At 37.4% G+C, this 140,514-nt stretch overlaps 7 protein-coding genes across 12 annotated transcripts; 4 read left to right on the plus strand and 3 right to left on the minus strand.

The window, feature by feature from the left end:
* The first annotated feature begins 236 nt into the window (after positions 1-236).
* LOC114363669 (uncharacterized) lies at positions 237-4,445 on the plus strand. Its single transcript, XM_028319466.1, has 8 exons — positions 237-311; positions 1,327-1,444; positions 1,680-1,758; positions 2,115-2,239; positions 2,573-2,706; positions 2,990-3,493; positions 3,938-4,018; positions 4,367-4,445. The coding sequence occupies exons 1-8, from the start codon at positions 301-303 to the stop codon at positions 4,407-4,409; spliced, it is 1,095 nt and encodes a 364-aa protein (XP_028175267.1). The 5' UTR covers positions 237-300; the 3' UTR covers positions 4,410-4,445.
* A 124-nt stretch (positions 4,446-4,569) lies between these two features.
* LOC114363641 (uncharacterized) lies at positions 4,570-6,264 on the minus strand. Its single transcript, XM_028319426.1, has 2 exons — positions 6,194-6,264; positions 4,570-5,837 (listed from the first exon to the last, which is right to left on the minus strand). Exon 2 carries the CDS (start codon positions 5,818-5,820, stop codon positions 4,570-4,572), a length of 1,251 nt encoding a protein of 416 aa, XP_028175227.1. The 5' UTR covers positions 5,821-5,837; positions 6,194-6,264.
* Positions 6,265-6,553: 289 nt separating this feature from the next.
* Positions 6,554-14,472, plus strand: LOC114363642 (uncharacterized). Its single transcript, XM_028319428.1, has 4 exons — positions 6,554-6,714; positions 7,004-7,488; positions 7,610-9,686; positions 9,809-14,472. Exons 2-4 carry the CDS (start codon positions 7,104-7,106, stop codon positions 14,460-14,462), a joined length of 7,116 nt encoding a protein of 2,371 aa, XP_028175229.1. The 5' UTR covers positions 6,554-6,714; positions 7,004-7,103; the 3' UTR covers positions 14,463-14,472.
* Positions 14,473-16,170: 1,698 nt separating this feature from the next.
* Positions 16,171-77,205, minus strand: LOC114363620 (phosphatidylinositol 4-phosphate 5-kinase type-1 alpha). Of its 5 annotated transcripts, none has more exons than XM_028319396.1 (17): positions 76,912-77,205; positions 76,743-76,786; positions 67,715-67,853; positions 53,534-53,745; positions 50,885-51,049; positions 49,984-50,136; positions 49,452-49,604; positions 48,114-48,259; positions 47,414-47,461; positions 45,570-45,662; positions 42,131-42,263; positions 41,551-41,638; positions 36,688-36,762; positions 27,444-27,663; positions 26,558-26,652; positions 25,522-25,631; positions 16,171-16,283 (listed from the first exon to the last, which is right to left on the minus strand). In XM_028319396.1, exons 1-17 carry the CDS (start codon positions 77,006-77,008, stop codon positions 16,272-16,274), a joined length of 1,983 nt encoding a protein of 660 aa, XP_028175197.1. In that variant the 5' UTR covers positions 77,009-77,205; the 3' UTR covers positions 16,171-16,271. The 5 variants fall into 5 exon arrangements, with proteins under 5 accessions (XP_028175197.1, XP_028175196.1, XP_028175194.1 ...); XM_028319395.1 differs by lacking the exon at positions 16,171-16,283 and adding an exon at positions 20,073-20,353; XM_028319393.1 differs by lacking the exons at positions 16,171-16,283; positions 25,522-25,631; positions 26,558-26,652; positions 27,444-27,663 and adding an exon at positions 32,632-35,504.
* LOC114363621 (uncharacterized) lies at positions 28,249-31,027 on the minus strand. Of its 2 annotated transcripts, none has more exons than XM_028319400.1 (2): positions 30,928-31,027; positions 28,249-29,792 (listed from the first exon to the last, which is right to left on the minus strand). In XM_028319400.1, exons 1-2 carry the CDS (start codon positions 31,007-31,009, stop codon positions 28,276-28,278), a joined length of 1,599 nt encoding a protein of 532 aa, XP_028175201.1. In that variant the 5' UTR covers positions 31,010-31,027; the 3' UTR covers positions 28,249-28,275. The 2 variants fall into 2 exon arrangements, 1 of the variants encoding a protein (XP_028175201.1); XR_003656789.1 differs by lacking the exon at positions 28,249-29,792 and adding an exon at positions 29,815-29,990.
* A 105-nt stretch (positions 77,206-77,310) lies between the features above and the next one.
* LOC114363643 (hepatoma-derived growth factor-related protein 3) lies at positions 77,311-83,242 on the plus strand. The gene is made up of 6 exons (XM_028319429.1): positions 77,311-77,396; positions 77,525-77,672; positions 79,254-79,309; positions 81,437-81,599; positions 82,150-82,251; positions 83,201-83,242. The coding sequence occupies exons 2-6, from the start codon at positions 77,592-77,594 to the stop codon at positions 83,240-83,242; spliced, it is 444 nt and encodes a 147-aa protein (XP_028175230.1). The 5' UTR covers positions 77,311-77,396; positions 77,525-77,591.
* A 10,094-nt stretch (positions 83,243-93,336) lies between these two features.
* On the plus strand, positions 93,337-100,658 carry LOC114363655 (acyl-CoA:lysophosphatidylglycerol acyltransferase 1-like). Its single transcript, XM_028319451.1, has 4 exons — positions 93,337-93,470; positions 93,815-93,951; positions 94,290-94,477; positions 95,029-100,658. Exons 1-4 carry the CDS (start codon positions 93,415-93,417, stop codon positions 95,260-95,262), a joined length of 615 nt encoding a protein of 204 aa, XP_028175252.1. The 5' UTR covers positions 93,337-93,414; the 3' UTR covers positions 95,263-100,658.
* The last annotated feature ends 39,856 nt before the right edge of the window (positions 100,659-140,514 follow it).

Genomic DNA, 140,514 nt, shown 5'->3' on the forward strand with positions numbered 1-140,514 from the left:
GGTATTACAAAAAAACAGAAAATACTTTGGAGTTAACTGGAGGTAACCTATTCCATGGTATAAACATGGAAGGGGCAACCCTAAAGAAAAAACAAACAAAGATATTATAGCCACAAGTGGCCATAAGAAAATGAATTTCTCTTTAATCCTTCTTAGATGTTGCAATTTATGAAAAAAATATTTACTGCCACTATGACATCATTCAATGACGTTGTCAATTTGACCAAACTTTGTGACTCTTTTGGAACTTTGTGATTTGTGACTATTTTAGATTTAGACGTTTTTTAACAGGACTTTACTATGACATACTGGTAAGTTTCCAAAGCATTTCGTCCAGCAGTGAACCTTTATTGCAAATATTTCGTTCCTTCTTTTATGGGGCGAAGAAATACACCACGCTCCAGAAGAAAAAGTCCAACTCTGTTACAATCCACACGATAGAAGAAACCTTCAAGATCTACGTTGTAAAAGAAGATACAATACTAATATTGCACGATATTAATTAAATACTAGCTTAGCTAGGTTCGCCGGTGTAAATATAATTATGTAGGTCTGTTACAGAAACTCTTAACCGTCCCCCTTTCAAAAATCTGTATAAAAACTAGCGTACTATGATGTTCTTCTTTACACCTAAACCTTCCATAAGAATCTATTGGTGAAAACCGCATGAAAATCCGTCCAGTAGTTTGTGAGTTTAATGCGAAAAGAGACAGAGTACTTAAACCTTCCTCTTGGATCACTCTATCTATTGCAAAGAACTTCATTGAAATCCGTTCTTCTTCTATTTTTCCTGAAAAATAAAAGAACTGGATTGGCCACACTCTCCGAAGGGGCCCCGATCACATCCCTAAGCAGGCTCTGGATTGGAACCCCCAAGGAAACGCAAACGTGGTCGCCCCAAGCAAACTTGGCGGCGCACTGTAGCAGACGAGGCTTGGAAAATTTCAAGACTTGGAGGGAGATCAAACGCGAAGCTCAAGACCGAACGCGATGGAGGACTGTTGTGGACGCCCTCTGCCCCATCTAGGGGACACAGGACCTTAAGTCAAGTCCTTTTTACCATTATTTGGGGCCGGCTCTCCTTGTTCTTAGGCGCCAGGACGGTCTGCCCTGCATTGAAATCCGTTGCTTAGTTAAAAGATATAACCGCACAGACAGCAAGAGCGACTTTATTTCGTACTATGTTAAGAACCAACCGCAGGCCGCTACCAACCGGGCAGCATGGAAAGCATTGGGGGAGGCCTATGTTCAGCAGTGGACGTCCTATGGCTGAGATGATGATGATGTTAAGAACATTACAATAAGTCAATATTCCTTTATTTCCAGCTGTTCACAATGCAACTTCACCGCCCAGTTCGAGAGTGCCCTGAGGATGCATCATCAATTGCACCACGAACCGGCCACTCTGAATGGATACCCTGACTCTAAACCTAAGCTTTTGACTGTAAGCCATACATATTTCTTTTAAATGGACATTATTTTTCCCGTGGATGTTGTAAAGGACAAAATATGCGAACATCAAGCCTCCCCTACCTCTATGGTCCTTATGCATTTCGCTTTTTCCGTCGATGTAATGTTCGTAAAGGCGATTAAGGGACCAATATGCGAACATAAAGGCCTCCCCAACCCCCAAGATAATTGCTAAAAAACGCTGCTTCAGGAATACCTATATGTTTCAGGAAAAATCAAACACGGTGCCTCGCGCAGCAGCATTGGACGCCTCGTTCTCAAGCACCAAAGAAAGCAAAGGTTTCAAGTGTAAGCATAAAAGAAATTATCTTTTTAGCAAAGGCAGCGTCACCTTCAAGGTGGACAGATGACTATTGCTATTTGCTATCAACCGGTCAATCAACAAATCGTTGGAGATGATGAAAAGCGGTCTAATGGGTTGTGAAGTTGTGATAACAAACAATGGTTTTTCGCGCCCTGGCTGCTTGGCCGTCGTACGCCATGCCAAGGCTCTTATTTACGTCATTTTACCTAATTGAAGTTCAGTTTTTTGGCCACAACATTCCTTCATTTAACAATAAAAACCTTTAAGGATCTGGATTTCCTGAAGATCTAAAGTTTCTGGAACTCTTATATGTACAATGATTTATTTTTATAACTTTCAGTGGCGTCACGAACGTCGTCAGCGACCCGGCTGTTGGACAAGCTGCGCTCGCGCATCACGCGTAGCAGAAGCAGGATCCTCTTCTCACACCCTGAGGAGAGCAGCGAGAACAACCTGAATACTAATGTTAGTAAAGGATTTTTATGTGCTTACACTTGTGCTTTATCCCTGACGTACGCTGATTGTTATTTTATTCATTTGTCTGTCCTCCTATGTCAGACTTTTCCTCATAAATCACATCTATTAGCTAAAACTGCATGAAAATCCGTTCAATTGCTTTGAATATCGCAAATAGAGTCGACGGAAGCCTATATTTTAATTTGTGTGACCAACTGTCCCTACGTCAAAATATCCCTATAAAAACGTTTAGTTTTTCCGCTTCCAAAAATCTTTTAGCAATCTTTCCTCTTGGCAAGAATATTGCAGTACAAAAAATATTTTATTTATATTTCCCAACAGGATCATTCAATATCCAGCGACTGTACATCCAAAGCTTTGGAGTCTTCAATGTCTAAGAGCAGTGCCATCACCACACCCCTTGCAGAGAGCAAGGAAACCTATGGATGCCATCTGTGTTCTTTTGATGCTGACCGGTAATTTTTCTGTTACATGTACCCAGGTCAATTACAACATTGTTAGTTTCTATCGATTGATGCCCACTGCTGGACAAAGGCCTCTCCCAAGGATTTCCATAACGGCCGGTCCTGCACTGCCCGCATCCAGGTGCTATATGCGATCTTTAGCGATCATCAGTCTACCTAGTGGGAGGCCTGCCTTCACTACATTTTTTCGCCCGTGGTCGCCACTCGAGAACTCTTCTGCCCCATCTAGGTTTACTAAAGAGATACGTGATAAATATTAAATACCTAATTTCAGCATCACAGTCTTGGACAGGCATCTCCTAAACGACCACAAGATCGGCCTCGACAACCTCCTTAAGTTAGTCCTAGCTAAAACCAAAGACGGCCTATCCGAGGAATGCCCGAACCAATCACTATACGGAATCCGACAACCATACTACAAGGCTACAGACGAAATCATCGAAGAAGGCGAATTTGTCATAGAAACAGTATCTCCCAAGATCCGAATACTGAAACATACGTCAACCAACACAGATATACAGTGGAATGACATACCAGATTTGAAAGACAATTGTAGGATGATAACTAAAGAATTGGAGAAGTTAATGAAGTATCCAGTGGAAAAATGTGATAAGGATGAGTTGCTAGCTAAGATGCAGACGTTGAATGAGTGTATGGGGAAGTTTGTGGATTCTACGAATACGATCAAAAGGGTGTTGACGAAAGAATATGATTCGAAGACCAGCGTCAGAGATAGGCTGAGCACCGCTGAGCCGTTCTTCGATTTGGGGCTGGGAGAGTAAGTATGAATAATTTTAAGGTGATTTCTACCCAACGTAGCAGAGACAACACATAGCGTGTTGTTGGGAGGATTTGCTATGGGATGTTTTTTCCTAAGAGAGCTAAATGTACACTTTATTGATTTTTTTGAATAATCAATCATTTACAAAGAGAGATAGCGAATCAAGTTCGCTATTAGGCTAAAAAACGGAAGGAATTCGATATTCCTCCCATATTATTCCTAATTTCTTACTTATTAAATTCGTTGAGGGTTCCAAGTCAAAGACAGTCGGCTATCCTTCAGGACTACAACATAGAGAGTAACCTTCAATGCTAAGGATTCTTTGAAGGCTAAACTGTAGATCTGTTTGACTAGAAGTTGCAGTTGGTGGGGGGAATGATTTAGAGGTCCCGTATAGGGAAAAATATATTTTATCTATTGTAAAACAAATTGCTTTTACAGCCAAGACACTCCACGAGACTGGGAGAAGGCTCACAGTGAAAAAATGGAGAGGAGTCGGAATAAATACGGAGATGCAAGCAGGTAAAGATTTATATGAATCATTTGCTAACGGCACATCGAGCTAAATACTGAGTAATCTTATGTTGTTGTAATAGATGCTATTTAGCAACAAAAATGTAAATTATGATGTGCAGTCGACTGCACAAACACTTGTTTTCTTCGGGCACTGTCTTTTACCCTTGTGCCATCCATACAAACCGCGATAACCCGAATATTCGCGATGTGTGTAGCCAAGTACTTATTCGCGTTTACTTTGGTGTTTTTTTAATTTAGTCACCACAAGTAGTAGTTTATGATAGGTTTTTCTGCTTATATTTTGAAATTATACTGGTCCTTCAAGCCGGATCTTTAATTATGTTTTTGTTTCAGGAGCAGCAAACCAAAATTTTCTTCAGAGAGCTTTTATTTTTGACTCGAAATAATTGTTTTTATAATAAGACATTCGTTAGGTATTTAGAAATTGTATTTTTTGTTACTAATAAATGTGTATAAATTGGAAAAGTTAGTTTTTATCAAGTCAGATATAATAGGAATAAAACTTTATTTAAAAAATAAATATTCAAAAAATACAATTAAAAATGCTCACAATGATTGCATCCTCCATTTGCATTTCCTTGTTTTTCTTCGGAAGGGTTTCTATAATGTTCACATATTAGTGCCCCTGCCTCAACTTTGCTATGATTCTGATAATGGCAACACAGCATATAAACACATTTCTCGCATTTCCCTTCCTGCAGCATTTTATGATAGCAACATTCGTGTTTGAAAATGGAATCTCCTGCCGACAGCTGCAAATCATTAGTCTGGCAACACTTGCAAATTGCTGTATCAACTGGTTTATTTTCCAACTCACTATCAGAGTTTTCTTTTGTGTTTTCTTGATAAGTGTTAGTTTTTACAACTGGCAATACCCTAGGTCCGTTTCTAATCAGAGGTCGATTAGGGTCATCTAGATTTTTTGACATTTGATGTCGTCGTACAGTCGCGAACATTCTGTTCACTTCTTCGATGGCGTCTTTCGATTTCGTCTTCTCTTTCAAAGAATACTTCAATTCTTCCACTTTCATTTGAGGAATCGATGAAGATTTGTGTTTTATTAAGTCTATTGAAAAGTGAGAAGATTTCGCGTTAGTAGGTTGAGAATAATTTACTATTTTGAAATTATTCCCATTGTTGTTGCTAGTTTCATCGATTGAGAGTTGGAATATTCTGCTCATTGTGAGCTTTGGCTTAAGGTCGATTTTCGATTGACTCTCAGTAGCTACTGATACATCTTTCATTACAACTGTTTTACTGTTATTACTTTTGATATCAAGCTTTTTACTCTGAAAGACTGTTAGGACCTCTTTTAGTAAACTGAGATCTTGGGTCAGGTCAGTTTGAGACGTTTGAACAATTTTTGTGCTCAGAATCTTTGTTTTCATATTCCTTTCATTAATCTCATTTCTTTTATCACTATGTTTATTATCAGCGTTTGATTTGTCTTTTAGATTAGTACTCAGACTGCATTCTTTGCTATGATCATAAGTGTGAATCACTGTATCTTTTTTATCCACTTTGGTGTGATCACAACTTCTTTTATTAATGTTATCGTACTTTTTACGACATATAGGACAAGGTCTTGCTATTTTCCCATGATCTTCGTTACAATTGTGTGTATTATTTGAATTTAAACACATGGCACAAATAAATCTTCTATTGGCAGCGTTTATGAGACTATGTTTGCATTTCTCTTTGTCCATTTTGGTTTTGGACTTTGTATCTTCGTTTTGGAAAGTGGTTATGTGAATCTTTACTTTTTTGTAGTTGACGCTTGATATCATAAGAGTTGTGTGAATGTCTGTAAAGAATTTATTTTATTAGTTTGTTGACAACTATTATCTTCGGTTCTTGTTCAATCAGAAAAGTTATCGAGTTTAAAATATACTTTAAAATGTAGCCGAGAACTTCGTTCACATTGTCATGATTCTTTTTTATTGAGTTACCAAAAAAAAGTTATTGAGTGGCGACCACGAGCCGGAAGACGTAGCGTGGGCAGGTCTCCCACTAGGTGGACCGACGATCTGGTGAAGGTCGCAGGAGGTGCCTGGATGCGAGCGGCGCAGACCGGTCTTTGTGGAAATCCTTGGGGGAGGCCTTTGTCCAGCAGTGGACGTCTTTCGGCTGAAACGAACGAACCAAGAAAAAAATACTTACCAATAAAATGACCATGGGATCACACATTTACATTAAATAGGATTAGTTAAATTGTACATTTATAGAAAATTATCAAGTTGTAAAGTAAAAAATAACTGCGTAGATAATCCAAGATAATCTAAAAAATATACACATAAAACATGCATAAAACGTGTCATCGAAAATATTGATATATTTGACAGTGTTGTCAAATTCTATTAAAAAAATATTCGAAAGAAAGGTTAAAAATATTTATTTTAGAGGTTAATAAAACAGTTTTAATTTCAAAGTAAAGTAAAGAGTAAGCATTATTTTGGAATATTCAACAATCAAAATTAACAATTTCCTTGAAAGATTGATTTTGTAATAAGTCTCAATAAAAACTCTGTTCTTGAAATACAAAACCTGGCAGAAGAACCACAACAACACTTGACAGTTAGATTAACATCTGTCAACTTTATAACGACAAAAATTTTCCGTAAAAATATTTGTAAACAAATGTGAAAAGTTTATAAAAATTGCGCTAGTCGTATTGGACAAAGGTATGACTTGATCCCAAATTCTAGTTCTTTGCCACCACATTATTATATTACAAGCTTTGCTTGGGCTTAGGCCTCCCACTAGGTGGACCGACGGTCTGGTGAAGGTTACGGGAAGAACCTGGATGCGGGCAGCGTAGGATCGGTCGTTATAGAAATCCTTGGGGGAGGCCTTTGTCCAGCAGTGGACGTCATTTGGCTTAAACGAACGAACGTACGAAGCTTTACTTAGTTTGAGTGGCATTTGGGTCTTGGGGCAGGTAACTATTGTGATTTATTCATTTTTTTGCAGAATCAATCCAAGACACTCATATTCCTATAAATTTTGAACTTCTAAAGTCACCAGTGAGACAAAGATGCAAAAATCCATTGATATAATGATAAAATAAGAAATGAAAGAGAGCAAAGGAGTTTATGTAACTAAGCACAATATAAAAGAGGACCAGTTGAACAGAAATTACCAATTGTATACCAGTAAAATCACAAGAGATTATAGATACCAAACTAGTACTAGAGACGCTGGTGTCCAGTATAATTATAGAAGGGACAATGTCATATGCACATGCAGGAATATATCTGGCTTGAGAAGGCATCAAGAAGTGCGGTACTTTAGTGGACTTCCAAAACAGATATACGCGTACCATGGTTCAAGGAGTTTTACAGATATAGGAGTGGGAAGTGTGAAAGCTTTTCAGAGGAAGAAAGTGAAGAGGATTTACTTGCCTGAGACCGACGATCGGGGGGTAGGAAGCTCTGATTTGTCATCGTTTATCAGTCGTAAGTTATCTAAAACTATTTCTAACAAAGACATTCTGTTTATAAGGTCACCTCCTCTCTAACTCTTGCTAAATTAAATTAAGTCTAATATTTTTCATTCCTTTTCATTTTCTCGTTCAAGGAAGAACCAGGTACTACCGAAGTAGTTTCTACGATCACAAAAAAACATCATCGAAATGCGTGGGAGGTGTAATCGAAGGCAACACTGATGTCCTCAACGAGAAACTATCGCCGATAGTACACACCAAATCTGGCACAACTAGTCCTAGCATACCTTCGGTGGAAGAGAAGAAAAATGTTGAGATCGGCAGTAATACCCACGAAAAGAGCTTCGTGACAACGTCAACTCAGATACAAGATGGGGATGTCCAGAAAGAAGAAGACATTAAAGAAGTAATTGAAGTCATTGTAGAACAAAACCAAACAAAAGACATTTCTAGAAAAAGCACTAAAGAGAAAAAATCGAAAGAAGGAATCGCGACTTCAACTGAAGAACCACATGCGAAGCGCATAAGCAAAAGGGCACAGGAAGCCGAAAGGGTCTTTTCTTCAGATTCTCTTGTCCAACACGTTCATGATTTGGAACACCCGAGCGAGGATAAGCAAGCAAGTCCTATGTTCATAGATCCTATGGAAAACAAACTTGAACGTGAATACAGAAAAATGTTTAGCACGAAATCTAAAGAATCAAAAGAACAAAAGCCTAGTACAGAAGAAAAACCTGAAGCGGAAATGAAAAGCACTTCTGTATTGCGACGTCGTTTCGAAGCACTGAGAAGGGGACTTGCCAAGAAGGAGGATTCGAAGAAAAATGCAGTTTTGGCTAATAAAGATTCCAGTAACGTTAGCGCACCCAGTCACAGAGATGTTTCTATTGCCTCCGATCCTCCGTCATTAGAAGCAAGGTCTTATTCTAATACCAAAGTTTACAGCCCGTTTCAAAATGCAGATCAAGACAAGGCGTCAACTTCCAAAATGTATAAGAAGTCTTTTATAGGAAGGAAAGATTGGACAAGACCTGAGGATTATGATAGCGAATGCCAAGGTGTAAAAGGCATGTTCAAACTGTGGGGAAAGAAATTCAATTTAGACGACGAAGATTCTTCCCCCGGACCTTCTATGGATGTGTCGAAAAAACCGAAAGACAAAATTCCAGCAACCGAAAGCGAGAGTAAGAAGGAAGGGAAAAAGTTTTTCTTCTTCAAGAAGAAAAGCAAAGATAAAACTAAGCAACCTTACAAGCAGAAGAAAGGTGTAACAGCTGGTCGTTGCGAAGTCGGCGATGGACTGATGATCAAAATTGGAGCAGCAAATAGTCCACCGGCTGAGAAAGAGAGAAAAAAAGAAATAAAGCAGATTCCTGAAAACTACGAAGAGATGCTGCGGAAAGCCTGGCTTCAACAATTCCTAGCGCAAACCATAGATTCAAGACCGAGCGTCAAGATAAGATGGAACAACAGTGCTTACGCTACTAGCAGTAGCACCGTATTTGAAATCATGGAAAACGTTTACAAAGATACCGGAGTTGTTTTCAGATCGAAAAGTGAAGTAACCACAGGTGAATCGTCATATTACAAATCTTTCACGAAACAGCATGTCAATTTTGTCCAAGATATAGAAGCGTGGATGATACCAAAATTTATTCCAGATAAAGCTACGCCAATCAGAATTGGTAAAGACGAGAAAGGAGATAAAAAAGACAACATCGAAGTAAGAATATCGGATCAGAAATGGTTCATAGACAAATCGAAGGCGTTTGCTCAAAAAATCGAAGTTGTCCTACATTCTAAAAACCTTGTTCCACATCAAAAAGATCCCAGTTCTGAGTATTTAAGGATAGACATTCCCAAAGGCTTCTTTACTGATTCTAGCAGCGATAGCACTGGTCCAATGCACACTAGTAACGAAGAAGTTTATAAAATCGTAGAATATGAGTCACCTGATGCATCTAACAATTTTCTTAGAAGAAACAGAAATATTGAAGTCGGAGATCATTTGAATAAAGACATCAAAGTAACAGTAAGTGTGAAGGATAGCAAAGAATTTGAATCGAATATTCTAGAAACTGTTATAAAGAGACCGCCAATTCACAGGGATGTGGTCATACAAGGCAGTAATGTGTATATTCCGAAAAGATGCAATGTTATTGGAGTTGGCATTATTACACAAAAAGATATCACGAGGATGAGAAAACCTATGTAAGTATATTATTTATTTCTAAAACTTAAAAAAAAAACTTAGTTGTGATGTGATGTTTCGTTTCCGTTTAAATCTTTAGGGATAGATTGTTGGCTATTAACTATATTGCTCTAAATTACAGATTAAAAATTCAAGACGACTATTCGGAGGAAGACTCGGATCACACAGTTAATCATACCCACAACAAAAGCAAATTTGCAGAGAGCTACCTTCAAGAATACTACCGTCATTGGACACCGTTGGGCATCGACTTCTTCTCGTGGTGCGTCAGCGATTCACATTTGCAATGCTGCTCAGAGAACTCGCACACGACTGTGAATAATCAAGGAGACGGGTCTAAGTCCTGCCCAAACATTTACGATGATTACCAAGCATCTACAGTCATCTCCTCGTGTGGAACATCCTGCTGCAGCCATTGTGGCCCATGGGAAGAAGAACCGAAGAGGGAAGACCTTATGACAAAATTCTTCAGCAAATTCCGATCGAAATGCAAATCAGAACCTCCAAACATCGGTTCTGCCAAAAGAATCCTTCCAAAAGATTCTTTGGAAGTTTTTAAACGGAGAAAAATTTACGCAGCGAGCAACAAATCTAACTGGGTATGCTCTGACGATAGACCGTACTCCATTCCGAGTATTGAAAGCAAAGGAGCTCAGGATACGTTGACAGACTGCCCAAAATTAAAGAAGACATGTTACAAACCACCAGAGTCGAAGCCAAAGAAGAAAGTTTGTAGAAAACACGTCTCGTTGCAAGATTGCGACACTATGAATGAATCTTTAGCAGAACAGTTAGCTGATAAATGTCCACCAGGGATATTGTCGTTCAAGGGTGCCTCGAAATGTGATGTTTGTAATAAAAAAGGCGGGGTGTGTCCGAAACACCCGAAAGTTATTCCAGCGCCAACATGTGCGATTCCACCGCCAAACCAGCCTTGTAAGGAGCCGCCGAAAAAGCCTCCGTGTCCTTCGCCGCCGATGTCACCATGCCCATCGCCACCTAAGTCACCTTGCCCATCACCGCCTAGGTCACCTTGCCCGTCACCACCTAAGCCCCGGTGCCCGACACCACCTAAGCCTCAATGCCCATCACCACCTATGTCACCATGTCCATCGCCTCCTCCAACGCCTCCCTGCGGCTCACCCAAGAGATCTGAAGTGCGTATCGCTTCACCCTGCGTTCCTAGTCCACCCTGCATGCCTAGTCCTCCATGCCCACCCAGAAAGCCAGCCAGATGCGGTTCACCATGCTCGCCGCCCATACCGCCCTGTAAACAGAAATCGCCACCGTGCACGCCGCATATGTCCAAACGAAAGCCTCCACCGTGTTCACCACCTCCCTGTCCAACTCCAAAAAGGAGGTCATGCCCTCCATCCCCACCTTGTCTAGCTCCGAAAAAGAGATCATGTCCCCCGTCTCCACCGACATGTCCGCCGTCACCTCCACCTTGTCCGCCGTCGCCTCCACCTTGTCCGACCCCGAAAAGAAGACCTTGCCCTTCCCCGCCCCCTTGTCAAACTCCAAAAAAGAAACCTTGTCCCCACTCGCCTCCTAGATGTCCTCCTTCACCACCTCCCTGCCCCACTCCGAAGAGGAAGCCTTGTCCTCACTCCCCACCAGTATGTCCACCTTCACCTCCCCCTTGCCCCTCTCCTCCAAAAAAGAAACCCTGTCCCCATTCGCCACCATGTCCACCTACGCCTCCCCCTTGCCCCTCTCCCCCAAAAAAGAAACCCTGTCCCCATTCACCGCCGTGTCCACCTTCGCCACCCCCTTGCCACACTCCAAAAAGAAAACCATGTCCACATTCACCACCACCAACTCCTCCTCCCTGTCCAACTCCAAGAAGAAAACCCTGTCCGCCTTTACCACCGAAATGTCCTCCGTCACCGCCTTCCTGTCCGTCAACACCCCCTTCTTGCCCCCCAACGCCCCCTCCCTGTCCTTCGCCACCCAAAAGAAAAACATCCCCACCTTGCCAAACGTCCCCACCCCCATGCAAAGGCAAAGTCATGCCCGGACCCAAGTCACAATGCAAGAAAGCGTCACCCTCGCCGTCATGTAGAAATGCACCGAAGAATAAAAAGAAGAAGTCACGGTCACCTTCGCCGTGCTCCCCACCACCTACACCGCCTTATCAGTACGATCCTTGTCCCCCTAGACCACCCCCTCCACCCCCTTGTCCACCTAAACCAAAACCCCCTTCCAGATGTGACACTCCTCCCTGCACCCCACCTCCACCCCCGCTGCCGCCTTGCCCACCCCCGCCCCCGCCGCCCCGGCCCCTTTGCGATGCCTGCAAAAAATGCCCGAGCCAAGAATTCCCGTGGCCGTTGAAAAATCAAGTCTCAAACCAGTCTTTAGTCTCAGGAAACATATCCTTGGTATCAACTTGCTCAGAGACTCCGTCAGTTCGTCCACCGTCACCACCTTGTCCAGAACCTAAAATTGCTTTAGTACCTCCCGTTGAGGTAGCAAAGTGTAAGAAAGGATGCTCATTCCTCCCACCAGAATGCCCCAAACCTAAACCTTGTCCACCACCTCCCTGCAAATCACCACCAAGAGTATCAGGTATATTCCTGAAAATGAAGGCTTCGAAAAAAGTCTGCTCCAAAGAATGCTCTGCTTGGGAGAGTCCTCCACAATGTCCTGAAAAGAACAATTCAGAGGACGACATTACTATCAACATCAAGCACGGGACCGCTAGCACAGAAGAAATAAGAGAAGGATACAATATCAAGGTGCAAGACGAGGACGGAAGAACTTTATACGAGAGATGCGACTACCAAAAGAAACGACCATCAATTTTGAACGATGTGTACAAATCTAACCTTCATCATCATGTCTCCACGTCTATTGTACAGAATATGGCTATGGAAGAAAAAAGCAATACAGATCTGCAAGAAGCTAAAAGTGAAACAAGTGTTGCTAATTTAATAGAAATCAACTTTAAATTAAAAGTAACTCAAGGAGATAAAACTACTGAAATTAATATCGGAAACGATAATGTTCCTGAAAAGCCTAAAATAAATACAAACGATCAGATTGGTCAAACATCACATGAAGTTTTCATGTTGAAAGACCAGGCTGAACAATGCACTGAAGAAGCTAATGACAAAAATGATATCAACATCAAGATTGTTATAAAAAATTACAAGCAAAAGAAAAAGAGTGATAAGAAATACAATACTGAAGTGGAAGAGTTTACTCAAAAGATATCGGAAAAATTCCAAACCGTGTCCACAGGTTATAGTGATCTCGCTCCTGAAGACTCGGAACAGAAAGAGAAAGTTGCACATATTGAGGAAAAAGCAGAAAACGTGTACTCTGTTCACAGAACAACTATAAATCTGAATTCTTCGAATGAGGTATCCAAAACACAAATGGCTAGCCATGAAAATGTTAGCGAAGAGTATATTGCAAGAGAACCTATAGACCTAATGGCTTCGTCACGTAGCGCTATTGGAAAATCTGGGACTGAGCATTCTGAGAGCAAAATAGAAGATGCACCAAGTAGAAAGGGCAGTCAGGGCGAAAATATAGAAAGAAACTCAAAGGACAGGCCAAGCGCACGTTACTCCATGACCGACACAGATGACCAAGAAGTTGCAGCCGATTTGGGCAATATCAGCGATTTCAATAGTGCTGAAATGCTGGCTGAATCTTTGACGAAGGAAGAGAAGAAAAAGTTACTGAAGAAGGTGTTTGAAAAGGCCAGTAAGAGCCGAAAAATGAAGAACAAAGAAAAACTAAAACAATTGAGAGAGATGCTGAAAGTCATTTTAACATCGGACAGCAGTGAACATGAAGATATGGCTGTGACCAGTAATGACTTGGTAAAAGAAATGACATACGCGTCGTTGAAGCCCAACTATTTTAGAGATACAGATAGTATGAATAATTATTACAAAATTGACAGTTCTGTTATATCGTCCGCTAAAGAAAGTCATACGAGGCCAAATCTGAACTATCCTACGGAAAATATCAGCCAGTGCAGTGTCAGAGAGAGTGAGGGTGCTTCTTCTGATGATGATAAGGCAAAGCAAGGCTGCCTCTGCAGTACTTTGGCTGCTAGGTTGAATATGTGTAAAGCGAATGACGTCAGTGGTGTCTGCTGCTGTAAGAAGCCGAATAAAATTGACGAAGAAACGTGTTGCGATCTACGAACCGAGGAAGACTTCTTCCTTCTCAACTACAAGACCATTGAATACATCGACGTTGAGACACAGAACTCTAAATTTATTTGCAGCAGTAAAAACTTTTCTGTGCACAGCCGAGCTATATCTGGGTCTATTAGAAATTGCATCGATGTCAAAACAGTGAGAGATTCTGATATTTGCAGTCAGAAAGTTAAGAAAACATTTTCGCCACATGCAAGCCATATCCGACCATGTGAGATGAAGAAATTGAACAGAAATACTATGTTGGGCTTGACAGATGAAGATAAAGTGTATCTTCTGAATGCAAAACCGACTAAATTGTCGATACGTCACAACGTGTCCAAAGTATCACAGGAGAGGAGTCACGGGAAGCATCGAAAGAAGTTTTTGGGGAAATTTGAAAGACCGGCTGATATACTTCAGTGCTACGAAACGAAGAAGGCTGTTCTTGAGATATATGCTGAGAAAACATTGTCGGACGAAGGCGAACATTTGGTTGCGAAGCTCCCTAAATTCGTTATAAATAAAGAGAGTGAACTGGAGAAGAACTATGAGGAATACGCGGAATCGTATCGGGATATGCACAGAAATTATGTCACGTCTGTTAATCGGTAGGTTTTTGATCTTTGTTTGGTTTTTATATGAATTTGTGTGGTTTTTGGATTATACAGTTTTGTTCAATCAATTCATTTGTTTGATTTATGAAATCCAAAGTTCATTGCCTATAGCAAAAACAAAATACTCAGTATTCAGTTGTTTAGTGACACTTTTTAAGGGTCTTTTTGAAAGTTATTTTAAAACTTGTAGGTATAGATTGAACAAATACCAGGAAATCGATATTGCTCACTCAGAAAACGGCAACAAAATTATTATTATCATAGGTATTGGGTTCCAACACTAATATTCATTCATTCTTTCATTCGTTCGGTCTTGTGACGTTTGTATTTGAGCGCCATCGCGCCCAGTAGCGTTTCGTACTCCGGCCATTACACTTGTGATTATGCTGTATTATCTTAAGGCTTGGTATTTCTTCTAAAGTAGGTATTTCGCGCTGTCAAAATCTGCGCGCGCAATTCTTCGCCGAAAACAGCGCGTCAAAGAGCTCCCGCCACAATTTCCAGCTACACAGTATAGAAATACGCAGTTGGTTAGGTTAGGTTGACTTCCTTCCTTTCAAGCGTCACACTCACAACACTTTCTAATAGAAATCATATCCAAGTGATACAAATTAAAACACCTTTCAGACTTTTTGGGAATANCTGTGCAGACCTGGCAATAAACTAAATTAGTGAAACACGGCTTTTCAATCATCAACAACTCCGCTGCCCTACAATAGGGGACTGTAGGATGGATCAATGTAGGTACATTTTGTTTGGAGAAAGAAAGGAACAAAAACAAATTAAATGCAACACTATTTATTTCTATTTAGAAATACATACGAAAAGTAGAAAAATACAAAATCGCAGAACACACATGGTTCTTAATTATGGAATTAAATTAAAATTAATTATATTACCAGAAAGACTAGGACTCTTGGACGGTATCAATAATAAAATTATAAAAACTTATTTCATACTCTTTCATATTCATTTTCACTTAGGATTATATTAAAATCTACAACCCGGTCCAGTTAACTGCATACCTGGCAGCCGTGACGTCACATCCACGCTTTGTACTAGCCGTACAGAAACTTTCGAGTTCGAATCGTTTGCGTATTCGAATCGCCATCAAAAGATTTAGTACGAAAACTACAACAGCGCCCTTGTGAACGTGTCGTAAAGTGAACTTAGCATGAGAAATGGTTGAACGAAACTTATTTTGAGAATCAAAATTGATATGTTATCGTTTAAGAGTAGGCGCAGACCATCGATTTTTCGTCGGCCGATAGTTTAGTCGGGCAGTTGATCAGTATGGGCATGTATGGGAGTGCGCACACTACGCCGATTCAATTTGGCCGATTCTTCATACAAATTAAAATCGGGCACAACTATCGGCCAACTAAAAATCAACGGTGTGCGCCTACTCTAATAGGTACTTATAAGAAAAATGCTTAACAATAATTATTCTTAATTACCAAGTTACATAAGAGAAAGAGTAAAGAATTTAAGAATAATAAGTTCGAAAACACTGGGTGAAACTACCTATAGCGCCATCAGTGAACACCAGAGCAAAGCTGGTGCGAGCAGTAAAATATAATTTTATCAAAATTTTACAAAGAACACCATATTTCCAATATTTTACCTAATGTAAATAATTAATAATTTTATCAAAATTGAAATAAGTTACAATCAAATATTGTAATGATCATTTCCCTAGGATTAATTAAAAGATCTAATAAATAGTGGACGGTTATCGTGATTACAGACTTTAATGCTTTGGCTTAAAGTTCCAAGTTGATTACACGGTGTCCTCTTCCCTGGCCGTTTATAATCTTGTCTGGAATATCAAAACATATCAAAGTTAAAAAAAAAACATAACAAAAAAATAGCACTACGAAAAAAATGTCTAAAAGTGATTTCCCAAAACCAAACACAAAGTGCTTTAGATACAATCACACTATAACACAAACACTTACCTTTCACCAACGATAGATATTTCACACATACAATGAAATATAGGGTGAAAAGGGCAGGTTAGCAAAAATTTTCATAGTGAACTGAGATATAGTCATTCTGTAATTTGTTAATTAAATAATTACTTTTATAAGATATACGATTAATTAAGTGTTCTCTAAAGAAATTATACTAATTTTTTTAGGCTGACCAAAATTTAAACTAAAATAACCGGTGCTTTTTGTATGGAGTTTGACAGATTTTTGACGTTTGTCAAAGTTAAAGTAAGATGGTGCAACCCACCCTTAGACTATATAAATTGATGATATTAAGTTTCTGCCAATCTTTCCCTTACACCCTGTATATATTTTTGTATTAGCACACACTATTTACCAACGTGCTTGAGCTTGTGTTTCATTATTACTATGATGTACTATACGTAGTAGTTGTGTTTAAGAACTCAAATGGTTTTTCCAGATTTTATGTTTTATCAGCAAGCGCATTTATCCAAAAATCGCAGAATTAATTTTGCCACATAACATAATTATATAATAATCTGCGAGTTAATTCGCAATTTTCAATTTATTTAATAAGTTTAATAATGAGAATTTGGTCAATTCACTGCCAGTGATCAGTGGTTTTAATTTGATCAATTGCTTGATCATTTTCTCATCAGTGGTTTTAGTGGTACTTGTAAATATTAACAGGATAGGTAGGGTATAATACGGAAATGATTACAAAATATCCAAGTACGCATTTAATTGTAATATCCCTCGCGATATACAGATAAGTACAATCATCTTAACATACAATACATACGGTACATACATATAGCACTAGCAACGATCAACAGGACACGAAACATCACTTATATACTTATATAATAGACAACAAACGAGTCCCATGTCTAGAATGTAGGCTTGTAGAAAATTTGAAGACTTTTATATAATTTTACCATGAATTTATATAATTTTACCGAACACATTCTAGGTTTGGGGTTAGATGGCACGTGCCATGTTTATTTAAACTATTATTATTAATATTTCAACCACAAATATAGCATACCTTCGCATAGACATGGGCTATATTAAAGAAATTTGTATTTTTTCAATTGCTTTTTAATTTTGTATTGTCAGTTACCTATTTTATATTGGAACAACAATTTCTTTGACGCAAAACTACAAATTTCTCTATTATAATCATTATAAATTGAATAACTTGTACAAACAGGTATTTGTTTGGGCCCTAATATAAAAAATCTTGAAGACCACGTTATAATTATACTCGAGTAAAGCACTTAACCTCTTATTCAATTTTTTTTAATAAATAATGCTGTCACTTTCTGCCACATTTAGGTTTAATTGAGATAAAAAGAGACAACAGATGTTATAAGACTGTTTTCTTTTTAAAGAATAAGGGATTAGTGCTAATCAAGTTAGAAATTATCGTAAATGCTATTCCAATATGTATAGAGTCCAAAGCTTAAATAGTTCCTTAGGGGCCGTCCATATATTACGTCATTCTAAATTAGGAGGGGGGGGCCCCCCCCCCCCTTCCGCCGCTACTGATTACATATAATACTAGCTGCCCGCCCCGGCTTCGCCCGTGGTACTTACGTGTATTATACATATAAACCTTCCTTAAGAATCACTCTATCTATTAAAAAAAAATAAAAAGTGATTCTACAAGTGTTTTAATTTTGTCAAACTGGTAATGACGTCAATTTTGGGAGAAGGGGGGGGGGGTCATTAAGAAATGACGCTAGGATGATTGTAGGGGGGGGGGGGGTCTAAAATCTGAAAAAATCGATGACGTAATTTATGGACGGCCCCTTATACAATAGTATATAATACTTTAAAATAATAGCACAAAGAGAAAAAAATAAATTAGAATAAAAGTTAAATTGCATTGATTAAATTGACCTACTTAAAGACTAATTGTGACAAATTGAAGAAGTTAAAATAAGTTTTTGTTAAATAAAAGAAAAAAATCAGATCTATAGTTATTCAGATTGATAATTCAGTCAGTTCATTATAACAAATTTTATCAAAGTTGAATGTTGATAAACTGAAAATTATTTCAGTGATCAAAGATATGTGAAAAAGTGGATACATTATTAAGTTTTGCATGCCTCATTGTTAAAAACAAACACAAAATAAAAAAAATACTGATTGATCTCAAATAATTTAAAATAAAAAATAATACCACCGATTTCTTCGCACACAAAATAAATACAACTTGACTCATAAAAAAAATATTATCTAAATATAATGGCAGTGTAATAATTTTATATCATTCAAACATCAATTGAAATTGGCTAAAAATAAATGATCAAATAAAATAAATGGAAATTTATATAATATCCTTAAAATAATAGTGAACACTTAGTACCTGACAAAAATCTTATTTAAACCCAACATACGGCCACAACATTCCTTGTATATTATTTAATTTGTGAAACATCATTTTGATGATTTGATAGAAATTCTTATAATATTCCCATATCCTTATCGGATTGATGATTTGATAGAAATTCTTATAATATTGTTTGATTTTAATAAGTAAAAGAATATTATTCTATGTATAAAGTAATATACGCGTCATCTAAATAACTGTGACGTATGTGGTTTAGACAAATAATCAATGATGACGTCATTTAGCGAATGCGTCATATTAATATACAGATTATATAACACTCGTCTAACTTTTATATTCTCAGAAATATAACTGTAGTTAGGTATAATTTATTGCTCAAATGTTCACTTAAACATGCGATCATTTAATATTTGAAGCACACTATTTATATTTCATACTGCTCCATTTTGTATATTTTATTACATCAAATAACACGACTATTTTGGCTGTTTAAATGGAATAGTTACGTAGAAAAAGTTGTTATTGTCGGCTATTTAATTTGAGGCACCGATAATAGTGAACAACATGTTTTATCAACCTTAATGCCTTTTAACATATTTTAGTATAGCAATTATGAGCGCGTTTGGTAAAGGAAATAGTTCGTTAAACAAAAAGGTGTACAGTCCAATGAGGCCTGCCTGACGTATATGAGCTGACCAGTTAGCGCCATTGGTGAGTGAAACGACCGTCTTATTCGTCAGGTCCTGACACTGCTGCTGCGTTTCATTGGACAGATTAAGCCAATTTGAAAATACAAATGAATTCTGTGTGTTTTAAGAAGCTGTTAAAAGGCAACAGGTTGTCAAAACTTTTGAACTACAAGTCGTAGATAGCCCTAAAGTAGAAAAGCTACATAACATTTTAATTGAGTAACTCTTATACTATCTAGGATGCAATTCTAAGCGAAATTTAGTTTAAATCCTACTTGTACTTGTATAAATTTGTATACAAAGGTGTAAAATGAGTAACGCTTGTAAGGATTTCCAAGATTTTAGATATTTAAATAGGATTTTGCACTAAATTTCGTTTACAAAGTATACATTTTAAGCTGCTAAATTGGAAAAGGGTTACCTATTTATCATGTTATGACCAAGACAGCGCATTACAGAGTTAGATAAAAATATAAATGAAACTGTATTTACTTTTTTTTAGTCGAGTAGTTTTTTTTGTAATACGCAGAACAAGGCAGGTATGTGATTGAATTTACAGCCGACAGTAATGTTTAGTGGACTTACCTAAGCTGTAATGTATGTCAGTAAAATAAAAATTATATTGTACGGTTGACAACACATCAAGCTAAACACTGGTATCTTATTCAGATGTAATAGAGGCTCTTTTGCAACAAAAATGTAGTCTCATGGGTAATCGACTGTATGTTTAACAGTAAAAATAATTCAACTACCATTTGGTCACACCATGGTAAATAGATCATGAATACAATTAATTAACATATTTATCTTCGCTTTCCATTTGCCGGTGTACTTCGTACGTAGATATAGTTATATGTGACGTTTCAGACGTAAGGTGGGTGATCTCCATCTACAGGACAAAACCACAACAAGATGTTTAAAAGTATAAATATAATATTTACACGAAAAGACTAATATAATTATTATTATTATACTACATCATTTTTATTTAATTTACTTTTTTTTAATAAATTCATTACATAATATTGAAAATGTACCAGATCAATACACTGATCAAAGTTATGACTATAAAGTTCATATTTTAATAATTTTACTTAAATATACAACACTGAAAATTAGTCGTTTCGCGTATTTTTCGATTTAAATCATCATGTTCATGACCATTGTTATTTTATTAATCCAATAATTATACTGAACTGTTAAAATGATATTACTTTTTCTATACATGATTTTATTATTTTCCTTTTAAATTCATGCAAATATTAAAATGCCATTCTTACCTTGCAGTATCGCACTATGTGCATTCAGCATAAGCCAAGGGTTGTAAGCACCAAGCATTTTCTACTATTATAGTAGTTTTTCGGATATTACGGCGAATGATCTAAATATGATCGCATGCTTTTAATAGCTAAATAAATTGCCCAATTTTAGTATTATATGAATTATTTGAGGTAGTTTGATTAATTATATTTATGAAATATAAACAAAAATATGTATTTTATAAAATAAAAACTTAAAGGTTCTCAAATGACAATATTCATAATATTTTTCCAAATGTTTATTCTACATTTCGATCGTCTTAAATAGTTAACAACAACAAAATATACAATATTGATATAATAGTAACAACGACATGTAACAAAACAGTTTATACACACCAGACTAATTTCTTGTGAGAGTGACCTGAGAAACCATTTTTTTTAATTTACTTGTTGTTTTCACTACTCTAAAAACTCTAAATTTCTAGTTGCCTCTTTTTTGCAAAGATCTGTCTTTTCAATGTAGATTTGACAAATACCTTATTGCTGTTGGTACAATTTAAAAAAAATACCTAAATTATATTGCTTTGCTAAGAATACAACGACTTGAGCAAATGTTTTGGCTGTGAATTCAAATGAAATGTATTTTTAAACTCTTTTTTTGTATGTTATTATGAGATAGGTAATAATTACTTTTAGCATTGAGATGTACCCAAAACTAAATATAATATCTGTATGTTATTATGGTCACTAATAAAAAAAAGATCAATTCCTTTGTTTTTTCTTAAATAAAATATTACCTAATTAAAAATAAATATCTTTATCTTTAAAATACATTTTACTTTTTTCCTATAATAGTCACCACTCACAAGAAAGTTTATTAAAAAGTCTGTAAGTATTTTTTGTACTTTCTCATAATCAAATTATATGTATATTACTACAGCCGATGAATGCTCCAAAAATATTCAAAGATATATATACTGAATAAAAAAGTAACACTCATATTCTTTCATTTCTACAAATGACTTTTTCAACAAAAAGCCGTAGACGAAAATTCCCTCCAAACTAACTGTTTACCTATTTTATATCGTGCCATTTCCAGAGCTTTGATAGTTGCAGCATTGCAATAATTCCAATTTCTTTTCTGATGTTGTCATTGAAAAAATAATCATTAAAAAGACTACCGTCTTGGCTAAACGCAATCCACGAAAGCCACACAGAAAGAAACTCAGGCTTGCAAAAAGCTCTTCCATTTTCACGTTGATAAGATTGATAAGACGATAAATAAGTTCAGAAAAGTTCACTATGGAACTAAAAAACCAACAATCAAAGTACAAAATACTCACAGACCTACACATACATGTACCATTAATATTATTACACTCACAAAAAAGCGGAATATATGTATTTTCAAAGCGAACAACAAATTGCTTTCGTATCAGACAACCTTTTATTACCGAATGGTTAAACATGATTTAACAGTAACTTTGGTCGACATTACCTAGGCAACACTGAACGTTACATACTGGCTTCGGACATCTGCCCTTTGGCCATCTAAATATATACGACAGAACTAAAAAATCTACGGAACTTTGTTTGTAAAACGACTAGGTGTCTCAAATTTTAATGTTATTATCTACCACTCTGATTCGAGATTCTGTGGTTATGTGTTTTGTAACGGCCATTATTATAGTTGTAACGGGAAGTGCAGTTTCTTTAAAACCCACAAAGGCCTCAGACCACAATTTACAGTCGAATAATTACTTATAATATAAGTATATTATTCTCTAATTTTGTACTATGCAAACAAAGTGATATGAATTCCAATTACGTAGGTACTCTTATACAAATATGGACGATATAGTGAAAAGAAAATGATGTATACAGGGTGCATTTTGTGATGATGTCACGACTATTTTATATCACCCCGTAAAAAAGCTAGACAGTCCTAGGATTGACGAGATCAGTCGATATTAAGAGAAGAATTCAGTCATAATTGTATAAATTCCATGGGCTTATTTTAATATACTGTCTATACTTATATATTGCCAAATATACTCTAGGATTATACATATAATATGCATCTGCTATAATGCGTAAGTCGCGATGTATAAGAATAAGATGAGAGTAACACTGAAACATTTATACATTAAACAATTTTAGCGATAAATATAATTATTAGGTCTTTAAAATAAGCCCACAAAAATTATTCTATAACTCACTACATTCAAGCTAAATATTAACGAATATTCAAAAATGTATCCACTTTGGCAACAGCGTTTTCGAAAAATTAATATTAGGTTATATATGTATAACTTAGCGGTTTATTTTACCAAATAGGTAAACTTATATACAATCGACGACCTTATAAAGACATTTATTGACGGGTATTTATTGGCAATGATACATAGCTAAGACGTCAAAACCCTGGATGATAGATTAGAGCCTCAGAAAGCTTGTAACTGAGTGAACTGAGTTTTCTCAATTTTGAAAGAGCAATATGAGCAGAAAGTGCCACGAAAACTGTGAGCAACAAACTAACATATCTAAGTCGTTTAATGAAATCGATAAAACGCAATTATTTGTGTGATTTGAAGTTAATTAAAGGAACCAGACACAATTTTAATTCTCAACAGCTTATGAAGTTGCCACGTCCACAAAGGATTGATGCACTGGACAACATTAGAACGTATAAATTGAGCAGTTGCAGACCAAAATGTTGCCTATTTTGGTAGATATTTCGTCCAAGATAACAAGACATAAAACCGGCCCAAGCTTTTTAAACGACGAATATAATGACAGTTCATCATTTGGGTGGAACTTGAACTCCGATTTTACAAACCGGGGGACTATCTTAGTATAGTATACATTGCCAACCCAACTTTAATAATATTAGACATGTTTTCTTCCTTCTATATTAAAAAAAATGCTAATAAAACTTCGCATTCCTCCAAATGGAAGCACCCAATTTGTGTTCTTTATATCAAATTTCAAAAATTTTTATATTTAAAAAAGCTAGCGTTGAACCTTTACAAAAACAGAAGCGACAAAATACATGTGTTGATGATTTTTATTTATCATTTGTAATCTTTTTCTACTTTTTCTTTTAAGTGCAGCTATAACCCACCATGAAAGCAGCGTCCAAAAAAGGTAGCATTATTAAAAAAAGTGGCTTAAATACTGTAGGAAAAATGCATTCAATTATTTTAGTAATATAAGTATCAGGCGAATTAGAGGCTGACAATATACAAAAAGGCTTGCATTGTTTTATATACGAACAGTATATTATATAAAAATTATACATAACCCAAGCCTTTTTAGAGGAGTGTTAAGTGAAGCATTTGAATATATGCGTGTATAAATGCAATATGTTTGCGTAATGGGTAGTATACTTCTTATACAAATGATGAATATATTATTATGGTGTATTCTTCACCGAGTTAATACCAGTCGTGCAGTTAGTCTCATATTTAGTTAGTAAATTTTCAAGGCTCAGCCAAAATTAAGCATTTTAATATTGTTTTTTTTTTTTTTATAGATTCATGTGTCATTATTTTCAAGTTATTATTAAATGTAGGTATATTCTGAGTGAGCACTTGAACTAATGAATGTGTATTTTTAGTACGAGTAGTATTACTAATGAACGTCTAAGATGTTATTTGCAAACCAAGCCAAGTATCAATAGACTCCACAATGTAACAATGACGTTCTTTCCATTTCACTGTGATAAAAACCATATTTATCAAATATCAAGCAAGATTTTAAGGTGAAAAATACGACTTCAATAATTTTCTTAAGCAGTAAAAATATTGATGCAACTTTTTTAAAAGAAAGATCATCATTGTCACAAAAAAACATTGTTTACTTTTTTAATCGAGACACAAGATCATTCCAAACGGTTGTGTCAATTTGATAAAATTGAATAAATATCATTTAATTTTTACGAATGTGTCTAAGGGCCCTCGCTCACGACGACTTTTTGTAGCGATGCAGTCACGCTGCTGAGCGCGTTGGCATCACTTCTGTAGTGCGTTGCAAATGCGACTAACACGCGTTAGTAGCGATGCCGTCGCGCGTTTACGAAAAACTCGCCGTGGGCGAGGGCCCTTACGCAGACTATCAATTATACTGTTAAAACGAACCTCGTACAGGAATGACCTTCTGAGGGCCTAGTGTGAGTTTACATGAAACGCGCTCACTAGTGAGCGTGTAAAAAAATGACATTAAATGTATGACAGATTGTACAGCGCCCCTAACGGAAACGTTCAAGAACTAAAATTTTCATACAGGGTGGAATTTTGTAATGCCACCTAGAGGGAAAGTACTCTTAATACTGTAGATAGAAAATTTTGCTCAAAGAAAACATTCCTTTATTTTTGAAAAGAAATAGAACTGCATTCAAAGATTTCCAAAAAGCACACCATACCCGGGAATCGAACCAACTAAAATCCTGTATTTTTATTGCATCGATCGTTAGGGTCAAGTTTACGGATGAAATCTCTCTTACAAACTTGATAAATTAAATGAAAGGAAAACCATGAAATCTTAAATTATTTACAGAATTTTATGTGGTATGGTAGTGGATTTTCGAAAAAAAATCTTTGAGGCAGTTCTCTTTCTTTTCAAAAATAAAGGAATGTTTTCTTTGAGTACAATTTTCTATCTACAGTATTAACAGAACTTTCCCTCCAGGTGGCATTACAAAATTCCACCCTGTATATTTTTTTAAAGCGCTCACTCACGTTAGATGTAAACTCACACTACGCCCCCTGTCTAAATTAGTTCACAATGCACTCACCACTTCGCTAGTGAGACAGTTGATGGTGGTCGGCGGGAGGGAGCGCGCGGGCGGCGGCGGCGGGCGCGGGGAGCGGCGCCCCTCGGACCGGGCGGGGGTTATTGGGTAGCCTGCAAATGTAGATTTGATTATAACAATAATAAAAATGCCATTAAATCAATGTACAGAGTGTTCTTATGACAAGCGGCTTCTGCACTAAGCATATAGTTCCAAAATACTGGACTGTCCTGTCGATGACATTGACAGTGGGGCGCCACCGTCAATACCGGATCGCTGGTTCAGATTTTTGCCATGTTGGAAACCATATAGTTGAACGATGGTAGCGCCCCCCTGTCATTGAGTTTGGCGGGACAGTTCAGCGTGGGTCATCTATAGCTTGTGTCACAGTAGCTTTTTAGTTTTTACAAGAAAGTCTTTACTTTGGGGTCTGGGAACACAAGTTAAGTGTAATTTAATTATGATGCCAAGACTGCATTATTAAATATTTGGCACTTCAAATGACTCAATTCTTCTTCTTCTTTTCGTGTCGACAACAAACTGAACAAACCTACACAGTGTCAGCCCAAAACTCCGCCACAAAAGTGGCGTTGTCAGCAATGACTCAATTATTGGCTTGATTTTAATACAGAAGTTAGTTCTAATGAGACGCACGACTTAAGTACACTAAAATGATACTTATAATGTAATTGACTATTTGTCATTGAAACGCAAAACAGCAATAACTCCCACTCAACTGACTCGAAGTCAGACATTGTCAATCAACCAAAATATCTTGGTTTTTGTCTAGCTACAACATAGACAAAAACTTAAGCTGATTTTAAATCAAACCAACTGCCAGTACCAAGCTGCTATCAAAAGAACTAGTCGCAACTAGAAAATAGCTCTTATTGGCACTCCCGCCAGGGTGTTATCAAATAAGTGTTGACATATAAAAGCATGCTAACCCTATCATAATAATCTAAGTCGCAATTAGCTCTTACTGGTACTCTTTACAGGTTACTTTCAGATAAATGTTAACACATAAAAGCATACTAACCTTGTTCACTACTACTCGACTCTGTAAAGCTGGGCGTGCCCTCGGTCCAGGTGGGCGTAGAACCTTCCACCGACGCAGGCGGCGTCCAACACACACTAGAATGCGTACAAGTTATAAATTGGTTATTTATATCGATGATATTGTAATATCAGAAGTTACTCGAATAGTTTCAAGTTTATAAAATCTTGTGTATAAAAAATAACAGACAATTTCTAAAATATTGTTTGCAGATAATTAAAACCTCGCTATTTGAAAAAGATAAAACTATTATAGTACATCATAGGTGTCTATACTTAATCGCGTTATGAATCTGCATGACATGAAAAAACCTAAAGTGAATATTCGTTCGTTATAGTAAATAGTCGGCCGTTTGGTGTAGTGGTTCAGAACGGACTACTATGCCGAGAGGTCCCGGGTTCGATTCCCGGTCGGGCAGAAATTGAAATGATGAATTTTAATTTCTGTGACGGGTCTGGGTGTTTTCTATGTATAATATGTATGTATTTACAAAAAAAAAAAGTATTTAAGTATGTTTATATCCGTTGACTAGTACCCATAGTACAAGCTTTGCTTAGTTTGGGACTAGCGGCGCAGTGTAAAATGTCCAAGGATATTTATTATTTATTTATTATCATTAATATTTTTTACGATCATTCCATATTTCGCGTAAGTCGTTAAACCATTAATTGACATAAGCTAAATGCTTAACGGCGGACTCGAGAATACAGATATTTTGTTCCAACTAAACGATAAAAAGAAATAGAATAGAATAAAAATAATGACTTTCTAAACATGATAAAGATGTACAACTAATGTTGTGTTAACCCTTACTCAGGTTCAGGCAATAAATAATTTAAATTTGACTTAATAATCTTAGTTTACATACCTAGCTTCATTGCTTCTAGCGCTGCTCAACGCAGCAGGCGTCAACGCTAACGACGACGCAGACGATGTCGTCATAACGCTCGCCGCACTCGACGCGCCGCGGCGTCTGCCCGACGCACTCGATGACGTAGTCGACGACGAATTAGTCCGACTCGTCCGCGGCGGTGGCGCCTCCTCAAACGGCGGTGGTGGCGTCGAACAACAGGACAACGGCGCTCCCGCTGGCGGAGAACTAGCGTTACTAACTAATACTAGCAGGGACGCTATTCTCTAAAGACGGCCTTGTTGCAACGGTATTAATGTTCAATTCAATGAACAGTTGATCATTGCATTGATTTACTGTTCACGTCATTGATCAATTTGTGATCAAATTGATCATAATCATTAGTGAATTGGATGATAACGAAACATTGCTAATAGGTATTATTTTTATGGTGATTTAGGATAGGGAACTACTGTGGACGTAGCGCTGTGATCAAGGACATCTTTTAGAGAATAGCATTACTGTTATGGTTCAGACTAAACTACAGTACATTCCAGAAGTCCGAAAGTGCAAGGGAATTGAAAAAGAACTAAAATGGTAGCAGAATAAAAATGACACAAATATAAATATACATCAAGTTAGTAAAAGGTTAGTAGACAAATCACATGAAAGGAAGAAACTAACTACACGACTCTAAACTACCGACTTAAATAGAGATGATCTATTTCTACAGAATAGTATAAGGGATCTAAATTTTAATGAGCAATTTTCCATCTTCTGTATTTTCTTTCCAATATACAAATTGCTCTATGAATTCACTTGGATCAGCAAAAATATTTTAATTTTCATTTTAGATAACTTCTTCGACCTCTTTCCTCATTTTGAGGATCCGGTTCCTTGCTGATCGTTTCTTGAAACTGCCTTTCTTTTTCTGCCTTGGCACTTTCTGAGGCATTTTGGAGTCAGACAAGGATGTCTCGGAGAACTTTTTGATTTTATCATGCACGTTTCCACTTATCGATTTCGAAATAATCGGATTGAGAGATGTAACGTTTAGGGAAAAGTTTGACTTCTTATCTAGAGAGCTGGAACTTTCATGAATGTATTTGATAGGTTCGAATAGCTTTTTGGTTTCTTTAACAAGCACATGTCTTCCAAGATTCGGGGTCTTTTCTGATCTTTTGCTGTCCTGTGATGATGAAAAGGAACTTCTTCTTGAACTGTTTTCGGAATCTGACTGTACTTTCCAAATGTGCTTTTGGAACATATCAATTTTGTTTTTAGCCTTTCTATGGCAAATCACTTCATCTTTCGTCATTCCTCTCGAATGCTGTTCAGTATACGTCTTGATCTCAACTTTGGGTTTAGGCTTCTTAATTTCTTGAGGCCGATTTTTGTCTCTCTTGGATTGATTGAAGTTTAATCTTTTGGTAAGTCCAGAAATAATTCCAGGCTTTGTTCCACCATTTTTATCGGCTTTTTGTTCAACTTCTCTATCTTCGCTTGGGTTGAAATTCCTTTCGGAACGCGGAGTCCTCTTCAACGATTTTGCCGCTGAAATTAAGTCTGAAGATCGTACATTATGCACACTTAGTTTTTCACCAGGCGCTTCGATACCAATGGGCGATTTTCTTGACAATTTATCACCAATATGAGAAACCATACCCTTGATGAACTGTGTCGGACTTTTGGACTGTCTGCCTTTGATTTCAGCTAATTCTATAGCGTGAGTTCCTTGGTCTGGGAGTTCGTAAACTATTATCCTCTCTTCACTGCTAGATTCCGTAAACGATGTGTCATGATAATCTCCCGAGTCCAAGTGCTCTCTCACAGTTGTATCTATATTGAACCTCGCCATCATAGTGGTTTGGGCTATCAAATCCTTCCCCGGATGCGACCTCTCTGTGATGCTGTCTCCTTCTTCCACGAAGTCTAAGAACGAGTTGGACGCAACTAGCTGCGTCATTTTAATAGAATGTTCAGACACAGACGGCGGGATGCGGCATGCAACAGGCTCTTTAAACTTAAAATCATGCCCGTAGAAGCAGAAATCGTCATCACTGCTGGTGATGGGCGTTTGAGGTGGGATATCGCTGACTGATATGCTTAGATTGGGATAGTCACCTTTCGTGTCGATACTGGACGACTGGGAGTTACCACCGCCACGTTTTGCTTTAGGGGAGCCTCTGGGAGGGACGGGTGGTGGGACCCTCTGCTTTTGGGAACCCTTTAGAACGGCCGGGAACGCCACATCCCCCTCCCCTGAGGGAGGCGACTTGGCAGACGTGACCGTGATTTTAGCGGCGGTGGACACCGGTGACGTCACCGACGTCGGAGTAATATGAGCTGTGACGTCAGACAGTGACACTGAAGGACCACAAAAACGCTCGTAAGATTGTAAAGGTTTATTATTAAATACACATACAAACAAAAGTTTGGCACAGGAAACATTTAACATTAAAATAATAACAAACAATATATTTGTGTGAAAATGGAAGCGTAGTTACGTCAGAACGGATTATATGTCCAAAATAGCGTGTTTGTATTTATATTTTTTAGAAGGAGCTGACAGTCAGCGTGTCGTATTTATTATTGGTGCACGTTATAAGTGTGAGTGTTTTGGAAATAATGAGATATAAGGCATGCAGATATTGAGGATTCGGGTGGATAAAATCGTAAGGTATACCCAATAGTAATAGATCCGATAGGTCGATAGCAGCATGGAAAAGAGAGAAATATATGACAATAAGTTTACCGATGGCACTGCCAAACCTAAGCCTAAGGCGAGAAGCAGAAAGCAATTTCGGGGACAGTTAACTCATAACTGTTGGATGATTTAGTTTTAAGTCTTTTAAAACTGATTCAAGAATAGAGCACACTGAAGACAGTTTTCTGTAAGAGTCAAATCATAATACTATTATGAGCATAATGAGAACATTGATTTTGCGACATTGAACCATTGCGTCCATGTCTCATTCAAATACCGTATTCATAATATAATTTGACAGGATTCAGGAATTACTCTAGCTTGATTTTAAATTTAGTTTCGAGTAGTTTGTTCGTTTTCAGCCAAATGACGTCCACTGCTGGACAAAGGCCTCCTCCATGGCCACATAACGACCGATCCCGCGCTAAAGGTAAAAAACAATACATAATCAGCCCTTCAATGTGCTCAGCTATATTTTTAGTAGGTATTTGGGTCATGTATGAGTAACTTCTTAATATGTAAGACTGTAATGTTAACAGTTTGTTGTTTAAACAGGCAACAAAATAGTGCTTTCCAGCTTTATAATCTCAGTTGACTGTTTCGGTTAATTCAAAAACTATATTGCCAGTAATTTTAATTGTTCGATTATGTTCTCTAAAAAAGTGTGGTTTAAAATAAAAAAGTACCTTTCGTAAATGACATAAGTGTTCGTTTTGTATTTTTTCGTGCATGTGTTTAGGGTCGATTTTCCGATTTTGTTTGCCCGTTTAAACTCGACCAAACGTCGCGTCTCACCTGCTTTGATGCCCATGGCGCCGCTAGAACTTGCGCCGCCTATCCGATTAGTAGCGTGAAATATTAGTATATAAATTAGCATTGAATCAAATATATATATAGTTATTACAATGGTGAAATATACAGTGACGTGCTTAAATAAATCTTATCAATATATTCTTAAAACTAAAACGTGTACAGAATTTCAAATCTCAACGAATTTTGCAAAAAGTAAAAGGTATTTTCACATTGCTAACTCAAAATTGCGCCATGTATCAACAAAATAGAGCTAAATGCAGATATTATCACTGCCTTCTTTCCAATAAACAAGTTAATAATGCATTTGAACAAGTGATTCAACAGTATGTTAAGCCAGAGTGAATCCATAAGGCGCTGCGAGTCCGGTCAGTGTGACTATAACCAGGCCTCCGTCACTCGCCTATGCCGGCCGAGATAATTACCTACAGCGCGCGACAACTTCAAGTTGCAAATCAGTCCGGGCCGCCACGCGCCTGTTTGCACACGGGTATCTATACACGCTCAGTCGATCATAGTCGCAATCAAGGTTTATTGTTCCAACAGCACTGTTATATTCTTCTTTAATGAAAAATTGTAATATTTAGGAATAATAATTAACTTTATTGATTTAAATAATAAAAAAACTACACTTTTTAAATAATAAATTATTTTGAAATACTTATGACAAAAAACTATAGCAAAAAATTATTTTAGCTAATAAAAACATTAACTTTACTTCACCGTGTCTATTTTCCGACACTACACCTTTTAAAACTGTTTGTTTAATTTCGAATTATCGCAACACTGAAGTTTATTAATAGGTACTTTAGAGATGGTACGATTATACAAACTCCACTAGATTAAAGTTTTCTAATCGTAAATACAATAAATGTTTCTTAAAATTAAGTTTTTATTTATTTTACTTTGCTCATACAACCCTGACGCTTGAGCGGTGACGTAGATCAATTCTAAACACAAAAAAAAAGCGTTCTTGTGAGCGTAGTAGTAAGGTGCGATTTCGAATGCACCATGTGCGTTGGATATTTTGCATTATTATTATTACCGTTAAAATGTCGGCATCTGATCCTACACAAAGGAGTGCAATTTCTGTTGCTACTATTATGTATTTTGTGCTATAACTTTATACCGTGCTATCTAAAATATTTTATTTATTATTGGTTGTAACTTGAAATGTATTTAGAATCACTCGGATTTATGTATATAAAAAGCTGACACTGTTCGTTTTACTGTGCAACTGTTAGAACACTTGATCAGTGTCATTGAATTTGTTCAATCTGATCATTAAAATGAAATTAGTGTAATATTCAATTTATTTTACTGTGACTAATAAAATAGCAATTTTTTGCGTGATTGTATGTAGCAAAGCAGTGTTTAATAAAACGTGGTTTTTGAAATTTTGAATAAAATAAATTGAATCGCTGCTTATTCCAATTAAAAGCCACTGCAACAATATTTTTAATTTAATGACATTTTGTATTATTTTTTGAGACATGGAAGTTATTAATGTATGTAGTTAACGTAAAACTAAAAATTTTCTTCACACAATAAACTTTTAAATGGAATAATTAAAGTGTTTTTGAGTCGTGATAAGGCTTATATTGATTTAAAATGTTACCTTCCAATGTATCCGCAATAGGGTTCTTAATAAAAAACAGTTTCATAGTTAAAAATCTCATTTAATCGAACATAACATATACACATTTTACCGAGATATACAACTCTTCAATAAATACGAACAAATAATTCTATTTCGTATATTAAAACTGGATTTTTAAATAAGCTCCATAGTTATTTAATATTTTATGTACAATTTAAAAAAGAGCTAGTCTTTTTAATGGAGGTAATGATAAATGAAGTATGTTTGTGACGAATTTTTAATACTCTTTCGTTAAATAACTAGGGACAGGGAATGTCAAATTTAATAAAAGTGATAATTATTATTTATCAAGTCAGTCGAATAACAAATTCATTCATAAAACAATATTTTGCTTACGCACTTCCAAGTTATTAAATTAATGTGATTTTATTACTGAAAATATTAATTAACTACTAAGTTGTTTTAGTGACAACAAATAAATATTTTAGTGATGTTCTAAACATTGTATACTTTTTTATGTATACAATCGAAATACGTATACTAAAAATGCGGAACTTTGACTAAACAACTAATAACCTGAAGTGCTACAATAGCTTTTGGACAGTACACACAAAGCTCAATTTCCCACAGAAATTGGCTGGTAGTAACCACTTGGAATCTCAAAGAAAACCGCACACACATAATCATAATACATTTAGTTGGAATACTGAAAAACAAACTGAAGGACAGCTCTAGTAAAATATACAGCGGTTTCATGTATTTGTCAGATACACCACAGACCACACTACTTAACTGCAATTTAATTTTTTTTTTGGTAGCCTAATGAGGTTCTAAGTATCTAAATCAATTTAATAATAATATTTTATACTACTCAAAATATCACACTACAGTAGTGCGGTATAGATGATGTATACGTTTTATAACCATAAAAAAGTATGTAGTGTTATTTATGAACTGAAGAATTACCTTTGAAATCCGTAAAATTTTGTAATATCAATCAGTCTTTTGACTTCATCAAAAATGGCATAGCTTATGACTAAATAATAAGCACCATTTAGAAAAGGTTTTTGTAATTTGCCATTGATTCTGGTAGAAATTTGATTTGTATTTTAGATAGGTTCATTCAAACACCTGCAGATACAGTGAATATACACGTAGTACAGTGATTTTCTGTTTTTGTGTAGTAAATAAGTAATTTATATGAAACTGTATACAATATGGTGTTATTGATTTTATAATAATAATAATTATTATTCATTTTGAACACCATTGTGTATACAATTTTCTTTTAAATGTATATTTAATTACGTAACAGTATTAAGGCATTTTTACACATGTATATTTAGTCAATATCTCCATAACACTAACGTACTTGATAAAAGATTTAACAAAAACAAGTATTATGTAGTTATTTTCAATAAATAACATCAACTGTATACAATTTTATCGATGTATATTTTAGGATTGCAATCTTAATAAATAAGATTTATATAAAATACATTAATTTGCATTTCTAGTATTTGGTTGAGGTTTTAAATTAGTTTCATATTTTAATAGCCTTTTTAATATCACTCGAATCACTTATTCATATTTAGGATAGGAAGTACAATGAATATAGTTTTAAAGCTATTAAAATATACAGGACTATTAAAATTTAAATTACGAATACTTTCGTAGTGGCTGTCGTCAAATAATATCTAAAATAACACGTATACATTTCAAGGTTAACTAACAAACAACACCTACATTTCATTTACATAAACTAGACGCCTACCTCCATGAAATACAGCTTGTTCTGCTGAAGAAACGTATCCAAGAACTAAATTTTCTAGTCTTCAATCGGCTGGTGGAATAACTATGATCGTGCTACCGCTGTCATTTCCTGTATATATCTCGGCTTTCTCTATAGACTTGATGTATACAATCTCCTTGACTACCCTCTCTGATTCTGAATCTTTAATGTGCTCGTCGCCATTTAGCTGAACGACCGAGACGTGTTCTTTTGTTTGGAATTCTTGATCCCTCTGTGGTAAAGGCGAATCTTGTTTTATGTATACAGTCTGTGTGGACCTGACTTTACGGAATCGCATGTCCTTGGGTAGTGTGGACGCTTCCCTAGCTTCGACTTGGGCTGGAGACACGCTCCTTGTTCTATAACTAGAATTAAGACTTTTTGGCAGCGTGTTTGAATTAGCTTCTGTGTTGGGCGCACTTTCAGATTTAACTAGGCCGATATCGACGAAGAATTTCTTGAATTTCTCTACGAAAGTCGGCGATTTGGCTCTGTTAAAACTGCTGGATAGTCTCTCATTGGACTGCTCTTTGGAACTCACTTCGTCGATTCTTTCCGGAATATTTGACATGCTTTTATGCTTCTCTGGAATTAAGCCTCTTTTCCTAATATACTTCGAATCGTCATCATCTTCGTCTATAAAAGGTATTTCTTGTAGATTATTTTCGTTTCTTGTGTCTACAGCCGCGTCTCTGTATTTTGGGGTGTGCGTTTGCGTTTCAATGTATATTTGAGGTACGCTAGTACTTGTATTGTCAGTTTGTATGCCGCTGTCTGCTAAACTGCCGTTTATATGTGAACTGCCAGCACCAGTGCTGAGAACTTTAGTTAGTTGATCTGATAATGATTCCATTCGTTCTTGTATCGACGCCCTGTATACATTATCAGCGTACGACGTCCCTGGATCTCTCATGGGTAGATTTGACGTGTCAAAATCTATTCGTCTTTGGAAAGTGTTGATTCTATCCCTGTCTAAGATTTTGAGTCTGTCAGACAAGACTGACGGGTATTCCGTGGCGGCTTGCGGATGTCTTTGGTTCCACGTTGAGATGGTGGTATCAGTGAAATCGCTCATGCTAGATCTTATCGAAGATCTAGGGGATAACCTAGAGCTCTGCCTTAGATAATCTGGGTTGTAGTCTTTAATAGGCCGCCCGACGTATTTTCGCCCTGAATAAATACAGCCCGAGTTAGTTTCTTGCTTTTTTTGGTACATTTCAGTTTATTTCTCCCCACGCTTCGGGTACATGCCGTTACGGGCGATCGAATGGTCTCGGAACCAACACCGTTAGCACAGAAAAAACACACCACAAACGCATTTTTTTGCCAAACAACTGGCGGAATAACGCGATGCCAATGCGGCGCCGAAAACATTAAAATAACAAATAGCTACTTTTAGACAAAATAAAAGATATAGGACAATGCACAACAGCGATTATTCGGGGTGGTTTAAAAATGGTGTGTATTCAAACTTCTTGTTAAAGTGTGTCAACTTGCGTTTTACAGCATTTCAAAGTTGTCGTATATTTCTTCATACATTTTATGCATACAGAGCAGAATTCAGAATCGGAATAATCGTATACCAGTCCTTAAAGGATTCGTACATAATATTTATTTGTAATTTTAACCCGAAAGCTCCATTTTATTTTAAGAATATTCAATGTCTTTTTGTGAATATTATAACTGTTTATGTCTTTATGACTAAAGTTTAATACTTTAACATAAGCGTACATGTCATGCAATTTTGAATGTGAGTGAATAATATTACCCAGTCAATCACATAAACTAGATGTGATTTTGACTCGAAAAAAATATAGACACTTCAAAAAATGACTACACACCATAATTTAAAAAACTCAGTAATATAACATACACCGGGAGGGGATTGTGGGGTGGGGATGAAAATAAACTGAAATGTATAATAATATATAGGTACCAAAATAAAAGATTTTCGCATTCACTTAATGTTAGGGAATACTGGATCACTACTAGTATTGTTAAAATAATAAAAAATAACTAAAGGTTAATACTAAATTAATGTTAGTTTTAAACGAGCAAAACGTAGTAAACTTACAAACAATTTATGTTGACAAATAGTAAAACAAGAAAAAAGAAAGAAAAAGTAAAAATATATTTTTAGAATTTGATATAAAGAAACATAATAAACTACTGTCTTTTTACAAAAATAAAATGTATAATGTAAGTTCAATATCCTTTCATATGGTTTGTGAACTTAAAATAATTAAACTTAAAAAAAAAAAAAGTTAAAATTGAAAAATGTTTGTTTGTAAGCTCACTTTAAAATAAACCAAAAAAATTAAAAACAAACCATCAAACATAGTTTTTGACTTACCAGGCGTATCGATATCTTCCTGCGCTCTGGTCGGCTTGGCGATGCTCTTCCGCTTCGACGGTGAGTGTTTCAATGCTGTGGACGCGAAATTTTCAAAATTCAAGTTGGGTCATTATTGCAGCTGGCACACTTGTTTGAAGTACTGTACTTTTTTAAAGACAAACATCACAGAAATAAAAGTAGTAGATTCATTTTTGTTATGTAAAATCAATTTTTAAAATTTAATTACTTTAATATTTTAAACGAGAGACTATTCTTTTTTGTTACAGACTTCAAACAAATAGAATTAGTACTCAAAATCTATTCGAAGCTTGAAAAATAAATTTTGCGTGTACGCGTTACGAAAAAATTGCAAATAAATCGTCTTATATCAAAGCTCTATAGAATACTGAAGAGAATTTAAGCCAAATTAAAAATATACGTGATTATTATTTAAATATTTTAATATAAAATAAAAAAAAACAAGTTCAAGATGCTTTTCCCGGTAAAAGAGTAAAATTAGTTTCTAAAAATGTGTCAAACAAAATAAACTGATTGAACAACAAGACACACTAATCATCATTTGAGAAATCTTATGCTGTTCACTGAATTGAACAATAAAAAAAGCTTGTAAAAAGGCATCTTGAACTTGCTTTGGCAAACAATTTCAATTCAATTCATGAAGATAACAAAAAAATCTGAAATTAAAATAAAACAGAACCGTGCTGCAATGTTTTCTCGTTCGGAGGGTAGGAAGAAAGACAGAGATGGCACACTAAAACCAGGGCACTAACTACGTCGGGGGAGAGAGACAGATAGAGCGATGATGAGAAGCCGGGACCGCCACTGAGATGGGTAGCAGTGGGCGATAGACAACTAAATACCACAACGGGAAATTGTCACAAACGGTACTTTAAAATGTACTTTTATGTCTACTTAATTTTTTTTACGTGGTCAACAGTGGAAGTTCTTACTTTCAAGGCCTTGGTTTTCATAACAACATAAATATATCGAGTAATAATCAACAAGCAGGTTGTTTGATTGCTTATATGAAACGCAACTTGATGAGTCAAAGATCCACGGATCAGAGATTTATAGCTATCTCTGTCGTGAATTCAATAACAAAGAAAAACGTGTGTAATAAAAACTCCAACGTGTGTTATAAAAATACCGTCTTCTCAAGAATTCGTACTTTTTTATTTATTTAAGCTTTGATGCCATATAATTGGAACATACGGCGAATTTAATGCCATAAAGTCATTTTCTGTTTTTTTCTTATTTTTTTTCATTTTTTTTTGTCTTGAGCTATAAATCACGTTTGTAACAATTTCAATATACAAAAACACTCGATATCAAAACACATCGGTACAGGAGTAAAGACATGTCATGCTTCGTATTCCCAGGACTCACTTAGGCCTCCAGAGACGCGCACCAGAATCCGATTACGGACAATTGTTGGAAAAGAAATGGAAAAAAACACAGATATTATTCCCTGCTGGCAACACTGACGGACGGGTGGGGTTGCCAGGCCTCCGTGTTATGTCGGACATTGGTATTTTTTATAAAGTGTAATGATATTCTTTTTTTAAATTTGATTTTTTGCCTAGAATTATGCCCGTTTTCACTATCAATCTCTAATTTTTAAGTGACCCCTATAATGACACATTACAGACGTTTTGTTTTCATAGGGGTCACTTAAAAATTAGGGATTGATGGTGAAAACGGGCATAGGTCTGATATTTTTCAACCGACTTCAAAAAAAGGAGGAGGTTCTCAATTCGACCCGTATGTTTTTTTTTTTTTTTTTTTTTTTTTTTTTTACGGGATAACTCCCCCAATTATGAACCGTTTATAAAAAAAAATAAAACCGACTCCAAAAAACCTACACTAAAAAGTAGAATAATAATTACTAATTACTTACTTATTTATTAGGACGAATTATTAATATTTATGTAGGTATACCATGATTGATACTTCTGGAGTCGGTGCCAAGATTATGAAACATGTAAAGTTTGCCTGCACCGACTCCAAAAGTATCAATCATGGTATACCTACATAAATATTAATAATTCGTCCTAATAAATAAGTAAGTAATTAGTAATTATTATTCTACTTTTTAGTGTAGGTTTTTTGGAGTCGGTTTTATTTTTTTTTATAATTTTAAATAAAGCTTAGATAGCGTATAAGCTCAATATTGCACATAAAACAGCACAAGCAACACAGACTATACATTTATGTAGCAAAATTACCCGTATTATAACGAGATAAGATGCTACAGTCTTTAGCTTGAAGCGCTGTCATCTGTACTTTTTGGAATGTATTACCAGAATTTATATCTTTTTTCAAGATTAGTGTTGATGTAACAATTTGAATTTAAAAATGTTTACTTATATGTTCAACCAAAAATGTCCGACAATACAGGAGGCCCAGACTTGTTAGACCTCACACACAACCTTAACAGGGATTGGGGGAACGTGCATGACATTTAAATCAAAGTCATGCTGGCTAGTTTAAACAATTTGGAATTTGTAAAAAAGAAACATACGGCATCCAATTGAAATAAAAATAACCCTAGAAAATAAACAAAAGAAACAAAAGTGTAATTTCTAAGACATGCCTATTAAATTATCAATTGCGTTAAGGAAATTAATAAAAACAAAATGTTAATAAATTATAATTTACATCAGCAGTTGTAACGCCTACGGGGTGTGGGTGTTGGTGGTTTTTATTTACATGTTCCTGTTTCTACCGGTTATTTTTTTATATTAGTCTGATAAATTCAAAGGAATGTACTTTATGCAACTTTTTGAGTGAATACATAATTATCACCTAGTAATAAGTCTAGATCCAAATCTTAGATTTTAAACTCAGAACATATTATTATCTTTCTAGAGAAATCGTTGCAAGTGAAAAAATCTTGAGCTAAGAAAAACGTTTGAATTTTAATCTGTACAAAAATTGTTAAATTATGTATTGGGAAATAAGCATCCGCAATCCTATTATCAGGCAAAACATAACCTTGTGCATTCTACAATTACAAATGAATTTAATTACAAACTCCCAACAATAATTAGTTTCCAACTGCTGTATTTTTGAAACAATTTATGAGGGTACAACACAACTATTCACTCGAAAGTGAAGCAGTGGTAGGGTTAATGTTAAAACAGTTACTTTGAGACGTGTAACGCCAACTTAAACACTACATAAACTGTGTACAACACCAACACCCGCCCCCAACTACACAACACAACACACAACACAATCTCTGTACCTATGTAGCTCGTGACCAGCGTTCGGAACTTGCGGTGGTTGCCTTTAATCTCGGGAAGGTCCACTGGTTGAGAACACGTTATGTTATGTCGGTATGAGTGGGGTGTGGACACTGAGAGGGTTGCGTACGGAAGGTGGTTTTATTATCATATTTAGATATGTATTTAAACTTCGGTATTATAAGCACATTATTGTTGCAAAATACATCTATTTATAATAGTATAAGATTTTTTTAGGCAGAAAGAGGCAGATATTTGACCGCAATCGCACCTGATGTTAAGTGAGATGCAGTCTAGGATGGTATATTATCTGTTACAGTGTTTAGTGTTTACATAATAGGCATTATGTATGTCAAATATGTATCTTAAAAACATCGCCTTTTGACCCTTAATAATCAATCAAAGCAATGCATATTATTCGTATATTCCCACTGCCTTCGGATATTGTACTTGTCAAATTGTTTAGAAGTTTCCTTTTATGTTCATTCAATTTGTTTCTACAATAGATTTCATATTAGAAAGCCCTGTATTTTCAATTTGAGACTTGTTGTCATTTTTATTGTCTTACTATTTCATTGTTATTTTTTCCGTACAAAACCCTTTCAGAAAGTTTGCCAACACAACAATAAGGTCAAATTGGTCTTACGAATACCTATCCTGGACCTTTTGTAAGACCAATGTCATTTTGCGGTGTTTATACTGCTCTAATAACTATTAAACAAATTAAACAGCAGTAAGAATAATAAAATAGGAAAATATAAAAATGTATAAACACCGCAAAACTGAAGAGTTACTTACTTCAGTATTAATAATATTAAGTGAACATATTATCAAAACTACCACGCGAATATTAGAAGAATTTCATCAAATCATTACGTATCAAAATAACGTATTTAAAAATAGGGTAGTTTTGAAAATATGCCACTAGAAAATAGACAACTTACAATACATCGTAATACTGGGATTAGACAATACAATTAGACACAATTTAATTTTGTAGTCGTATTATTACACAACATTTAGCTGGTACGGAATTTGAGTTTTGTTCCATAACTAGGTATAATATTTGTATTGAATTGTTGTTCAATACACTGAACATATTGATTTGTAAAAGTCATTGTTGTTCACTGAATTGATCGATTAGTGTTTTTGTCAATTGAATATATTTTTTAATAATAAATATCTGCTAAAAAGTAAGATTGTAGTTGATTAGAAAATAAAAGTAATGAAAATCTAAAACAATTTTAATTTCAATAGTTATGGAAAAAAGCTCTTATCGCACAGCAAATAAAAACCAATTTTAATTGTTTAGCTAAATTAGAATTGATACTTTTTTCATATAAACAGTTTGCTGTACGATATTGAAACAGTCAATCACAATAGCAGTGTCTATCGTACGGGACTTTGATACTTGTCACTACTGCAATAGGGACTGCTTTCAATCGTACTGGACGGACAATATAGCGTGATGGTTGAGCTATTGAAGGAGACAGTATTCGAATAGAGAGAGAAGGAATAAGTTCGCGAAATCTGTGGCGTTATTTTACTGGCCACGAAAAAATGTATGCAACCTTATTAGTGAAAAAATATATAAAAATCAAAGAGGTATACTCACACGAAGGTATCTTCTTAAATACGGTTTTTGCCATGAAGTCAAGGAACCTCTGTGCGTAGAAACTTGGCCTGTGCACTGAAACTGTATCCTGAAACATAAAAGATCATCGATAAATCCCAAGTAGCATTTTACTCTATTTAAGAGTTCACATTTATTTTTCTATGAAAATTAATTCATCGGTTCCGGTATGAAAACGTAACAAACAGACAGACAATATTTATTTATTTGACGTCCAAATGTATGTATGCAATGGACATCGCTATTGTGACAAGGTAGCTCCGCTTAATACACTTTTTTTTTCTTAATTTCAATAAGACTATGACTTATTATGTGCTTTTTTGTCTTTGTGTGATGTCCATTACAATAAATGTTTCTTTTCATGTACTTTGCTGAAAATAAAAGAAAAGAAAAGAAAAGAAAAGAAAAGAAAAGAAAAGAAAAGAAAAGAAAAGAAAAGAAAAGAAAAGAAAAGAAAAGAAAAGAAAAGAAAAGAAAAGAAAAGAAAAGAAAAGAAAAGAAAAGAAAAGAAAAGAATTATTTGGTACCAGAAATAAAAAACAGTACAATCTAATTTACTTACCCCGTCGTGTATCATGCTTTTCCACGTGTGTTCTAGCTTCTTCCGCAGCCGATACGATTGTAGTATATCGATGATGCCCAGAAAGAGTAGGAGCCGCTCCCCGCGCGCGTTCCTCGCCGGAATACCGCCCGGTCTGGTGTGATTGACGTAGTCATTAGTGATTCGAACGTAATATGTATGTATTATATGGGGCACACTGAAAACCAGCGTCGTGGCCTCCCTCACCGGGGGCCACGGCATATGCTGAGTGGGGTCCCATTGCGATGGACATCGCTGTGCGACAGGGTGGCACTGCTCAGTTTACTTTCACTTTCATTGTATGTTTTATGTCACCTATGTCTTATTTGCTTTTTTTTCTATTATTTACATCTTTTGTCTTCTGTGATGTCCATGGCAATAAATGTTTCTTTCTTTCTTTCTATATCTATATTAGTTATAAAGGTTATTAGGTTGCGCGCATATAGATGTATCCGAGGACTGAGTGTGAATTTACATCTCACTAGCGAGCGCGTAAAAAAATTACATTAAATGTATGACGGATTGTACAGCGCCCCTAGCGGAAACTTACAAGAACTATAATTTTCATGTATTTTTTAACGCGCTCACTAGTATACAGGGTGTCCCGTAATGTAACGTCAAGCCGGAACTGGGTGTTGAGGCAAGTTGTGCTGGTTATCAGAAAAATATAAAAAAAAATCTATGTGGCATATTTTAAAAATAATAGGCATTTAAAAAAAATCAAAAAATTCTACTCCAGGTGACGGTCCTTTTGCTCGTGTTGCCACAAATCTTCACTTTTTCCAAATTTTTTTTTTGTTATGTAACCCTGAATAATGCTTCTCTAAATTGTTATCAAAATTACAAAACCAGCTGCTCCAGCTCGGATGAAAAAAATATATTATTCTCAAAAAAAAAATTCAAAATAAAAATTTTGCCTAGTTTAAACTGACTGTACTGAAAAAAAAATGTACTACGCGAGTGTGGCAAGTGACGTCATAATTTGGCGCATTTAGTAAGGATTCCAAAATGGTATAACACTTGGTAAATTTTTGCTGTAATTGTCGACAATTTTTGGTTTTTTGGAAATAGTCCCGTTTTTAACTTTATCTACCTTGGTTAAAAATTATTATTCTAATGTGCCCAAAATTCAAGTTTCTGTGACTGACTACCGTACAGTCAGTCACAGAAACTTTTGTCACCATGACAGTAATTAGTAGTTGACATACTGTGACAAAAGTCACCCGTGCGCGCGCGCCTTTACTACCTGCTCTGCCTGCACTTGTACTTGGTAACAGGGATAATAAGGATATGAAGTTTCGGTTATGGATACGGTTACGGATATTAGAATAATATTATACCGGTTTCGGTTACGGTCACGGATATGAAATCATTTCAGATTATCCGAAAGTCTCGGATAATTTCGGTTACGGAATTATTAGAATTTCAAAAATGTAGGTATAATATAATACTAATAGCAAGATGCTGCGTGAGCGTGACGCACATAGCTACTTTATGTACCAACTAAGACGACACCTATGTACGATAAAGGTAAAACAGGCTGGCATATTAGATGGTGCCAGCGAATGCCAGACAAGTTGGTAACAAATATTAAGATTTAAGGTACAATTCCAAGACGGGCCGCAGACCGCAAACTGCAACCGCAAACTGCAAAACTATGAAATCGGCAGCGCGGCATTGCAGCTGCGGCGTGTATACTGCAAATTTCATAGAGTTTTGCAGTTTGGCCTTTATCCGAAAATATCCGTAACTTTTGAATCAGTTTCGGTTACGGTTATGGACATTTTTTTATTTCGGATATCCGATAGTTTCGGTTACGGTTACGGATATCCATAACATCCCTGCTTGGTAAGATGGCCCTCTTCTTGGCTTCTCCACCTCACTTAAGCCAGAAACTTAAATTTTGGGCACATTAGAATAATATTTTTAACCAAGGTAGATAAAGTTAAAAACGGCATTATTTCCAAAAAACCAAAAATTGTCAACAATTACAGCAAAAATTTACCAAGTGTTATACCATTTTGGAATCCTTACTAAATGCGCCAAATTATGACGTCACTTGCCACACTCGCGTAGTACTTTTTTTTTCAGTACAGTCAGTTTAAACTAGGCAATTTTTTTATTTTGAATTTTTTTTTGAGAGTAATATATTTTTTTCATCCAAGCTGAAGCAGCTGGTTTTGTAATTTTGATAACAATTTAGAGAAGCATTATTCAGGGTTACATAACAAAAAAAAAATTTGGAAAAAGTGAAGATTTGTGGCAACACGAGTAAAAGGACCGTCACCTGGAGTAGAATTTTTTGATTTTTTTAAATGCCTATTATTTTTAAAATATGCCACATAGATTTTTTTTATATTTTTCTGATAACCAGCACAACTTACCTCAACACCCAGTTCCGGCTTGACGTTACATTACGGGACACCCTGTATATGTTTGACTAGCTGACCCGGCGAACTTTGTTCCGCCTTAATGGCAATAAATATGCTGACTTTTTTTTTTTCGAACGGGATAAAAAGTATCCTATGTCCTTCTCCTGGCTCTAAACTACCTCCCTGACAATTTTCAGCTAAATCGGTTCAGCCGTTCTTGAGTTATAAGTGGAGTAACTAACACGACTTTCTTTTATATATATAGATGTAAACTAACACTAAGCCATCGGGCCACTTAATGCGCGGGGGCCCTGATGCATGCCTTTGCTGAGAAGAAGCAGCGGAATCCCCGTCGACCAATGTACTATTAAGACGTGGTGATCAAACTTTTGACACAAACATTACAATATTTGTGAGGAACACTTTATGTGGTCGCGATCCTCATCAGTGAGGGACCGAGGAAGAAAAAGAATTACAATAATTAGCTCAGCTGTCTCACCCCAATAGGAATTGACAGATAGTCAAGTAAGGGGGCGTCCATTAATTACGTGAGACAATTTTGGCAATACTTCAACCCCCCCGCCCCCCTTGGTGAGATTTGGTGAGATTTTTCCAGACCCCCCACAATCTCACGTGAGATTTCTTAAAATACATATTATTAATTTCGTTTGTTTTGTTTTTTCTAATTTCTTTATTGTGTAGACGGTTTAGAATAAAAAATTTAATAATTTATCATTATCATCTTAAAAATTATTTATTTTTTTAATTTCAAATAACCCAGTTTTCTCGCAATTTGACCCTTTTTCTTGCTGAAAAAAATTACGTGATATTTGTCGAGACCCCCCCTCTCCCTTACGTGAGATTTAGTGAGGTTTTTCTTGACGCCCTCCCCCCCTCCACTAAACGTCTCACGTAATTAATGGACGCCCGCTTATCTTAAGTTCAAATTATTGTGCCCATAATGACAGAACTCTGTAAAAAATTAGTCTATTTATATTTTCGACCTTACACTGAGTGAATAACGTTCAAATTATGTTCTCGACACTCACGGCACGTCCTCTTCCTCATCAATAGGCTCGCTTTCAGCTTGGATGCTCTCCATGGCCGTGGAGTGAGCTACCAATCGCTGCCGATTGATAGATCTGCAAAAAACATCGATGTTTTACTACATAGTTGTATGTTATAAACCTTTTTTAGGTTAGTTAATTGGGACAGAGAACGTCTCTATGGGACTATTCCCACCTCTCGTTCCCACCACTGCAACTCCTGTAGTAGCCAGGATCTACAGCTTGACCGCCATAAAAACCCAACCAATGAAGGTCAAGTTTGTCCCGGGGAAAGTTAAACTGTCATTGGACCCGCAACGAAATTAATCAGAATAACATAGGAAAAGTTCGAAATTAAGGTTCGACTTCCCTCCATTGCAAAGCGGATGACAGGTGACAAACAAAGGTTTAAAACCTTTAAAAAAAGAAAACTTATCTAGTGGCGACCACGGGCAGGCCTCCTTCTAGCTAGACAGACCGACGATCTGGTGAAGGTCGCGGGAAGTAAGTCAGCGTCAAATAGTTCGTGACACCCAAAGTGGCCGAAAATTACAACACAACCTGTTTTTTTTTTTAATTGGAACAAAGTGTTGCGATCTTTTTGACGTTGACTGTACTTGGATGCGGGTAGCGCAGGACCGTTCGTTGTGGAAATCCTTGTGGGAGGCCTTTGACCAGCAGTGGACGTCATTTGGCCGAAACGAGGTATTTTACTTGTCATGGATTGAGGATAAATACAAATTACTGGACTGCAGTGGACAACCAAAGCTAAATGAATGAAAATAAAAACAAAAATATCTATCATACATAACGTCACACTTGAAGTAGGAAAGTTGTAAGTTAGTTATACTTCAGTCATACATGTGATTAGAAGGAGGCAGAAAGGTCACAAGACAGTTACGGAAGTTATTGCTAGAAAACTGATCAATGTTTTGAACAAATATAACGTTCAATTCAGTGATCAGTGTGATCAATTCAAATCACTGATCATTGAATTGATTAATTTTCGAGAAGATTAAAAAACTGATCAATACTTTGAACAAATCGTGACATTCAGTGCAGTGATCAATGTGATCAATACAAATCACTGATCACACTGATCAATGGTTTGAACAAATCTGACGTTCAGTGCAGTGATCAATGTGATCAATACAAATCACTGATCACGTTGATCATTGAATTGATCAATTTGGTAGGAAATTGGGAAAGTTTAGAACATCAGCCATTAATAACAATTTAGACATGCTTTAGTCAACCCACACAATCTGAAGACGGAGGACATGCATTGTATTAACAGTCAATTAGTACAAACGGGTAGTTAGGTTTCATTACTGTTGCGTTAAATAAAGCCGTATACACACTTTTCATCCAATAACTATTTTAGCCTTTTACAAGAAAGTATACCAATTGAAATAGAAAAATTGAAAATAATTGCTGTAAATAAATTCAAGAAATCTCAGCATTTTCTAATCCCTGTTCTAGGGAATAACAAGACAAATAATATGTTTAGTTTTATGGATTACTGACATTTGATTTGATTGAAATTTTTCTGCACAGAGTATTTCAGAGTGTAAAAGGCAAACTTAATGCCTTAACAGTCAAGCTTTAGGCCAAAGAGAAAATTAACACTCAATAAGTTTATTGCTTCCTTAATAGTACATTTAATTAGAGTCTATGTTAACAATTTCTTAATTTTGGCGAAATACCGAATTTTCTCATCAAAATAAGGGTCTAAAAAAATGTAGATGTTTAGATTTTTTTTCTTAGAACTAGCGAGTGTGTACACGGCTTAACAGACCATAGACAAAACGTTAGACAAACATGAACATAGACAAATAAACTCGTACTGTGTCCGTTTGACTTGCGCCCCGAAATCTTCTTTCCCCTGATCCGATCTGAAATTACCAACATAAAAACCTTTCGTATACAATATACAAATATACATAGTAAACTCAATATACGTATTGTATACAGATACCGACACCGATAGAGAAGTATAGATGATTTACAGATCTATTTTTAATATATTCCCAACATAAAAATACCCTTAAGTCCGTACGATTTTGTTTCTTCTATAACAATGAAGTGATATAACTTAAAAATAATAATTACATCATGACGTATAGTCTGCTCTGGTCTGTGAGCACGTAGAATTTTGTCCAATGACCCCAAGCTACCCATGCTTATCGCTCGCGCGTAATTATATTGCTGTCGCGACTGTGCGTCGGGCGCCCGCAGTGAGTGTGCGAGCGCGACAGCAACATAATTACGGGTAGCTTGGGGTCATTGGACAAAATTCTACGTGCTTATAGACCGAGCTTAGCTTGCTAGATTATGTTGCAAAGCAAACCTTATCATCATCAAGATAAAGTTCACATTTACTTTGTCCCTTCAAATCCGGTTTTCTTAAACTTGCTGTCTTCGTTGCTTTGCCTCGAGTTAGTCCGCTCTTGATATATCACATCACAAGTTTCGTAGACTAAGTTGTCCGCGTGCTGTTGTAAAATTTACGAACTTTATTGCTATACAAATAAGGTCCTAATTTACCTCGTCCTATTCAATCCGCTCTTCTTAGGTTCTCCATCCGCGTCGTCGTCGCTCTGTCCCGAGTCCGTTCTTTTCCGAGCTTCGGTCTTCTCCCGTTGCGCTTCGTCCAGGTTGTGGATGCCGACTAGTAGGGAGTAGTCCATGATCTGTGGGTAGATAGACAAGAATTATGATCATTATTTGTATGTATTAATCAGAAATACTGAGATTATGAGAATTGAATGAAGAACCGTCAAGGGCAGGGCACCACGGGACTATTCCCACCGCTGCAACTTCTGTGTAGCCAGGATCTACAGCTTGACCGCCAATAAACACCCAACCAGTGAAGGTCAAGTTTGTCCCGGGGGAAAGTTAAACTGTCATTGGATCCGCAATAAAATTAATCAGTTGATATCACAGTGAGTTGTTGGGTTGGGTTTTTATTGGCGGTCATGCTGTAGATCCTGGCTACACAGGAGTTTCAGTGGTGGGAACGAGAAGTGGGAATAGTCCCGAAGTGTTTAGCAGTAGTAGGTACATTTGATTCAGGAGCAGTTCACTGAATTTACCACGCATTCTTGTATGGTGTATCTTATAAGAATGGGTATACAAAATTGCGTTATTTTTCCCTATCGCATACCTTAAAACTCTCCATCACGCGGCAGTCGCGCTGCATGGTCTTGATGACCGCACTATACGTGACCGCCTCCAGGAATATGCTTCATGTAGCGTAGCGTCGCGTCGTGTCGCGTCATGTAGCGTTCAATCACTTACCTAGGACGTCTGGCTTCATGTACCGTTCTGTAGCGTCATGTCGCGTCTTGTATCGTGGCCTCGCGTCGTGTAGCGTTACGTAGCGTTCCGTAATAGGGTTGTCACATACCTTAAAGCTCTCCAAGACTCGGCAGTCGCGCTGCATGGTTTTAATGAGCGCGCTATACGTGTCCGCCTCCAGGAATATGCTTCATGTAGCGTTCCGTCGCGTTGTGTCGCATCATGTAGCGTTCCGTCGCTTACCTAGGACGTCTGGCTTCATGTAGCGTTCTGTAGCGTCATGTAGCGTGGCGTCGCGTCGTGTAGCGTTACGTAGCGTTCCGTAATAGGGTTGTCACATACCTTAAAGCTCTCCAAGACTCGGCAGTCGCGCTGCATGGTTTTAATGAGCGCGCTATACGTGACCGCCTCCAGGAATATGCTTCATGTAGCGTTCCGTCGCGTCATGTCGCATCATGTAGTGTTCCGTCGCTTACCTAGAACGTCTGGCTTCATGTACCGTTCTGTAGCGTCATGTCGCGTCTTGTAGCGTGGCGTCGCGTCGTGTAGCGTTACGTAGCGTTCCGTAATAGGGTTGTCACATACCTTAAAGCTCTCCAAGACTCGGCAGTCGCGTTGCATGGTCTTGATGAGCGCACTATACGTGTCTGCCTCCAAGAATATGCCCTCTGTATGGTGCTCCATGAAGTCCAGGTCTTTGTACGTCGGCGACTTCTTTGTTCTTTCGCTTTTGTTCGCCTGGAATAAAGTGTTTATTAGAATCGAGGCAGATTTTTTAATTATTTTTAGTTTAACAATAGTGACTGAGATTTTTGCGCTGCTTTCTCAGCACTGGCCCATTTATTTATTGTCCAGAGCAGTGGTAGGGTTAAAGTAATACTGGGACGTGTAAAAGTGCTTTTTAAAAGCCTACTCGAATAAAATAAATTAGGTTTTTTGTGACCTAACTTATTTGAGACGCGACCCCTCCTCCAGTAAGATTATTATTTTATTGGTCGTATCGAGCAGTCTGGAATGAATTATCTCAGCGGTAGCAGGTTTTTTATTAAGTACACAGATGGCCCGCGCCCCCCACTTTGGGAACCAATACTCTAGCTAGAGACTGGAATAGACTTACCTTTCTCTTATAAGTGGATCCTTTCAAGTCATACTTCTGGTGCAGTTTCACAGACGACGGCAGTATGTTATTCATAGCAACCAGTCGCACGTTCTTACTGTTGCACTGGTAACAGTATAGTCCGAAGAACTTCGGTAGTAATGTGCGCGGGTTCTGTGGATGGGAAAATGAACTTTAAGACAGAGGTAAGAGAGGCGAAAATGGCGTGACAACTGGGCATGTTCTGATACGAAAATGGCGTATTGAGTATTAACAATTTGGGCAGGTTCTGTGGATGGGATAATAGACTTTATGACATGAGTATCACATAAGAGGAAAGGCGGAAATGGTGTATTGAGTATTGATAATTTGAGCGGGCGGAAAATGAACTTTATAAGTGGGAAAGGGAGAGACTAAAATGCCAAAATGGTTTATAAGGTAGCAGATAATCTTCGATTTCTTAAAGGGGACTATGCGAACTCCAGGGGATTTAACATGACAAGAGTATCACGTAACAAGACAGGCAAAAATCGCGTATTGAGTATTGGTAATTTGGACGGATTCTGTGGATGGGAAAATAAACTTTAAGACAGAGGTATAAACAGAACATCACCTCTCTCACAAATAAGAGCCTGTCAGTTTCTTTTTTCCCCTTATTTCCAGCATCAGTAGTGGTAAGACAAGCAATGCTCTATTGGGGATGCGTGTAAGTGCCCTAAATACACTCAAAAAACATAACCCTCCTTCTGGCTCACTCGGGTAAAAAGGGCTTGCGTATTCATAAAGAATTTGAAATCTTCCCAAAAATTGGTAGTCCCGAAGTAGTAATATAAAGCTATGCATTTGGGCCTTGTTTATGTGCCATAAAAAGACCCTTGCGCACCAGTGGGCATCCTATAGTTCAAACTATATTGTAGCTCACCTGATCGAGATTCAAGTAGTAACCGGGCAGCAGTTTCTGCAGAAACTCCCCCTCTTTGTGTTGGACTGTTTTTATGATGAACTCGTCGTCGTTGGTCAGGTAGAATATGCTGCCCGACGCTCCGGGGTTGCTTAACTCGCGAAGAGGCGCGCTGCACATTGACATCTGTAAAGAAAAGGTGGTTAGAAATATGGACGTCTTCCAGTTAAGAGCTCTTTAAATTAGACATCAAAACACTGACAATTAGACACTGAAAATTATATACCAACTGCGTTGGAATAAAAATGACACGTCAATTACCACATGACAAGACCGCACGGTCTTGCAAATGGACGACAAAACGTCCAGCTCAAACGGTCTAATTTGAAAGAGCCCTAAAGGAGGCGGGCGTTATAAATGTGGACTTCTTCTGGCTAAAAGCAGTTGTCGACAGAGACGGGAGAACGTGAGAAAGAGACAGAGACCTCAGTCAAGTAACGTAGTAAGTCTCGGTTGCGTGTCTTCTGGGCCGAAAGAAGATAAAGACAATAGTTTTTGCTGTCTAGTTAGACGGGTTGGGGAGTTCTGATGTGTCCTTTAGTTGCCCTTTACGATATTCACTGAAACTCTACTCTGCTGGGACCACACAGCACGGGTTTTCTTTTGTTATTTTTGCATTATGCTCCAGTTTGTATACGAGATTCGCATTAGCCGGATTAATAACTTACAATACTTTCACAACCACTTAATAACAAAACTTTATCAACCTCACCTTAACCCAATTAATTAGAAACGCAAAAACACTAATTTCCATACAATTTCGATAACTCGAATGAATTCCAATTATGAGCGAACCTTGGAGTAATCAGTATGTTTTAATTGACAAAGACCATAGAGCAACACGTGCGTAGTTTTGAAACAGTGTTTATGATTAAGAGAGTACTGATAAGATTTGACGAGAAAATTGTGCCTGTGACATAGTGCAGGCAAAAACGGTGACCACGGTCTGTATGAAGACTCAAGACTGTTATTGGGTAGTTTTCTGGAACGGGACTATTCCCACCTCTCGTTCCCACCACTGCAACTCCTGTGTAGCCAGGATCTACAGCTTGACCGCCACAAAAACCCAACCAATGAAGGTAAAGTTTCTCCCGGGGGAAAGTTAAACTGACATTGGACCCGCAACGAAATTAATCAGAAGAGTAGTTAGTAGAGTAGAGTAGTTTTCTGGAAGACATTATGGTGCCAAAAATCCGCCATTTAGATTTTTTTCAATTTTAATATAGTCAGTGTCACTCACGATTAAGACGAATCTAACGACACCTTTCACGCTAAAATCGGTCAAGCCGTTTAGACTGTAGGCCGTGCCAAAGAAATATACATACGTATATACACTCGAAAAACATAACCTCCTTCTGGCGCAGTCAGGTAAAAATGTATGTAAGTTGATTGGTAATGCCATCTCAAGCATAGAATAAGGCTTTGGATTGGTTGAATTTCAATATTTAGATCTATGACAGGTCTGTCCTGTCATAGGTCTAAATATTGATTCTGATCTATGACTGTGTTTGAATCCAGTTTAGATCTTCGTCTGCAATACGCACCTACTCAGCTTATGTTAATAACGATATTATAAGATAACATAAGCTTCATACAAACAGTCGAATAAATCTTAAAATAATAAACAACATTACAATGTACTGGTTTTTACATTTGGAGTTCATGTGAAATAGATATGCAAATATTATTCTGTTTTGTGACGCAATTATTTAGGAAAGTATATTTAGGAACATTGTTTATGCTCTCGATTACGCCTACGTGGATTTTGATAAGACACAGATCTTTCTTGGAACTCATTTACATTTCTAGTTATTAATTTTGAAGGCCTTTTTGGTGATGCGGATTTCGGAACGCAAACGGAACTGGTCTGCGTGCGTGTATATCACGCTGGTGGCACGCAGGACAAAGATTTCGTATTGTGTGATAGCAGCCAATCCGCGACGAATCCGCGCCCATAGTGACAAAACCTAATAGATCAAGACACGGGTGACCGATTCTAGATCAGTGAGGGCATAGAAAACTTGAGTCATTTTAATTATCCTAGAGGATGATTATACTTATAGATAGACAATTTCCGACTGCAATGGGGCTTCTACATGCTCCGGTTTAGGTAGTTTTGTGTCTATCTGTCTCTCTTGTCCATGCTGGAATCTCCTTTTGCGTGAGAGGGATAGAAAGTAACAGTGCTGGAATGGAGCAGCCAAAACAAATGACAATCTGCCAAGTTACAAGAGGGAATATCTATCACCATCAGTCGCTGTCAGTCATCGCGCTTTGTATGAGAGGGATAGCAATATGGGGTACCTTTCTTTCGTGGAGTAACTCCGCTGAATAAATGAAGGTCAGCACATAAGAAGTAAGCAGATTCACCAGAAACTTACTGGAATTACTGGATGGGTTTTATTGGCGGTCCAGTTGTAGATCCTGGCTACACAGGAGTTGAAGCAGTGGAAAGAGAAGGAAATATTCTCTTACTCACCAGGAAATCGTCGGGCTGTATCCCGAACAGGTCCCTGAAGCATCTAAAAGCAATCACCAGGGTTTTGTCTCCTAAAGTCTATCACCATGGTCTAACTAGACGACCAGCATCGGTCCGTTTGGTAGACTCACCAGGAAATCGTCGGGCTGTATCCCGAACAGGTCCCTGAAGTAGCGGAACGCGATCGGCGCGTACGTCTTGAACTTGAACTCGGAGTAGTGGTGCGCGGGCGTGTGGTTCGAGCCCTCGTGCGGGAAGTTGGTTGTCTCCACTGTCATGAAGTCCTGCATGAGCAGATCACGCTCAGGTTTGGATGCCAGACCGCCGATTGCGTGTTGGATTCCTGGAAAAGATGAAATAATACAGTTACATAGTTATAATGACGTATCATAGGCTTTTCAAAATTCACGGGGATTCTAAAGGTGTGAAATAGAGTTCACTGCTGGACAACGGCCTCCCCAAGGGTTTCTACAACGACCGGTCCTGCGCTGTTTGCATCCAGGTACTTCCCGCTACCTTCACCAGATCGTCGGTCCACCGAGTGGGAGGCCTGCCCAAACTTATGTTCAGCAGTGGACGTCTTATGACTGAATTACGTGTTTTTGATACCTTTGTGACAGACCAAAACGACGCAACGCCAGAAGCAAAATCTAGTTAATTTATACCGCATATTATTGTAAACCAGTGTTTTTCAACCTGTGGGTCGCGAAGCCTCTATAGGGGGGTAGCGAGAGGTCTTAAAAACTACCTCAGTAAAAAAAAATCAGACAGATTAATCCGAAATCTAACTATGCAAATGTTGTATGGATTGAAGTATTCGGTTCCTACAAACATCTTTGCAACATTATAAAATGCATGAAAAAAAAGCGAACGGTCGGGGGGTCGCCAAAAATATTTTCATTCTAGGGGGGTCGTGTCATGAAAAAGGTTGAAAAACACTGTTGTAAACAATAGACTTCATTCAGCCTTTACCCAAAACCCTGATCTATCAACCTACATCCATATCACTAACCAAAACCTGTCTTAATTAGAACATTTCCCAGAATACCTGTTTTATCTCGATTCGCGCACCGTTGTTTTATTCAAAGGAAAACTTTCAGCGAATGTTTCTGAATAGGGTGGCCATTGTGGGTGGAAATTTTGGGATAGTCTTATGAATAAATTGTACTACCATTTTATGTCGGTGTTTTAAAAATTGGCCTCTCAGATCTCAATGATAAAAGCAATGGTGAAATATTTACTTCGATACCATAAAAACTCTGAGAATCACATTGACGGGCTTTGTCAAAAACACTTCAAAAGACGTGGGTCGGTCGTTGAATTGGCCATATCGTGCGTGATACGTCGGCACTTTATGATTAATTAAGCCATCTTGCACGAAAACTCAACATCGTAAGAAAAAGTAAATTTTTAATCGTCGGATAACTTTTAACTGAAGAATATAGCATATTGACAGTTTCAGTATGGAAATTATGTCAAAATGACAAGTTTATTCTTCAGTTAAAAGATATCTGACGATTGAAAAATCAGCCTTAAGTAGCTCAGACGGTTAAGAGCAGACACCCGGCAAGCGAAAGGTCATAGGTTCGATTCCCATCTAAGGCAATTCTATTTTTTTAATTATTTTAAATCGTAACTTAAGTGTTTTTCGTAATCAAATTACTTAATTACAACATGGCCACCCCACGGATCGATTACAAATTACAAGATTACAAGTGTTTTTCGTAATCAAATTACTTAATTACAACATGGCCACCCCACGGATCGATTACAAATTACAAGATTACAACCGGTTGCCAAAGAGCTGTTATCACCGGCTTCCGGTGGCAGGAGGAAACCGGTGGCAAGGCCGGAGCGAACAATGTCAAGTGCGTGATAACATCAGGTTTGTGGCTAATTCGCTGAAACGGTAGAACCAAATTGGAAGTTCTTGTTCTTATTTTAGAACTTGGAATAGTGTGGCTTTTAATGGGACTGGAGGCAAAGGCGCAGACGGATCACCTGATGGTAAGTGATTAACACCGCCCATAGGACACCCACAGTCCCGGGGCAGTTAGCTTAGGCGCAGACCACCGATTTTTAATTGGCCGATAGTTGGGTCGGGCTGTTCATCAGTATGGAGATGTATGAAAGTGCGCACATTACACCGATTTCGTATCGGCTGATTCTTCATACAATTTAGAATGGGGCCCAACTATCGGCCAACTAAAAGTCGGTGGTCTGCGCCTAGGCTTACAGGTGAGTTACCGGCCTTTAAGGTATAAAGTACGCTCTCTTCTTGAAAGATTGTAGGTCGTCCGGAAATACCGCAGACGTCCATTCCACAATTTGGTTGTGCGGGGCCCATTAATAAGGGTGAGAAGTAGTCAGCCGTGCGTTTGCATAGTCGCACATGGACATATTTTACCCTCGGCGAAGCTCCTGCAACTCACCGAAGGTAGAAGTAAGCTTCATCCGTAATTCTCAATCACAGAGGAACCACATAACTTAAGTATAAGAGATGGTGCTTAAGCTGTATTTGAAGATCTTGGATTTCAGTCTTTAAGAGGTGGCATATAAAATATAAGTTGTAGATCCTGGATACACAGGAGTTGCAGATGTGGGAGAAAGTCGGAATAGTCATATAATATTTTATTGAACTGCTGCTTTTACATACTGATGTTACAGCACTAATACTGATGTTATAGCCACAGAATAATAATAAGTTGTTATAGCGTTTATTTGATTTTGCAAAAATCATATACAGGATGGAAACGATAAGTGATCTCACGCGATTAATTCTAAACTATACAAGATATCGAAAAACTGATTACTGATCCTGAAAGTGCTTCACGCTATTAGTACCGTTGGACAGAGCACGTGAAGCACTTTTAGGATCAGTAATCAGTTTTTGGATATCTTGTGTAGTTTAGAAATAATCGAGTGAGATCACTTATCGTTTCCACCCTGTATATTTTGTTCACAAATGCCAATCATTTACATCCTTACATCTTTAAAAATTACAAGAAATATCTAATTAATCAAACCGATAGTAAAGTCTAAAATAGCCCGTTAATCACAATGCAAACTGAGTTTTCTAACATCGCCGCGGGTTCTAAAAAAGTCAATGGGTACAACCTTGAACTGTGAAGCAACAAGTATTGAAGTGGCAGGTTAGTTAAGTAGACTCGGTCGGAATTAAGAAAGAAATGTACTGTTGATAGAACGTTAAGTTTTTCTGTACAACGAAGACAATTTTTAAGCAGTGACTTCGGCATCACACCAGAAATAGGTACGACGATATTGCAGAAGAAATGTCTTGCTTTTTCTATCAAGTGGGTCATAATATCTGATTTATTTACATATAAGCCGTCAAAATCGTACAATAATTCGATCGGCGGCTTAGTGTGCTATGTGAAGAACAAAGCGCTGCGCTATGTGAAGAACAAAGTGCTAAAGTGCTGTAAGAACAAAGCGCTTTTTTTTCTACAACACCTACCATCTGATACAAGGATATGACAGAGTCTTTGGAAAGCGTATCAATTTAAAAAATAACGTAATCTGCTTGAACATACAATAGGTGAGAGCCTACTGCTTATCTGTTTGTTATGACATCATTAAATAGTAAAGATTTTAGAGAATTCACTGTCAATTCTTGTTAAAATAATAAGGATAACTTGCGTTAACATGTCATATCAGCAAGGACAAGTTTCTTTGGACTACCTACAGTCTACAACTTCTACAAGTATTTGAATTTTGTGGATCCATGCTAATAGCAGACTAGACACAATCAGTAAAATGGCATTGCATTGAAGTACCCAGATCACCGTTCTCGAGTGGCAACCACGGGCCGGAAGACCAAGACGTAGCGTGGGCAACTGGGCAGGCCTCCTACTAGGTGGACCGACGATTTGGTGAAGGTTGCGGGAAGAACCTGGATGCGAAAGCGCAGAACCGGTCGTTATGGAAAGCCTTGGGGGAGGCCTTTGCCCAGCAGTGGACGTCATTTGGCTGAAACGAACGAGCCCCGATCATATCCCTAAGCAGGCTCTGGATTGGAACCCCCAAGGAAAACGCATACCTAGTCGCCCCAAACTTGGCTGCGCACTGTAGCAGACGAGGCGAAGAAAATCGGCAAGACCTGGAGCGAGATCAAACGCGAAGCTCAAGACCGAACGCGATGGAGGACTGTTGTGGACGCCCTCTGCCCCATCTAGGGGACATAGGACAGTAATGCCCGTTTTCATCATCAATCCCTAATTTTCAAGTGACCCCTATGGTAATACTTAACATAAATTTTGTTTTCATAGGAGTCACTTAAAAATTAGAGATTGATGGTGAAAACGGGCATAAGTCAAGTAAGTCATTGAAGTAAAGTCATTACTACTGACAATGGGGTTGGAATGAAGTAATGTCATTACTGGAGGAAGGAACGACAGTAACATCGACGTCATCACTACTCATAGTCCGTTTTAAGGAGTATTTAAAAAAACAATTCCCAGACGGGCTGCTGAATCAAATAAACAAACCAGTAGCATTGTAGGAAAATTTCAGCTTTGTCAACAATAGCGTTCATATCAACAACAAGTTATTCTTAACTTTCCTTATTCCGTATCATCAAATATCCTGCACTTTTACTGCTGATAAATTGAATAATATTTAGTTTGGATGTTCTGATTTTATGTAGTGAAGTGAATTTGCTGAAATTGAACTTATATTATTATTATGTTAGGAGAGTGCGACAAAGTAAATTAAAAAAAAATAATCAAAGGCTTACTACCAATGAAACTGAAAATAGGAGTAGTTACAAACTGAAAATATTAGTGGACATGGAGACCAAATAATAATTTATTTTTATCCTGCAGACCTTCAACTAAACGTTTAATAAAATCTAACCAGTGATGGTTGTGTTAGTCAGACCCGAGAGTAAGTAAGAAAGGAATCAGAAGAAAATAATCCTAAGGAAAAATTTTCATCGTCATCATTTCAGCCATAGGACGTCCACTGCTGAACATGGGCCTCCCCTAATGATTTCAATGTTGAGCGATTGGTAGCGGCCTGCGTCCAGCGCCTACCTGTTACCTTTATGAATGATTTTTTTTCCAACGTTTAAAACGGGAGAAGTTTAGCGAATATTGTACAAACTGTAAAAAGAGACACGGAAATGAGAAAAGTAGAATCTGTACTGCAATTTGCGAGAATCTGTCACTAACAAAACACTTCCACTCAATACTCATGAAGTTATGACGTCACCCGACGTAACAACTAACAATGCTTACAAAGTACCAGCCTTCCTACAAAAAGTAAGAATTACAACGCTATCAGAGGTCATGTGAAAAACCATCCATTGTGCGACAGACACTTTCGTTTGACCCTTCTCAACAGCGACTTGTGGAGTTTCAAGATAAATATTCTTGCTAGTTGATTTATTTTGATGTGTTATTTGAAAAAAGTGGAGCCTGTTTCCACCAAAGTGGAGGAGGAGAGATGTATTATTGGAAACCAATTAAATTACGTTCTTTCACATCATTTGTCGGCCGTTTAGTGTTGTGGTTCGTATAGTAACCCCTGTAGCCACGTTGTCCTACTGCCTTAGTCCTACCGATCGGACCACATGAACTTTTTTTAGGAATTTTAAGTGGCCAGCACAATTATGGTTTGATCTTAATAATTGAGTTTTTATTGAGCATGTCCTGAGAGTAACTGAAATAGGAAATGTAAGTGGCCCGTCGTCAACGACTGAATCCACCGAATGAGGGTTTTCGCGATTGAAAAATCCGCCAGATGGCGGGACGTGGATGTAGGGTCTGACTGCTGCGTGATTGGTGGATTTTGACATATCTGTCAATGTCATGTCAAAAATAACTAATCATGCAGCATTTGGACCTCGCGTCTACGTAGTGCCATCTGGCGGATTTTTCAATTGCAAAAACCCTCATTGGCCCGAGTCTTCAAAAGGTTGAGCCTTGCGCTATACAAGTTATCTCTGAAAATGTTCACTTATTCCTATACCGAATATTCCACTGATAATCTTGATACTTTCTGAGCTACGTTGAGGCCATAAGAAGGACGAATTTCTGCAATATCCTTGCATCAAGCCCATGGGAGTTGGACGGCTGAGTTGAGTAACATATTGCTTCACGCTGCCCCAGGGGATGGCTTGGCTATGATATATCTGAGGCAGTTTAGGTTAAAATATAATAATGTCTTTACCAGGTAAAGGTCCTGTCAAGTATGATAAGTGCTATTTTCCGGTAAAATTAGTTACATGTAACTGCCACTGTACATCATATAAACTATTATAACCTTATCAGTAGGGGTAAAAAGATAGGTAACTTCTCAAAGTTTATGATTTGACACAATTAAGCCATTAATTAGGCAACATTTGTTGATAAACTGTTTATGACTAGTGTAAAACAAGTTTACCATAAACACAGGTTTCTGAAAGTTGGCCGTCCACACTTGCTTTCCACTCATAGCGGGGAGCACGGCAACATGTGTCATAAACAATGTTTCATCACCTATGTTCTATGTTTATGGACTGTTTATAAACTGTTTACAGAGATGATGAAACATTATGAAAAAAAAAACATTGTTTATGAACAGTTTATAAACAGTGTTTATCAACAAATGTTGCCTAATGAATACATGGCTTTGCCTCTATGAGGTCCTTTGTTGACATAACAATAGGATTGTTGTTAGTTCTTATCTTTATAGTAATAGCTCTTTCAAGCTTCTTTTTATCAAGATGGCGCTGCTGCGTAAAATGTCCAAGGATATTTATTTATTGTGTTGTCATCTACGACAGCATAAAACTACTAAAGAAAATTCTACTTATTCGAGAACTGGCGCTTGGTTTCTTAATTCATACTCATAAAATTGATTATTTATACGCTATTTTCAAATCTTTTAGTGGGTCACGGAGTGGGGGTTTAAAAATAACCCGCCAAGAATAGTTTGAGAAACTGTAGATTAATTCTTAGTCAGATACTTTAATAAAGGCCGTTGTTGCAAGCGCCCTTACGCTCTGCTCTTTTAAATATAGATCGTTTCATCCACGAAGACGCGCTCCACCAATTTTTGGTCGAAGAAGAATTATTTTAGTGTGTGTGGATGATTTAGCGTGTACCAATAACACTCAAACATTAGCAGAAGAATGGTGTGGCGCGTCTTCGCGGATGAAACGATCTATAAGACGTTTTGAGTAGGAGAACCGTATCTGGAAAGAAAACTTTTAACGATTTTGACACCTGCAATTCCTTTAGCCTAGGCGCAGACCACCGACTTTTAGTTGGCCGATAGTTGGGTCGGGCTGTTAATCAGTATGGGCATGTATGAAAGTGCACAACCGCCCGACCAAATCGACCGACAAAAAATCTGCAGTTGCAGTGTCTTCGAAGAAGAATATAGGAGTTACAAGTAAACTATATGGAGTGCAACGGGACTATTCCCACCTCTCGTTCCCATTGCAACTCCTGTGTAGCCAGGATCTACAGCTTGACCGCCATAAAAACTCAACCAATGAAGGTCAAGTTTGTCCCGGGGGAAAGTTAAACTGTCATTGGACACGTAACGAAATTAATCAGAAGAACATAGGAGGAGTTGAAAATTAAGGTTCGACTTCCCGTTCGATATATGGAGTGCAAGTGTGGTTGTGTTCCGCAAGGTGAAGCACATGATGTCGTGCCCTGCGTGCCCAAACAACTGCACGCAGGAAGATTTAATGAAGGCTACTGACAACGCCACTCTTGTAGCGGAGTTTTGGGCTGACACAGTGTAGGTTTGTTGTCGACACTACTAGAATAAGAAGCATAATTGGTTTAATATGGACCGATACAAATGACAAAATTGTAAACAGTAGACTAGTCATAATGACTGCATGAGTCAAACATATTTAGAGCTATATTCGATTGGGGAGCACATGACATCGCTATTAGTCATTGTAGTAGATAATATTTGTAAACACAGTGTAATAGGCAATGCTTATCACATTTGTATGTTTGTACGATATTATAGTCATCCATACATCCTCATTTTAAGTGTTATGCCCGTTTTCACACCATCAATCCCTAATTTTTAAGTGACCCCTATGAAAACAAAATTCTTATACGGGACTATTCCCACCTCTCGTTCCCATTGCAACTCCTGTGTAGCCAGGATCTACAGCTTGACCGCCAATAACCCAACCAGTGAAGGCCAAGTGCAGTGGGTGCAGGACGCTACCAACCGGGTGATGTGGAAGTCATTGGGGGAAGCCTATGTTCAACACTGGACTTGACGTGGCTAAAATGATGAAAATGATGTTGTAACATCAGACGTCATAATGTCAGACTTCATTTACATAAAGAGTTCGAAGTACAGAATCAAAACACCATCGCTTTATGGCCAAACTAAGTGGCTTTAATTCGACTGACCCATCTGAGAATCAAACGCCGGACCGACCAAATCAAGAGAGTCGACTCAACCACTAGTCCACGCGTATAATATCTAAATATAAAAATAAGTCGGGTTTTCCTTCCTGACGCTATAACTCCAGAACGCACGAACCGATTTCCACGGTTTTGCATTCGTTGGAAAGGTCTCGGGCTCCGTTAGGTTTATAGCAAAGAAAATTTAACAAACGAAATTCCACGCGGGCGAAGCCGCGGCCGGAAAGCTAGTGACTAATCAAAACACGTGTACAGCATCGGGCAAAGGGTAATCAATTACAATAGATAAGAGTAAAAACACGCAGGATATCCTAAAAATAACGGCGAATACGTTGATAAATAGTTTTTGCTAAAATAACAAAACTTTAAATGTAATGAACGTTTTTGTAGTGGTTCGAAACGGACTACTATTCCGGAGGTTGCGGGTTCGATTCCCGCACAGTACAAACATTTGTGTGCATGAACATATTTGTTTGTATTGGACTGGGTGTTTACTATGTATAATATGTAAGTATTTACAAAAAAAAAAAGTATTTAAGTATGTTTATATCCGTTGTCTAGTACCCATAGTACAAGCTTTGCTTAGTTTGGGACTAGAAGCGCAGTGTAAAATGTCCAAGGATATTTATTTATTATATAATGAACATCATCATTTCAGCCACAGGACGTCCACTGCTGAACATAGGCCTCCCCAATGATTTCTAGATTGACCGGTTGGTAGCGGCCTGCATCCAGCGCCTTCCTACAACATTTGTGAAGTCGTCTGTACACCTTGTGTGACAAACACAACATTTCTACATCAATGTAACCTAAAACATCTATATCAGATATTATGGTAAGAATGTCTTGTATTGATTCTGTAAATTAATTAATTTTAAAGCCATAATTAAGCAAGTTATATTAAATTCGTCCTAAATTGAAGCTACTAATTAATACATATTGCTAATTTGGTTTACCTATTTAATATTGAATTCATCACACTATAAAAGTAGACATTCTAAACAGTGAGCATTGACTCTTCATAAAAACATTGTCCTCAAAAGGATTAGAATCTGCTGCAAAAGTCGGTGTTCGTATTATCCAGTAAGTATCCGAATAATAAATCTATTATAATACCAGAAAAGAATTTACATACAGGGTGTCCCAGAATGGGAGACCCAGTATAACTGAGAAGAAAGAACCTGGAAAATAATATTATAACTCGAAAAATAATGTTGGTATGCGATCTAGCCAAAAGCGATCTGATGATTGCATCTTTTAGATATTTGTGATTGGATTTTTACTGAGAATTGTAGCGACGCTCTTTGTCTTAGAACTGATACAAACAAGTTTTGTTCCTAAAACTCAGCGGTGACAAAAACTTAGTAAAAGACTACGAAGATGCGTATTTGAATTTTAATCTCAAATTGCAAATCTGTTTCTTAGGCTATATCAAGGTTTCCCAAACTGCGAGTTGAAAATTACAAGTTCTCGTCACAGTAAAAAAGTTTGGGAAGCTCTGGGCTAGTGTAGACGATTTATGGAGAGTAAAAAGAAGAAAGATTTGGTAGAAATTCTTATTTAATTTTGGATTATTTACACTAGACTAGTCTGGCCAGCGTGGGGAGTGTAGGACAAATCCTCCATTTGCCTCTGGTCAATTAGAGGGTCGTGCTCCTGCACTGGAGACCAATGACCTGATGTGATTTTAACCGCCTCTGTGGTCTAGTGGTAAGACCACCTGCTTCAGACGCAGAGGTCCCGGGTTCGATTCCCAGTGGGGGCAGATTTTTCTGTTCGGTTTGGTTGGTGGTAGGGCTTGTTCTAAGTCCGCCTGGCTAGCTACCACCATCTTACCTAAGTCTGTCGCCATAACAACAATATTTACAGCATTGTTGTGTTCCGGCAGTTAGAGGTGAGATAGCCAGTTCCTCCGTGGTTGAGGATTCCGGGTGAAGCTCGCTTCCACCTTCGGCCTGATCATCACTTACCAACAGGTGAGATACAGGCCAAGAGCTTCCTCGTTGTGGATAAAAAAAATGATATAGTCCGAAAAATATTGGACGAAGCCACGGCCTGAAACTAGTATTAAACAAGTAATAAATTGACGTCTATTACATGACTTACTTACTTACATGACATATTTGCCAAGTTTCAAGTGAAACTTGACCTTCGACCTTCGCCAAGGTCGGCTAGGAAAAACATTATACCGAGCGTGTTCCGACAAGGTTTATGATGTTCTTATAACTTATTTTAATAAGGTCCGTAGAGATTATTTCTAACCTACTTCAAAAAAGGAGGAGGTTTTCAATTCGTCTGTATTTTTGTATGTTTAGGACCGCAAAATTCCGTCAATTATGGACCGATTTCAATAAATGGAAAGAATTATGATCTAGAATGGATTTAAATAAATAAAAAAAACGTCAATTTTGTAACTAAAGTCTGATAAAAATCGATTGAAACATTGACTGAGTTACATATCTCAACAGAATATTATGTTTTAAGCTTAGATTAATAAAACCTAGATAGATAGTCAGTGCACGAAAGGTGAGGCAGTTTTTAGGGAGCCGGCACGGCTTACCCGTAAACGTCACATGAACTGTCAAAGTGAAAAATTGGTAAACACGTCTGACGAATTTTAATTAATTAAAACGGTTTGTGCTGTGAAAGGGTGTCTAAAATATATCAGAAAAACAAAAGAAAGTGACCAGTGTTACATTTCATAAGTAAGTACTACGATTCGACGCGTATTTTGCTTGAATTTGGCTTTCAAAAATTAAATACGGGAATGATACCAGTAACAAGAAAATGTATTTCCCAATTATTCGCCGTACAAATACACTTCCTTTTCTATGAAATCGAGACTTTGAAGTCGATTTATCTTATTGTTATTAGGTAGGTACTTTGAATTCAATAAATAAGTAAGTACATGATGCGTTTTGTTTTTGTTAATTATAAAATTATTAAAAACGTATTAAAAATTTCCCTACTTTCGGGAAAATCGCCTTCACTGTCTACACTCCCCAACAAAATTGACACTAATGACATAAAATTTTTGCCTCACTCTTGACGAAGCGTTTGTATGAAGACTATCCATCTAGGTTTTATTAATCTAAGGTTTTAAGCAATGAAAATTATACATTTATTATTTATTTATTTTAGACCATTTAGCTGACTGATGTGATTATATGTCCATGCATATCCATTTCTGTGGCACGTAGAACAATCATTACAAACTATAGCCTGACCAGGAACATAAAAACCCTGGCATAGAGGCGCCTCAATTGCATTTGATAGTGCAACACTGAGTACAGTCGTACCTGTGTTAAATTAATAGGCTAACTTTATGTATCAGGATTCAGGATTACGGGCTAATTTGATGTTTTCATAAATTAACGAAAAAATATTATTATAGGTAACCTGATTTGAATAAATTAAATGAAACCATCAATCGAGCTAGTAGATTTATTTTATTATTCATCAATAATCAAATTCAGAACTTGAATATTCAACTGCAATGTCTGCTCATGAACGCTTCAAACTCGGTAGGTACTTATTTCCCAATCCCATAAAATTCAACACTTAGAAAGTGACAAAATTTTTAAAATAGGTAGTTGAAACAAACCACAGCTAATTTTCATAGTGGACTGTACTATACGATAAACATGTCAGTCAATTTGACAACCTTTGTCGGAAACATTATTCAATGAAAATATTGTTCGAACCCTTAGTATTTCTCTTCGACAAATACTTTAACACATTGTAAACCACTTTTCTTTCACGACTATAAAAATATTTTAGCAATTTAATTCATAAAACCGACACGCGCATTTAAAATAAAGTTTGTTTACACTTTGACAGCAATAGACTGACATGCAAGGTGACATGTCAATGAAGTTTTCAGTTACTGTTGCCATTAAAAGAAATTAGTACCATTAGTTTTCCGCAACATGGCGAGGGTTTTTATGTTCCTGGTCAGGCTATATATCAATTATACCTTAGTTCTAGGGCATAGTATTCGATATAGGTCAAAGGATTAGAATAACCTTATTATTATTTTGTAAGATGACGATGTATATCAAACTAAATCCGAAAACATAACCCTCATTATGGCGCAGTCGGGTAAAAAATGAGAAAGTTTGCGAGGATGGGAGGATTAAACTACTGAACCGACTTAGATGAAATCTATACTAATATTATAAAAAATGCGAAAGTAACTCTGTCTGTCTTTCTGTCTCTCTTTTACGCGTAAACCACTGAACCGATTTTGGTGAAATTTGGCATAGAGATAGTTTGAGTCCCGGGAAAGGACATAGGATAGTTTTTATCCCGGTTTTTGAAACAGGGACGCGCGCGATAAAGTTTTTCTGTGACAGACAAAATTCCACGCGGGCGAAGCCGCGGGCGGAAAGCTAGTATGATATACCTAGATATAGCTTGAGACAAAGGGAAAAACAAAATCCTTGTGTGACAAACCGAAGTCTAGGACTTGCTAGTGAAAAATACTAACCGAATCCTACCTCCCCCTTTTTGAAGTCGGTTAAAAAACAACTGTTTTCACCCAACTGGTCAAAGTTCAACACATCTACTTGACAGGATTCCACTCTAACTGCTGTTAAGTCTATGTTACTCCACTAACCTAAATAGTGTTGTTAGCGTTCTGTTTGTCAGTCTGTGTGTACAAGGCCACCTGTGGACGATTAGCGGTGTTCTGAACTTTATTATGTAATTAACTGGGTTGGATTTTGAATAACATTAATATTGAGTAAAAATCTTGAGTTTTATTAATAACCATTGACAAGGTGCAGATTGAGCCTCTGTTATAAAAAATAAAATTTACGTGACCATCGATTTTTAGTTGGCCGATAGTTTGGCCCGATTCTAATGTATGAAGAATCGGCCAATACCAAATCAGTGTAATGTGCGCACTTTCATACATGCCCATTGCCCATACTGATTAACAGCCCGACCCAACTATCGGCCAACTAAATAGTCTTCCAGTGACTTGGCCGACTTTTAGCTTGGTCCACGGGCCAAGTCACTGTATTAAATTTTTAAATATTTTTCTTCCAGTTTACAGTTTTTATTAAATAATTAAACACCAAATCAACAAAGACTCCTCTAGAATCTTAAAGTAGGCTCAGTTGCTGGAAGAAAAAATACTTAAAAATTCAATACAGTTACTTGGCCCGTGGACCAAGCTAAAAGTGGGCCAAGCCACTCTTGAATGAAACTTCGCCGCTATGAAATTCCTGTAAAACCATAGACTAACTCGCGTTAATTTTAAACATAGTTGAAGCCACTTTATTTACAAAATATGGAGTGTTGACTACTGCTGACTTTGCTGACACAAACTGTTTCTATTTCTAATGGACTAAAGTTTAATTTCGTTTGCACATAGACTCCAGGTAACCCGAATCTGGTATCTCTTCGGTTATTTTGGATACCAATGCCAAGATAGCAAAACAATATAAACGGGCTATTTCTAGTACTTTGGTGTTTGGTTTGGTCGGAGATTGATGGCTAGTACAGCATAGTAACACGATAAATTGTTGCAAACTAGTACCTCAATAGGTAATAGTTGCAATCAACTAGATAAGAGTTACAATACTACAGTATTTAGTGTGATGTGCCGTTGGGACGAAATTATTATATCCGATAAGATTCTTATTCATAAAAATCTTACGAAACTTATGAACTGAAATCTTGTCGTCCGATTTCGGCTTGGTGATATCAACACATTCACATACAGTCATTATTTTAAGTTACTTTTGTGAACGCTACAATGTAACTAGGGTTGCCAGGCGTCCGGATAAAGCCGGACATAGTTAGGCTTTTTGATTGCGTGTCCGGCCAAAATAACCCCTTCAATCAAGGTGTGAGGTCAAATGCCTGCCTTCTGCATAAAAAACATGTTCAACTCACCAAGTTGTATGGATCCCATGATCTGGGAAGACTGGATCTTCTTGTATGTGATCTCGCCGCCCTCCCCCACTCTCCTGTGACCGATCTTGCGGTCCGACTTGTGCACTTTGCTGATGGCCCCCGAGGGGCCCACTGCCGGCTGTAAAGGAGACATCAGATTAGAATGAATTTTATAAAAAAAGCTCTATATTCAAGACAAAATAACGAGCCCAGACGATATAATTGATGTAAAGCATTGAGGAGTTGATCTGCAGGTGGTCCTGCTAGCAGCAACTTCATTTCAACATAATACTGGCCTAGGAGGCCTGCGTGTAGGCAGGCAATAAGATTGGTGCCCGTTTTCACCATCAATCAGTTATTTTTAAATGGTAACACATTTAACAGGAATTTTGTTTTCATAGGGGTTACTTAAAAATTAGGTTGATGGTGAAAACGGGCATGGGAGTCTTATCTATACTAAATGCGAAAGTAAATCTGTCTGTCTATCTTGCTTTCACGCCTAAACCATTGAACCGATTTTGATTAAATTTGGCATAGAGATAGTTTGAGTCCCGGGAAAGGACATAGGATAGTTTTTGTCCCGGTTTTTGAAACAGGGACGCGCGCGATAAAGTTTTTCTGTGACAGACAAAATACGCTAGTTATAAATAAGATAGCTAATTAAAAATAATTTTCTTTTCGGTATTTAAGGCTACTTTTACATTTATTACAAATAAGATGCCCCTGCTTTTAGTTTGTTTGTTAAGCTGCCAAAATAATCACGAATAGGCAAATATTGGTTTACGTGGGTCTTTCTTTTAGCCCTATAAACCTCTCGCTCTACAAAAAACAGATAAAATAGAAATTAGTTTGTAAACATCACGTTAATCTTTACAATTTTGTTTTTGTTGTTTGTAAATGTAAAATAGGGGTAATTTTACATTGTAACATCATAAGATGGACTGGACTTGCTGTCGTCTGTGCATCGGAAGTAGACTACGAGGTCACATTTTACCTGACACGCGCGACTCACAACCGCGTGGGTGAACTGATTCTTCCAGTATCCAGTTACAAAGAAACCTGGATCAGTGATACTCAAAGTCTAAGAGGCGCAGACCACGGACTTTAGTTGGCCGATAGTTGGGCCCGATTCTAATTTGTATATGAAGAATCGGTCTATACCAAATAGGTGTAATGTGCGCACTTTCATACATCTCCATACTGATCAACAGCCCGATCCAACTATCAGCCAACTAAAAGTCGGTGATCTGCGCCTAGTTTAATCTTAGATTCTTATTTTCGAGGAGTCTACGCAAAGGGACGGAACTATTCCCACCCCTCGTTCCCATACCATCTCCTGTGTAGCCAGGATCTACAGCTTGACCACCAATAATCCACCAGTGAAGGTCAAGTTTGTCCCGGGGGAAAGTTTAACTGTCATTGGTGAAATTAAAATTGGTGGTCTTTGAAATGGAATGGGGAGCCTCCAGTGTTTATTCAATAATGATTAGGGGCAGCTTAAATAGACAATCCATTGGGAGCTTCCCTAAGGTGGGAACCACAAAAATTTTGGGTTTTGTCTGATGGGGCGAATAAATGGAAATAAGTGGAATAATCCCAAGATTTTTTTTAGCAATCCCCCTTTGAAGGGGCGAATCAATAGAGATAAGTGAAATAATCCCAATCTTGCACCGAGAGGGTTTACGCAAAACTGAAATACATATCAATTTCTTCTTCTTCTTTGCCTGGCCCATTCCCATTTTATTTGGGGTCGGCCCTCCGCGTCCTGCGTCTCCAGGCGGCTAGGTCCTGGGTTGTCTTACTGTTAACTTGGGCTTCTTTAAGGTCGTTATTGATTACAGACATCCATATCAATTTGTCGAGACGAATAAGTTTGGGTAACTATGACTTAGATAATCCTACATGCTACAAAGCATCATCATCCAATGACTGGATGGATATTGATACAATCTTCATTGATTCTAAACTGGTAAACTTATTGGCATCTGAAACAATTGATTTTACACCCACATGCTTAGGACTGAGGCCACGGATTCCTTTGTAAAGATGACACATAAAATAAAACAAACATATAAGTATCTTTATGCAGTTCTAGTAAGTGCGATTTTGCAACAAAATTAGTGTGATGTGCTGTCAACTGTGATTTTATCCTTATTTAAGGAGTTTAATGCCCGTTTTCACCATCGATCCCTAATTTTTAAGTGACCCTTAATAAAGAAAAAAGGTTGTATGTGTACCATAGGGGTCACTTAAAAATTAGGGATTAATGGTGAAAACGGGCATAAGACAACTAGTCAACATCATCATCATCAATAATTCACCCACAGGACGTCCACTGCTGAACATATGCCTCCTTGCTCAACTGTTGTTCACTTAAAACTACTTGTATTCTTAGCAAGCTCTTCTCTTAAGTAACATGCATTCTAATCAGAAATTCATCAAATTTTGTTCAGAAGTAATAGGCTGAAAAAGGTACCTGACAATATTTTTGCATTTAATAAGTAATTTGTATGAGGCTGGTTTTAGTGTCACGCGGACTGTCAGTGCGGATCGCTCCGCACAGCCGATTTGTATGAACTCCGTCCGCACCGGACGGTCCGCGTGACACTAAAACCAGCCTGAATTTGTTTTAGATTCCTTGCTCAAATATTATTCCCGTGTCTCTTAGCAAGTTGAATCGAATTTAACGTTTGTCGAACTAATAAATGAACCATAAAATATTTAAATTTAACAACAGGAAATAAACTGAAGTAAAAGTCCAACAAAAGTATATCAGGACGACCCGCCCACTTGTCTGTCATTTTATAAATAGCTAACACACTTCGTTCCTCACCAAAAATGGTCAACAATAAAGTATCGTTATATTTGGAAACCTTTACCGTTACCAATCTTCACGATGCTTTTTTTCAACATGACAATAGGTGTTAATTTCTGCATATTTCGTTTCAACCAAATGACGTCAGCAGTGGGAGACGGCTTATGTGACTGCACCAGACAATCTGCCAATAGAGTTATGGAGGGAGATCGTGCGGAGAGTTGTATCCGCCTCTACAACCGATGTGAACAACGCCTCAACGTGACCACGACCGCTCTGCCAAGAGCGTAACGAATAAGAAGAAGAAATGACGTCTGTTGGACAAAGGCCTAAAAGATTTCCACAAGGACCGGTCCAGCGCTGCCCGCATCCAGGTGCTTCCCGCGACCTTCGGTTGATATTTAGTAGTGTATTCCACTTTGAACACCTGGGTGCTCATAGGCGACAATTTAGTTACAAAGGGTTCTTACACACGAACAGCATTTTGCTGTCGACGCATGTAACTGCAGTCGACGTCAGAAGGCGACGGCTAGCTGTCGACATGCTGCCGACGTGCTGTCGACGCGTTCGCGGCTGCCGCCAGCAGGTGGCGACAGCTAGCCGCCTCCGCCATTTTGAAGGTCAACTGTCAGTAGTCCAGGAGCTTACACGCACACCTAATGAGTTCCGAACAAATTGATTCGGAATTGCTAAAAAATTAGTGCTGTCAAAAACAATGAAATAATATGGAACTCGAATTTAGAAGGCTACCATAATAAAACATCAAAAAATAGAGCATGGGCGTCGGTGTGTGTAGTCTCGTTCTCTATTCAATAACATTTCTTAAACCCACAATGACCGGTTCTTTCTCTTTCGTCAACGACGACGGAGTAAATGCAACAACAGTGTTTCTTCAATGAAATCCATTTTCAACTGGCTGGCTCCTGTACAAAGACGTACGCCGACACGGTCGTCGCAGCAAGCTGTCGACTCGTCGACGGCAGACGTCGACGTGTCGACAGCTTGCTGCGGGCACGTCGACGGCTAGCTGCCGACAAGTGACGGCGACTGCGGTCGCCTTTGCTGTCGTCAATGTGCTGCTCGTGTGTAAGAGCTCTAATGATTCCACCACCTAGGTGCCAACTGCCAATCTATACAAGGGTGATATCATCATAGGACACTAAAGTATCGCATTTGGGCACCCAGATTTCATCCACGTGATCAAAGTGGTCGACCTCAAAAAGGTAGCAGGAAGGCGCTGGATGCAGGCCGCTACTAACCAGGCGATATGGAAACCATTGGGGGAGGCCTATGTTCAGCAGTGGACGTCCTGTGGCTGAAATTATGATGATCAAAGTGGAATAAACCATTTAATGTCTACTTATTGTCATCTCGAAAAGGACATTTAGAACTTTTAGACATTTTGCCAAATGGGTCAATGACCTTCATCACGAAACGTAAACGTACAACATCAGAAATCACGTTTCATCTGAATGGGAGAGTAGACAAAGCACGGCGCGTCATCGCCACGTCATGTCGTGACGCGCCACCGCTTCCGATTCGAAAATAAACATTAAATGCATTTCTGATGACTTCCCTGAAGATTTTAAACTGACTGAAGTGCATGGACCCTAGTCTAGTGATACCCAAAGTGGTATATTAGGACCCCCTGGGGTCCATTGCAGACTCCAAGGTGTCTAAGCGAAGCGAAATTAGAGGTCCCTGGGATGGAATGGGGGTCCACAATAATGACCTTGGATCTCTGCTTTCTTTAATCTGATTTATCCATCAAATAGATAAGATAACAGACCGGTCACTAGGTGAATCTCCAACGAGTCCATCAAAAAAATGTGGCAACTAGGTAAGTAGTACGGGACTAAAAACCAAACTTCTGGTGCCTTATTACAAAAAAGTTGGAAGCGCGATGAATCTATACTATCTATACTCTATACTAATATTATAAATGCGAAAGTAACTCTCTGTCTGTCTCGGTTTCACGCCTAAACCACTGAACCGATTTTGATGAAACTTGGCATAGAGATAGTTGAGTCCCGGGAAAGGACATAGGATAGTTTTTATCCCGGTTTTTGAAACAGGGACGCGCGCGATAAAGTTTTTCTGTGACAGACAAAATTCCAAGCGGTCGCGGGCGGAAAGCTAGTCAAACTATATATGTCAATTTAAACTGATCAACGCGAACTTTTTGTAATAAGGGGTCTGAGGGCATGAAAGACGAGAGAGAGGGAGTGTTGCACCCTCATGCATCACGTGCGCTATGACAAGAAGTTTTTAATATCAATGGACTGAAGATTAAATGAATCAGACGTAATTAAGAAGAGTTCAAGGCTAAAGAAATGAGGAAGGATTCTCCAGTGCGTAAGGAAAATCCCATGACAAACAAGGGTATAAATAAACCTGAAAGAAAGAAGTATACGTCACGCGCAGTTATGTTTTATGGTGGTGACCTATCACGTACGCTGTTAACTATCTAACATTTGACAAAATCACCGGATTTTTCCGTAGTAGAATCCACATACGACTGACGGCATATCAAATCAAATAGTTTATTATTAGTACATAGGCCCTTTCCAGGCGCTTATACACGTCCCAAATATAGCTTACCCTACCTTTCACATAGCTCGTACGGCGGGCGGGGCACATAGCTCGTAGAGACAATGGCCGTTGGGGCAGAAAAGTTCTCGAGTAGCGACCACGGGCTGAAAGACGTAGCGTGGGCAGGCCTCCTACTAGGTGGACCGACGATCTGGTAAAGGTCGCGGGAAGAGCCTGGATGCGGGCAGCGCAGGACCGTTCATTGTAAAAAACCTTGGGGGAGGCCTTAATTTGTCCAGCAGTGGACGTCATTTGGCTGAATCGAACGAAAGAACCACCATTTTGGGACAAATATGGACTGGTGCTGAGAAGTGGCGGAAAAAACTCAGTCACCTTGGTCATACAGAACTACAGATTCATTTCTTATCGCACAATCAGGTCGGCAGATGCATCTGAGCCAATTAAAAGTGACAATCATCATCCCAAAGTCCAAATTGACTCATTAAATCCAGGAATCATGTCCTCATGTTGGTACAGCATACAAATAATGATGAGTCAACACACATATTGTGTAGCACTGGCCCCACGCCAGTGAGTTAAGTAATGAGCATATTATATTGTCTGGGACACTGGTTCCCAAAGTATAGTAAGCATACCCCAGGGGGTGATAATTTAGTGCAAAATTGTTTCTTGATGCAAATGTAGGAAGGCAGAAATTGGCTTGTGAATCAAGCCAGTGTCAGTAATTTATGAATAAGGGGGTAAAAAACGTAACTAAAACTCTTTGGCACAGAATAGATTTTTAATTAAGTCACCCCTCGTGGTAAGCTTAATATGCTTGTGTAACGTGTGGGTTCACCACTATAATCCGCAGCGCGGCGGGGATCGAACCCGCTTTCCTCGGAATGGGACTTACAGAAGTTACAATCTAGAAATCCTGTTCTGTCCTCTATCTAGTTCTTGGGAAAATCATTTAGTATCCATTACAGAAGCACAATTTGGCTAAAATTGAAATAAGGCATTTATTTCATCTCCCTTATTCGCCTTATAATATACGACATCCACGTGAGGAGTGGGAGTGGTCCTATCCTACTATCATTGACTTACGCCTGTATTCACAAACAACGCTTGTTTAAGTGAAGCAGTATCGAACGCACAGCTTTGAATAGAGCTCTGTGATTGGTTCGTGTGTCACCCTGTGCGTCCACGCGCACTGTGTACCTCACAGTAATGTTTGTTAATACGGGCATTAATCTACTAGAATACAGTCAGATGATTTACGAATTATTGGTGTTATCAGCTATCAAATTAGATAAATGACACTGACCTTAGTCAATTGAGTCACATCATGACATAAACAAAAAAATGCTCAGATATGTGTCATCAAAATAATATCTGAAAGGTTTCGTTCGTTCGTTTCAGCCGAAAGACGTCCACTGATGGACAAAGACCTCCCCCAAGGATTTCCACAAAGACCGGTCCTGCACCGCTCGCATCCAGGCGCCTTCCGCGACCTTCACCAGATCGTCGGTCCACTTAGTGGAAGGCCTGCCCACTCTACGTCTTCCGGCTCGCGGTCGCCACTCGAGAACTTTTCTGCCCCAGCGGCCGTCAGCTCTACGAGCTATGTGTCCTGCCCACTGCCACTTGATTTTAGCGATTCTGCGGGCTATGTCAGTTACTCTGGTTCTCTGGTTTGAAAGGTTTATTTATTACAAGACAATTTTTTAAAAGCTTTGCATATGTGTAGGAACTTTTTACCTCATTTAATTTGAAGGTTAGAAAGAATTTCTTTCACATGGCAAAATAGTGTACAAATTCCAAATGATTGGGAACCAGTGGTTACATTATTAACATATGGATTTCTTTGGTGCCTAGGGAAAACATCAAGTAGCCTTAATAAGTACTTCTGTACTAAGGGCACTAAATGAAATTAAACATGAGTGATCCCTAAATATTGAATAGTAGAGTACTTATAAATATGAAGCTAATCTAAACACTGAGGCATCTTTTGTAGACTTAATAAGTATTAAGATTTTGCAACATTAATCTAGTACTGTCAACTGTACACAATCCCTTCTTCATTTTCCATTCAGTATTTCCTTCATTGCCTTCAAAAAACTAAGGATGGATTTGACCAATCAAGAGTATAATCTCAGAACAAATCGTCAGTTATTCGACATTTTGACATATTTCCCATACTGAAACTATCAATGTGCCAGTTATACCAGGAGTTATTCTCGGATAAAAGTTTGGTCAAATCGGGCCTAAAACAGTTAATTATCCTGTAATCAATTTACATAGGAAATAAATAAATCATTATTTAGTAGCGCTGTTATATCAATGTAAAGTTGAGTGAGTTTTTGTTAATTGTTTATGTAAAAACTGTTTATCAACTGTATTTACATGGATTTTAATGGTCATTATTATCTGAATGATAATGTATTGTGATTGAAACAAACATTTAATCAGCAGACCAGTTCGGAAAATAACATTGGTTTACTGTTATTTTTATTTGTATATTAACTGAAACACTGATATTTAGAGGCATTGCAAAGATCTATTAACCTGGTGTTCCTTGATTTTATCATTGTTGAACTAAATTTAGATCTATCCATAGAGAAAGTAGGTACCTAATAAGTTTGGACCTCTGTAGGTAAAGTAGGAACCTACTCAGGTTTTTAAAAGTAAAGTTGCAGTACATTTCTTACTTGCGCTAAATGTTTTGTATGTATGTAAGCTATATGTTGTATACAAATAGATATTTATCACATGTACTTCCCTCTGTCCCACCATTGTTTTAACCTAGGAGCCTTGAAGCAAGCAAGTTCTATGATGATAACATTATATTTACAACAGTAGTAGGTATTTGATGTCAAATAAATGTCCATGACCCTGAGTATTTATTTATTATTTGAGAAAGATGAGTTTTTGACTAAATCTCTACATGTTTTACAAAGATATATCTGTATTAAAGTAATTTATACTTTAAAAAACCCTTATTATTTGATGTGATTATAAAAAAAAAAATTATGACAAAAACAAAAAGTTTCATGCAAAAGTGGGAGTAAAACATACTAACTGACATCATACCACAAACCATTCATGATTGTAGCCTTTAACTGGGCCACCTAGAACAATCATACACATACATACTGGCGTACATAGGGTTGCCAGGTCCAAAATCACAAAAGCCGGACTTTGTGTTTCATTTGGCCGGACATTTTTGCCCAAAAGCCGGACATGTGACGGGGGGAGGGGGGGGTGCAATTAGTGTCAGCTCATGAGTGAGTACTATCATCATCGGTTGCTAACCAACATCCTGATGCATGCGCTTCATATGATTCTGTGGCTCGACTTTCGCCTGGCGTGGCAACCAAATAAAAAGCCTAACAAAAGCCGGACAGGCCGGACAAGGCAATATTTGGCCGGACAAGACCCTAAAAAGCCAAACATGTCCGGCTAAAGCCGGACGCCTGGCAACCCTAGGCGTACACAGACGCGCCGTGGTCATCCCCGCGTTATCTAGCAATTTCTCAACAGTACAAGTGAACAAAACTTGCATATTTAAACGGATAGCCGCTGAGGCATTCAATTTATTACTTTCTCCAACTAACAAAATGTTCTCGCGAACTATGAATGAAATTACCAACGTACATAAACAAAATAACATTCACTTACGTCGTATGGTGCATTTTTTTCAGCGATCGAGGCTTTATCGCGTTCTGAAAATGAAAAAGAGCACAAATAAGCAACTAGGTTGATCCGAGATGTTCGACCGAGAAATACGATTATGCCATTGGTATGTTGTATAACCGATGTTGTATTATTAGATTTAGAAGTACACTACCATCGTCCTCGGAGCCCGATGGCCCGGTTGCGCTTTCAGTCTTTTTGGGGACTGTGCTATCCATAACTTCGATATGATCACTGTCCCCCGAGGCCATTTTTGTTTTCCTGTTACACCCCCTATTTTGAAGTCTCTCGATTCAATGTATGCACAATATTAATTCTCATGGCTCACATCACACTTGCATCGCTAGCACAATGATTCACTATAATTTAATTAGAAGAAATCAATTAGTTTACGCGAAAACGCTCGCCCGAAGCATTCGACTGACACGACCGCTCATTGTAACTGTGTTGCCAACTGAAAAATAAATTATCATAGACTAGAAACTTATGTCGACAGTGATGTTCTAATCTGCTTCTCCCACAAAAACCGTAAATCGTAAACAAAATAAGCATTTTAAGGGTTAAACAAAAAAAAATACAATCAAATGGCAACACCGAGGAACGCCATGTTTATTTCTTTTCCGTCATTCCTTTGCCGCGGTAAGATTTTTAAGGTTATTTCTTATCTTGGCGTCTTTAGTTATTTTCGCTTAATAATACAACATAATATTATTAACGGATAGACGATTACTGTGTGAATAAACAACTGTGGTGTTTTGAAATTCCAGCCATTTAGCGCTACGGTGTTGGTATCGTCTGAAGCGTTTGCGATTTGATTTGCGGCATTCTATCAAAATGGGAAAAAAAGTGAGAGAATACAAGTCTGGAGACTTCATTTTCGCCAAAGTTAAAGGGTATCCAGCATGGCCAGCCAGGGTGAGTGCTATCAGGGCTTGTAACGAGCAATCTAACTTGCAAAAACGCTGTAATGAATTCTAATTGGATGAGCGCGGGAAGACATATTTGAGCGATGCTTTCCATCCGAATTTTGTGGCATCGCTTGTGAAATTGTGAGCATTTCAAGGTTCTTAACTCATTACAGTTCCCCACTATCCTATAAAACCATTCAAAAGCCAGTTTCTCTTATAATAAATCCAAGAAATTTACATTAACATTGTGGACCCATTTGCCAACGCGTCGCCCACTCAGTGCGCTTACCCTGCATCATTTAACAATATCTAACATGTTATCAGTGCTCAGTTTGCGAATAAATTAACTACATTCGATGTTGTTGAAAACTTTAACAGTTATCACTGTTACAGCCATCTTGTAACCAATTTTGGACTGAAAAACTAAAATGCTAATTCAGTTCTTTGTTGGAATATGTTTGATTTTAAATCCCTAGTATTTTAAACAATAATGAGCATCTACTCAGTATTTAGAAAAAAATATGTAAATACATTATGTAAATATGATAATTACTAGTTTTCATAAATAAAATACCTAACTAGTTTTAGAACAAACCTTAGAATAAATTTATACTAGTATGATGCACCATAACTAACATTTTATTCATAATTAATTTATAATTCACTAGCTTTCCGCCCGCGGCTTCGTGCGCGTGGGCTACATTATCTACATATTTTACGGAACCCTATTTTTTCCAAAATAAAATTTAGCCTATGTTACTCGTGGATAATGTAGCTTTCGAATGGTGAAAGAATTTTTAAAAACGGTCCAGTAGTTTTTGAGCCTATTCATTATAGAGATGAAACGGATATCCGGTAACTATCCGGTAGGCCGGATATCCGGCCTAAATTTACTATCCGGCCGGATACCGGATAGTAACTCACTATCCGGCCGGATACCGGATATTAAAAAACTACGACAATTTCCTATTAATAAAATGTAAACATTAAATCTTTGGGGTAAATAAATATCAATAAAATGGCTTATAATAATGACGGCTTTTATTAAAAGTCCAAAAAGTTACAAAAAGCCATATTAAGGCCTTTCAAAAATCTAATTTCTTTTTCTGGGCTATTATCTCTAATGACGAATACATAAATGGTAAATATCTGTTAATGTCAAAATATTGCCAAATAAATTTTCGCTATTCAATCACACACTCACGATGGCAACCAAAATCGCCCGAATTAATCTGCCCCCTAGACAAGTGGCAAAATCTGACATTCTATTCGGATGAATTCGATTTTCGAAAAGTGACTAGTCTAGTCTACTAATAGACCCACTGATCGCGTTCGAAACACCTGTGCGGCGCTAAACTCGTCACGACATGCAACGAGACAATGGGCCAACTATCCGGCCGCCGGATATCCGGCTATCCGGCCTAGCAGCTGGCCGGATATCCGGTATCCGGTATCCGGCCAAACAACTCTCCGTTTCATCACTAACAACCAAACAAACAAACAAAGTTTTCCTCTTTATAATATTAGTGTAGATAATGGTATGCACTCAATACTTTTCGATTGATATAAATATTTTTTTTTGTTTCAGGTACAAAGACTGAATGGCAAGAAATATTTTGTATATTTCTATGGAACAGGAGAAACGTAAGTTGATAGCAAATAAATTACTGTATTTGACCCAGTTCAAATAACTTTGTTGATTAAAATACCAAATAATTAGCATAATGACCAAGGCAATTAAGGAAACCTTTAAAACAACAATTAATAAACTTTAAATCATTATGAAACTTTAAGCAACAAATTTTAATAGGCGACTGAGCAATATGAGTAAACCATAACGTCATTTTGTTGTATCCTTCATAACACATATTTATACTTGTCTTAAGGATCAGAGGTGAGAGTGCTTTTTTAAAAGTAATGTATGGCACCAGCAGATATCGATTTATTACATAACCGAAACCAATAATTCCACAAATCAAATGATCGTAATAGAGAAATATGCCTATGGCAGAAATAATGATATAGGTCACAAATATCACAGTCCCTGAACCGAGGGAACGTCCGTCACAGCCAAGCGCTCGAGCAAAGTGTGGCGGCGCGCGGGGCGGCCGGTTTCTCGTGCCTTCCCTCTCTAAGACAGAGACAACAGGATCGAACGATATGACGTCACGCTGACGTAGTGGGTGTTATTTCTAAGACAGCCAGAAACTGACAGAGGCCGTATTTGCATGTCAAAGTCAACACTACGCTTCAGGTATTAAAAACCAGTCAGCGTCTGCCTGGACAAAGCCAGAAACTGACAGAGGCCGTATTTGCATGTCAAGTGAAGATTCGCCATCCTCCAAGAATGCTCTGCAAGCCCCTGGAGTCCACTCGCCGCGCCACGAGCCCGTGTGCTCGGCGGCCTCCTGGGTTTTTCGATGCAGAACCCAGCCAGCAACTCCAAGTCATAGCGGTGATGCGCCAGCGCCCGTTTAAACTTGTATGGGCAGCACGTTCACTTCAAAATACACGCTCGGCCTTCCTCTGCACATCAAATATCAAAAATTATGCACATATTCGTCAGGATCGTATTCTTCGATGTTCGCTCGCGAACCAAACATTGCTCGTTCGTTCGCCGAACGCTCGCCGCTCCCTCCGGTCACGCCGCCCCCGGGCAATGTCCGTGAGTATACAAGGGTAGATAAGAAAAGAAATACAAAAGTGACAGGACCTTGTTTGTAGCAAACCAGACAAAGCGCCAATATTCCTGTTCACTACGTCCTCCCTGGTAGTTGCGCGGGTCGCGCTGGTGCTCTTGCTCCATGCCCCCAGGGCCACCGCATCCACAGGAATGCGCCTCTCGGAATCCAGCTCGATACTCAATCGATGCACACGTTCATTTAACGGCGGCATTCGACATTCGAACAAACCCGACGTTTAACTAACTTTTATCACGACACTGTCTACGAGAATAATCACGTTCTTTTTTTAATCTAGACGAACGCCTGGTCATCTTAACTTTTAACACTGCACTTATAATCACAAACTAAGGCAAAAATAGATGGCAAAAACGGTTAGAACGCGTGGTCAATCCCACTTCTTGTCTTAAGGATCAGAGGTGAGAGTGCTTTTTTAAAAGTAATGTATGGCACCAGCAGATATCGATTTATTACATAACCGAAACCAATAATTCCACAAATCAAATGATCGTAATAGAGAAATATGCCTATGGCAGAAATAATGATATAGGTCACAAATATCACAGTCCCTGAACCGAGGGAACGTCCGTCACAGCCAAGCGCTCGAGCAAAGTGTGGCGGCGCGCGGGGCGGCCGGTTTCTCGTGCCTTCCCTCTCTAAGACAGAGACAACAGGATCGAACGATATGACGTCACGCTGACGTAGTGGGTGTTATTTCTAAGACTTGTATAAATATGTGTTGTACTAACTGAATATTATACGCAGGACCTCTTGTACCACAAAAACTATGTAATCGTTAACTATACAATGGCTAATAATTAATATTATACTTAGAGGATTCTTATTATATCTGCCCCTCTCCTTTTCATTGTTATGTCTTTATTTATTATAGCTTTACAATCCACAATTAAACAGTTTTATTTAATTAATCCGTATTTCCCTTGATTGTGGCCCCACTTGGGTAAAAGCCTCCTCCATCATTGCTATGCCTTTAGATGCACATAATAATTAGTACTTTTGCAAGTTTTGGTTACTCAAAACATCCCATTTAATGCAATGTGAATTTGAAATTAATAAATAACTCTTTCAGCGCAAACCTCCCACCGAACATGATATTCGACTACGCAGAGAACAAAGAGAAGTTTCTGACCAAGACAGTGAAGAGGCGGGACTTCAACGACGGTGTGAAGCAGATTGAACATGACTTCGCTAATAATGTGCCGCTGGAGCAAGTTATTGGGCTGGCGGCTGAGGTGAGGATATTTTAAATTATAAGGCAGAAAGAATACCACTCCATATTTTTGGTTTCGAACAAAGAAAAATGTTGTAAAATTTTTATAAATCTATACGTATAATTAAAAATAAATGTAATAATAATAAAGCCTGCTACTGAGAAAAATGTATAACATACATTTGTTATTGCAATAATAAAGATTTACAATTTGTATTTTTTTGTCACAAAGAGAAAGCTTTTTACCTAATAGAAACTGATCAGGCTGAAGCTGAAGGTGCAAGTGAGCTTAACTTAGAATCCTCAACCACAGAGGAACTGGCCATCTTGCCTCCAACTGCCAAAAATTAAAACTGTTAACATCTATATATATAAAAATGAAACCCGTTTTCCGTTGTCACGACATAACATGAAAACGGGTTGACCGATTTGGCTGATTTTTTTTTGTAGTTTTCTAATACTCTGTACAAGGTTTTTACGGAAAAAAATATAAAGAAAATCTCTACGCTAAGGCGGTACGAAGTTCGCCGGGTCAGCTAGTTGTTGATAAAATTGCATTGAAACGATTACAGCCGCCAGCCGAAGCTGCTAATGACAGCGCTAACGACACTGCCAATGAGACGATGGAAGAGACGACCGCCGACACCACAGCAGACGATACTGTAGCCGATGAGGTGAGTCTACAACGAATCATCATTTCTGCGACAAAATGTCCTCTTCTGTACATAGGTCTCCCCCAATAATTTCAAGTTTGTAGATATTATAGTTTCTGAGATTTCGTAATGAGTGAGTCAGTGAGTTTGCGAAGGGAGTCAGTGTCACCTTTCGCTTTTATATAAATAGATCTAGAGAAAAGTTGTCAATGAGGTCTATCGTTTTTATACTTAACAGTTGGCACCCCTGGCGATTGACAGGACCTTACTCTACAGTGGCGCCATCTTGATGAGTGCAAATGCGATAGTCCTCCTACCACTTTCGCGCTCACCAGTTGGTGCCACTGTCTTCGCTACTAGCAAGTGACAGGACCTTACTCTACAGTGGCGCTAACTGGTGAGCGCTAAAACGATAGCCCTCATGGGCTGGTGGTGTCAACTACACTTTTATAATGCGAACAACTGGAATTCGCTACCTGTTGCTGTCCTTCCTGACACTATAATCCGGGCCTTTTCAAGGCGAGAGTGAATAGGCACTTACAGGGCAGATATGTACCATCCTAGACTGCATCTTACTTAACACCAGGTACGATTGCGGTCAAATACTTGCCTTGTCCTGCATAAAAAAAACATACTTCGACTCATTGGCAGTACCTGCTTGACTTTGTTAGCATCTAATAGCATGGATTTTCAACAGAGCACAATATATTGAGATGTACTTGTGTCTACAACAAAATCCTAGAGCAAATAGTCAGTGCCAACATTGTTACTGTGAGGCTAAGTAGCAATTGGTCGAGAGGTCTGACATGAAAATAAGTATAATTATGATTTCATTACTTAATTTTATTAATTAACGCTGAGTTGCACCATGCAGTTTGACAGACTTTTGACGTTTGTTCAAGTTAAAGTAAGATGACGCGACCCAGCCTTAAAATGTCACTGTGCTTAAGGTCAAACCACATTTACGCAGCGCAGCACTGAACGTCGCGACAGTAAGGCCCAGTTCCTCTAGCATGAACAACTTTCGTCTTCGAATTGTTTGCGTATTCGATAAAATTCGACTCAACCTTCGAATTAAACGATAACGTGACAATTTTGATTCTCAAAATAAGTTTCGTGCAACCATTTCTCACACTAAGTTCACTTTACGACACGTTCACAAGGGCGCTGTTGTAGTTTTCGTACTGAATCTTTTGATGGCGATTCGAGTTCGCAATCGTGCTAGCCGTACAGAACACACGGTGAAACGAAACTGCAACTTCTAGTTACTTTTGAGTTGCATCTAAGTTTCTGCCATAGCATCCGTTGAGAGACCACACATGACGCGACCAGTTTGAAACCGATTTGAACTGGTCAAACTGGTCGCATCATGTGTGGTCTCTCAACGGAATCTATGGGGTCAAATTATCCTTTCAATCATTTTGTATGGAGTATGTCGCATTATGACAGCGCTGCATAGTTGCTTACGAGAGAATATTTTGACACGCAGTGCAGTGCCACGTAGCGCCGCGCAAATGCGGTCCGACCTTTAAGCCTTGGGCAGACCAAACGCAGGGCAGTAGCAGCAGCGCAGTTTTAATGCGGGCCCGCGCAAGTTGTAATACAAGAAACTCTTTGAAGTATGTCACACCAAATGGCAATGCCAGATTTTGTATGGAAAGTGGCGTCTTTTTTTTTCGCGCGGCCATCGACCAAACTTTGTTTTTTGATTACAAAATAGTGTAATAAACCAAACTTACTATGGCATGTATACCCCTAAACTCAGTCTGAACTGAGTTACGAGCATTAGAAGTTTGATGATTTTCATACTAGATTTGCTTTTTGTGCGCAAGTTTTGTAAGAAATTGCAACAGCAAATCTAGTATGAAAATCATTAAACTTCTGATGCTCGTAACTCAGTTCAGACTGAGTTTAGAGGTATACATGTCATAGTAAGTTTGGTTTCTTACACTATTTTGTAATCAAAAAATAAGGTTTGGTCGATGGCCGCGTGAAAAAAAAAAGACGCCAATTTCCGGCATTGTCTTTTGAACGCGGGCCCGCGCTCCAACCGCGCCGCACTGCAACTGCCGAAATACAAACGAGGCGGCGCGGGTGCGGGACAGAAGCGGCGCGAACGCGGGCCCGCGCTGTTGTATTACTATGGCGGCCATGTAGCCGCNTTCTCTAAATATAATGAGACCGCTCGGACACCGAGCCCACAGCGTGGTAGGGGTGGGGTTGCCCGCTCTTTTGTTTTTTAATACTACTACGCTGAATATTGTGTGCGGATTGGGTTGTCGTACAGGGGTACTACATGGTAAAATAAATCTCTTCGGCGAAAACAGGATAATTTAGATCGAACTTCACTTGGTAAGTTCGTTTGATCATTCAATTGTAAATTGTTAAGGCCGGCAACGCACCTGTAACGCCCCTGGGTCTGCGGGTGTCTATGGACGACGGTAATCACTTACCATCAGGTGATCCGTCTGCTCGTTTGCCTCCTATCACATAAAAAAAAATGTGACTGGAGCTTTTTAAATGTTATGTTTGGTTATTTTATTTATAAGTATTTATAATGTCCGACGACCTCATAAAGTTAGCAGGGAGGCGCTGGATGCAGACCGCTGCCAACCGCGCGTCGTCCTGTGGCTGCAATGATGATGCTGATATTATGTTAAGACACCTATTTTATGTTTGATCTCCGCGTGAAAATTTACAAAAGAACAACAAATAATTCATTTAAGTGGAACACAATTGTATTTGCACTACGATATACCTTTTTAAGAGCCTACCCAGTAACCAACTCGTAAAAAATACAAAAGGTACACTTTTCCCACTTTTATCAAGCTCACAACACCGTAGTTCCGTACAAAGCCGTACTTACGCGCACGTGCCGTTTTTACACGTACAAAAAACACGTAGCACGTGGGCGGGACGTGTGCGCCGGCGCATGGTGCCGTTGTTACGTCACGCGCATGTTGATGGCACGCGCGCGATTCGTTTTTGTTTCAATTTGTACGTCTTCAATTAGGGTCTGTCGGTGAATGCACTTTAATTTTGATATTGTTTAAGTATTTATGCGAGTATAATTAAATTTAACATGTTATGAATAGTAAGGTCATGTTAGAGATCTTTTCGCCTCCTTTGATCGGATATTTGTGCAGATGAAAGCATATCAAGCTGACTGAACTCTATGAAATCTTAATGTTGGTGTGAACTCCTAATTATTTAAAGAAAATAAAGATGGTATTTATTGCTTCCCATCTGAATAAACCACGGATACTCTCGGCGCACTTAAGGGACTCTTATCTAGGTATAAATAAGACGTCAATATTTAGGTGACAATTTATTGCTTGACACAGGTTGTCAATGGTTCACCAAGGTTGTCAAAGGTTCACAGATGTCAAAATACTCCAGGTATATAAAGCCAGGGAAAAAAATCTGGACACCGCGGTACAGCTTTACGCGTCTCAAAGTACAGTGACATCTCTCGGCAAATAATACAAACAAGTTTCATGGAAAGTTTATACACCATCATTAAAACATCCATTAATTACTAATTAACAGCCTGCAAACTGTCGGCCAACTAAAAGTTTTACGTGTTTTAATGACCACTGCTGGAAGTCCAGCAGTGGTGTATAATGCATAAGTATGCAAATGAATGTCCAGGGCAAATAATGTATTTGTCCTACACTACATTCCTCACGCTCTGAATAAAAACGGGACTGTTCCCACCTCTCGTTCCCACCGCTGCAACTCCTGTGTAGCCAGGATCTACAGCTTGACCGCCAATAAAAGCCCAACCAGTGAAGGTCAAGTTTGACGCTCTGACTAGGTAGGTGTGAAGATTAGTCGCCTTTTACAATATCCACCACGGGTAGAGTAAGTGAGTGTGGTCCTTTTCTACCTGAACCACACGGCTAGGTTAAACAACAAAAAAAATATTAATACAAAAATGTTACTTATACGTAAAGTCAAAGTCAAAGTCAAAATTTCTTTATTTGTTTAGACTAATAAATAGTTCTTACAAATCGTCATTTTGCTCTTAAGGAGCCTCTACATGTCTCATAATCTTTTTACCCTACCAGCGCTTCGAGACCAACATTTGGCAAGTGCTGAGAAGAAGCTGTAAACATAAATAACATGCCCAGTAAACCAATGCTTTAACTCATGCAGACTTTCATACATAGTAATGACGTTGTAATCATCAAGCACTTTCATAAGTACATAATGACAGAGTAATCATCAAACACATTCAACTCGCATGTGAAAGGATGCGTGGCGGCGCGTGCGCAGCGAGCCTGACCGCTTATTTGCACATCAATGGGGTCACGTGACCAAGGGATAGTGGCTTTTAAATTGAGATTTGAATGTTAATAGGCGATTAATGAGTGGTTTTATTCATTGATATTTTTATTTATATCAGATTTTAACCACTTCTTGTCTGATTGTGACCACGGCTGCAGCATAGCAGCCGAAACGTCAAGCCGTGAGTTACTCATATAAAAAATGTCGCGTTGAGATCCGTGTTTCTTTATTTTTATTTACTACATTAATGTTGTTCATTATGGAAAACCTTGGGGGAGGCCTTTGTCCAGCAGTGTACCTAGCAGACGTAATTTGGCTGAAACGACGACGACGAAATCCATGTTGGGGATCTATAGCTGAATTTTTCAGTATTCTATGAACGACTATATGGCGCCCTGAGGTTATTATCGACCTTCTGTACACCCTATTCAAAGACAAATAAATATTTCTATTTCTATTTCTAGAGTAGGTATAATAACAACATTATTAATCAGCTGATTTAGTAAATAGTATATCGGCAACAATCAAATAGCGTGAATACACGTAACGTTCACGTACCGTGAAAAACAATTAAAATAATGTGAAGTTTTTAACAGAAAGAATAATGTTTAACTATAATTGTTACTTAACACATAAATTGAAGTAATATTCACATAATAATAGCAAATGATACACTCATTTATTGTTATTACGTTAATTAATGTATGAGATGCGCGTGCACTTTGTATGGTGGTTTTTTGCACGTCAATCACGTGCTGCGTGCTAATGCTTTGAGTTAGGGGTCTGCAATGGATTTATTAATATAAACTACTTTATATGACCAGAGTGGATTGATTTTATGCACACTGAAATTAATGTTAAAGTGCGAGTTCGTTCGTTTCAGTCGAATGACGTCCACTGCTGGACAAAGGAAAGAGAACGAGTTCAAAATTTCTGCAACCCTTGAAATGAGTTTAAAGTCAGTTAAAATGAATCCGTGGTTTAGTGATTAGAGAGTTAGTCTCTATCGTCCACTCAGAGGTTTTGAATTTGATTGCCAAGTGGGACACATAAAGTGCAAAATCACAATCAATCTGATCAATCGAAAAGAAATGAAAAAACAACATAAAGTCCGAAAAATGCCAAAAATCGAATAAAAAGTCTTTAATTGACAATCAGTATTCCATGTTAACAAAAACTAATCGCTTTGTAATCAGGTTTAACATCATAGCAAATCCCATCCCAAAATACAGCCGCTCCATGACATTCCATTAACAAACGCACGGAACCCTTCAAATTGGCCCCTGCAATACCTAAATGCATACCTAATTGGCATTACAGAGCTGGCCAAGCGTAGTGGCATTCCGATCTGCCTATACGCATCGGTGGCTGAAAATTACCTCTCCTGAAGGAGGGTTGAAATTCGCTTGCAATTATCGCCATGTCGCATTTGAATGTGCGGTTAGTTAAGCTTTTTGTGGCAAGGGAAATTAACCCGAATGTGTTATTATGGGTGTTCTTGATGGATAGAAGGGGTACATAGTTTTGTATACTAATCGATGTTGAGTAAAGCAAAGTAACTCCGTCTGTCTCTTTTTTTCATGCCGAAGCTACTGAACCAATTTTGATTAAAAAATATATTGGACCATGGAAAAAATGGGGTTACATACTGTAGTTTTGTTGTAAAAAATAAACATAAAAAGGAACGTAACAGTTTATACTATGAGGTTTTACGAGTTATGAATCATTTGACATGTTAAAATAAATATTAATGTTAGTGATATGAAAGCTTGTTACAAAGCTTTTGAACGAAAGCACGGGCGATAAAAAAATCCGGTGACAGACTAACTGCTGACCCTTTTCATATGACTACATAAAACGCATTTTCTTTTTCTTACAATGAATAAGTGATAGTGACAATAAAATTAGGAACAAAAACCCTGACAGCGTGAAAACAATTTGAAAACATTTTGAAAACATTCTGTGGGTAATTAGGCCGAGTCTATGAGGAGAGCACACGTAGCGACTTCATCCGTGCACTGCGGGACAGGGAAATAGGTTTACTTTCATAAATCTAAATTGAATTTGATTTAAAAAAGCTTTTATGGCTTAATTTTTATATTTATTTTGATTTTGTTCATCTGAATCACAACTGAAACAAAGTCATATTGGCTGAGATTTTGAGTTTTGGTTAATTGATATGAAGAAATATGAATGATGAAGAATTAAATAAAAAACATATTTTAACCAGTAATAAAAAAACTTATTAATTAAAACATTAAACATCATCATTTGTAGAAGAGACCACTTCTCTTGTCCAGCAGTACACACATTACACTAAGATTTTTCTCTTATCTTTTGCGTAGCGTAACGAGGCGAAAGTTCCCCGTCTAGATGCCATCGTTAAGCGCCCTCTGACGTTCCTAACCGGAGTTTTTCTCCTAACGAATTTCCTTGGACAGTTCTGTGTACACTTTTTTGCGCCGGTCGTGTAGTTTTTGGATTGTTTATTTAATGATGTTTGTTTGTTCTGTTAAAAACTCGTACCTTTAGTTACTCTCTTCTAATAAGAAATAGCAATAGCACCCTATTGCTATTATTACAGACGAATCATCTTCTATCTCTAGAGATTATTTAGTTCTTTTTTAGGTATCAGATTTATTTATTGATATTATTATTTTTGATTGAAAAAAAATTCAGTGTCATGAATTATTCCAGAATACACTGTTATGCCATACTTTGATAATCCTAAAATGATCTTTTGGAGTACCCATTCATTCGGTTATACCTACGCTGTTTTAACATAAATTTCTGTACCTTGTGATTATTGGCAACTAATAACTATTGTAAAGGTCAGTAGAGCATAAGCTTATTCATACAAATGTAAACTTTATTGTAGCCACTAAACACAAAGCTGCTAACTTGAGCATTAACCCAAATTTTCAGCATAAATGGTGCTGTACGCTTCAGTAGAACTTCAGAAATTTGCTGAATCTGATCACACATAGCCTGAAATCAGGTTTGGTAACGTTTGCTCCTACGTTACATATCTGTGTAAAGGACGAAGTACACTTATCAACCCGGAAACGGATCGTAGCCGTATCAACGAGGCGGTCAGTATTATTTGTATGAAACTCCGTACTGCAACGCACTCTTATCCGCACCGTAATGTAAACTCCTCGCGGTAGATAGCGCGCAATAGGTGATGACAGAGCGCGTAAGGCGATACGGTTTTGATCCCTTTCAGGGTTGATAAGTCTGCTATGACCCTAAATGGTACTACATATAGCCCTGTTTGTCTGTGTACTTTAGTTCCGACGAGGTAGTTAGTGCGATGAACGGAAAGTATTGACTGTACTTGTTAGGGCGCTGATCGCGGAGTTTTTATAAGTTTTAGCTCGTTAGTTTTGTTTGATACTATTTTTTTGTGCTATTATTTGTGTGTTTACTAAAAATGTAAATCATTATAAAATCGTCAATGATTTAATCCTTAGGCAATTCGATTTTTTAAGTTATTTAGGATTTAGAACGACAAAAGAAGATGCGACTCTTAACGCTTATGAGTGAATTTTAAAAAAAATAGGCTAAATATTATGTAATAAAGAAATAAAATAAATAAATAATGACTCCGTTAATGATGGACACGCTCTATTGCACAATAAATATTAAGTACGAGTAGATGCCATTAAAATAAAACAATAGCGTATTTTGTGGGTGTCTTATCAACCTAGGTGATATCCCTCAGGCTGCTGAAAGATAAAAAAGATAGAAGTGCATTTTATCTTGTTTCCAAAACATATTTATTTTAAACAAAAGAACTATACAATCAATTCTAAATCTTTTACCATATAGAATTCCCAATCCCCTTATACGGAACTCGCAGCCTTCCCACGGGCACCGATTAGGGCTCAAGCGGGAACGCGGCACTTTTCAAAACACTAACGACCTGGATTTGGGGCCGGTTCTCCAGTGGTGTCGACACGGTGCAAGAGGCTTTAAGTTTAGCATTACTCTAGCAGTCTAATGCCCGTTTTCACCAACAATCCCTAATTTTTAAGTGACCCCTATAGTAACACCAGGAATTTTGTTTTCATAGGGGTTACCTAAAAATTAGAGATTGATGGTGAAAACAGGCATAATTTTAGCGCTTAACTCAGTGCCTGAGACATGGGAGCGGCACGGGAGGAGTGATTTTGACATAAGTATTATGACGTGGCAAATATGAAGTCTCGTTGACATTTGACGTAACAAAAAACACCCTTCCGTGCTACTCCCATATCTCAGGCACTGAAATAAATTGATCTGCTCGGTACTTGCCCCTTTTCTAACTTTTTTTTGCCTAATAATTGTGAAGCTCATACAATTTTTAGTGATTTGCCGCCTTTTTAAACATCCTAACACAGTAGGCAAAAAAAGAAAGGAGGCAGTAACTGAACGAAAGAAAATATTTTTCAAGATTTTCGTTTTCACGTGACATTATAACTTAATTTGGTGGTTCGATAAGCGCATTTTTTTAAAATAAATCAATTCAAATTATTTTCCTCAAATATTATTGTGTCGGCAGCATTGGAAAACTGCACGTGTCGTGAGTTCACCCCTACGTCAGCGCAATCGCGCGGGCATCGAACCTTGGACCGGGGATACGACGTGCAATACTTACAACTTTATGCTTATTTTGAACTTTCGATCCTTTTAAACTTTACAGTAACATTTGCGTACGAGATAAAATGGTAAATGAAAACAGACATCGCTAGTGTTCCCTGAATGTTTAATTTTCTCAATATCGAAATGTAATATGGTGTGAAGTTCGTTCTTCTTATTTTCATGTAAGGCGTAAGTTATGGTTTTGGTGAGTCAATCACAACTGTATAAAATATGGACTGTGTTCCTTGATTTGTCGTCCGTACTGCTACGGACTTTCGTAGATTTCATTAGATTTTCATTAACGGTCTTGTTTTAACAGTATAGACAGGTGTTAAGTTTGCCTTTTTTACTTTTTTTGTGTGCAATAATAAAAAAAAAACAGAAAATCTTAATCACGTTCAAGTGGGACTTTAAAGCTTGTCTCTTGACGCTACTTAATGTAAAGGTATTCGTAGAGTAACGAACAACACCTAAACTCCAAACTTCAATGGTTAAATTTTGTTCAAAAAGAGCATTTTTATTGATTTGTCGCAGCCGAAAGGTGAAATACCAAACCCACAAACTACAAGGGACAACGTAAATGGCACCATGACAAAGAAAAACGCACCAGTTCGATTAAATCATCGGCCGTGTGGGGCCAAAGTGCATTCTCATCGGCTCTGTCGATAATATCCATTAGTGAGGCCAGGGTTGGCACTTACCGAAACTATATGTATAAAGACCAATAGTAAAAGGCTGAAAAGTTTGTTGCAGCTTATTTATTTGGTAGAACGCGCCAATTTCAGAAACTACTGGTCTGATTTTTTTGGTGTTGGACAGTCCAATTATCGAGGAAAGCTAAGTATACGCTATAAAAATATCACGCTACGATCAATAGGAGCAGAGCATGTATGAAAAATGTTGCGAAAACGGGAAAAAATATTGAAACAATTTTCATGGGTACGCTGAACTATTGTTGTGAACCACAAGTACCTAATACAAGTGATTTTTAGCAATTATTGTATTGTAATTTATTATTAATATTACAAACATTAATAATATTATCGCCAATGTGATTTTGTTACTTGAAATTTAGTTCTATGGTTATGAGACTATGGCATTTCGAAACAGCTTATATTATTTGGCTTTCAGAAGCAAAAAAAAATGTTTGCTATCTCTGACAACCCTACTACTCCCCTGAACGCTCCATCCGGGCAGCTCAGCATACCTTAATAGTTAACATACTGTATACATAATACTGTGTACATACAACAGCACATCAGACTACACAATTTTCTATTGCAATATAACACTTATTACAACCACATAGATGCCACAGCATCGTTCATCATTAATATAAAGAGATGCCAACTAATGCACTGAGTTCGAAACTCAGTGTCGCATTAGAAATTCACACACACAAAGTAATCAAAATATGTGCTCATTATCCACTGCGGTATCAGTACTCAACGTTCGAATAATATTTAGTACTACGCAAGCAATGTAAACTGTTTACATTATGACGTCGCTGCTGTCATTATTGCTGTCACGAGCAATGTGTTCCGTTTTTGGGCATATTGCTGCGACACCGGCCCCGCCCCCTTATCACATCTCTCTTTAGTTTCTGTGGTCTGTGTGCCACAGCCATTATCGTTCGTACCCGCATTCATATTGAGAGCTGATTGGCAATTACTACTAGTTATACGGTTATCTGCCATGGGCTGTATGATATGTGTAACAAATCATTTTTATAGGGCTTAAGAGTACCTATACGTTTAGATTCGTGCAATAAATTTTAAACCTTTATGGTAACGTTTAAAAATTTCTAGTAAAGTGAAGAAAATAATTTTATAGTACTTTCACTGTTAATGGTTCCATTTCATCTGTCTATCTGTCATCTGTGGGCACGGTAGTGCCCCGCCAAGACGAGCCAAGCGAAGCGCAAGGGCCTACACCATTATCTTCTATGATCTGAGTATAGGTACAACCTACCACTTATTTGGACTAAGGTGTGGAGTTTGTGAAATTAGGCCTTGTAGAGTTAGGGGGGCGTGTAGAGTCTTACTCTAAGCTTGGCCCAACTTTTTGACAGTGCGATTCATTTGGTCTGGGATTGTTAACATTTTACATATAAATGTTTTTGGTGGGATCTGTTTTCCACTGTGCCAGAAAGAGGATTATGTTTTTCAAATTTATTTCTTTTGTTACCAGGGCAAGGCCAACCGGGAAAGGTCCCTCGAAGATCTTCGGCAGCACATCCACAGATACTACGTGCCGCTCGGTCGACAGTTCATGGTTCTGTTCCCGGAGGGAGGCTTTTTGCACAAACGGAGAGAAATCAGCCAAAGGTGAACTTCTGATAAATAAATAGATATATTTATTTTGTCGTTGGTAATCAGTATTATTTCAATATTTTACATTAAATGCATCTGATATTCTTCTGCATATTTTTTGTTTGTGGGTCCTGTGCTAATTCTTCTGGACTAACAGCCTGAACTGGTCTATGAGTTGTAATGGTGGAAACGAGTCTTGCAAATAGTATCGTATCGATTCGATCAAAAGTTTTATTTCAAAAATCACAACGAAGAACTCACCTGATGAAAAATGATGATCAAGCTGAAGATGGAAGAGAGCTTCACTCGGAATCCTCAACCTCAAATTTTTATTAAAAACTATGTTAAAATGATCACAGGTTTGCTGAAAAGAACAATTTACCAAAGCTGGAGTACGTGTCGCTGCCACGAGCTGGTGCCATGAAGGTCATCATGGAGGAGATTGGCCCCAACAAGAATAACATTGCTAGCACCTCTAAGGATAATTCTAAGAAAGGTGAGGTTAACATTTAATCATAATAATATTATGATAACAGTAAAGACTTCCAAATGATTAAAAATAACAATAACATAAAATTGGAGTACGTAAGTCACCAGATTCCAAACGATTAGTAGTTCGAGAAAATAGAAAAATATTTCCAATCAGATTTGAAATTGATGTTATTTCAAGAAACTGTTAGCTACAACTTGCGCCCTTTTACATGTGGAAATCTACATCTCTATTTTTTTCTGATTGTCAGGTTTCGTTTCGTGTGTACTAAAGGATTATTTAGAAATTGTCTTCATCATCTGATTAGTTTTACAGTTTTTATGCTATTATCTTGACATTTACAGACGGAAACTTCAACCAAAGTATCTCGCCCAAGATCATCGACAACAAGATAGGGGACAGCATCGAGTGGATCCTGGACCTGACCATCGCCTACCCTGACAGGGTGCCGCTGCATCTGCAGGACGTGGTCTGCGCCATCAGGCCGCCCTGCACCACGCATTTACACTATAGGTTATATCCTAGCAGCGAGGTTAGTGATATAATTTTCAATAACATCATTCAAAAAGTAATTTCTAGCAAAGAGACTCCATGATTCGTAAGATTCTTTCTTGGTATTTTTTTTTTCGAATCCTTTGGATCCTGTTTTGAAGATTTCGAAATTGACTGTGATCCTTGACTTGGTACATTAAGGCCCAGAACACACGGTGAAACGCAACTACAACGAAACTGCAACTTCTAGTTACTTTTGAGTTGCATATAAGTTTCTGCCATAGCGTCCGTTGAGAGACCACACATGACGCGACCAGTTTGAAACCGGTTTGAACCCGTTTGCAGTTTCGTTGCAGTTGCGTGTTTTACCGTGTTCTGAGCCTAAGAGATGCGCCGAAGAAATTAAAATGTGTCCTTTCATTATAACTAGACTTTAGTATTATCTTCTTTCATTAAAATTTGTAATTTTGTATCTTATTATTGCCAACTATGTAAAATACTACATGTTCTAGCCTGCACTCTAAAAACAAGAACGTCATAACAATTCAAAACTGTTTTGTGATCGTCACTAAAGTGGATCTTTTTTAACAGGTACCTACAGATACTGAGGGCATGACCAACTGGCTCTACGACAGGTTTATAGAAAAAGACAAGATGTTAGAAGAGTTTTACCGCACGGGCAGTTTCCCCTCAGGTTCTAATACCAACGTCTGCAGAACTGTCAGACAGGACAACCTTAGGTACCTGATTCTCCACCTCTTCTTCATAGCATCTACCTTCATCCAGTACAAGATGTTCTGTGGGTTACTTGAGCTTGTCTGGTAACAAATTTGAAGTTGGTTAGTCGTGAAACAATTTTGTATCTTTTGATAAATCTCTAGCTACCGTTTTGTGTTTAATAGTCTTAGTTACGATGATATCATTTCTAGATTTTATAATAATATGCATTTCTTAATTTATACGTTCTGGACCAGTTTTAGTCGTATTTTCTTCATTAGTGTCATTGTTAGTGTATGATAGTCGTAGAGAATTGCTAAATGGAACAACAAAAACTCTTTCTACCTCAATTAAACTTACAAGCCCTCTTTCCTGAAGTGTAGAACCTGTATTGTTAATGTATCATTAGCACCAGTGATAATAATTTAGTAAGTTATATTCGATCATAGACAATTCTTCTCAAATTATAATTTCACGACTAACCAACAATAGTTTTCATTGAAGACGGAGTTAGCAGCAATGGTTCTAATGCTTTACATCCATTGATTGTTTTGCTTCCTACCTTTTTTTAAATACTTTGTTTTTTTTTTTTTCAATTTACATCAATAACTTTGCATGTCTTTAACATAGTAACGCATTTAGTCTATGATACACTTGGCTAAGCAACGTTTACTTTATTAACTTGGTATGCTTAAGTCACTATAGTAGGATTTGGAGTCCTGCTGACTTTGCCATAGCAAAAACAATCAATGGTGAAAGCAAATTTTGCACTCATTCTAAGGTGCGTGGCGAAGTACATTTTTTAATTTTAGTTTCTTTTCCTAGGCTTAGTTTTTTGTTACGTTACCTCGTTGACATATCGCGACGGCTTAGTTGGTGCCGGTTTTGGCGCGGTGTTTAGGTTAGTGTAAGTTCACTTTCTAATTGTGAGTGCCGTGAAGCGATACACGATCAGTTTTATATTGTTCTACGGAATTTGTTACATCTGTTTCCTGATCGCTTTGAATTTTAGCCTTATTCTAAACGGGGTTGACATCAAAGTTGAATGCAGAACGTTTCTTTATAACTGCTTTGCTTTGGAAACCACCCAAGATTTTTGAACACGAGTCTATATACCCTTTATTATTACTTTTCACATCTGTAGTACTTAATAATACACCTGATACTTTAACTTTGAACTCGATTTATGTAATGTCCTTCAGCTGATCGTGTGTACTGTGCTTTTCGGTGTAGGTATGTGTTAATCAAAGCGTGCTGTGACATACAAGTCAATATATAAGTAATTCTAACATAGGTATTGTGCTTGCGTCGAACCAAATTTTGATCCCTTGTGACAATAAAAAATGTTACCCTCCTATGCAGTCGGATAGGAAATAGTCGAGCCCTTTTTATCTTTCACCTTCACTTCCAAATTCTATTTAATCAGATTCGCTTCGAAGTTTGGATTCTTATAATGGAATTCTTTTTGGAATTGCGCGTCAATTCTTGATTGGAATTCTGAATAGTTAGGTACTCTCCAGTTACGGTGCTTATGGAATTATCAATTTTCAAATGACGTGTGTAAGTAAAGTCTTATGTAAGTAGAATTAGGTGCTATTTTCCAACAAAAGTGTAAAGTTTTATGAGATTTCCTTTACAAGAGACTATCATTACCAGCATTTAAGTTTATGACTGATAAAGATCCTCCTCCTTTTTTGAAGTCGGTTAACAAAACTACCTATTATTTTAAATCTGCATCTTCGGTGAATGATTCTAAGTGAAATATTACATATACAGGTACATTTTCTTTACTGCACACGTTTAATTATTTTTCAAAGCAGATTGTCTTTTTTTATGATCTTCGAGTCGGGGCCATACATGTGAACTTTAAACTAGAGGTATAATTTACAGAAAAATCACCGTAGCTGGATAGAAAAATAAGGTTTCACCAAACCTCTATCAATGTCTAAATTAGAATTAAGTCACTGTAATACTAAGAATTAAAAATAAGAAGTGCGTTTTTTTATCGTTCCTTTACATGAATATTGTAATGTACAGTTATTCAGATGTGTATAAATGGTGTAGTTTTGTGGTGGAACATAAATACAAGATAATGCCAAACATATTTGCCGCAAGTGCCTAGGCTTATTGGTTCGTTAAAGGCTTACCTTTAATTTGAGAATTAGCAAATAACTAGGGATCGATTCTAATGTCATAGATAATGATTGCTTTTGTAATAAAACTAAATTGTTGCAAAATTTTCATTCAACATCCAATTAGATTTTTACTTCTTCTTCTTCTTATCGTGTCGAAAACAAACCTACACAGTGTCAGCCCAGAACTCCGCTACAAGAGTGGCGTTGTCAGCAGCATTCATTAAATCCTCCTGCGTGCCGTAGCTCGCACATTTGTACTGTTTTAAAATCTAGAAGAATATTAGGTATCTATTTTGTCAATGAAAAAAAATCCAAAAAAGCGTGACGTTAATGAAATAGTTTTCCTGCAGAAAAAATATTTGTCTTACTATACAAACCTATGTGTTTCATGTGGATACGATATTTTATTTCAAAAACTATTATCAAAATTTTTGTTAATTATTGCTACTTAGTGAAATTTATGGTTTTCAAATTATATCTATCGCCTGAGAATCGATCCCCAGAAACGAGTGAAAATACAAAACGGTTGGATGTTGTGAGAGTTTACTCATAAATGTTTGTAAAAAGTGAACGCTTTCAAAGTGTGTAAAATTTATATTACATAATATAATAATAAACAAATTGTAATAATAATAAGCTATACCTAAGGAACCGTACTATGTATTCGTGGAGTTTGATGCGGAGCCTGATGCCTGTTTCAGCTCTTACTGATAAAGTCACTGATAGCTTACGAGGAACTTATCTGTCAGATAAAATACTAAGTCTTGGACACAGAATATCTGGCAGATAAAGTCACTGGGAATCTTCAACCTTCATTCGTTAGATAGCATTGTATTTCATATCTTTATTAGGAATAAGCTGAAAACTTGAGTTCCGCAACAAACTCCGCGTATGCATGTAAGAAGTAGTAAAATTTTCGATCACATTCTGGCGTATTATAAGGAAATATATTATTTAAATTGTAAATCAATAGGAGTAAAATATTTTTAAACATGGGTTCGTTTTAGAAATTCCGTAGAAACGTGATGAATTTATCACATCCGACCAAGTTCCTTTTTTGTCCAAAACTTGTGCCTTTTTCAATGAAAGTAGCTTTTTAACCGTTTTCGTGCATCCCAATTAGAGGAATAATTTAAAACAGTTCTTAGATTTTTCTGTAAATAACATTTTACCTATAAAACACTCTGTACTCACATAATCTTTGATACTTTTATCATAAAATGAACACAGAATATTTAGCGTGTATATTTTAGCACAGAACATCTATCACACACAGACTAAAAATTTTGTTTCCATTAAAAATCATTTCCATCAGTTGTAAAAAAATGAAATTTTATGTCAAAGCAGGGACTTAAAAATGTGTAACCAATACAAAATATTGATTAATGCATTAATTAAAATTAAAAATAATTGTAAGTACCTAATTGAATGAATTTGAGTGAGAATTATTGAACATTTGATGTCATTATCATATTAAGTGTATAGTGATGTAATGTCACGATTAAATTAACGATTTTTTTTCTATACATCATTGAGTTAGGTATGTACTAGAATGAGTGACTACTTTTAAGTTGTTATTTTCTTTTACTTTGAGTTAAGTTTGTCATTTTAAACCTAAGTTGTAGCAGACTTTTGTTATGCTTTCAGTGGTAGGTATGTACATTAACGAGCTGTGCGTTTTTTTATTTGCTTTTAGTTTTAATTGCTTAATGTCGATATTGTCAAATGGCATGAAATGTCAGTTTTTGACAACGGTATTACCATTTTGACAGCAAATGACGCTTTCGACTCAGATCTTAGACGTTTGATGTTCAAATACTTAAAAGATATAACTAGGACCATTTTAGACATATAAAAATAGTGACACCAGTGATTCGCGTGATTTTCACAATATCGCGATGTGTTTAAACATAAGTCAGTTTATATGACATAAGAAAAACAGGTAATAATTCTGTCAAATGTGTAAAAAAAAATCTTACGTCTATGGTCTTATAAAGCTATTGAAGTCAATGCGATGCTGTTGTACCCACTATGAGCTATATTAGTTTATATGTTGTTAAACACTGGATTTTGTATGTGATCCTTTAAACAGTGATTAAGGTTCGGTATCCTGAGTAAACGAGTGTGATAGGAAATGTAAATCATTGATACAGTCATAGCAAATAGTGGAAATTGCAATGCTAAATGTAAAAAATGAAAATTAATATAAATAGGAATTAGGTTAATATTAAAATACGAATTTATTAATACATAGCCATCTATAATATAATTTCATTACTTACAAAATTTCTGAAATACTCTAACACACTAATATTTCCATTTCCATTACTCAATAGCAATCCCATTTTTATTTTTGGTTTTTAAGGTAAATTCAAAATATTTACTAATAATTAGGTAAGTTTTTTTAAGTTATTCCATTTTTACGATGACTGTATCAGAATCATTAATTTGGAAATTGCCAATTATGTTACTGTCTCATATAAATTGATTGTGTTTACATTTTTGGCCATTTCTGATTGGATGAAACTTTAGTTAGAATGTTTTTGAAACAAAATTAAATGTTAATCATTAGCCAGATCGTGTCAATGTCGGTCTAATGAAAGTCCTAAATGTATTTTTAATGTTGCAACATCAATTAATTTCCCAACGTGTTTTCAATTATGTAGGTATTCAGCGAATCAGAAATCAGATATTTATGAAAATCGGCCCCGACTCAAATATCTGTATTTCCTTTGATATTCGGTGGAAATAATCGGATAATGTGTGTTTACCATTTTATACTTGAAGTATTTTGATCCGATTGATCCGAATTATATGCGTGTCTATCAAAACATTTTTTGTGTTAATTGATCTATTCACATCATGCGCGTGGATTTTGGTATAATTGGAGAAAAATCGTATAGATAGGTACTTAATTAAAATATCACACTTTCAGGATATAATTTGGTATATAAATAATCCGTTCTCATGATGTGTGTAGAGTTTTAGGTGTGAAATCAAACGGCATCAAGATTTGGCACTTACTTAGATACTTTATACTACTACTTTATAGTTAGGAGATCATTCTAGTCAGACTAGGCGTATTCCTACATTGTTTGCCTACATTTTCCAATAAACCATTGTATAAACGCATCTGAAACATTTTAAAAAGCTTTATTATTTCACTTCGATGCACCAATTTTTTGAAATAAAATTTTATGTAGGCATTAAACTTGCGTTTCAAAGGAGTGCGCCTTCTGTACTTGTGTCATGCTAATGTTACTCTGTGGCCAGTTTCGATGCCGTTTGGACCTGCATTCGCTTAGCTGTACATATTATACTTACGGACATGTCCACTGTTTGTCAATAAAGCACGTTTGTGGCACTTAATATGTGGGTAGTTTTATTTCTGCATAAAAAAAAACTTCATAACTGTGTACATTTTTAAATAATTTCTTCAATTTTAAAGTCTGTGTGGATTTGTACCTAACAGGGTCTTATTTTTCTTGACAGATTTTTTTTTAGCATAATAGATAATGAGCATTTCGACAGAAGAGAAGCAAACTTATGTACCAATATCAGCATAAATCGAAGTAAAATCTTATGGATCAAGTCATAAGTGTCATTTTGCAACAAAAACCAGTCTTGTAATGACTGTTCAATGGTACATAATGCCTACGTTTCGATGACAAAAATAAAAAAAAATGTTTTATCAATATATTTCATCGATATGTGAGTTAATAAAATACCAGTCCAAAAATACGAAGTCCGCAATATACGGCGGTTGTGCAATACAGACAGACGTGACAAAATATAAAGGATGTAGGGCCATACTTTATCGGCCGGTGGAAAGCACGTACGCGTGTTTGCCGACGTCCCCATCAGTCGTATATAGGAATTTCTGGCTATACAGCTGTGGTACAAAAGGGAGATCGGGCGGTGCATATCTGTATTTATTTGATCTGGGGGCGTAGTGTGAGTTTACGTCAAACGCATTCGATATCGACAGCGTAAAAAAGTGACATTAAAATGTATGACGAATTGTACAGCGCCCCTAGCGGAAACTTTCAGGAACTAAAATCTTCATTATTTTTAACGCAGTCGATATAGAATGTATTTGATGAAAACTCACACTACGCCCTTTGTTTATTGTTTTTGTGCGTTAATATTAATTTTGTATTTCCTTTTTTTACATGAAAAATTCTTCTGACTAATACACCAGCTGGCTGAGGTACGAAAATATTAGTAAACATTTCAATGTATTTTACCAATTTTACGGTGTGAGCTAGTTAGAGTTAATAGTTTCAAGTAAAAATGTGTAACCTTGAGATTAGCACAGATGATTCACAAGCTTATTTAGTCTTTAGCCTCTTAGGACTGAAAATAATGACTGAAAATCAGCATCAGATGGTTGAAGTCACTGCCTGTCTGTAAATGGAAAGAAAATCGGTTAATTAATCATCTGTTCTGTTAATCACCTGTTATTAAATAAGGCATTGGACTAATGTCGGGATAAACACTATTAAATACAGAACTGTTTTTAATCATTAAATCACTATTAAAAATTTAGTTAGGTCTCATCTCATTCTCTCGCCTCTGAAACGTGGTGGCATTTACAAGGATTTTTTATTTTCAAAAACGATAAACCGGTGACAATATTGCAATGATTAAAATAATATTGATGTATGGCAACACGACAAATTTTTAAAAGCCTCCAAAGCCCGTCTGTCTATCACGTCGTCACGTACAGATGTTTACCCACGTTTCCATCAGATCTATATAGAAATTTCTGAGGAAAGCTCCTGTGGGCTGAGGATAAAGCGTAGGCGGGATACTTTTGATATTCAAGACTTAATATTTTCCTAAAAAGTGATTTTATAAAAATTACCTAATTTGCTTCAAACACTTAATTTCTTGCGAGAGAGGTTAACGCCTCAAAAATCTTTGCTAGAAAGTTTTCTGTTTTCTGAGAGTTTGCTATGCTACTTTATGTAGGCGTCTCTATTTGAGCGATCTATTCTCATTCAGTCAGAAAAGTTTTACTTCAATAAACATCATTTATTACTAAGTATTGCTTTAACTTTTACTAACTTTTTTTCTATTTCAGTACGACAAGCGTTTGGAATGATAAATCCTTGAAAATCGTTCTAAATCTGTGACTGTTTTTATCTAGTAAACCAAAATCTTACAGAACTTTTGTCCACCATTATTAAAACGGTTTGACGAAAGACAGAAAAACGGTGCACGTTTTTTCAAAATAGTGTCTGTTACAAACACAAGAGATGCCACCTTGTTTAGTTTGGCAATGGCGTTTTACGAGCAAAGGATTTCTTCGGCTAAATTTTTTCTTGTTGTGAGGTCAAGTACCTATTTTGATTTCAGGCCTAAGACTTGTTTATCTGATTGAAAATGTGTGTGCAATCAAAAGACTGTTTGTCAACCCCATCACAAGGGTTTTGCCCTCTCCAGACTTACGCCAAAAACTGTTTTGACACGCGAAATCCACATTCCCCCATGTTTGAATAAGATGTCATGGAAATGCTGTGAATAAACTACAAGACGAGCGCAAATTGAAATAGAATTATTTGCTTTGTAAGAGGACTTTTTCTGAATATACTCGGATGTTTTATTTGAAGATATTTCGACATTATTGTAACTATATTTTTTGTGCTTACCTATTGGAAATTGGAGGCTGCTGTTCAAGATGAATTTGAGAATTACGGGTGAATCAGTTTTTGTCACGATTCACTATCAATAATGCAGGAAAAGAAAATGTGGTTTTCCCATGATTGGCAGATTTGCCAGACCGTAAGTTATTTAGCCAAAATGGCGTCTACTGCTGGACAAAGACCTTCCCCGAGGATTTCCACAAGGGCCGGTCTTGCGCTGCCTGTATTCATGCGCTTCCCGTGACCTTCACTAGATCGTCGATCCACCTAGTCTTAAAATTAGCATGTCCCACTTGCGCCGGAGGTAGATGGGCCTAATAGGTATCGAACAAGTTGAATAGATATCTTTCTTGGATCATTGTTTGTATAACGTCTTATATCCACGTATCTTTTCTCTTACATCTATGAAAACCACCTAAGCTTAATCGCAACAAGTGGTCCTGATAGCAATCTTCTCGAAAATGATTAATGAAAGAGCGAAGCGAACGCCAATATCGAAGTATCTATCATCGTTAGGTTTGTCGATGTAGGGCAAGTCACTAGTGTAATAAGAGTTCATACATAAATGTATGTATGTAGGTAACTAATTAGAAATTGAAGGTAGAGGTCAGGTGATGGCAAAAATGACAAGACTTCTACCCGACAGCACTTCCACCCCCATCACTTAGATGGTTGGCAGTCCACAACAGTACGTTTCTCTAGAAACTTCCTGCCCCGTACAACCAAACTGTGGAATGGACTGTCGTCTGCGGTGTTTCCGGACGGATACGACCTGCAAGCTTTCAAGAGGAGAGCATATCTTCACCTTAAAGGCCGGCAACGCACCTGTAACGCCCCTAGGTCTGCGGGTGTCTATGGGCGACGGTAATCACTTATCATCAGGTGATCCGTTTGCTCGTTTGCCTCTGTCACATAAAAAGAAAAAAAGACTTCCGCCTGTATTCACAAACATTACTATGAGGTCTCACAGTGCAGGGTGAAACACGACCAGTCAGAGCTCCATTCAACGCTGTGCTTTCGATTTTTTGATTCACTTAAGCAAGCATCGTTTGTGAATACGGGCGTTAGTAATTGTGAGTTTTGCATTGAACATGGGATTGCGTTTGATTCAGTTGGGAAGTTGTTAGTTTAGCAATAATTGCAGGACTTTTGCAGGACAATAACATTCATTCGTCAAGAAAATCCAATGAATTTCCAATTCATCACCAAGTACTTATTGAATGATGAAAATAAAGAAAGTGACGTCATAGACATGTATTGCCATTTAAAATATTAATATGACACGCATGTTGACAGCTCATAAAAATACATTAACAATTAATTGCTGGTGTCAATTTATTGTATCATAATAATAAATATCTACTTATTTTTAATCCCTACTTATCAAATAATTAACTCAAAAACCATGAAATAAGCTAAAACTATCGCGAGTGTTCCTCAAATGTTGAACTACCCACATTATGGGGTGTGAAGTATAGCGCCAGGATGGCATAATCACTTACGGCTCGGTACGTTATCTCACACCCAAACCACTTTGAACCCCCATCGCCTGGTTTAATGTTCTTAATTATTTGATTTTACTCTTATCGATCGAAATTAACATATTTTTTTAGTTTTGAGAAATTATTTTTATTCTAACATAATATCTTAAAACATTATTGTTTATTAAATAACGCAAACAACGTTATGTTATTAATAATTAATAAAAATGTAGCTAAAATAACGTTAAGCGTTATCCGTTATGGTTTTTTAATCTGCATAAATACTTTTGACATTAACATAAACACCATCACCCAAGAGAATAATTAAATCACCATGGTACCTAATTTATTAGAAATAATAAACATTAATTAGATTTAAAAAAACATTATTTTATCAGTTTGTCAGGTATCGAGCATTTACATAAAAATCAATATTGGCGGGTAGACCTAAATTTTATTTCTTTAAATTTTGTTCTGTCAATTTGTTTAGTTTTGTGCTGGTCAATGAGTGCACTCGGTTTGTGCTCACGGGGTTTTAAATTTGATAATTATTTCATCAAACAATTTAATTGTCGTGTGTGTTAAACATTTCTAGTGTTTCTAGTGTGTTTGTTACTTATAATTTTATCGTAATTATGGTGTCGTGTTAAATTTATTTCAACCATTTTTTTTTTTGTGAAAGTGCAGTGAATTTAGTGTGTTTTGGAGTGATGGAGAAGGTTATATGGAGCTACAGTTCGTCAAGTAAGGTAGGTTTTTATCTTTCAATCAACTAACACTAATTTTGCCATTGGAATAATATTGGCGGGTGCCAATTGAATTTTTTATTTATTTTTCGAGACAAAGTGAATAGATTTATTTTGAAAACTCCTACATAATACACCGCAGTGCAGGACAGGTCGTTATGGAAATCCTTGGGGGAGGCCTTAGTCCAGCAGTGGACGTCATTGGCTAAAACGAGAGACAAAAACACACGTAGGCTTTGAAATGCCTAGGTAAATTTTTGGGCGATTTAATTCTACGAATATTTTCCCAATTCCGTACATTCCGTTCCATCCAGACACGTTGCGTTTACGATGTAATACAATAAAGGCTAAATACGAAGGCGGAGGAAAGCTGAAAATCGCTCTCAACCTGTAAATAACGTTTTCGCGAGTGCCGTAAAATGGATAATAGACACGTGTCGCGTTTGAAGGGTTAGGAAAGTTCTAGAAGGAAAATTTTAAAATATTAAAAAAAAAAAACAATATATTACGTGCAAGGAATTAGAAACTCTTCGTAAAATTAAAGCTGTACACTTACTTGCTGGTCAGTTCTACACAATAAAAACATTCTGTACAGGAAAATATTGTTAGTAATAAATGCCACTTTGGTTTTCCTGCGGATCTCCTCATTTCTGATTCGATCACGCAGGGAAACTCCAAGTAGGCCCCCCACTAGGTGGACCGACGATCTGGTGACGGTCGCGGAAGGTGCCTGGATGCGGGCGGCGCAGGACCGGTCATTGTGAAAAACTGTCCAACAGTGGACGTCTTTCGGCTGAAACGAACGAAAATAAATAAACAAAATTAATCACAACTAATGACAATTGAAATAAATCATTTTTATGAATATTACCAGGCCAGTTCATCTCCGCGAGTTTACATCGAAAACAAAACACGCACGATGGCCCACCTACAGGATACTATTCGACAAGGCCTCACATACGAGCGAACATTGACTCACGCACGCGTATTCTTGTGTATGATGGAAGAAAATAAAGAAAATGGTGTACTAAATACTGTGCAGTATTTAACTGCCTAAATAATAATAAAAACACAGAATGTACTTTTTTAAGTTGCCTCAAGACACTGAGAGGTAAATAAGTAGTTAATATTATTCATGATAATTCATGCTAAATCATGTATTTCCTCCGCCATTTTCCGCAGTTTGGCACCTCACGTCACATCATTTTACCGAAGTCAGCCCTATAGCTTCGGCGCAGTGCCGATCACTGACGTTTGTCAACAAAATGGTGCTTGACTCTAGAGACAGGCTAAATTACACCATATTGTTAATGACATTGAGCATACATTTTTTTAAATACCTTCGCGAAGTAAAACTTCTGTACGTAGTACTTATTATTATTCTGTGATATTACTGAGTAGAAACGCGTACCGGAAAACGCAGCGTGGGACGCCCACCCACAAGGTGGACCGACGACATCATAAAGGTAACAGAAAGACGCTGAACGCAGGCCACTACCAACCGAGTAACATGGAAAGCAAGTTCAGCAGTGGACTTCCTATGGCTGAGATGATGATGATGAGAAATACTCGTGTGTAGGGATTAAAGCAGCTGGAGTTGTTGTATGATACACAAACTTTCATGTCTATTATCAATTTTTGATAGCTACGAGTACATCAATTTCGCGTATTTTAAATATTAATGGTGCCTTCTAATATCTTATTGGCTCTACAAAATAAGCCCATTTTGCGAAGAGGCCTGAAGTCGATTTTGTATCGACAAAGGAAGCGTTTATATTTTTATGACAACGTATACTTTTTATCTTACGTTTAATATTTTATTGGTTCAAACACAGAAGGTTCAGTAAATTGCCATTTCGTTCGTAATTACCCTCGAGCTCATTTTGATATTACATTTTGAATTTCGGGGTAGGTAATAAGAATTCGGTTTGTTTGTTCTTTCCTTTATGTAAACAGTCGATACCACATCGGATTACATTTCTATTGAAAAGTCGCCTTTAATGATACTTTATACGTTGTCAGTTGTTACAGTGCCCTCGTGTGTACAATGCCAACATGTCAGAGGTTATTGCAAAGTGACACTCATTATTATTACATGTACTATGTATCGCCAACAGTGTTAACTGCCCATTGAAAGTCATGTCATCTCGTTCTATCGCAAAGAATCGCCATTTGATTAGAGCGAGAGCAAAAACGGAAATGGATAGTTAACAGTGTGGGCGTGTGTACAGATGACAGTACATTATATTATGCAAAATTTTAGCGAAATCCGTTCAGTGCTTTCAGCTGTGGGTCTATAGATCTGTCAGTCAGTTATGGTTGCCTTTAAAGCTTAAACCAAATCAACGCGTGCAGATCGCCATTGCCGGCGCGATCAAAGACCAATGACAGGTCGCGCGGTATTTATTTATTATTGGCCTGGCGATGGCGATTTATACGCGTTGGTGTGGTTGAAGCTTTACATATACCGATAAGACGCGATGATAGCGGATATAAATATAGTAGTTTTCGTATATTGTGCCTGAGGTTCAGAATTAAATTTTTCTATCTTTATCTATAACCAAAACTAGCGGCCGCCCGCGACTTCGTACGTGTGGATTTCGTTTTAGTTCGTAAAATCTGTTGTTAGTTAGATATCATGTTGATAGATTTCCCTCGCATGAATATTTACGAACATCAACAACGTAGTTTGTCCAGCACTGTAGATTTTAACCAATGACGATTTTTAGACACGTCTTATTTATTTATTGAAATTTATTTGTCACGTATCGTCATAAATTATAGCCTATATGTTAATCTGGGTTATAAACAATAATACTGTAAAGTTTTAACAAAATCCGTTCAGTAGTTTTTGCGTGAAAGAGTAACAAACATCTAGACATCTAGACATCCACACAAACTTTCGCATAGTAGGACTTAATGCCAAAAGATAAAATTACTTAGCAGACCCCAACAGACCCAAACCCGCAACTACTCACCACATTACCCCGTCAAACCTATTAATACTGCCTTTACCAGCAATAATTTCATCACAAGACGTCACTCTCAGGGTAAGAGGCCAATAACAGAAGCAACATATTGGATACGGGAGGCTGGAGAGTCCTCCACGGGTAAACAAAGCACTCCACGCGATATTAAAGTAAAAATAAACTATGACAATGCCGTATGGGGAAAGATTATAGCGAATATTTCGTTTTGATGTTACGTTATGGTATTTCCTACTGAAAAAAATTGTAGTTTATATTATACTGATTATAAAACGTTTCGTTTGTCTCGATGTATCGATTGTGGTGCTACAGTCGACTCAGACCAGATGTTATGAGTTTCAAATGTAATGGGACGCGATAGTTTCATATCTCATCATTATCACATCATTTAGTCTCCACTGAATGTACTGCAAGCAAATGGAGGAATCAAATCTTATATCAACTAGATTTTCTAATATCACTAGCGACCCGCCCCTGCTTTGCACAGGTACATGTATTATAGGTACTTAAAAACCTCTTGAATCACTCTATAAAAAACAGCATCAAAATCCGTTGCGTAGTTTTAAAGATCTAAGCATACATAGGGACAAACAGACAGAAGCGACTTTGTTTTATAATTTATCCACAACGAGGAGCCTTTTGGCCTGTATCTCACCTGATGATAAGTGACGATCAGGTCGAAGGTGGGAGCGAGCTTCACCCGGAATCCTCAACCACGGAGGGACTGGCTATTATCTTACCTCTAAGTGCCGGAACACAATAATGATATAATGATGATATGCAATATTGTAATGAGTTGCCCACCCTATTAACAATATAGACATCAACGCTAGCCGCGTTGGAAACAGTTTGCCCGGGGCAATCATAGCGCGTCAGGCTCACTTTGTGCGGATGACAGCTCGGCCGCGTATTTGCTAATTACAATGCCTTTATTCCCATCTACCCCCTTCGAGCTTGGCATCGGGGTGGTGGTTGGCACTAATAGGTGGCGTTTACCACCACAGTGCACAGAAGGCCCGGCAGAGGTCAAAAGTAAAAAAATCAGTTGTCTATTAATCTTTTTTTATTTATGCAGGTAGGTAGTTAAAAACCTCTAGTTTTAGAAAATAATAAAGTTCCAACATGTTTCTTAACAAATTGGTATACTTTTGCAAGTCAGAAGTCAATGATTGCATGCCTAAGAACGGTTGCTATCAGCGCGTCCTAAGTTTATTGCTTTGTTTACATAAAGTTTTGTTTATAAATTGTGTTTAAAACTAGTGCATTTAACAATGGAAATCCTGGAAAAAGGTAATGTGTAACTTTTTTTCAAAATTTTAAAGTTATATGGCTGGTATTAACATGTCAAATATGATGAAAATAATTGATGATTTATTAAATATTTTCAGACTTTTAGTTTAGTTCCCCGTCGTGCCCCGTAACAATTTATACGTCATTTGTTAGCTGACAATACGCTTTATTATATTTTGTATGCAATTTCACCCAAGAGTACCAAAGGCCTTGACAGTAGGGGTCCAAAGTTGCATTATTTACTTAGCTTTGAAATCCAAGACAATTTATTTTTCTGTTCTAGGCCAAGAAATTCATTGCTCGTTTTCAAGATTGTTTGTATTTGAGCAATGGAATGTTACAAAAGGCACGAATGCTGAAAAGTCTCGTCTTGTGTACCAGAATCTAAAGTTATCATTAGTTAGTGATGAGGAAAATATTGACATGAAGAATTTAGAAAATAAGAGAAAAAGAATTTAGAAGATAATTATCTGATTGAGAGTATTTTAAAAAGGCATCTCAGTCTACAAAAGTTTTCAAAAATAGACATTCTGACTGGTTAAGCGATCCTTATAATCACTGGTTTGCGAAATTTGCCTAAAAAAAGGAAGTCTTCTTTACCCAAAGAGTATTTTACTTTAATTTCAGTAGCATAATATAATAATATACAATGTTTTACAAAGTATTTTATTTTATTAAGAAGTTTTTCACTTTTGACCGCTGTTACATAGACGCGGGACCACCGTGCAGTGGTGAATCGCACCTATTTAGTTTCATCTGCCCCCTTCGTAGTTAAAGTACAGGATTTAGCTAAGGGAAACAGCTTGTTTATAAAGGTTTGAAGAAAAATATTCTTCTCTCTCATTCTTACTAGCAGTGTCCTCGGAGGAGTTGCCATTTTCCCACAATTTTAGTTGTGAGAATTTTGAAGTTAAAAAGGTAGAAACAAAAGACATCATAATCACCAATATTCTTGTGAATCTTGTGAACAGCAAAGTAGGTACTAGTAGAGATTAATTTCGAACAATTTAAAATCACTGCTGTAAGATATTGTTTAACGAAAACTAATTAAAACAAAACCGCAGACTCTGTCTCGCGGTTATGGTTTGTTTATTAGTGTATTTGAAAGGTTATATTATTTTGTTTAAGTACTCTGTAAGGAAAAGCTGTAAGCTTGTGTTTTAGTTATGTCTACAGTATAAGCGTTTGAAAAGGCTTTATAACGAGATAAATATTAAACGCAAATTAGATTTGAAGAGAAATTTCAATCACTGCGGTTGTCGGTGCAACGGAAGTCTGCGCCGCATCCGAGTTTGGATTTACGCGTCTCGTCAGGGTTACCTACAAAGAGTTATGTTGATTTTATGACACATCAATATTGATTAGAATGCGGGCTTAAAATGATTGTGTCTAATCGGGGATATTGTAATTATGCTAACTAATCAGTGTTACTAGCTTGTATTTATTACAGGTACTACTGGTGAACGATCATGCGATAGAAATACTATCAATATAATGCTTAAATGAAGGTTTAAAATATAACAAAATTTGTTTGGGACTAGGTAAGGTAGCAAAATGTCCAACCTATTTAGAAAAATTAAAAGAACAATATTCTAATACCTGATAAATAATTAATATTTATTTGTCAGTAATTAGAACATCGTTCTTTAAAAACTGACAACCCTATATCTGAGGTGAGCACCGGAAATGAACGCCTGTTTGTCTTCCTTCGCTGAAGTACGCTGAATTTCCTGTTTCTTTCAGATTGCAAGCTTTCAGAGTTGTGGTCTTATATTTTATGAAGGCTAAAAGATAAAGCGCTTTAATTAAAAAGAACCTGTGTTTTACCTCAAAGCGCTTTTTTATTTTATTTTTGAGTTCAGAGCTTTGAGGTTAATATTATGATAATAAAGGTAATTAGGTATGTCAAAAAAATATCAGCAAAATGCATTGGAAACAATTTTATAAAAAGCTTTTCACTGAGCTTTCCTCCCGCATCATCGAGGTTACCGGTGACCAGAAGGCCGGATTCTACCTTGGCCAGCGTTTAAGCCTAGCGATCCAACGCGGAAACGCTGCCAGCCTTTTGGGCACCGCTAACCTCACCGACAGATCTGGGGATAGGGATACTTTTTTAATTTAACTTTTATTTTCCTTTTTTGTAAATATTGTATTTTTTTTTATACATATAGTTTAGTTTTTAAGTTTGTAAATTACTTGTACAAATTTAGTTTGTTGTTCTGAATAAAAATGAATCATCATTAGATATTTTATAAAGTTTAATAAAACTGTTATTTGTTATTACTTAGTATTAAATTATGGCGCCTTCTCCATTCGTATGTTTTTAAGAATAAGCCCTTCTAAAGAACATGTTTTTTTCCAAACCGACCAAAATAGGAAAGAAGCACCATGGGAAAAACCTAGCACAGTTTATCTACGCTAACGACATAGTATAGTCACATAGGATTCCATTATAGTCCTGAAACACACATGGGTGAGCATTTCGAACTGTTTTTGCTATCTTAAATCCAACCCTATGTTTTCCACATAAGAATCAAATCAGCTACCGTACTCACCTGTGTACAGGGTATCTGACGACATGGAAAAAAGTCCTAGACCATTTTTTATCGTAGCATACTCAATGGCCTTTACAAATTGTTCAACGCAGTGTGAACTGATATCCGACTACGTACTGTGGGCCTAAAGGACCTTCCTAGCGACTGCGTTTCAATGGCAGTTACACTCGTGCTACACGGGGTAAGAGATACGAGTAAGGCCCAGAACACACGGTGAAACGCAACTGCAACGAAACTGCAACTGCTAGTTACTTTTGAGTTTCATCTAAGTTTCTGCCATAGCGTCCGTTGAGAGACCACACATGACGTGACCAGTTTGAAACTTTCAAACTCAAAAATAACTGGCAGTTGCAGTTTCGTTGCAGTTGCGTTTCACCATCTGTTCTGGGCCTAAGTTAGCATATCTACGAGTACGAGTATAAGCATATTCGTATAGTCTACGACTCAGGGTAGATTCGACCTAACAAGAGTAAATTAATCTCAGAATAAACTTGTCTATATTTCCCATATTGAAACTGTTAATATGCCAGTTATACCAGGAGTTATTCTCGGATAAAAGTTTGGTCGAATCAGGCCTCAGAGTCTTTAAGTACTCGTTATACTCGTGCTACACAGTGTAGAGACAAGTTAAACTACACTGTAACTATCTAGGAATTAAAAGTTTCAAAGAAACTAGCCTGTGGTTTGCGGATGTAATGAAACGCAAACGAAACAGAAGTGGAAAATTTTCTCAAGATATTCTTGTAATTTACTTGATTGTTTACCTGTATTAGTGAGTTGTGACTAACAGTGAGTAGCTGCTTCGTTTAAGCACTGGCCCATTTATTGTCCCGAAGCAGTGGTAGGGTTAATACTGGGACGTGTTAAAGTATTTTTCAAAAGTCTATTTGCAAAAATAAATGAGTTTTATGAGTATTGTTATGTTATGCACACTGTTTATTTTATAAAAATAATACAAAACTACAGAATCATTCAATCATTATCTTCTCGATGTATTATTATACCTACGAATATGGAAATTAATGTGGGTAAATCATGAATCTGTTTACTGTTCAACACCACAACGCCTACAACACCCTCTAAAGTTACTTTTGATACAAACAACATAAGACGTATCGTCTCGAGTACACATTATGTTAAAATACTCCAAAAACAAAAGATTTTTTTTCGTGATCAACTGTAATATATTCCCAATTTTAGATTGACAGTGCACTAGGGTTGTCAAGGTGTAGGGTTCACCCCCTATCCACTCACTATTCACCCCAACAACAGATGGACAGCCGAGTGTAATCTCGTTACGTGTGTGACAAGAAAAATAGCATACTTATAGTGGCGTGAGGGATGAAAATTGGCTGTTATTAAAATTCTTATTGTTAAGGGTTGGCACGGGTAAATTAAGTTTTTGATGGTAGGGATTCCGGATGGTATAAACTCGTACGTATCACGGGCCGAGTTGGTATTTTGAATATTATTAAATCTAGCCATGTCTTCTAGCTATGTTCTAGCAATAGATACTTACATAAAAATATGGAAACAGCGTTTGAGAAACCCATTTCATAATTAATTTATGAGTTTGGAATGTATACTAATAAAAAAAGTTAAGAAAAACACCGGATGTAAGCCGCTACCAACTGGCCAATCTGAAAATCTTTGAGCGAGGCCTGCGTTTAGCAGTGGTCGTCTCGTGGCTGAAATTATGATAAAAAACGTTGATTATACAGTATCATAATATATACATGTACTTATTCTATCTCCCAATCATTCATCATCATCATCATCATCATTTCAGCCAAAGGACGTCCACTGCTGAACATAGGCCTCCCCCAATGCTTTCCATGTTGATCGATTGATAGCGGCTTGCGTCCAGCGCTTCCCTGCTACCTAAACGATGTCGTCGGTCCACCTTGTAGGTGGACGTCTCACGCTGCGTTTTCCGGTACGCGGCCTCCATTCCAGAACCTTGCTGCCCCATCGGCCGTCATTTCTGCGTACTATGTGCCCTGCCCATTGCCACTTCAGCTCACTCCCAATCATTGAATCTCATAAAAAACTGAAATCTTAGGTTTCGTTTGTGAGATAGGCTTACAAAAAAAGGGAAAGTTACAACATCCTTCTTCTTCTTCATCTCCTCATCTTGGTTGAAGGAGTTAATGGATTTAACCCTGTAAATCATCCGCTCCACCTATTTTTTCCTCAAACATGACTAACTCTTATGCTCGTATCAGATGGGTGCCTTTTCCAGCCATCCATTCAGGGTATAACGTAATATTACACCTGAGTTCTTTCCTCAATACGTGGCTGCGTTAAGGCGATAACTCCGGGTAATTTTTACTTCGGGTTTATGGATTTTAGCATAGTACAGTGACAAGCAGTATCCTCACTTCATACAGCTACAGCTAGAGCGTTTTTGACAAAGTTTTATTAATTGTTTAAGGATTACTTTCAATAATAGAAATACGACGTTGTTGCAATTCACGAAGGTGAGTTTTATATGTGTGGTGGCTTGCTACTGTTCGTTTTTCAAAAGTTTTAATATACATTACATTATCTTTATGTGCATGTACACGCAAGTAGAGCTCACTCACCTTCGTGAGTTGCAAGAACTATACCTAAATGATATTTTAGTTAATTTATTCATTGCATAATGTGTGTGCAAACTGTGACTTACAGCTAAACATGAGCCCTTGGGTATTCCAATTATGACTGAGGCAACTTTTTCATTCACCATGAGGACACAGTTCTAATGTAAGATTTTACAGGCATTTGAAATAACTCATTCGGACCGACAAAATAAGCTCCAAAGATCAGGCTGATTCAAAACAGAAATTCCTCTAAACTGCTATAAAATTCTCATGGGAGTGGATTTTTCAAGATTAGTCTTTCAAGCGTGAATCATCTCTTTTTAATTTTATTATGTTTGATAAACTTTGTCAGCGGTATTCTCTGTTTAATAGTGGACCGACGATCTGGTGAAGGTCGCGGGAAGTACCTGGATGCAAGCGGCGCAGGACCGGTCTTTGTGGAAATCCTTGGGGGAGGCCTTTGTCCAGCAGTGGACGTCTTTCGGCTGAAACGAACGAACGAACGAATAGTTTTCCACTTTTTATGCCCCTGGAATAGGCTTTAAACTTATCTTATAAACTTTTTGAGGCTGCATTTTTTAAAATGGATTCTGTAAATGCATTTTCTGGATTTCAACTGCTGAGCTTGAAGAAAACTAGTATATTTTTGGAAGAATAAGCAATAAGCATGGGTTTTGAACTAAATATTATAATGAAATAAACTCTCATAATAATTTTCTTGGCTGTGCACGTTGCACACTACAGAAACTATAGTACGAGCATCAACTAATAAATATTCATCTTTTTTACGCTACGCTACCAATATCAAACTTAAAATTTTGTTCGATATCAAAACTCTACATTATTGTTATTATTACAAAGCTTTTATAACCTATCAATTTAACTAATTGGGCCAAAATCCCTGAATTGACAAAATCTTCGACCGAACTAATATCAATATTAACAAATACATTTTCAACACTAAACTGTTTTCCAACTATCGTACAATACATAAGCAAATACATAGTTTATATGTATAGAGCAGTCAATACGCCATGCCGAATTTATACAATTAAGAGAAGTTCACAACTGTACAATTAGATTAGGGCCTAATCAAACAAGGCTCACGCAGCTTTATCCGAATATCGGGGTAGGGCTGCCTCTATTAATTAAACATGTAATAGAATTTATATGTTACTAGCGGCCGCCCGCGACTTCGTACGCGTGAATCCCGTTTTTCCCGCTAATTCCCGTTCCCGTGGGAATTTCGGAAATTCCTTTCTTAGTGCACCTCTACGGTACCTAAGCTACGTCCCTTCCAAATTTCAAGTGCCTACGTTTAGCCGTTTAGGCTGTGCGTTGATCTGTCAGTCAGTCAGTCAGTTTCTCAGTATATTTAGATTGCAAGGTTTGAAATTTCGCATTTTGTGTTTGATTAGGTTTTCAAAACTTCATCAACTACGTATCATGAGAAAATCTTCATCATTTCAGCCATAGGACGACCACTGCGGAACATAGGCATCCCCCAAATGATTTCTTTAATGAGAAAATCTTACTAATATAATAATATGCTTGCAAAGCAAAGTACGTCAGGGTATATAAATGGATGGATGTTTGCTACTCTTTCATGCGTTTAATCCACTAAACTGATTTAGAAATAGTTAGAGGTATCAAGATGAAAAAACATGGGTTTTTACACCAGTTTTTGTCAAAAAAGACAAACGCGATGTAATGTTTTTCTACAGGCATGAAACGCTACGGAGTTATTGAACTAAGTAAATCTCTCCCCACCTGAAGGGCCTTTTCATAAAAATCAGTCAAACCTTTTCATTGCTCTAATATTCCTTCCTCATAATCGATTCAAAATTATTTTGTTGTTTCCTTTTTGCTAATAAGTGGCAACCCTAACGTCCATCCTTGTTTGAGTTAGTGTGTAGCCGGCCTAATGTTTGCTCCAGTAATTGCCGCGTTTTATTTGCGGCCTAGTAATTTGCGCTTAGCACTTCGTTACAGACGTTTAGTTTCTTGATTGTATTATTAGAGGTGGTTTACATTGGTTTAGGATGTTTGACTGACGGGTAGTTTGAATAAACAATATCTACAAATCATACAAAATTTCAAGTAAACAAAATTATTAATATTCCTTCTGTGGCTACAACAAAGACATTTTCTTGAGTTTGTGATGATGATGATGATGATGATGAAAAAAATTATTGCTGTCAATACTTTTTAATAACACGTTCTAGCTTGACTTCTACTTATTAAGCCATTTGTACATCACATTATACTCACATAAATAATGTTAAATCCAAAGTCATTGTAAAGTGCCAGATACTATGAGAAGAAAATGCACTCATAAAATCGTATTCACCTAAAATTCTAGGTGAAATCGGTACCAGAACATAAATTAAAGTCTACCGTCTTTATGGATTCCTGACAAATTCACAGTTTGTATACCTGGTAACAAAGGGACGAGGATCCAATATAGCCTTTGAGTAAAAATTCAGAGGTAGCCATCCTTTAGACGTTTATGAGGTTTTATTCGAAGGCAAATTAATTAAGGCACAGCTCAGCAGACGGCTGTTGGGGGAAACATAGTGCTGCGTTTGAACCTGTGATAGAGATTTTAAGGGAGTTTTACTACATTATGGTTAAAGAATTGGACTCTCTCGTCGCAGACCTTATGCTTCAATACCCGTAAAAGACACACAGTGCTGCGTTTAAACGTACGATAGAGACAAAGCAGTTTTACTATGGACAGAGACTTGAACTCTGTGGACCTAAATGGTCTGGCTTAAGGCCGAAACACACACAGTTTATAATTTTATTTTGATCACAGTTTGTTGTATTTCCAAATTAAAGACTTGACTTATTCAATCATTGAAGGCCTTCTTAATCATCATTTCAGCGGATACGATTCCCTAAGTTAGTCTTAAGCTAACCCAAGGCACGATAAAAATGTCAGTGCTCAAACGCCACAAGCAAAGTGTCGCTGTGGCTGATGCTTTTTTTTAGCCACAGCGTGCTTTGCTTGTGGCGTTTGGCCAATGGCCACAGCTATGGCCAATGGCCACAGCTACACCCTTAGGCTCAGTTGCACCACCAAACTTTAACCGTAACAATAACAATAACCGGTGTTTTTTTAATGGAGTTTGAGAGATTTGACGTTTGTCAAAGTTAAAGTAAGATGGTGCCTGCCAGCCTTAAGATCTTTGGTTAATCAAGCACTGGTGTCCCACATTACATTTGAGTGTTTTACGATACATTGAGCTTAAATGTTAGATATGCCTTAGAATATTCATTATTATCAAAATATTTTCAAATTAAAAGCCAGTTTAAGTAGCTAGTCAACTTGCCTTCTAAACTGTTTCAGTTTTGACGATGGGGCACAAAGGTGCATCTCATCTGATCCTTTGGCGACCGTGTCCAGTGCAAAACGATGGGGGTAATGGGTTTACTGCGCTTTGTGTTGCAGGAATATCGTTTATGGTGAATATTATGGTCGATTAGATATTGAATAAATAATAAGATTTGGTGATCACTAGCTGACCCGGCGACCTACCCCCTATGTTAATAAAAAAAATTGGATTCGTACCGCCTATGTTCATTAAAAAATGTCGGATTTTGATGGTGAAACAATTTTTCAAATCGATTAGCAGTTTCGGAGCATATTCAATACAAATAAACAATCAAATCTTTCCTCTTTATAATATTAGCGTACATAAAAAAAAGTATTTAAAATGGGAAATGGTTTTCCTCAAATAATTGAGGGAGAGTCATACAGAGTACTTCACCTTTGTAGTCTGTATTAATACCTACCTCAGTCAATTCAATGAGTAAAATATTGTGGAGTATGTACTACCAAGAAGTACCACTAAAGAACCAAGTGAGAAAACAAAATAATATTATTTTTATTTACAAATCACCTTACTTAAAGTAAAGTTTCAAATTCAATTTTATCATTATCTATTTGGATCGTATGAGATTTTGTTAAAATAATATTATCCCTTCTTTAGACTTCGCAAAATTAAATTCTACATTTACTCGTAAATTCAATTTATTCACACTGATCCAATTTTGCACGTCTCATTTCAATGAAAGTACCCGTAATACTTTTACATCTATATCTATACTAATATTATAAAGCTGAAGTTGTGGAATATGACGCTCAACCACCATAAGGAAGCTAAGGTGTTAGTGCATCTAATTTGCACAATCTTGGTTTGTCTATATATACTGGGCAGGGTAAAAAACTTCGTCACCGCGATGCAGGATTGTATGCGCGGTGGAGTTTGCCATAGTAAGATCGTAACAGCGCCATCTGTTGGTACGGTTTGTAGTGACGCAATTTATTAATCACAGCGGGCCTAANGTGTATAATAACAAGGGTAAAGTAATGTAAATTTATGTAATATATTTTAGATAAAACTATGCTTACATTTTTTAACAATGATTTAAAAAAATTGTCACACATACCTCACCTGGCCCCCTTTTTTGACTCACTTCTTTATTTTTTGTAATAACATACGATAAACCCTTGTTTCTAGAATGCTTTCTTATTGTTTTTTTCCATGTATTTATATTAAAACCTTTTTTTCGCGACGTAGACGCGTCATCTTGTTTTGACATTTTGAATGAACTGACTTAAGCACAGATATGGATTAGAGTAGATACAGCAAGTTGATCGTCAAAGCGTGCCATTCCGATATGTCCAAATGGACATACATGGTCGAGTGATGTTCATGTAATCCGATTACAACAATCGGTTACGATGATTTTACGAGAACAGTAGTACGAACACGGTAGAATGAAGATATTATTTACGGATTGAGAATTGTAATTAACAGCACAAGTAGCAAATAATTAATTAGAATAAAGTAGCAGTAGAAGAAGTATAAAGTAGCATTGTTTTTAATACATATTCTGCGATGTACTCTTAAGAGTTAAAAACCATGGTCCCNTCTATCTTTTATGGTTGGCTCACTGTAACCTTTTTGTCTGGATGTCTGGATGTTTGTTCCTCATTCACGCAAAAACTAATGAACGGATTTTGTTGAAACTTTACAGTATTATTATTTATAACCCAGTCTAACATATAGGCTACAATTTATGACGATATGTGACAAACTAAATTTCAATAAATAGTTAAGAGGTGAGAAATATCTTTAAAAACGCCATCTATCGACGTGCTTTTGACGGTCGTAAACATTCATGAGAGCGAAGCCGTGAAACGTATCATTAGTCCTAATTAGGAACTAAATATTACATTTATAGAACTGTTCATAATATTTAAAATTTAATCAATAAAGATATTTTATGTAATTGTATAACTGTGTTTATTAAACGAGCAAATCAAAGTCTAAATTAGTGACCGCCATCTATCGACGTCATGAGAGCGAAGCCGTGAAACGTATCATTAGGCTTAATTTAGTAATTAAATATTACATTTACAGAACTGTTTATAATATTTAAAAATTTATGTAATTGAATCATTCACTGTGTTTAAACGATCAAATAGTATTCAAACATTTAGATAATAACGTTAAAAACCATTTAAAAATCCTATGAGAACTTTTTCGACTTCTACACGGACGAATCGCGGGCAAAAGCTATTTGTAAAATCATCATCATCATCATCATCATTTCAGCCATAGGACGTCCACTGCTGAAGATAGGCCTTTGTAAAATAATTAGACTAAATTATTAAAAGTGCCTACCCAAAGTCATTATTCCACGCGGACGAAGTCGCGGGCACAGCTAGTGGAATAATACAATTTAAAATACGTTGAACAAAATACCACGAACTACAAAATTATTCCAGATTTTCCTCAATTTGTTTATTACCAGCTTTCCGCCCGCGGCTTCGCCCGCGTGGAATTTTGTCTGTCACAGAAAAACTTTATTGCGCGCGTCCCTGTTTCAAAAACCGGGATAAAAACTATCCTATGTCCTTTCCCAGGACTCAAAGTATCTCTATGCCAAATTTCATCAAAATCGGTTCAGTGGTTTAGGCGTGAAAGCAAGAGAGACAGACATTCGTATTTATAATATTAGTATAGATAGTATAGATTAGTAAAGATTTTTGGAATTAATAGGTACAATCTTCATAATCTTTTTTACCGCGACTAAGTTACCCACGTAGTTTACATTCACAACTGATTCAGAAAAAGTATTGTTTTCAGACGCAGCCAAATAATTTTAAAAAGAGGTATATAAATTATATCTAGAAAGGAAAAAATAAGTTGTTTACATTAAACACCGTAAACAGAGTTAATAATCATCCAGACGGAGTAAATAAAAGTACTGTAAATACGTTGCTGATTTTCAAAGGGCGGTATTCATGTAACGTAGCGGTATAGTAACGAGAGAGTTGACATGGATATAAAATTACAAAATGAGGTGCATTTTATTATAATAAAATAATATTTCTATTAAGTTAATTAGAAAATTCTTCGGTCGTTCATCATCATCATCATCATTTCAGCCACAGGACGTCCACTGCTGGCTGAACATAGGCCTCCCCCAATGACTTCCACATCGCACGATTGGTAGCGGCCTGCATCCAGCTGTTACCTTTATCAGGTCGTCAGTCCACCTTGTGGATGAACTTCGGTCGTTTCGATGGAGAGTTTTTTTTCCTAGAACGTAGGTATTTATATCAAGGAAGGTCCTTTATTGTTATTTTCCGTCTAATTACGCCATTGCTTGCTGAAAACATAGTGCAGGCCACCGACTCGCTCGATGGACCGACGACCCCAGGAAAATGGCTGGTAGTAACTGGATAATAAGAGTGAGAGATGATACTTTGTGGCGTTCTTTAGGGAAGGTTTACATTCAGCTGTAAGCTGCTTTAGCTTGATATGTCGCTTGTATATTTTTTTGTCTCATCTAGGATACTGTATATTATGGTTATAATATTTTGTATGTAAATATCCCACATGGAATTTGCTTCTCATCTGAGTGTTTTATGCTTTTATTACCTTCATTATTACTTTGATAAAATACCTATATTATTATCATCTTTACAGATGTATAAAATAAGCTTTTATAGTCAGCATAAGTTTTAACAATATTACACGTCTTTCGATAGCACCTCAGTCAGACTAAACCTTTTCAGTATTTTTGGACTATTGCGTTGTAATGCAATAACGTTTAATAGTATTTTTGGTATTATTTCTGCAAAATACTTATCAACGCCAACATACTCCTAATTCCTGGTATCTTAACTCCCAAAAGCATTTAGAAGTGCGATAAAAACTTGGACACGTATAAAACAGCCGTTTACAAAACTCATCATAACTCGAGACGGTTATTGCGAGTTGGGTAGCGGTAACGATGTGGCAACACTGACGAGTCCGATGCGAGGACGTGACGACACGGGATAATCGAGAAATCTGGACTCGGATTCTTCTGGTTAGTTTATAACATACCAGACTTTACTTAGCTTGCTGTCGGGCTAGGATGCGCGCCGTGACAAAATCATATCGATGATTTTAGACGACAAATGTATGGGCTTATCGCGTAAAATCGATAAAATTTTGTGATTAACGCTTATCGCGGCGCGCATCCTAGGCCTACTTGTGGTCTACCACACTAATATATGACGGATGGCTGTAACGATGACGTTCATAAGTGCCACTTGTGGTCTAAACTGAATAAATATTTTTGATTTTGATTGATTTTGATTTTGATGTGGCAACACTGACCAGTCCGATGCAATACCTGGATTTGGGTTGTTTGTTCTGTTTCAGCCAAATAACGTCCACCGCAGGACAAAGGCCTTCCCCAAGGATTCCACAACCACCGTTCCTGCACGCCCGCATCCAGGCACTCTCTGCGACCTTCACCAGATCCTCGGTTCACCTAGTGGGAAGCTTTCCATACTACGTCTTCCAGCCCGTGGTCATTCGAGAATTTTTCTGCCCCAACGGCCATCAGCTCTACCAGCAATATGTCCTGCCCTCTACCACTAGAGTATATCAATTGTTATTCTGCTTAGATTTTATAGTTATATCTATTACCATTGTGCATCGGATAGCGATAATGATGCGGCAACACTGACGAGTCCGATGCGAGTACGTGACGCTACGGGATAATCGATAATATCTGGACTCGGATTCTTCTAGTTAGATTTTAACATACACCAGACTACTATCATAATTTCTCCAGAATCGAGACACGCATTAATTTCAAAAGTAGCATTTTAGAACAGCCGTAAAAACTTGCACACCGAGCGAATAAAACTCGCGGAGTTTATTACACTAAGGATAGGGGTAATGAAGTGTATACGGACTCTGTAATGCAAGTCACGTGTTGAAATAGAAGGAATCGACAGAATCTGAACATTACTTGCGTCTTGTTGAATCATGTTTTAAAATACAGTGTGCCTACCATGAGTTTACGTTAGGTGAGCTCGCTAGCGAATACGTCAAAAAATTTTATGAAGATTTTATTTCTTGAAAGTAGCCGCTAGGGGCGCTGCACAATATGTCATACATTTAAATGTCATTTTTTTACGCAGTCGCTAGCGAGCACACCTAACGTAAACTCATGGTAGGCACACAGAACTATCCAAACTACTTAATTAGAGTGCTAAAATTAGTTACAACTGCGCACCTCGCTGGAATGCGACTCTCCGTCGCACTCACCCGCACTCCTCCCCGCGTTCACCCCGTCCGTACCTGAGCCCCGATTACGGTAATTTTTAACGTCTACAATCCAGACACGCTTCTCGATTCTGTGATACGATTGGTCGTTCAACAGCGTACGTCAGCTGTTTTGACCAATCGTATCGCAGAATCAGAAGCGCGTCTGGATTGGAAACGTTAAAAGTTACCGTAATCGGGGCTCTGAGCGTCGATGTGACGTCACTGCTACCAAGTGCGCAGCTAACTTGATCGGGTTGTATTATTATAATCGTTTCCAAGATCTAGCAGGTCTTTTGAAGCTTGGTGAAATGTTTTAAAACAGACGCGCTTTGGAAATTAATTAGAAAAATAACTTACATGTTTTTGGCAGCGTTTACCATCGACTTTGTGTTGATGAAAACGAAATGTGAATGTTGTAGTGTCTCTAAATAGGTACCAATCTATACTTATTTATAAATGCGAAAGTAACTCTGTCTGTCTGTCTTGCTTTCACGCCTAAACCACTGACCCGATTTTGATGAAATTTGGAGTAGAGATAGTTTGAGTCCCGGGAAAGGACATAGGATAGTTTTTATCCCGTTTTTGAAACAGGGACGCGCGCGATAAAGTTTTTCTGTGACAGACAAAATACCACGCGGGCGAGGCCGCAGGCGGAAAGCTAGTTTTGCATAAAAACCAGATGAGAAAAATTTAAATTTATTACTACAACAAAAATACCTAAATACAAAATTACATCAACATAATGTGACACAAAATTGTTATGACGTAGAAACTTCGTTACGGATCTACGTCATCTACGTGATGACGTGATGCTGGTCACGTAGTTCGTCGAGGTTTTGTAGGAGTAAACTACAGGAACAATATTGATAACATCCATGGAATAGGACTCAATAAAGTTAGGCTTTTAACGACTTGTTGTATGAACGATTGAGCTCGCTAGTTATTTTACTTTCATACTAGTACATAAATATTGTGTGTTTTGATGACGACGAAAAATAATTACACTCAAAAGGGTTTCAAATATATCCAAATAAAACCTATGTGCTTGGATGAAAAAAAATAATTAATCATTAATGATAAAGCCTATAAAAATCGATTTTTAAAACATTTCAATTACAATATTTTCATACCTATACGTGTAGGTATTTTGTTTTCTGGTTATTGGTAGTCTGTTTTATATTGTAGGCAATAAAGTGTATCTGTTACAGTAAAAAAAACTCATAATCGGACAAAACCAAACCAAAAAAAGTGGTTTTGACTGATGCCCTTGGTCAATATCACTTTTGACCGATTAAGAGTTTTGACTGCAACATTATTAAACTAAAAATATTCATCAAAACCATTTGAGACCAACGAGATTGTAAAAGACAGCGCCAAGTTAATGAAACAAAACAAAAGCGGGAACCATTCAAAATGACTTTTCAGTGAATTACGGTACGCGGGTCACGTACAGCCATAATGTTGACGTTTTCCCGTAAACACTCTATGGTGCTGAAATATTGACAGCCACCCATCTTACGGTCGCGAACTTCTGAAAACTGGCTTCAAGACACGGGTGATTGATAACAATTGATGCTACTTAATAATTTCAAGAATACTGAACTATTATTATGAAGAAGCACTCATTAGATAATTATTATTACTGACGGGATTGCTACCATGTACCTTCATTTTGAGTTTCCGATATTTCAGCACTGTTGTAAGCGCCATCGTCACGGAGTAACTGAGGAAACTAACTAATATTTATATTAGTGACCATGAAAGTTTAAAACACTCATAACATAGTTGTAATTTTCGTTCGTTCATTTCAGCCAAATGATGTCCACTGCTGGACAAAGGCTTTCCCGAGGAATATCTATTATATATTTTATTTCTAATTTGTCATTTTCGTGATGTATTACCTTTCCTGCCCCAGCGGCCATCAGCTCTTCGAGCTATGTGCCCCGCCCACTGCCACTTTATTTTAGCGATTCTGCGGGCTATGTCAGTCACTCTGGTTCTCCTACGAGTCTCCTCATTTCTGATTCGATCACGTAGGGAAAACTCCGAGCATAGCACGCTCCATCGACGGTCAAGTGGCGACCACGAGCCGGAAGACGTAGCGTGGGCAGGCCTCCCACTAGGTGGACCGACGATCTGGTGAAGGTCGTGGGAGGTGCCTGGATGCGAGGGGCGCAAGATCGGTCTTCGTGGAAATCCTTTGGGGAGGCCTTTGTCCAGCAGTGGACGTCTTTCGGCTGAAACGAACGAACGAACGAACGATTACCTACAACCTTGCACTTCAGTGGAGTAACTATGATGTACAGTCTAATTTTTTAGAAATCAGCAAAAATGTCATCAAAAATGGCCAATTGACATAAAAATATTTTTAGTCTGTGAACTAGTGATGCGACAAAACCTCTCGTTAATCGCGAAGTGAAATTATTGTAGTACTTGCGTATCATCGCCGGGTAATCGTCAAAATACTAAAAATATGCAACAAAGTCGCAACATTGAATGTAAACTGGAAATTTTCGAGAACAGGAAAAAAACTGTATGCACATAAATGTAATCAAAAAACACACTGGACAGTCAAACAATCAAGGATTATCCGTAAAGTTATTAAACTTCAAATAGTTGCAAAAAGTTCTGTTTGACAGTGTTGCTACTAGAGACATCTCGCTCGCTCAGTTCTTTGTTACTCTATTCCGCTATGGAGGTAATTTAAGATGCTATCAATGAGGGTTTTCGCGATTGAAAAATCCGCCAGATGGCAATACGTAGACGCGAGGTCCAAATGCTGCATGATTGGTTATTTTTGACATGACATTGATATGTCAAAATCCTATTTTATTTCTAATATTGTCGAAGTTATCGCTGGAAAACTAAACAAAGTATCGTATATTTTTTATTTAAAATTAATCAGTAATCGGAATAAGTGAATACTTAAAATAATATCGATTAAATTTACAGATAATTGTCTATGACTCACAGGTTACAGCACTGATGACATGTGTCAGAGACAAGTCATAGACAATATGGAGATAACACATGATTTTAAACGTCAAGTCAATTTGACAAGTCTCACAAATTTTTATCGTCCACGTATTTCGCTAAAATAATTTGTTTCAAAGATTGATTTCAAACTTGTATAAACTTGAATATAAAGTTGGTTTCATGGGCTTGTTAAATAATGTGTATGATATTTTGAACACGTAAGTGATTATGGTGTAATTGTGTATGAAAGTGTTTGTTTACATCTCTGTTGGATTCTAAAAAATCAAGGTATAAAATGTTCATTAGGGTATGATAATTAAATTGATTGTTATATCATACTTATTATTATTCTGTGGTTATATTAATAAGGTAGGCGCTTGATTATCTCTGAAGATATTTTCATTAAACCCATATATTGAACTTACGTAATTCTTTTTCAAGGCGTATTTAAGATTTACTGAGTCCTTCAGTCGTGGTGTCCACTTTAAATAAATGGTTTGTCTGATATGATATAGAACCTATTTCAGGTAGACGTACCTACCTTTATCTTCATACTTGTCTTTATTTTAACTCATACTTATTGTCCATTTTGCAGAGACAACTCGTGTATCACTATGTAACATCACGATTACACGATTCGTTCTGAGAATCACTAGCGTTCCATAAGCTTATACCGAAAATGCTTGCTAAACAAGATACAGTAATCCTTTGGCTACTAGTGCACTAGATATTGACACAAATAAATATGGTTAATATTTTGTTATCCTTACATTTAATTTATCAAGAAAAAAGCTCATGAATTTGAAAAAAAAACTGGAAGGAAATTAGAAAATTAACATGACTTTTTCGAAACAGGAAATCTTGTAATTTAAGCATTTATCTGAATCAAAAATGATAAATCTGACCATCGCTCTACCCTTGCTTTACCATCATCAAAACCATATTTTCTTTCCACCTTCATTCGTTTCAGTCGAAAGACGTCCACTGTTGGACAAAGGCCTCCCCCAAGGATTCTTCGTTCCACATAATTAGAGGTAAATAAAAAGCTGGTTCACAGTTTACTTAGGCTGCAGTTTTCCTAATAGCCCTGTATTTTGATACACAGTTTAAAATTAAATCTATCCTCCAATCTGTAGGTACTTATTTATTAATATTATCTAACTCTTGACAAGATTACTTTCAAAATGTTCTGTCATTACACTCTAATTCTCATTTTGTTCAAATTAATCTTCAATTACCTATTGCGAAAGAACCAATTCTGAAAGAATAAAATCTTCTGAATCTCTTTCCATTATGCCATTACATGGCAAACTAACCATGAAATGGGTCCCGACACATGTTATTCACAATAATCATCCTCGGCCTGATACCCTGAGTGGATACGACGTTTCTACTACATGTGAATTTAGGTACCTATGTCACATTTGGGAAATAGATAAGGACTTGTATGTAAATTACTAAGGGCCGGTTTCTGAATTTAGTTTTTGACTTGAGCATGCTCATCTAGTAATTGCGTTCTTCATATTAAATTCATCTTAGTGTATAAGATGAGCACGTTTTTAATTCAGGAACAAAAGCGTTTCTGAAAAATCTGCATTAAAAAGTAGATTCAAGAATTATATTGTCTGAAATTCAATAGTTAGATAAATAACTAATTTGAATATTCTTGAGTTAGATTTAAACTTGAACGAACACTGTTTCATAATGGCCCTAAATGTTGAAGAAACTGAACAAGCACAATCTCGGATCATTTACGGTCAAAGTTAGGTGGTGCAACTCAGCCTAAATCGAGTTTTGAGTATCTTTACTTATTAAAAAGAGCCCTTTTATTTGAAAAAGCTGTTGATAAACATGGTTACATGAAGGATTTTAATTACTTTTGCGAGCTAAGCCGTTTAAATCCGCACATTTCTACCACAAAAACAAAATCATAACCAACAATTTGTCCACTAAAATCACACATGTCCTTTATGAAAAATATAACCTTTGAGACAGTTCCTACCACTAAATCAAGTGAACCGTAAGAACTAAAAAGGTCGGCTGTACCTTTCCAAGACTCATATAATTTTTCGTGAAAGAGCCATCTTTCGCAAATTTCTTTCTCCCACTATCCCTTGCAATTATGGTAGGCTTTGCCGATAGGAAATCACGCACGGCTGTACAACAAACTTGTGAGGTTGTTCTTGTGAGAGAAATTGAACCGAAACACTGAAGATATAAGGAAATATTGATGGTAGAAGTAAACATTGTTTATGTCTCGTCATTTAATGATGTCGTGAACGACATGCTTTGATCTCGTTTAAGAAGTGTGGTGCAAATGATAAGAGGATCTTATAGATCTTTACAGTTACATGAGATTACTGCTTACTCTACATTCTTTTACGTACGAATAGGTCATAACAAATCTAGTTATAAATTAGATTTGGCTTAAGCAGACGTAGGCGACTGAAACGGCTACAGTACGGCTAGCACGAAAAACTTTCGAGTTCGAATCGTTTGCGAAAACTACAACAGCGCCATTGAACGTGTCGTAAAGTGAACTTAGAATGAGAAATGGTAGCACGAAACTTATTTTGAGAACCAAAATTGTCACGTCATCGTTTAATTCGAAGGTTGAGTATCGAATTTTATCGAATACGCAAACGATTCGAAGACGAAAGTTGTTCATGCTAGAGGTACCGTTCTAATAAATAATTGCCAGTCTCAGTTCATCATCATCATCATCATCATCTCAGCCATAGGACGTCCACTGCTGAACATAAGCCTCCCCCAATGCTTTCCATGCTGCCCGGTTGGTAGCGGCCTGCGTCCAGCGCTTTCCTGCTACCTTTATGATGTCGTCGGTCCACCTTGTGGGTAGACGTCCCACGCTGCGTTTTCCGGTACGTCCAGTCCCAATTACTTTTGGGCAATCAGGATTATTGTAATTTTAATTAATGATCTAATAAATGAAAACGTATAGGTAAAGTTGAAAACATAAATTGTAGGAAAAAAACATTTTTATTTTGATTTCGGCATACTCTGCATAGGTTGTACTTTATCCCACTTGCCTTCGAATGTAGGGGAGGCCTCAGATATCAAGCGTGTAGAGTCAATGTCAATCATTTTATAGTACAGCTTATTGATTTTATATTTTTCACAATATCTGATCTTTCAACTTACACCACAACCCTGCATCGTGGAACTCACCGCACCGATAGTTGCGGACTATCAAAGGAGGCTCCGACTCCGGCAACTTCGGACGGTTCCGTACGACGAGGTTTTTTCGCAACTAATATTAGTTCAAGGAACTAATTGGAACTGAAAAGTATTCGTGAATGCCGATTCTTGATCCTTTTAACATGTGTCCAGATTTGGTTCGATAAATAAATAGGAGAATAGAATAGAATTACTTTAATCAGCGTGTAATATTTAAGTGCATACACATTTAATTTTATTGACGCAAGCCGAAAAAGCGCCCGCTCAGCAAAAATTGTGACTTGACACAAGTCGTCAAGTCACGAAGCTGGTTTTCAGCAGGTACCAACACACGAAAGGGTTTTCAGCGGGTACCAACACGCGCTCTTTTGACAGGAATTCAGTTACTTTAAAACATTATTCTAAGAAATTAGCAATCAAAAAGATACTTAAGACAATAATGAGTAATTTAAGATAACACATCTCATGATGAAGGAAAAACGACGAAGAACTTTTCTTATGTTGTTAGAAAAACTATTTCTTAGAACAAGAAATAATTGATGGTCTTGTAAACTTAGTAATGATATTTGAGAAAAACGCTTGAGGTAGGTAGGTACTACAGGGCTGGAAGACGTAGCGTGGGCAGGCCTCCTACTAGGTGGACCGACGATCTGGTAAAGGTCGCGGGAAGAGCCTGGATGCGGGCAGCGCAGGACCGTTCATTATGGAAAACCTTGGGGGAGGCCGTCCAGCAGTGGATGTCATTTGGCTGAAACGAGGTACATACGTTCTGCAAAAAAAAAGTAAACATTCACTTATACACAACTCTAACGTTCACAAACATTACAATGAGGTCTCACAGTGCGCGTGGACGCACAGGGTGACACAAGAACCAACCACAGAGCTCAATTCACCGCTGTGAGTGCGATTTGCTGCTTCACTTAAGCAAGGATCGTTTGTGAATACGGGCGTATAATATTATGAACATCTTCATTTCAAAATCGCTTATAGGGTATTGGGTTATAACTACATAAGTACCACATTATTTATCTTGAGTGCCGTCGTCCGTAAATAAGCATTAACAGGAAATATCCAGAAATTCATCTCTTCCAGATAACCACTTCAATATAATTTAACATACTCTAGATAAATCTCTCCGATGGATTTCCAAGAAAAACGATCGATTAGATTCCATACCAATATTTTCTTTGAATACATGTTACATACGCTAACATTCCTAACACTCTTAAGTCTATATATCTTTTTATGTATTTATTTATTATCTCTACAAAAAGCTTAATTATTCTAAAATCAAAAATCAAAATCAAAAAAATATTTATTCAGTTTAGACCACAAGTGGCACTTATGAACGTCAATAGAAAATAATAAAAAAAGAAAAAGGTAGCCCTTATATCTTCCCTCTTGTTTTTCCAGAAGCGTTTTTCTCAAGAAAGCAATATTTCAAACGGTCTTGTTTCTTTTTTATTCATCCCAAAGTTTTAAAGGCGTATCAAAGCGAGAACCCTCTAAATTACGGAAAATGACATGCAAACACGAGTATTAGGGTGTTAAATAGAATCCAGAGAGTCTAACAAGATATTAAAATGCCGTAGGACCCTCGAGGAGATCTGCCTTGTCACCACAAGGGTCCCGGTGCAATCTATATGCAAATATGCGTTCCGTACAATTAGAAATGACACTTTTTATACGCACTGAGCGGGAGAAACGCGGCGGGGAAATATGTAAAGGAATTTTGTTACAAATCTCGCATTATACTCGTAAATGCATAAGATGTCACATTACTTACTTCACTGTGTATCCTTATTTGCAGTTTTCCTTAGTGTGCTTTTAAATTATCATAATAAGCACGAGTCAGCACGACCGATTACAAGCAATTTAATTTTTATTGTTAGCATTAAGTGTTATATTTTTTTAGCCTGAATGCTAACTGGTAATGCCTTTATAGCATTAAGTTCGCCATAAATATGTACCACATTTTATAATTCTAAATACATTTTTGTCTGAGACAGCTCCAGATTTTGCCAAAAATTGAAGAATACGAGTATCGACTAATTTAAAGTCGTCAAATCAAGTCAGAGTCAACTGGCACCAACTAATCATTGTTAAACATTATACATACATACTCGTATAAAATGTATCTCTCAGTAACAATCAATCCATCGCTATTTCTATTCAATCGCAAATCACAGTCTCTAAAACCGCCCAGGTTTTCCCGCCCAGTGCGTCCACCATAGACCCTGCCCAGTCGGATAGATTATTGCATTGTGACGCCATTTGCATCTGTTATTGCCAGTTCGCAATCGGAGACTGGGATTTCTTAATAAAGGTGAAGATGAGTGGGGTTGATGTGGTCCTTAACCAAATCACGGAGTAATGGCTTGTTTTGGATGGAATTGAAGTGGATTTGGTTTTTCTTTTGATGCTATCGAGAATTTATTGCGTTGTTTTTATGACATTTTAAAGGCTAATGCATAAGAAACTATTAGAGCTAGTTCCAACGGCAATACAGTTTTCAGGAAAATTAGACTACCGTGTACATACATTATGCGTGTTTGAAATTTTAATTGCAAATTAAATGGATCGTTTTTTTACGGAACGCTGCAAACGGGATGTTCGTGTGAACGTTAATATTAAAACACATTATACTACTAAACGGGATCCTGCAAAAAACAGTTTTTGTAAAAAACGGGGAACAAGCTCTTAGGCTGGGTTGCACCATCTTACTTTAACTTTGACAAACGTCAACAATCTTTCAAACTCCATACAAAAAGCACCGGTTATCGTTATAGTTACCGTTTAAGTTAGGTGGTGCAACTTAGCCTTAGTGTTATTGTCCAGTATTGAACGATACTGAGAGCCAGCAATCAGTCAGTGTAGTTTTTAAATGATGTCAAGTGCATGAAACTAGACTACGTATCATGCAATGGAAACTTTACTACAAAATCTTCTTCGTCATGAACATTCTACATGATCTTCATCTGTCTCTACCACTCATAGAAATCTAAATATAAGTCAAAGGTGACTGACTGACATTGTGATCTATCAACGCACAGACCAAACCACTGGACAGATCGGGCTGAAATTTGGCATGCAGGTAGATGTTATGACGTAGGCATCCGCTAAGAAAGGATTTTACGAAACTCCACCCCTAAGGGGGTAAAACGGGATCCACGCGTACGAAGTCGCGGGAGGCCGCTAGTATCTTAATAAATCGTCGAACGGCTGAATAAAACACTGTGAGCAGCAAAACTCTAAACCCCGATCATAATTTGCGGGCGCTTAAAAGTAAATTCCATTTTATCATCTGGAATTTTGGTTGCCGCCCACTAATTTAGCGTTTCCGAAGGCGGTCGCACAAATTGGATGTAGTCCTTTTATGAACCGCTTCGGAAGGCCCGAACCGGATAAAACCGGTATTTTTCCATAAGGCCCGCCGCATATGGAGCGTTTTTTTTTTCGCTTTCGTTGCGTTTCACGTTCCGCGAGCGCGACGGTTGGTTGCGTAGCTGGAATTCGTGAAACGGTTTTGGAAACAGAAAGGTATTAGAAACAGAATTTCACACGAATATTTACTACCTATGTAATCTTAGAACATTCATAAACGTGTGGAATAGTAATAAAGAATTTGAGTTTGAAAAAACTTCGTTTTACATGCGACAATGTTAATTTAGCTTCTGATTTGTTTATTACAACATAAAAATTAAGGTACGTATTGTAAAGCTGGTAATTTCTAGCCTGTAATACAAACTCAATCATTTATTCGACTCTCCGATAGATTGAATTTCAATGTTAGGACTAGGTAATTACAGACTTAGGTAAAGGTTCAAAATTAAATTAATGACAGAGTTTCGTGGTCAGTTCAGTTTGCACATAATTTGATGTAAGTACTTGAATTTCGCTATACATACCTACATTTTTTTAATAAGTTGCAAGTCAACTAGTGGATACTGAAGGTCAAGTTACTTGACCTTCTCTGGTTGGTTTCTTTTAGCGGTCAAGCTGTAGATCCTGACTACACAGGAGTTGCAGCGATGGGAACGAGAGGTGGGAATAGTCTCGTAGTGGATACTGAGTTTGTTCCGGCGTTTCTTCTCAGCACTTTCAACACAAATACATACAAAAAGTCCAGTCTGCATGTAGCCTTAAGAAAATGCTATGCCTTTCCTCCGCTCCTGTTTGCAGAAGCCAGCAAATCAGATCCAAATGTAATTCGTATAAACTCGAGGATTTCGGTCAATTTTAGAAACATAATCATAAAACATTTCTGCGTTATGTCTCGGGAAGTATCCAAAATACATTTTGAGATTCATTCACAAGTAAAAATTAGTGGTAATTTTATAAACAGTTGGTATATAATATAATGACTAACAAATTCTTACATAAGATGGCATTTTTTTTAAAGTCTGGTTGTTTATAGCCATGACATGTTGACTTTCTCAAATAGATTTTTTTTAGCTCAGCGGTGATTCGGCGAGGGTAAGTTACTCTAACTCCAACAACCGATGAACAAGATAAGTATTGTGAACAAGCTTCTTGTGTTCCAAAAATAAATCTAAGAAGAGTTGAAATAGGGGATGAAAGTTGGTATAAGTAAATAAATGACGTTTTTTCTAATACAGTACTCATGAATCTAGATATCTAGACACGCGGTAGCGTGTCAAGCCAAGTTCAAGCAAAGGAACTGGCCAGCGCCGATTGTAATATTACACGAACCATTTGGTGCCACTTTTAATTATTGTCACATAAAGCACGATAAAGTCTTTCTAAGACAGAAGTAAACACAAGCAAAATCGCGGGCTAACCCTACCCAAAGCATGTGTATCCAATACCATTAATTTCCCATTTCGAAACGCTCTGGTTACTTTAACTGAAGTGCAAAAACCCATCGCGGCACTTAATATGATAAGGACAAACCGAACCCAGTGCGCAATTTAAAAAGGGATCTCAAGCACACTTGGATTAATTTCAAACGCATGCAAATTCGGAAAAGATGCGAATGTACGAGATGTGAACGTAATTCGTTTTTTGTCTGCGAATTCACGGTCTGAAGAGTTTTGAGTGTGGTGCTTAAATTAAGGAGGATTTAGAAACGCTGGACTGTTAGGGATGATGCAAAATTATTAAGAAAATCACTGGATAAAATAACAAAATGATCAAGACAGCAAATAGTGTAATTGCTTGCCTTACCACTACTTCAAGACTAGATAAATAACAGTAAATTTTATTGAATTTATCGTCCTCATCATTTCAATTACTTGATGAATTTACTAGAAAACATTTAATTTCGTTCGTTCGTTTCAGCCGAATGGCGTCCACTGCTGGACAAAGGCCTGCTCCAAGGTTTTCCATTTGATTTACCCCAACCTAAATTTCAAAATATAACGCCTATACTCGTACTTATAAGTTGAGCTTCCTCTAAATTGGTTGCTTTATTACAATAGTACCTATACTTACATGAAATTAGCAATTTGAGTGAAAAAAAATATGCAAACAACAAACATTTATCGTTACCAATCGGTTAGGTAAGTCCCATAGAAGCATAAAGCGATTCAGAATCGTCTAACCGTGCTATGACTTTCCGCTGCATCCCATAAGAGCGACTTAGGATCCTATTCTAGCAAACCATTTCAACTATACCACTCTCTCTCTTTTACTCATTCGAACATCCCCGTGTGAGTGAAAGAGATAGAAAGTCGATAAATGGATTTCGTTTTGCGTAGTAGACGAGCTGATGTGGGTACTCGACGCCACAAACGTCGTATAAGTGATTTCCGATCCGCCCTCAAGACATTGCCGTTTTTATAGAACAACGGAAGTGACACCGAACAGAGCTTTAGAGGAAGGAATAAAAAATAAAATAATGTGTACGAGTAGGCAGTATTGGAATATGGAAGCGGATGAATAAAATGGATACTTTTTACGAATTGCTAACAAACTCCCTGATAGCTTATTAGGAACTTATCTGTTAGATAAACTACTCACAGATTATGAAAAAAAAAGCTTTCGCCCGAAGCGTTGCCTATGATGCTATTTGCGAGTAAACTTTTGACTCTTGCCACTCGCTGGTAGTGACTACTAAGTAAAAAACCGTAGAGTATTTTATTTTATTTTATTTTTATTTAGTATGTTACATACCAGTTGGTGCCACCTAAAAGTAAGGTCCTGTCACTCGCTCGTGGCGCCAACTAGTGATCGCAAATGTTTATTTAACTCCTCAATTGAAACATACCCCCACTACGTGGACCGACGATCTGGTGAAGGTTGCGGGAGGAGCCTGGATTCGGGTGGCGCAGGACCGATCATTGTGGAAATCCTTGGGGGAGGCCTTTGTCCAGCAATAAACATCATTTAGCTGAAACGAACAGGAGCGGTCATTTTGGAAATCCTCGGGAGGTCTTTCGTTCGTCGTTCACCAGCAGACGTCATTTGGCTCAAACAAACGAACTGTATTAATGTCTCATCCAGTAAAGTCGCGTACAACTTTTGTCTCGCTCCGCTTTGTCGCTCCGCTCCGCTTGATCGAGCGCTCATTCGCGATTGCGCTCGTTCGCGCGCGCTGACTCAGTCACTATGACACGGCGGTTTCCAAACGTACGACTATAAAGTGGGGGCTTATTCTGAGATTATGCGTTTTTGAATCGTCAGTGCGGGGTTGACAGTTGCGGCATTGGGTTATTTTCGCCTTACATAATGCGAGTCCGGAATATTCGGCGTTATACGCCCAGGCGCCCGTATTCACAAACATTACTATGAGGTCTCACAGTGCGCATGGACGCACAGGGTCATACACGAACCAATCACAGAGCTCTACTCGACGCAGTGCGTTCGATTTGCTGCTTCAATTAAGCAAGCATCGTTTGTGAATACGGGTGATAATGTGCCTATGCCAAGCTCAATGCTGCCACGATTCTAATTGCTAACCTTTGGCATTCGATTTATGATGTCAAATAGATTCGGTGATGAACTTATTCCTAAAATGATCCTATCATAAACATGGTAGGTATGTTTTCATGAAACCTTGTATTGTCAACAAACTAGGTACTAGATAACATAGAATCTCTAACAAACAATCGTGTCCGACTTTATTTAACAAAAAAATTATAAACATGAATAATTTTTAAAACTTGTTTTAATTACCTGTTGTTTACGCACCAATGATATTTAGGACAAGGTACTTAAAAGCTTCTTTGACACTTACGGGCTTATAAATAACGCAAAAGAAACAATAAATAAACTTTTAACATAATTAAGTGCTAGCAACTCGAGCGCACCGTTTCCGAAACAGCCATTTAAAGATGACTTTGAGTTATTTAAAACATTTGCTAATTAAATTGAATTTCATATTAAGGCCGATGGATACTCCGAAACTTTTTAATTAAAGAAGTATTGACGTTCTCGAAACTTCCATTGGGGACGAAGATTGATTTCAATTAAGGCATCGGTAGGTAACCGATTTATTTGGAAATCAGAATTCGCCCGCCTCGAAGGATTTGAGAGGAATTCTTTCCAGTTGAGGTATTTTTTAAGAATTTTCATTTGCAAGCGAAATTTTAATAATGGTTTTTTGTTCTTTAGTCATAAAATTGAAGGCAGTCACGTAATGAGATGAGTGACGTAATGATTATAAATACCACTAATCAAGATACGACAGTCAAAAAGATAGATAGAGAGGCATAATTTTAAAATGCCTTTGATCCTAAATATTACAGACACAGCACTTACTTGGAAACTAATTAACCAGAACCATCATTTTATCATAGCAGGAACAGCTTTAAAATAATTACATAATTATCTGATTTTGGTACTATATCCTACTCAATTTTAAAGAAAGAATTAAAAAAACCCTTTATTTATTTGCTAGTAAATAGTTAATAGGCATACTATGCGTTAAAAATCAGGTTTCTATCATACCTTTTTCACAAGGTTGCCAAAGTTAAACAATATACGTACTTTCTAGCGTAAACTACGAGTAGAACGTACCTAGATCTTTGTTATATTGTTTGCCTGATAAAAAATAGATGTCATATTTGATGCGCAGCGCACCTATGTATATCCCACAAGGAAAATCAACCTTAATATTTTCTGAACACCTAAAATGTTTCAGCGAAGAAACATGAATATTTAACGTCTATTCTTAGAGAGATATCCAAAAAAATATATTCTAAAAGAGCAGAAAATGTTGCTTAAATGTTGTGAAAATGTATTTCTGTGAAATCCAATTTGGCAACGTGTCGCACTTATCACGCTGGGCGAATATTGCTAGGGTTAGGGCCTCGACTTAGGCTAAGTTCCACCATCTTACTTTAACTCTGACAAACTTCATACAAAAAGCACCGGTTACTATTATTGTTACGGTTAAAATAAGGTGGTGCAACTCAGCCTTAGAGTCCTTGTTTAATCTATACTTATAATAAATATATAAATATCTTTGGACAATCTGTCTGTCTGTCTGTCTGTCTGTCTGTATGTTCCTTATAGAAACAAAAACTACTAGACGGATTTTAACGAAACTTGCTACAATTATTCTTCATACTCCTGGGCAGGTTATAGTAGGTATACTTAGGGATTCCCACGGGAACGGGAATTAGCGGGAAAAAACATTTGTATGAAAAAATCTAAACCGCGTAAGATAGATGAAGGGGGTAAAACGGGATCCACGCGTACGAAGTCGCGGGCGGCCGCTAGTATAAAATAAAATCGTAATCGTAAATATAAAACCTTTGATTTAAAACTATTTTACCCAGTTATTTAATTTTTAGCGTTAAGAGTCGCATCTCAAACTAATTTGAAAATTATAAATAACTTGAAAAAATCGAACTGCCTAAGGCGGGAATTGAACCCACGATCCACGATCGTGGGTTCAATTCCCGCCTTAGGCAGTTCGATTTTTTCAAGTTATTTATAATTTTCAAATTANGATAGTTAACACTGTGGCTGATAGTACATAATAATATATCTGCCCTGTAAGGTAAACTAGAGTAACTGGAGGGTAAAATAGTTTGAAAATTATAAATAACTTGAAAAAATCGAACTGCCTAAGGCGGGAATTGAACCCACGATCCACGATCGTGGGTTCAATTCCCGCCTTAGGCAGTTCGATTTTTTCAAGTTATTTATAATTTTCAAACTATTTTACCCTCCAGTTACTCTAGTTTACCTTACAGGGCAGATATATTATTATGTACTATCAGCCACAGTGTTAACTATCCATTTCCGTTTTTGCTCTCGCTCTCATTAAATGGTGATTCTTTGCGATTGAACGAGACGGCATGACCGGTAATGGGCAGTTAACACTGTTGCCGATAGTACCATCCTAGACTGTATTTCATTTCAGTAAATATTTGCTTTGTTCTGCATAAAAAAGTTCCCAAATTAGGCAGGTTGTTACTAGACCTGTTAGCCATTCTAAGCACCATTGTTTTTATTTCAGTTGTAGCAAACATTGATTTAGTTCAACATGAAATCGACTATCTCATGATCTGCTTTAGTGCTTATGCCTCTAGTGACAGCCCTGAGAAACCTACGTACGTTGTTAGACGCTTTTGTAGTTGATTTGGTTCATTGTAGCAAAATTTGCCTCAATATGTTTCCTGGACTAGAAAAAATTGGGTATAAGTTTTTAAAGGTAGCTTTTAGTCCTATACAGACACTTATAAAACATATGACCGTTTTCACCATCAATCCCTAATTTTTAAGTGACCCCTTCGTTCGTTCGTTCGTTTCAGCCGAAAGACGTCCTCTGCTGAACCCTGGGATTTCCACGAAAAGCGGTCCTGTGGATGCGAAGTGACCCCTATATTAAGGCGATTAGAGTCCTCAATGACCTTGAACGTTTGACCTTCACGCTTCGCACAACACCCGCGCACCCCGCACGAAAACTCCGATTTGACACCGATCAAAAATACACGGGCATAGGTAGGTACAGAATAGAAGCTCTTTCTTCATACATTACTGCCTATTATTTTAAACTTGAATTGATGAACCTTGATGTCGATGTCATTCAACCCAGGCGCAAGTGATCGCCCGAAATGTTCTAAACTAGCGCACCGTATAGTAAGGTATTTATATTTAACAAAAATTACAAATCCATGAACATTTTGTATGGGATAATATTTTTTATTTTATTTTATTTAGCTTACAATGTATGTTGTGTGTAAAGTATGTTTGTTCGGGTGGAATTTTGCAAGCTGAATTAAGTAGTTAGACCCATTTCCTGACGACAACCGATTGAGTTAAAATTTCGGATACACATGCAATTCGGATGACAATGCAATATTATGATGACATGGAGCTGATCTGATGATAGAGCTGGAAAGTCAGTGACCCCATAGGAACTCCGGAATAAAACGACTCCATCGAGTTGAGGCTCGTTTGATTTGTATTTATTTATTTACATTAGGGTTTACATAGTTACGGTAAACTACTTTTACCTAGCTGGATCGTTTGTCCGAGGTAGACATACTTGTCAACAATCTCAAGAATCGAGCTCCCAACCGACACCGGGTAGGGCGCAACATGGACGTTCGACATAAGCTTCGTCATGTTCATCCGAATTCCTACCTGTTGGGAAACTCGACTAAGGTCTTCGAGCATGGTGTCGAGGTCCTCCAGCGATTCTGCCATGACCATGATATCGTCGGCAAACCGAAGGTGAGTGATGTACTCGCCGTTAGCGTTTATGCCGTATCCTTTCCATTCCAGGAGTTTGAAAGCGTCTTCCAATGCCGCGGTGAAGAGTTTCGGAGATATAACATCTCCCTGTCTTACGCCTCGCTGTAGAGGAATCGCCCTCGTGCTTTGCTCCTGTACTCGGACCGACATGGTGGCGTTTTTGTACAAGCACTTTAGTACCTCGATGTACCGATAGTCGAAACGGCACCGCTGGAGAGACTGCAGCACTGCCCACGTCTCAATCGAATCAAAGGCCTTCTCATAGTCCACGAACGCCAAGCATAGTGGCAAGTTATACTCCTCAGTCTTCTGTATAACCTGCCGCAGCGTATGGATGTGGTCTATGGTACTATAACCTTTCCGGAAACCGGCTTGTTCGGGAGGCTGGAAGTCATCGAATCTACGTGCGAGACGATTCGTGATGACTCTCGAATACAGCTTGTAAGCATGGCTCAGAAGCGAGA

The sequence above is a fragment of the Ostrinia furnacalis genome, unplaced genomic scaffold (assembly GCF_004193835.3).
Source record: "Ostrinia furnacalis isolate ACB-3 unplaced genomic scaffold, ASM419383v2 OfSCF7182, whole genome shotgun sequence".
Classification (NCBI taxonomy): Eukaryota; Metazoa; Arthropoda; class Insecta; order Lepidoptera; family Crambidae; genus Ostrinia; species Ostrinia furnacalis.

What these genes read in the sequence shown, in the direction of transcription:
- LOC114363669 (XM_028319466.1), top strand. An exon ending in TGTTCTTTTGATGCTGACCG is followed by an intron (nt 2,707 to 2,989) that starts GTAATTTTTCTG and finishes ACCTAATTTCAG; the next exon opens with CATCACAGTCTTGGACAGGC. An exon ending in TTCGATTTGGGGCTGGGAGA is followed by an intron (nt 3,494 to 3,937) that starts GTAAGTATGAAT and finishes TTGCTTTTACAG; the next exon opens with CCAAGACACTCCACGAGACT.
- LOC114363641 (XM_028319426.1), bottom strand. Translation starts at nt 5,820, where the DNA reads ATGATATCAAGCGTCAACTACAAAAAAGTAAAGATTCACATAACCACT.
- LOC114363642 (XM_028319428.1), top strand. Translation starts at nt 7,104, where the DNA reads ATGAAAGAGAGCAAAGGAGTTTATGTAACTAAGCACAATATAAAAGAG. An exon ending in TTTGTCATCGTTTATCAGTC is followed by an intron (nt 7,489 to 7,609) that starts GTAAGTTATCTA and finishes TTCTCGTTCAAG; the next exon opens with GAAGAACCAGGTACTACCGA. An exon ending in ACGAGGATGAGAAAACCTAT is followed by an intron (nt 9,687 to 9,808) that starts GTAAGTATATTA and finishes TCTAAATTACAG; the next exon opens with ATTAAAAATTCAAGACGACT.
- LOC114363621 (XM_028319400.1), bottom strand. Translation starts at nt 31,009, where the DNA reads ATGCTAATTTATATACTAATATTTCACGCTACTAATCGGATAGGCGGC. An exon ending in CGCCATGGGCATCAAAGCAG is followed by an intron (nt 29,793 to 30,927) that starts GTGAGACGCGAC and finishes GTGGTCCTTCAG; the next exon opens with TGTCACTGTCTGACGTCACA.
- LOC114363620 (XM_028319393.1), bottom strand. Translation starts at nt 77,008, where the DNA reads ATGGCCTCGGGGGACAGTGATCATATCGAAGTTATGGATAGCACAGTC. An exon ending in ATCGGGCTCCGAGGACGATG is followed by an intron (nt 76,787 to 76,911) that starts GTAGTGTACTTC and finishes TTTCATTTTCAG; the next exon opens with AACGCGATAAAGCCTCGATC. An exon ending in GATGAGGAAGAGGACGTGCC is followed by an intron (nt 42,264 to 45,569) that starts GTGAGTGTCGAG and finishes CAATCACACCAG; the next exon opens with ACCGGGCGGTATTCCGGCGA.
- LOC114363643 (XM_028319429.1), top strand. Translation starts at nt 77,592, where the DNA reads ATGGGAAAAAAAGTGAGAGAATACAAGTCTGGAGACTTCATTTTCGCC. An exon ending in ATCCAGCATGGCCAGCCAGG is followed by an intron (nt 77,673 to 79,253) that starts GTGAGTGCTATC and finishes TTTTTGTTTCAG; the next exon opens with GTACAAAGACTGAATGGCAA. An exon ending in TTATTGGGCTGGCGGCTGAG is followed by an intron (nt 81,600 to 82,149) that starts GTGAGGATATTT and finishes AAACGATTACAG; the next exon opens with CCGCCAGCCGAAGCTGCTAA.
- LOC114363655 (XM_028319451.1), top strand. Translation starts at nt 93,415, where the DNA reads ATGGTTCTGTTCCCGGAGGGAGGCTTTTTGCACAAACGGAGAGAAATC. An exon ending in TAAGGATAATTCTAAGAAAG is followed by an intron (nt 93,952 to 94,289) that starts GTGAGGTTAACA and finishes TGACATTTACAG; the next exon opens with ACGGAAACTTCAACCAAAGT. An exon ending in GGTTATATCCTAGCAGCGAG is followed by an intron (nt 94,478 to 95,028) that starts GTTAGTGATATA and finishes CTTTTTTAACAG; the next exon opens with GTACCTACAGATACTGAGGG.